Source organism: Podarcis liolepis (assembly GCF_965112155.1).
Source record: "Podarcis liolepis genome assembly, chromosome: 6".
Lineage (NCBI taxonomy): Eukaryota > Metazoa > Chordata > Lepidosauria > Squamata > Lacertidae > Podarcis > Podarcis liolepis.
Window position 1 is genome coordinate 11,207,791 of NC_139559.1, and position 121,508 is coordinate 11,329,298.

Sequence of the window (121,508 nt, forward strand, 5' to 3'; positions counted from 1 at the left end):
GATAGTGCAATGGGTCTACTATGAGTTAAACTGAGTTGCATACTACCTATGGTCTTAACCATAGGTAAGGCTGAGACTCCAATACTTTGGCCACCTCAGGAGAAGAGAAGACTCCCTGGAAAAGACCCTGATGTTGGGAAAGATGGAGGGCACAAGGAGAAGGAGACGACAGAGGACGAGATGGTTGGACAGTGTTCTCGAAGCTACAAACATGAGTCTGACCAAACTGCGGGAGGCAGTGGAAGACAGGAGTGCCTGGCGTGCTCTGGTCCATGGGGTCACAAAGAGTCGGACACGACTAAACAACAACAACAACAAACACAACAACAACAACAACTTGATTTACATACCGCCCTTTATCAAAAGATTCCTGGGTGGTGAAAAAACATTAAGAACATAATTTATGGAGTATAACAATAACAATACAAAGCATAATAATAGACAGCATAATAATAAAATAATCATAATAACAGCCCCCCACCAGCAACACATTTAACAGGCCATATATTATTTAATGGCTGAAGAGGAATGTTTTTGCCTGGTGCCAGCCAGGAGAGAGCATTCCACAGATGGGGAGCCACCACAGAAAAGGCCCGTTCTCTTGTTGCCAGCCTCCAAACCTCTCGGGGGGGGGGGGCATAGGGAAGGGCCTCAGATGACAAGCGCAGGGGCTGGGTCGGTTTGTATGGGGAGAGGCGCTCCTTAAGGTATTGAGCAAATATAGCAAAATGTTAACATTTTAACATGTGTTATATTATAAAGGAAAATACCTTTGATGAAACCTGGTCTCCCTTTTTTCATACATAAGGGGAAAAGAAACTGAAGCTCTTCCCGCTGCCTCACAAACCTGTCCACGGGGAACCTTTACAGACTGCAGTGTTTTAAGACCATGTAAAATGACGCCACGGGCTTGGTGCCATGTTCTTTTCTTTGTTGTGACTGCACTGTATAATATATATTTTAATTTAAAAACCGAAACAAAACAAAAAACATGTGTTATGCGGCTGGTATGATGTTAAAAACTAGCAAATTCCAACAAATCCGATTCTAAGCAGAATCCCGTAAAAATTAGTCATGATTCAGGTCCCATTGGTTCCAATTACAGCTGTGGCCAAATCCCATTGCATTACTCTCAAGGAGAGCAGCATATTCACATGCCTGGAGATCCTTCCTTCAGTATGTATGACAACATTTGTAGTTTAATCAGCTGCAGACAAAAATAATTAGCTGTTTAAGGGGGAGAAAGCAAGAGCATAATAAATTCAAGAGGTTGGGGCTTTTTCTCCCCGTGTACAAACTCACAAATACCTTCCAAGCATTACAAAAGTTAAAATGGAGTGGATAATTTAAGCCCTGTGAATCATCTGCTGTTATACAAAAGTACTTCATCAGAGTGTTTTAAGCTTCAGTTAGCGGAGAGACATCTGGCATGCTTGAGGTTAAAGAACATCGTCTGAGGGCAATTTGTTTAGAACACAGCATCACTCTCATTGCCCCAGAGCCTCTGCAAAGTGCTGTGGGATCTAAAGGTGAAAACATGGGGCAGGAATTGCTGCTATTACTTAGGGTAACGATGCTTCCATTTGGCAAAGTCATCCATATATGCAGGAGTGAGATCCCACCCAATGCCCCACATCCACCTCTCCAGCCAAACCGCAGAAAAAAATTAATGAGCTGAGAAGGACAGACTACTAGTCTGTGAAGATGCACGTCAAGATGGCGAAAAAGACTGTGGGTTTTCCGCACCTCTCCAGCTCCTCACAGGGTGTTATGTATAGAATCATAGAATCATAGTGTTGGAATAGACCACAAGGGCCATCGAGTCCAACCCCCTGCCAAGCAGGAAACACCATCAGAGCACTCCTGACATATGGTTGTCAAGCCTCTGCTTAAAGACCTCCAAAAAAGGAGACTCCACCACACTCCTTGGCAGCAAATTCCACTGTCGAACAGCTCTTACTGTCAAGAAGGTCTTCCTAATGTTTAGGTGGAATCTTCTTTCTTGTAGTTTGGATCCATTGCTCCGTGTCCGCTTCTCTGGAGCAGCAGAAAACAACCTTTCTCCCTCCTCTATGTGACATCCTTTTATATATTTGAACATGGCTATCATATCACCCCTTAACCTCCTCTTCTCTAGGCTAAACATGCCCAGCTCCCTGAGCCGTTCCTCATAAGGCATCGTTTCCAGGCCTTTGACCATTTTGGTTGCCCTCCTCTGGACACGTTCCAGTTTGTCAGTGTCCTTCTTGAATTGTGGTGCCCAGAACTGGAAACAGTACTCCAGGTGAGGTCTGACCAGAGCAGAATACAGTGGCACTATTACTTCCCTTGATCTAGATGCTATACTCCTATTGATGCAGCCCAGAATTGCATTGGCTTTTTTAGCTGCAGCGTCACACTGTTGGCTCATGTCAAGTTTGTGGTCAACCAAGACTCCTAGATCCTTTTCACATGTACTGCTCTCAAGCCAGGTGTCACCCATCTTGTATTTGTGCCTCTCATTTTTTTTGCCCAAGTGCAATACTTTACATTTCTCCCTCTTAAAGTTCATCTTGTTTGTTTTGGCCCAGTTCTCTAATCTGTCAAGGTCGTTTTGAAGTATGATCCTGTCCTCTGGGGTGTTAGCCACCCCTCCCAGTTTGTACTGAGCTTGGATCCTAGAACAATAGGTAGGCAGGATCCTAGAAGACAACAACCTGATTGGCCTGCAAGAGTGGGCCAATCAGGCCCCAGGAGAAAGTTCACCAGCCTATTAGGTCAGTAGGATCCTAGAATGCAACAATCGATTGGCCTGCAGGAGCAGCCCAATCAGGCTCCACGTGGGAAGCAGAGTCAGCCAATCACGTGGGACCCATTGTATAAAAAATGTTTATAAAGCCTGAGGTTTTTTGGGGAAATTCAATCACTGTTCCTATGAGCTGAAATAAAGAGCATGAAATTACTACACGACTCTGAGTATATTTCACAGGGGAAACTTCTGACACACACATCACACTTTAAAGCACATGGCTTCCACCAAAATAGAATCCTAGGAATTGCAATTTACCCCTTGCACAGCTACAATTCCCACACCCTTAACGAATGACAGTTCCCAAAATTCTTTGGGTATTAGCAGCTATTAGTCGTGTGAACCTGCAGCAAAAACGTTCTCCCTTATCCTCCTCTCCATGACTTTGTCTAGCCGCCTAAATCTTGATGCAATACATTGGAACAAATGAACGTCAGAAACTGCCTTGCACAGAGTCAAATGAATGGTCCATCTCAGGGGTGCCAACCTGAATAAAATACAGTGGTACCTCGGGTAACAGATGCTTCAGGTTACAAACTCCGCTAACCTAGAAACAGTACCTCAGGTTAAGAACTTTGCTTCTGGATGAGAACAGAAATCGCACAGTGGCAGCGGGAGGCCCCATTAGCTAAAGTGGTACCTCAGGTTAAGAACAGTTTCAGGTTAAGAACGGACCTCCAGAACGAATTAAGTTCTTAACCTGAGGTACCACTGTATCTGGGGGAGAGGGGGCCTGGTAAGCCCTGCCCAGCACAATTGATCACATGACGCAGTGCGAGCACAGCATTTGAAGGGCAATGCCAATCAACTTTGCAGGGGGCCGAAGCCCCCTCAGCCTCTAGGAGTTGGCTTCTGTGGTCCATCTAACTCAGTTTTGTCTATACTGACCGGCTCTCCCAGAGCGTAAGACACGGGGTAAGCCGAGCAGCAGAGGTAGCTGCTTGGGTGCCTGTGGTGGGAAGCCGCCCATAGGGGCGGGGCGCAACGTGGGGCTTCCAGAGTCTGCCAGTGTGGTGTAGTGGTTGAGAGAGGTAGTCTCGTAATCTGGGGAACCGGGTTCGCGTCTCCGCTCCTCCACATGCAGCTGCTGGGTGACCTTGGGCCAGTCACACTTCTCTGAAGTCTCTCAGCCCCACTCACCTCACAGAGTGTTTGTTGTGGGGGAGGAAGGGAAAGGAGAAGTGAAAGGCAGAATATCAAATCCAAACTCTTCTTCTTCTTCTGCCGGCCTCCTCCCACTCAGCCGCCCTACAGCTGGGGGGGAGGCAGCGGGCAGACCGTTTGGGCAGCGCGGAGCCTGCAGGCACCCAAGCCGCCAGGTCTCTCCCAGGAGAGACGCGTGGCTCGGGCACTCTGCAGGCCCTGCAGTGAGTGCCACCCAGCATTTTGTCACCCCTCTCAGTGGTCACACCCGGGGCACACCGCACCCCTGCCCCCCCTCCTCCGCCCCAGGGTAAGCCCAGCCCTGCCTGGAGATATCAGGGATTGAACCAGATGCTCCACCCCCAAACTGTGGTCCTTCCCCAATTCCATAGATAGTATAGTGTGAAGGAAGTCTTTCGTTTTGCCTGTTCTGAATCTACAGCCTGTCAAAAGCATGGAAGTTCCCCATCCCATGCACAATCGCAATAAAATATGGAGTCCACAGGATTACAGGAACTAAGTTGTGACTGTCTTATGCTACCCACCCTCCAGTTAGTTTAGACGTTGTGCCGTCAAGAACTGCAGGCTAAAGCAGGCTTAGCGTTAGTGTTTGCGAATGTAAACTGCAGTTCCGATCTCCATATGAGAAAGAATTTTCTTGATTATTAAGAACAAAGGGGCATTTTTTTCTATCTGAACAAAGCTGCAATGCAGCCCTGCTTTTTAAAATCTGAAATTAATTTTTTGCATAGAACTCATGGCATATTATGCTGGAAAGTCTGTGGGGTGCTGGGATGATAAAACACACACAAAGCATAGTATTAATTTTTTAATAAAAAAATAAGCCAGCAAAAGGTCATTTTACTTAATAAAATGACATTTTACTTGCTTATTTTTTAAATGTGATAAATGATCAGCAGGCTTGGTTGGACAAAGGAGCTCTACAGCCTGGCTGAACTTTCTGATTTATATTATACAGGAAACAAGAGGAAATGAATGGTAGCAAAACAGTATGATTTTTTTGAATAAGATAATCAAAACATGGTTATTTCATCTGTAATGTTGCAGATGTCTCCTCCACAACCATTGCTTTAGCAATTATATTATCTCATGCAAATAACACTTCTTCCTACTTGCACAAGATTAATCCACATTTAGGGAAAAGATTGACTCATCTGGATTTAAACAGTAAATGGCTACACTTCCGTCAATGGCTGATTACCATGCATGCAAGAGATGGAGGGTATGGCTATGCCCTTGGAAAGAAAGGCTGATTTCTTCCTTTCTTTTGCTTTAAAAGTATTTCGTTCTTTGCTGGATAAGTCATACCAGCCACGGTCATTCATGCAAGTTCTCAGGTTCTGTTTACAAGCTTCTCAAAGGAATTTGGCTGGTCACTGTAAGAAAAACAAAAATATATATAAACATTTATATTTACTGAATATAAATTGAATTTATTGAATATAAATTCAATCAACAACAACAACAGAGTGCTAGACTAGATGGGTCATTGGCCTGAGCCAACAAAACACTTCATAGGTTCTTATACCTTCTTAGGCTGTGTACATAGCATGTTCTTAAAGCACATGACTTCACCCAATGAATCCTAGGAACTAAAGTTTTTAAGGAGGCTGGGGAATTATAGACATTCAAGGGGTTAACTACAATTCCCAGGCTTCTCTAGGAGAAGCCATGTGCTTTAAATTTATGGTGTGTGCACAGTCACATCCAGAATAACAGTACAATCCCAATGAATTTTTACCTTTAAACTCTACTGTACTCAATAGGGTTTTATCCAGAACAAGCATACATTGGATTGTAGCCTAAGTGACTGCAATTCACACTGTGTGGGGTCCTCCCCGTATCGTAATAGCACCTCCTTCTGGCATACCTCAGAGAACAATCGCCACCCATGCATTAAAGGTAAAGGTAAAGGAACCCCTGACCATTAGGTCCAGTCATGGCCAACTCTGGGGTTGCGACGATCATCTTGCTTTATTGGCCGAGGGAGCCGGCATACAGCTTCCGGGTCACGTGGCCAGCATGACTAAGCTGCTTCTGGCGAACCAGAGCAGCACACGGAAACGCCATTTACCTTCCCACCAGAGCGGTACCTATTTATCTACTTGCACTTTGACATGCTTTCAAACCGCTAGGTGGGCAGGAGCAGGGACCGAGCAACGGGAGCTCACCCCATCGTGGGGATTCGAACCGCCGATCTTCTGATTGGCAAGTCCTAGGCTCTGTGGTTTAACCCACAGCGCCACCCGCTTCCTACCCGTGCATTACGTTAGCTAAATACATCAAGATCGTGGCAATACATTTTTTGGTGCCTACAAGTGGATCAGTTGATTTTTGAAATAGCAATTCCAAAAGAGACAACACTTTCCTGATGCTCGAAAACACACTTCACACTGAATATCGCAAAGGCAGGTATTCAAGCTGCCATACAAGATTGAAGTTCCAACATACTTTTTAAAAAATATGTTCCAATGTATTTTTTGAAAGTGACTGGTCATTACAGGAACTCTGCAACCAAGAAATAGTGACTGAGTTGGCTTTCCCTGTCCTCCTTCGCAGTACCTTGACGTTTTGATGATAAGTCTGAAAGGACAGTCTCATCATCACTGACATTTGGGAGTCCTATGGAGACTAAAGAGCAGGATAAAAATGCTTTAAACAAATAAATAAATTTTAAAACCTTTTTAATAGGGTTATATATAGAGATAGAGTGTGTGTGTTTAGTTGTATCCATTTTAATTTATGCTGTGAGGCATGTTGGGTCCTGCACTAGGAGAAAGGTGGATGAAGAAGAAGAAGAAGAAGAAGAAGAAGAAGGAGGAGGAGGAGGAGGAGGAGGAGGAGGAGGAGAAGGAGGAGGAGGAGGAGGAGAAGAAGAAGAAGAGGAAGAAGAGGTTGTTGCAGCCTTATTCCATGCCCTTGCCCTTCTTGGGTACAAGGTGGAAATCCCATATATGATGAGCCTAAGATGTAGTGTTGGAAAAATCCGACAGACTTAGCTTCCTTTGCAGGAGGGAGAATTGGAATCTTTCAGTGCCTGGGCGAAAATAAATGTATTCACACCTCTATATGTTGAAAAGCAATAGATCATGGAGTAGATATAAGCAAAAGCAGAATTAGCACAAGTGATTTTGGAGCCAAGGTTGATAAGGTCGCAAGGAGAAAGTTGGCTGCATGCTGAGCAGCTGTGCATATAGCTCCATCACCCGTTCCCCAACCCTGAAGGCTCAGCCTCCCTACACTTCTGCTCCCCATGGCTGTGGTCACTTGGCTAGCTGTGCGAAAGTTAGGGGGTTTCATCGAACTGGAAGTGGAAGGGTGAATTCAAGTTCAGACATCTCTACGAAGAGAGATTTGGAGCACTTAATACATGGGTGGGGAAACACAGGCACAGGGCCATATGCGGCCCTCCAGACCTCTCTGCCTGGCCCTTGGAACTCTCTCCAGGCCACACCCCTCTCCCAGGCCACACCCCTCACTGGTCCTCCTTGGTAAGCAGAATGTTTTTGCCTGGCTGGACTGAGTCACTGAACTCTGATAATGCCATCCAGTAATGGCTGGATGGAGGACAGAGATAGTGTGTGTAGCTTACTGTACAAAATTTACATTCACTGCTCCGCCCACTTTTGCCCCCATGATCCCTACCCACCACTGGCATGTGACCCCCAGACATTTGCCCCTGAGGGAATGCGATCCCCGGTTACCCACTGAAATATACTTGAAGTCGAGAGTGGATTTCATGCTCTTTATTCAGCTCATAGTGGTGAGGAGGAATGGAAGTTCCCCCAGAATGTCTGCTTTATATACATTATTTACACAATGGGCCCCACGTGATTGGCTAATTCCGGGATTCTCCCATAGGCCAATCAGGTTGCGGATTCACTTCCACCTGGAGCTGGATTGGGTGGCTCCTGTGGACCAATCTGACCGCTGCATTCTGGATCCTATTGTTCTATCAGACTGCTGCATTCTGAATCCTCTTGTTCTAGGACCAATCAGACTGCTGCATTTTGGATCCTATTCAACTCAGTCCATAACACCCACCCTGACTTACGTAACGCATGAGAGGGTGCCTTGGTAGGAAGACATATAAATGGTAAGAACTGTTCTTAAAGAACTTATGCTTGAGCTGGATGCCACTATTGAGGAAGGATGTTGACAAGCTGGAACATGTGCTGAGAAGGGCAACCAAAACGGGTCAGGACTCCAAGCCTTATGAGGGATGGTTGAAGGAGCTGGATATGTTTAGCCTGGAAAAGAGGAGACTGAGAGGAGATACGATAGCCATCTTCAAATATCTCAAGGGCGGTCACATGGAAGATGGAGCAAGCTTCTCCTGCTCTGGAGGGTAGGATTCGAACCAACGGATTCCAGTTACAAGAAGGGATATAGTGGTACCTCGGGTTAAGAACTTAATTCGTTCCAGAGGTCCGTTCTTAACCTGAAACTGTTCTTAACCTGAAGCACCACTTTAGCTAATGGCGCCTCCTGCTGCTGCCGTGCCGCCGGAGCACGATTTCTGTTCCCATCCTGAAGCAAAGTTCTTAACCCGAGGTACTATTTCTGGGTTAGCGGAGTCTGTAACCTGAAGCGTCTGTAACCTGAGGTGACACGGTTTTCCGACTGAACATCAGAAAAAAACAGTAAACGCTGATCACAGTACAGTGGTACCTTGGGATGCGAACGGGATCCATTCTGGAGCCCCGTTCACATCCTGATTGGAACGCATTTTGCCGCTTCCACGCATGCATGTGACATCATTTTGAGCGTCTGCGCATGCGCGAGCAGTGAAACCAGGAAGTATCGCACTCCATTACTTCTGGGTTGCCACAGAGCGCAACCCAAAAGCGCTCAACCTGAAGCACATTCAACCCGAGGTATGACTGTAAAGCATACTCCCTTGGGAGGTTATGGAGTCTCCTTCACTAGAGATTTTAAAGCAGAGGTTGGATGGCCACCTGTCATGGATGCTTTAGTGGAGATTCCTGCATTGCAGGGGGTTGGGCTAGATGACCCTCGGGGTCCCTTCCAACTCTACAGTTCTATGAGTCCACGATTCTACACCCTGACCTCGCTCTCTCCGTCCAGGCAGGTGAGAGGCATTGACGCTGTTCAAGGACACATGCCAGCCAGGCAAAATCACTCGAGGTCACAGGGCAGAGCGATTGAGGGCTGTGGTGAGTAGGTGTGGCCTGGGAATGTCCTGAAAATCTAATAAGGTTCCTTAGCCCTCTCGTGATACTATACTATACCTACTCAGCTCTCTATATTGGACAAACAGGCCAAACCTTACGCCAAAGAATAAACGGACATAAATCTGACATCAAGAATCACAAAACAGAGAAACCAGTAGGAGAACATTTCAATCTTCCAGGACATTCTATACAAGATCTCAAAGTAGCTGTTTTACTACAAAGGAATTTCAGAAATAGACTGGAAAGAGAAGCTGCTGAATTGCAACTCATTACCAAACTTAAAACCATGGAGAGACCTGGTCTGAACAAAGACATTGGATTCCTATCTCATTATACATGACTAAGCCATTTCTCACCTTCTCACCCCTTGCCTTTTCCTGTAAGACCTATTGCAGTCGTTAAGAGTCGTCAACAGGCTCATCTCAGCTACCTGCCAATCTCCCATTCCCACCACCCTTCTGAGTAATACCCCTCCCCACCTTCTCACTATATAGAAGGATCTGGCAACTTCTGTTTCAGTGTATCTGAAGAAGTGTGCATGCACACGAAAGCTCATACCAAGAACTAACTTAGTTGGTCTTTAAGGTGCTACTGGAAGGAATTTTTTTATTATACCTACTTAATTCATCAACAGTCACTAGGCCTTTTCCTTCAAATGCTGCCATTCCTCTGCACATCAAACCTTTCCAATTTTATACATTAGAGCAGTGATCTGAAAATTTAATCTGACCAGGAAAAAAAGCAAGCATACCTAGCATATGGAAGAGCTAAAAAAAAGCCAGTGAGTGAATGAGAGAATATTGGCTGCTAATAGGATTCACTTGGACAGTTTCGTTTCACACCTGAGAGCTGAATTTCCTATGTGGCAAGGGAAAAAGAGGTAGGGACAAGTTTGGGCTCAACTGCGCAGGAAAGGTGATGGAGTACCTGTGAAGATTCTGTAATGCGGGTACCGCGAGATGCAGATGAAACACCGACACAAAGATGTTACTCTTCTAACTCAAGAGGGATGAGTTGCAAAGAGAACTAAGTGTGCTTAGTGTCTCCAAAATGCTGACTATTGGAAGTGGAGTGGTTGGAGTGGAAAACCCAGAGAAGGGGAATTGAATGGCTGGATTCCTGAACTGCAGAACTCCACACTGCAACACATTACAGTATTGCTAGTTTCCCCCAACTTGTATTTACTTAAACTTTTCATGTACAGTTGTACCTCGGGTTACATACGCTTCAGGTTACATACGCTTCAGGTTACAGACTCCGCTAACCCAGAAATAGTGCTTCAGGTTAAGAACTTTGCTTCAGGATGAGAACAGAAATCGTGCTCCGGCGGCGCAGCAGCAGGAGGCCCCATTAGCTAAAATGGTGCTTCAGGTTAAGAACAGTTTCAGGTTAAGAACAGACCTCCGGAACAAATTAAGTACTTAACCCGAGGTACCACTGTACGGCTTTTTCCTTTTGGAAAGAGCAAAGCTGTTACCTTGATTCACTGGATATACTTTATCGCTTAATGAAAGCCCCAATGCTTCTTTTAATTCCATGTTTCAAGTTGAGATTTAATTACTGGTACCTAACAAGCCTGCAAAGCTTCTCTGCTTGGAAGGCCAGCGTTCCTTTAAACCAAAAGCAGAAAGGAGTCTGAGAACAGCTAATAGCATCCGATACCGGACTGGAACAGTGACATTTATCGTTGGGAGAAAGCAACCATTTTGCTGTAGCGGGACCATGGTAATAAATACCTTCAAATGTCATTCCCCCTCCACTATTTTCAGGACTCTGCAGATATTTCAAATAGCTATACCCTTTGCCTTTGGTTTTTTCTTCTTGCTTGCTTGCTGCTGAATGAATGGGAATTTCTATTTCTTTCTATTTCTATTTCTTTCCACTTCAATAAGAATCAGTGGTCAACTTTGGTTTCTCCGTCACCGAGAACAGAAAACGTGGTTTCTGTGCAATCACCTTTGTGTATTTCTTTATTGTCTAATGCTCCAACACCAAAAAGACAGAGGGCTAAAAGGACAGAACTATTTCCCACTCTGGCAGAAGCACGTTGTATGTTACAGAGGTTGATAATACATGGACTGAGATATGAAAAGGCCCTGATTGGGGAATATGCCCAAAACACAGGAGGCTGTTATTATCTCTGTGCAGCCGGAGTGTTGACTCACAAGTGGCCAAGCGTCAAGAGGAATGATTTTGTCTAATGCCTGCCATTTGCTTCCCTCCCTATCATTCATTCTAGCAGTTCACAGGGTGCATGCAAAGGTGAGAGAGGGCAGCTATGACGTTGCAGCAGTAGCCCTATGAGATATGTATGCTTGACCAATCTGTTTGGAAGCTGAGCGGTGATTACAGAGGTTAGCGCACCTATTGTGAAGCGTATCCAGTGAGTCCTGCACTCAGCCCTTGCTATGGTGACTACTGGGAAGGTCTAAGTGACCCTTCTGAACTCTCCCTGTTTGTAAGGCTGTTGTTTGCAATATAATCAGCACAAGAGGACCCGTTTTGAAAAGCAACAGTTGCTTCCTCCTCAAGCTTTTGTGGAGCAGCTTGCCTGCACTCTTGCTGTTCCAAGCATCGAGATGACAAATTGAAACTACCTTTAATTTGAAATCCCCACGGGATGTTTGCTTTTAACAGGCAACTCTGCCAAAATAATCATAACAATATTTTAAAAATCAATAAGATTGATTTTGCCACTATGCTGTGTTGTAAATGAAGTAAAAAAAAAAAAAACACCCCACAAACGCCACAGAACAGTCAGATCTTATTCTGTTCAACCTGCACGTCTTCGTGGCAAGGCAAAAGTTGCATGGGTTCTTCCCTGAGAAATGGTGTCTGTAGATGACGCAGCCTTGACAGTACACTCCAGGGAAGCTTGACAGAGACAGCTTCCGGGTCATGTGGCCAGCATGACTAAGCCGCTTCTGGTGAACCAGAGCAGCACACGGAAACGCCGTTTACCTTCCCGCCAGAGCGGTACCTATTGATCTACTTGCGCTTTGACGTGCTTTCGAACTGCTAAGTTGGCAGGAGCTGGGACCGAGCAACGGGAGCTCACCCCATCATGGGGATTCGAACCGCCGACCTTCTGATCGGCAAGTCCTAGGCTCTGTGGTTTAACCCACAGCGCCACCCACGTCCCTTCTCTCTGTGGTAGCTTATCTTAAAGCTTTAAGTGTCTATACGCTTATTGCATTTATAAATTTTAAATTTATTGTTGTACATTGTTTTAAATGTTTGTTTTCCTTCTGGGATAGTATCCCCAAGTGTGTTTTATAAGCTGTTCTCTGGCAGTAATAAATTATCTATCTATAGAGATGTGCTCTCCCGAGCGCACATTCCCAGCATGTTTGCACTCCTGTCCCAGCGACATCCACACTGGCTTGGTCCTGTCCACAGAATGGAAGAGGGCAAGATCCCCATGGATGTGCTCTACGGGGAGCTGGCTTCAGGCACCAGGCCCTTTGGCAGACCAACTCCGTGCTACAAAGATGTCAGCAAATTTGACATGAAAGCTGGCAGCATCAACCCCGCCGTGTGGGAATCCCTTGTAGATGACTGCAGTGGCTGGAGGCCACCAGACAGGTTTTGTATCCACAGCAGTGACCAGAGGAGAAGTCACCGCTGGAAGGAGTGCAGAAAGAAGGAACGCCATGTTGCATCTGCATCAGCACAACCAGACGCCTTCATCTGCCCTGGCTGCAACAAAACATGTCTCTCCCATATCGGTCTCTACAGCCACTGCAGGCACTGTAACTCTCCAACGGTTTGGCTTCACTCCCAAAGGAGAGCTCCTCCATTGTCTCGCAAGACAGACGGATACCAAGCAGATACCACTTGCCTGGTGGAGGGGGAACACCTCTAAGAGCTTTACAGTTGGAAGTACTGATTAAAAAAACAATTAAAAACAGGTGTTAAAAATATTAAGAAGATGGTTAATATCAGCAGTGTCTTGTGGGCTGTCTTGAGATCTTTTGATGAAGGGTGGTATACAAATTGAAATATACTCAGAGTTGAGAGTGGATTTCATGCTCTTTATTCAGCTCATAGTGGTGAGGAGGAATGAATGTCCCCTCAAAGTATCTGCTTTATATACATTATTTACACAATGGGCCCCACGTGATTGGCTAATCCCGGAATTCTCCTGTAGGCCAATCAGGTTGTGGATTCACTTCCATCTGGAGCCGGATTGGGTGGCTCCTGCAGACCAATCATACTGCTGCATTGTTCTAGGACCAATCAGACTGCTGCATTCTGAATCCTATTGTTCTAGGACCAATCAGACTGCTGCATTCTGAATCCTATTGTTCTAGGACCAATCAGACTGCTGCATTTTGGATCCTATTCAACTTGGTACATAACAAAATCTAATAAATAAAAATAAAAGAAATAAAAGGCACCTAGCATCTTCAAGTCTGGATAGGCTTGCCTAAACAAAAATGTTTTAAGCAGGCACCAAAAGAATACAGCAAAGGCACCTGCCTGGTGTCAACAGGCAGGGAGGTCCAAAGATTTTGATGCAGCCACACTAGAAGATAGATTTCTTACAAGTTGACCACCCTTTCTCACATTGACCGCCCTTTTTAAAAGAAGCAGCTGTGGATGCTTTGCTGATGACACGCTGCTGGATCCTAGAGAGTTTGCTCACAAACTTCAACCAACCAACCAACCCCCCCCCAAAAAGCACATAAATCAATATTTACATGACTCTCAATTTCCTGTCTACCTCGCACAGTATCTTTCTGGAAAGTCTGGAAACCATGGAAATTGGAAAGCGTCCAGAACTGAGCAAAGGCTGGGGATTCTTGATAGCACAGAGCTGCCCCAAGTTGTCCAATTTGTGGGGTATCAGTGAGCAAAAATTAGCATTTCCATGGTTGGATTGTTCACGGAAAACTGCTACGATTCTGTGTTCCGGGAGGCTTCCTTGCTTCCTTAGCACCCTCCCAAATGGCTTACATATGGCAGAATAAAACTTTTGTAAAGAATAAGTTTAAATAAATTGAATTGTTTGTTTCTTTTTGCTGTAGCCTTTTCTCTCCCAGCCCCCCACCCCCCTTCTCCTTAAAAGTACACTGGTACCTCTGGTTACATACTTAATTCGTTCCGGAGGTTCGTTCTTAACCTGAAACTGTTCTTAACCTGAAACACCACTTTAGCTAATGGAGCCATCGCGCCACCACTGTGCAATTTCTGTTCTCATCCTGAAGCAAAGTTCTTAACCCAAGGTACTATTTCTGGGTTAGCAGAGTCTGTAACCTGAAGCTTCTGTAACCTGAAGCGTCTGTAACCTGAAGCATTTGGAACCCGAGGTACCACTGTATATACATCATTAAGAAAAATCAACAGATATATTTCATGGTATCTGCTATATTCATGGTATTAGGTATTCATGGTATTAGGGGACAGGTCATAGCTTAGGGGTACTGCATCTGCCTTGCATGCCCAAGGTCCCAGGTTCAATTCCCAGCTGGAGAGCTGCTACCAGTTAGTGCAGGCAACACTCAGCAAGATAGACTTGGCATAAGGCAGCTTCCATCTCCAAGCTTACTAATTATTCCATGCCTTTTTAAAACACTTTTGTGTAAGATGTTTTATTAGAAATTGCTCAGAGCTTTGCTGTGAAATTGTATATCTGCACGCATAGGCAAACCTGGCCCTCCAGATGTTTTGGGACTACAATTCCCATCATCCCTGACCACTGGTCCTGTTAGATAGGGATCATGGGAGTTGTAGTCTCAAAACATATGGAGGGCCGAGTTTGCCTAGGCCTGGTATATCCATTTAATGCACATACAAAAAGTCGTGGGACGAAGTGAGAAGCCATGCCACTTAAGTATCTTCCAATCTTTTCCCTGGAATAAATGGGGTCCTCTCATATTTAAACCGGGTCAAACTTTGGATAGCTTGCCTACCTCTAACAGCCAGCCTTCAACTTTTGTTGTTGTTTAGTCGTTTAGTCATGTCCGATTCTTCGTGACCCCATGGACCAGAGCACACCAGGCACTTCTGTCTTCCACTGCCTCCCGCAGTTGGGTCAAACTCATGCTGGTAGCTTCGAGAACACTGTCCAACCATCTCATCCTCTGTCGTCCCCTTCTTCTTGTGCCCTCCATCTTTCCCAACATCAGGGTCTTTTCCAGGAAGTCTTCTCTTCTCATGAGGTGGCCAAAGTATTGGAGCCTCAACTTCAGGATCTGTCCTTCCAGTGAGCACTCAGGGCTGATTTCCTTCAGAATGGATAGGTTTGATCTTCTTGCAGTCCATGGGACTCTCAAGAGTCTCCTCCAGCACCATAATTCAAAAGCATCAATTCTTCAGCGATCAGCCTTCTTTATGGTCCAGCTCTCACTTCCATAAATCACTACTGGGAAAACCATGGCTTTAACTATACGGACCTTTGTTGGCAAGTTGATGTCTCTGCTTTTTAAGATGCTAGGTTTGTCATTGCTTTTCTCCCAAGAAGCAGGCATCTTTTAATTTCGTGACTGCTGTCACCATCTGCAGTGATCATGGAGCCCAAGAAAGTAAAATCTCTCACTGCCTCCATTTCTTCCCCTTCTATTTGCCAGGAGGTGATGGGACCAACGGCCATGATCTTCATTTTTTTAATGTTGAGCTTCAGACCATATTTTGCGCTCTCCTCTTTCACCCTCATTAAAAGGTTCTTTAATTCCTCCTCACTTTCTGCCATCAAGGTTGTGTCATCTGCATATCTGAGGTTGTTGATATTTCTTCCGGCAATCTTAATTCCGGTTTGGGATTCATCCAGCCCAGCGTTTTGCATGATGAATTCTGCATATAAGTTAAATAAGCAGGGAATTCTGCATATAAGTTAAATAAGCTGTTAAAAAAGTTATACAGCCTTGTCGTACTCCTTTCCCAATTTTGAACCAATCAGTTGTTCCATATCCAGTTCTAACTAACTAACTAACTTTCAACTAGGGGTGTAAAAAAGCATCAATTTCCCTTCCACTCTGAATTCAAGTGCACACAGCACTGTTTCCTTTCTGCTTCAGTTCATCTTCTGCCCAAAACTATGCTGTCCGCTGTGGTGAAATTGCATAAACTACGTAATTAATTGCATAAATTACATTGTCATTGTGTTATTCCACTCCATTCTTTTCAGTGCAAAGGAAACATAATGCAAATGTGGGAATACAACATAACCAATGACAAACTGATGGCAGATGGGAAGCTACAGCACCCGTGAATCCCAATCCTATTCGCTGGATTGAATTTCCGCTCCCATTTCTGTTGAGAATTGAGAGCAAAAAGGCCTTGCTAATAACTCGAAGCATCTATGCATCAGTGCAGGGCATCCTGCTGGTGAGGCCAGGTAAGTTATTGCTACAGAGATGGCTGAGAATAGTGTGTCTCACTCATTGCTTCAGGGAGAGACAACTGCATACCCTCCAACATTTCTCTGATGAAAATAGGGACGTCCTATTCCATAATAACAATTTTATTATTTATACACCGCCCATCTGACTGGGTTGCCCCAGCCACTTTGGTTGGCTTCCAACATATATAAAAACATAATGTAACATTAAAATTTTTTTTATAGAAACTTTGCTATACAGGGCTGCCTTCAGACGTCTTCTAAAGGTTGTACAGTCATACCTCGGGTTACAGCCGCTTCAGGTTGCATTTTTTCGGGTTGCAGATCTCCGAAACCCGGAAGTACCGGAACGGGTTACTTCTGGGTTTCAGCGGTCGCACATGCACAGAACCGCTAAATTGCACTTTGCACATGCGCAGAAGCGCCGAATCGCAACCCGCGCATGTGCAGACGTGGGTTGCGAACGCTGCGGGTTGCAAACATGCATCCCGCACGGATCACATTCACAACCCGATCGTCCACTGTATAGTTATTTATCTCCTTGGCTCAGGGTCACAAAACTCCATCCCCTCCAATATTTCTCCAATGAAAATAGGAGCGTTCTAAGGGAAAGCGGGACATTCTGGAATCAAATCAGAAACCGGGACAGCTTCTGTAAATCCAGGAGTGTCCCTGGAAAATAGGGACATGGAGGGTCTGCAACTGTAGATTTTGGCCATCTCATGGATGCATTAGTTGAGATTCTGGGATTGCAGGAGGTTGGAGTGGGTAACCCTCTGTGTCCCTTCTGAGTCTACAATTCTGCGATTCTACTTTCAATACAGCTTAAAATCATAAATCGGCTGACAATGAGCCCCTGGCAGTAGTCTAAGGCTCATGTAAACAGGTCCTGAGACAAAAGACATGTGACACTGGGGCACAGGAGGAAGTTTTACTTTCCCCCATTATGCAAAGTGCCAGACTCCTTTGCAGCTGCACTGACCAATACTAATTAAAAACATTAATCAGTCCTCCCACTCTGTCGTTTCCCCCCTTTAAGAAATGGAAGCAATGAGTAAACAACAGCGGACTTTTCTTGCAAAAGAGCAGTTGCTTAAAAGGGCAATCCAGTGAATAGCAAAGTGCACATTCTTGTTCCTTCCTAGCTGCACAGCATTTTGTATTCTTATAATGGGTAACTAAGGACTGCATTCAAAGCCTTGCAGCCGAAAGGATTAAGGCTTTTTTTTTTTTTAAAGATATGCAGAAACAAAGTCAAGACATTGCCTGTCCGTGATTTTTTCAACTAACAGAAAACGGCTGCTTCTTGGTATTTGTTGCTTTTAGATTGGATTGTGCTCACAATCTGTAGCTATGTGTGCTGAAACGCACTGAAAACAAGGGGCTTAAGCACACTTAATTCTGTACCGTTTCGTGGTTTGCTTAATGAATTACATTCGTTATATCAAGGAAGGGGGACCTGTGCCCCCTCCAGCTGTCACTGGACTCCCAACTCCCATCATCCCCAGCCAACGTGGTCAATGGTCAGGGCTGGTGGGAGTTGTAGTTTAACAGCATCTGGAGGTTCTGAGGTTCCGGGACCCTGCTTGCAATGTCCATTGACTGTCCATTGGGTATTTCCATAAGCGTCTAGCTGGCTGTCATAGGATAATTCTGCATGCCATGAAACCACATTCCTGTTAGTATAGAGTATTTCAATCACTCTACATGGAGAAGCCGGGGTCAGCATCCCTCCTGTCCCAAAGCCTCCTCTCCCTGATCCTGCCCAATCCTTGCTACATGCAGGAGAATACTGACACAGGTAATGGGCAGATGGAAGATGTTGAACTCCATTGAAGCAGACTCCATAGTATAGACTTCTGCTCTGTTCTTCCGCAGGATTCAGCTATTCTACCAAAGTCAGCAAAAACATTTCTATTTATTTGCAAAAGGCAGGTGTACCATGACCTTGCATCTTGGAAAAATGTGATCAAGAGAATACCGTATTTTTCGCACCATTGGACGCACCGGACAATAGGACGCACTTTGTTTTAGAGGGGGGAGAACAAGGGGAAAAAAATCTCCCCCTCTCTGCCCAGCGCCCCTTCAGTGAAGCGGCAGGAGGCGCTGCACAGAGAGGGGGAGAACTTTCCCCCTCTTGTTTTCCTGCTCTAAAACAAGGTGTCGTTTAAGGTGCGTTCAGGCGGCTACCTTGGAAGCCTGGAGAGCGAGAGGGGTCGGTGTGCACTGACCCCTCTCGCTCTCCAGGCTTCAGGTTCCTTTCGACCTGCTCTTTGGGGCTGGGGGGGGAAGCCCACCACCAGCCCCAAAGAGCAGGTCAGGGAGCAGCGGAAAGGCGCAGCGGAGAGGCTCCTGCCATAGCCACGCATCACCTCTCGAGCCAGGAGAGGGTCGCGGGGGTTGCTTTAGCCCCGCGAGCGCTCTCCCGGCTGGAGAGGTGACGCGCGGCTATGGCAGGAGCCTCTAAAGCTGCGTGTCACCTCTCCAGCTGGGAGAGGGTCGCGGGAGGCTGCTTTAGCCCCGCGCACGCTCTCCCGGCTGGGGAGGTGACGCGCTGCTATAGAGGCTCCTGCCATAGCCGCGCGTCACCTCCCCAGCCGGGAGAGCGCGCGCGGGGCTAAAGCAGCCCCCGCGACCCTCTCCCAGCTGGAGAGGTGACACGCAGCTACTGCAGGAGCCTCTATAGCCGCGCGTCACCTCCCCAGCCGGGAGAGCGCGCGCGGGGTGCTTCTTTAGCCCCGCGTGCGCTCTCCCGGCTGGAGAGGTGACGTGGGGCTGTAGAGGCTCTTGCCATAGCTGCGCTTCACCTCTCCAGCCGGGAGAGGGTCGCGGGGCTACGGCGTCTTCGCTCCATAGGACGCACACACATTTCCCCTTCATTTTTGAAGGGGAAAAAGTGCGTCCTATAGAGCGAAAAATACGGTAATTTGCAAGTACAGTGGTACCTCGGGTTAAGTACTTAATTCGTTCCAGAGGTCCGTTCTTAACCTGAAACTGTACTTAACCTGAAGCACCACTTTAGCTAATGGGGCCTCTGCTGCTGCCATGCCGCCGGAGCACGAATTCTGTTCTCATCCTGAAGCAAAGTTCTTAACCCGAGGTAATATTGCTGGGTTAGCGGAGTCTGTAACCTGAAGCGTATGTAGCCTGAGGTACCACTATCTTGCAAAAGCAGGATGCACAGATAGTCACTCGCGTGGATAACTTAAACAGATCTAAACAAATTTAGAACGAAACCTAAACTAAAAGTTGCAGCAACGTGAACTGTTCAAACACGTCCAGGCAAGTCTTGCAAGCAGAAATTGTACTGGGGTAGCAACTTACACCAATCATTAACATCAGCTTGGGGCAAGCCAATATTCCATGTAGAAAGACTCATTTGCTCCTGGGTTAAAACGTTACCCTTGGGCCATTTTTTATCCGACAATTGTGGGAACTTACTGTTCTTTGAGGTGACAATGCCCTTATAGGACAAAGAGAAACACTATCCTCTTCTTTAGTGCAGAAAATGTGCACCTGGGACTGAAAATTACCCTTGATCTGAGCTTGAAGTTATTAAAAAATAATAAGCAAGGTTCTAGCACAAAGGATATATTCACTGGCATTGCACTGGCTGTTCCCACTCTCTATCTTTTGGGTCTTGTTGGGCTTATCCACAATTACCGTACCTTTCCTCTGCTCATTCAACCTGTGACTGAGCATCCTTTATTTTTTTGCTCCTGAGTTTTCCCCATGAAAACTCACTGTGGACATTTGCTCCGACTGAGCACTAAAGAGCCGGGTTTTGTGGGGAAAGCTCAGGGCAACCCCCCCCCAAAAAAAACCCCACTCACTCAGACACAGAGCATTGAAAAGCAGGGCAGAAGGTTGTGAATAAGCCTTTAGTAAGAATAGTGTTTACATAGGTAAAACTGCACATATAGGATCCTTCCCATAGGACTGGAAGTGTTTCCTTATCCACTTTGTAAAAATAGGCTTTGCTTACGATCCCCACTGTAGATTGGGGATAGAGGGTTGTATCCAACAAATCACAAGGACTTAACCTTTTCCCTCTCCAAATCTGCTCTGGAGCTTGAGGGAAACCCCAGAACTGAAGGAATGCTGTGATCACCAATAGTCAGCATGGATTTCTGAAAAATAAGTCATGTCAGACTAACCTGATTTCGTTTTTTGACAGAATTACAAGCCTGGTAGATGAAGGGAACGCAGTGGATGTAGCCTACCTTGATTTCAGCAAGGCATTTGACAAGGTGCCCCATGATATTCTTGTAAAGAAGCTGGTAAAATGCGGTCTTGACTATGCTACCACTCAGTGGATTTGCAACTGGCTGACTGACCGAACCCAAAGGGTGCTCAATGGTTCCTCTTCATCCTGGAGAAGAGTGACTAGTGGGGTGCCACAGGGTTCTGTCTTGGGCCCGGTCTTATTCAACATCTTTATCAACGACTTGGATGATGGACTCAAGGGCATCCTGATCAAATTTGCAGATGACACCAAACTGGGAGGGGTGGCTAACACCCCAGAGGACAGGATCACACTTCAAAACGACCTTGACAGATTAGAGAACTGGGCCAAAACAAACAAGATGAATTTTAACAGGGAGAAATGTAAAGTATTGCACTTGGGCAAAAAAAATGAGAGGCACAAATACAAGATGGGTGACACCTGGCTTGAGAGCAGTACATGTGAAAAGGATCTAGGAGTCTTGGTTGACCACAAACTTGACATGAGCCAACAGTGTGACGCGGCAGCTAAAAAAGCCAATGCAATTCTGGGCTGCATCAACAGGAGTATAGCATCTAGATCAAGGGAAGTAATAGTGCCACTGTATTCTGCTCTGGTCAGACCTCACCTGGAGTACTGTGTCCAGTTCTGGGCACCACAATTCAAGAAGGATACTGACAAACTGGAACATGTCCAGAGGAGGGCAACCAAAATGGTCAAAGGCCTGGAAACGATGCCTTATGAGGAATGGCTAAGGGAGCTGGGCATGTTTAGCCTGGAGAAGAGGAGGTTAAGGGGTGATATGATAGCCATGTTCAAATATATAAAAGGATGTCACATAGAGGAGGGAGAAAGGTTGTTTTCTGCTGCTCCAGAGAAGCGGACACGGAGCAATGGATCCAAACTACAAGAAAGAAGATTCCACCTAAACATTAGGAAGAACTTCCTGACAGTAAGAGCTGTTCGACAGTGGAATTTGCTGGCAAGGAGTGTGGTGGAGTCTCCTACTTTGGAGGTCTTTAAGCAGAGGCTTGACAACCATATGTCAGGAGTGCTCTGATGGTGTTTCCTGCTTGGCAGGGGGTTGGACTCGATGGCCCTTGTGGTCTCTTCCAATTCTATGATTCTATGATTTGGGTGGTGGCTGGGCAGGGGGAGAGGAAGTCCTATTGAACTAAGGAGACAACTTCATTGGATACAAACTTTAGATTGGCATCATGATCCTGCTGCTTCCATAAAACGTATTTCAGTGAATGTGTGGTTTCTGTTGTAGACAGGGCTAGTATATACCAAACATAAATCAAAAATAACATGAAGATTAACAGTCCATGTGGCTTGCTGAAAAAGTTCACCATCATCACTGTCAATAAACCAGTTTTATAAACACAAAATGGTTAGCATTAATTGATGTGACATGGAAGAGCTGTTGGTGTGCATTTAAGGACATAATCAAAATACTGAGGCAACATCCCTAGCTCAAGAAAGATCCAAGCATTAATGCACTCTAGAAACAAACACGAGTAAATAAAGATTGCAGCTTCCTAGTGTACCATACTTAATGTACGCTGGAAGCATGTAATCCCTCTGAAAAAGATGGAGAAATTTCTGGCTTGCGTATGATATGTGCACATTCTGTTTTGTTTAAGGTAACATTTTAAGTGGTTGGTTGGGAAGGGATGCCTCTATTTGTGGAATGTGGATGATGGAATCACAAAAGCAGTCACATCACTAAAGAACAAGGTAACTTCAGAGGATACAGGAAGCTACCAAGTCTTTTGTTCATTAGAACATGGGGGCTAAATTAGATGTGGCATTTGTCACATAATTCACTCTTGCATAGTTGGGAATGCCCAAGGTGGATGCAGATTATGGCATCAGGGGAAGAGATCTTTAAATTTTTGCCCTGCTGGAGTCCTGACTGGAATCTAATTCTTCCCAAGACTATTTGCAATGGGCAGCAAACTCCCGCTACTGCCATCAGGTTTACAGGGTGTTTCTCCCTGAGCAGCACTTTCCCAATATGGTTCAAGCACCTTCATTCCTCTGCCATTTTCAGCTTTTAAGTTAACTATGCAAGAACAAACCATGCGACAAAGACCACACTAGTTTCTCTCTCCTCTGATGCAAATTAGACACTGATTTTTATTTATTTATTTTCTTACAGAGAGAAAAGCAAAGCAAATGATTCCAGTTCAGGCATCGATACCAAAATGAACACCACCACAATACGTTTTAATTAAGTCCAGGACACAAATTGGAATTTCAAGCTATTAAAAACAGGGAAATCAGCAGCTGTTGAAGGCACACACATGAAGTAAACAAAACATGTTTTAAAATTACTTTTACACAAGAGACATTCATGTAAATTTATTTAACACAGGCTCATGGAACTAATTTTTACATTTTTATCTAGAATTTCCTGGAAGCTAGACGGTTATTTCCCTTTACATTTCTAATTGAAGGCCGTAGGAAAATACTCATCTTGCTTGGCAATATTTATCTTTTTAGAAGCAGAGTTATCCACTGATTCTGCAAGCTTGGAACATTCTTCTAGAGAAGGTGGGGCGAAAGCTCTATGGTTAACTGCTCCAGGGAGACAGAGATTTATTCTGAAAGCAAAGTATTTTGCACCCACTCCACCCACTTTCCACCTAAATATGGCCAGAGGGTCCCTGTGGCCAGCTACCACTTGACGGGTGCATGGTTCTGTGCTTCTTCTGTTTTGACATACGCATCATATAGTTCTTTCAGGTGCAAAAACAACTCCTCCAGGTTTTCACCTGTCAAAGCAGACAATGGGATGACTTTCTGTTCTACTCGTTCCTTGAGGAGAGACAAATTGCTCTTTGATTGTGGAAGATCAAACTTATTTCCAATGATGGCATGAGGTCTCTTTGACAAGCCTTCTTCATACTGCTCTAGCTCATATTTTAAGTCTTGCAGCTGAGTCCAGGGCTCAGATACCGAGAGATCTAACACAAACAGAAGAAAGCGGCAACGTTCTATGTGCCTCAGGAAGGCTAAGCCCAGCCCCCTGTTTCGATGGGCCCCTTTTATTATCCCAGGGACATCGGCAACTACGGAAACAAAGCAGAACCCAGCAAAAACAATCATTAGTATTCTGGTCATTTGAGCATGGTCACACAAACGTCAGATTTTGCCTGCAAGACTAGAACCAGAAAGCAGCATCATTCAAGCACACAAAGAACTCCATCTGAAAATTCAGAATGGCAACAAGCAGCCAGCAGGCAGGAGTAGGAAGAGCTGTTATACATTTCCTCCTGAGCATCATACTACAGGGGTCCACAAATATCAGTGTGCCTTGTTGCTGTTTAGTCGTTTAGTCATGTCCAACTCTTTGTGACTCCATGGACCAGAGAACAACAGACACTCCTGTCTTCCACTGCCTCCCGCAGTTTGCTCAAACTCATGTTGGTAGCTTCGAGAACACTGCCAGCATTTATGTGTGCTTCCTATTCACTCTTACCCCTTTTCAGATCCTCTAGCATTTGCAGTGGGCTTTGGAGAGACGTGGGGATTTAATTAGTTTGCGCTACAGTATGAAGGAGGTAAGAAACAGCAATATATAACCAAGCCATGCCATTAGTGCAAGGACATCTGCCTGTGCAGCAGGACTTCCTCTCCTCTCCCCATGCGCGCCCCCCAAATGTTCTGGGGGTACCTCAACCCTCCACAGCAGGTTGGGTGACTGTTTGCTTGGAGAGGAATGGGAGAACTAACAAGACACCTTTGTTGGATACAGCCCCAAGAGTCTCCCCTGCTGTTTCTTACTTTTCCAAACTGCTTTGCAAGCCTAGAGGGCTTGCAAGGGAAGCATCGCTTTGCTTTATTCATGCTGGGGTTTGGATAAGATCAGAGACAGCGGAAAAACTGCAGCATTTGTGAGAGCTTGTTGGAGGCGGCTGACAAGCCATTGCACCTAACTGCCCAAGGCACATCCCTGGAGAATGGATTAGTGGATGCTTGCTCAAAGCAGATACTCATTCTTGTGCTTGGGGATTTGAAAGAAAATATTCTTGGCAACACCATTCAGTAGTTTCTATGTGAATAAAGCAGACCAATTAGAGATGACACAAGGCACTGTCTCTTCCAAAATGGTTAGCTTTAATACCACCCCATAGGAGTCCACAGATACTGTGGTTAGCTTGGTAGACAGCATCTATTTATCCTTGCTACCAACTCCCCCTTCCCCACTCTTTTTCAAGTCTTCAGGCATATGCAGAGGGGAAGAGGTAGTGCAGCAATGTGACTACTCGACCTTTGCTTATTTTGGCTTGTTAGATCCAGCTGGGGAAGGACTGACAAGGAGGGTCCAGGGTCGATTTTCCATGGGTAATTCCCAATTCATGCACACCCAATTCATCGGGCTGTAAAGCCTAAGCCTGCTTTCCCTTGCCAATGCCCAATCAGGAAAGTACTTCAAGGTTCCTGACTCCAATGGCATGATTTGGGCAAAGCAGCCTCATGAGCCAAATAAATAATAATAGTAATTTGAACCCCTGTTGTTTAGCCTGTAGACTAGAGTCACCCCACAAATATTGCGGGACTAATGTATTTATTACCAAACAGGAGACAAGTATCTTAATGTTGTCAAGTCTCTTAGCTGTGCTATGATTAGCTCTGTTCTTACCTTGTTTTCTTTTAATAATTGTTTTAAGGGAGGCTGTGATTTTGTATTTAGGCCAGCAGATCACAGTAAGCACAGGACTGCCAAAAGAAGTATGGGGTATTTGTTCTACCGCCCTACATCCGAAGATCGCAAGCCAGTTGACAATAGAAATACACAAAAATATACACCATGTGACTATGATACACAATTTTCTTTTTGCTCTTTCAATAGGAAATGCGATGGAAGCTCAATAAAAATATTAAGCACTTGAAATGAAGTCTTATAAAAACATACCTGCAACTTGCTCATAGTTTTCATAGTGAACAATGCCTACATGTGGATTTAAGGTTGTGAATGGGTAAGAAGCCACTGCTGGTTTTGCATTGGAGATGGCTCGTAACAGCGAAGACTTCCCAGCGTTAGGGAATCCTACCTGGAATAAAGAGCCCAATCTGGGTTATTTAGAAGGCAGGTCTCTAGCCACACTGTTCAGACACATCACTGTTTGGCTGAAGCTAGAACATTGCATTTTATATATAGGTGCGCATAGACAGGGTTTGTGAAAATGCTGCACCCACATGCTTCACCATGATACGTGTTGTTCATAATGGCTAGACAAGGTGAGCCCAGGTTTTCCAGTTGTTGCTACCATGAACATCATCAGTCTCCAAGTCAAGAGATCCAATCAGGAAAGCACATGCACACATACCAGTACAAATCAAAGAACTACATTTTTAAAGTCACATCTCCCTCACTCCACATTATGGGTAAAGGTATTAAAAAAAAAGGTAAAGGACCCCTGGACAGTTAAGTCCAGTCAAAGGTGACTATGGGGTTGTGGCACTCATCTCGCTTTCAGGCTGAGGGAGCAGGCGTTTGTCCACAGACAGTTTTCCGGGTCATGTGGCCAGCATGACTAAACCACTTCTGGCGCAACAGAACACCGTGACGGAAACCAGAGCACATGGAAACACCGTTTACCTTCACCCCGCAGCAGTACCTATTTATCTACTTGCACTGGCGTGCTTTCAAACTGCTAGGTTGGCAGGAGCTGGGACAGAGAAATGGGAGCTCACCCCATCATGAGGATTTGAGCCGCCAGCCTTCTGATCGGCAAGCCCAAGAGGCTCAGTGGTTTAGACCACAGCGCCTCCTGCACCCCTCCACATTATGGAGCTATTTCTAACTAAACAATGAAGGTTTGTTCCTCCAGGGTCAAAGGTTCTACCGAAAAAAGGCAGACTCACCATCCCTGCATGGGCCATGGTTTTAAGCTCCAAATGGAGAATTTTTTCTTGACCTGGTTCACCCTTAGTAGCAGTTGTTGGCGCTCGATTGTCATTGGCCAGAAAGAAACGGTTGCCTTTCCCTCCAGCTCCACCATAGGCTGCAACATACTCCTCACCATGATGGTTGAGATCAGCCACAATTGTACAGTCCTCTTTAACCACTGTACCAATGGGAACCTTGAAAGTAAAAAGAAAGTTAAGCAAAGCAAAGCAAAGATGACCATTTGCAATGCGCTGCAATTTGCTTATGCCTGAGTGCAAGCAGAGATCCAAATTGTCCCAGGAAGCTCTCTGAGCTCGATCACATGGATGAAGTATGCCTGTAAGCGTTTAAAAGGCTGAAAATTAGAGAAGTAAATTGTGTTATGGGGCAGCAAACGAAGACAATTACTTTAATTTTAAGTTTTATACATTTCATTATTTTTTTTAAAACGTTAGCTGCTTACCTTAACATAGATAGTTTTACCAGCAGCTCCATAACAGTTTTTGCTCCCTCCATTTACTCCATTGAAACCTCGATAGAGTGAGAGAAGAGAAGCCAAGGATCTGACTTGCTTATCCACTGTAAAGCAAGATTCAAAATGTCTGAAGTGTACAGTACTCCTATTAGATCAATTTTCTTGTCTGCATATGCAAATCAAGTGATTCCAAGATGAGGACACATTATTAATGTCAGAGAATGTTGTGTCTGCTCTACCCAGCAGAGGACACTGGAACAAAGCAATACTAGGAGTGATCAGGTGTTCTTACTGCTCGCCTGCCTAAACCATATTAGAATGCTAACAGCGTATTAATGTACATTAAAATGTTTTTGAAAGCGATGTCTTTCAGAAGGTAACTTCGCTTGTGATCACCAAACCAAAATATTTCAATGATCTTAGGAAGTCAACTTGAAAATGCCAAAAAATTAAAAAAATAAAAATTGTTTCACACCTTGTTCTACACACTTTGTTTTCAGTACAGTGGTACCTCGCAAGACGAATGCCTCGCAAGATGGAAAACCCGCAAGACGAAAGGGTTTTCTGTTTTGGAGGCGCTTCGCAAGACGAATTTCCCTATGGGCTTGCATCGCAAGACGAAAGCCCATAGGGAAATGCTGGCGGTCGGGAGCAAAGACTTTCGCCCACAGCCGGCCTTCAGAAGAGGACCTCTTCTGAAGGCCGGCGGGGGGCAAAAGTCTTTGCTCCCCCCCGCCTGCCTTCCCCCCCGCCTGCCCCGGGCGATCTTAAAATGCTGGCGGGCGGGAGCAAAGCGTTCGCTGCCGACCCCCAGCATTTTAAAATCTCCCCGGGACAGCAGAGAAGTCTCTGCTGTCCCGGGGAGATTTTTAAATGCTGGGGGTCGGCAGCGAACGCTTCGCTCCCAACCCCCAGCATTTTAAAATCTCCCCGGGACAGCGGAGGCTTCGCTCCCGCCCGCCAGCATTTTAAAATCGCCCCGGGACAGCAGGGGCTTTTAAAATGCTGGCGGTCGGCAGCAAAGCCCTCCTGTCCCCGGTGCTTGCGGGGCAGGAGGTGGGAAGAAGGGCTTTTCTTCCCAGCGCCAGCCTTCAGAACAGCCTTCTGAAGGCTGGGGGTGGGAAGAAAAGCCCTTGTTCCCCCCCCCCAGCCTTCAGAAGAGGTCGGGGGACAGACTGTCCCCGGACCTGGTCTGAAGGCGGTTTCCCTAGGAACGCATTAATTGATTTTCAATGCATTCCTATGGGAAACCGTGCTTCGCAAGACGAAAAACTCGCAAGAAGAAAAAACTTGCGGAACGAATTAATTTCGTCTTGCGAGGCACCACTGTAGTTAAAAACTGCCAAAATTCATTAATCCATTCTGTCGACAATAAGCACACTTTGCTTCATTATCTTATTTTGGCTAGCTTAGATTATTGTAATTCTCTATTCCCATTTTAAGCATCCTAGTCTATCTTGAATTCTGCCACCCAAGTTCGGCTTTTTTTCTTGTATTCCCCCCCCCCACCGCATACAAATATATTATTATTATTTATTATACTTATATACCACCCTTCATCCAAAGCTCACAAGGTGGTTTACAGTATAAAACACAGGCATCATGTTCCTTTTCTTTGGATTACCTTATGGTGGTAATGTTACCATATTATGCTAAATTTCAGGTAGCATCTTGGATCAAATGGATCAAATGATCCCACCATTCAAGTAGAAGGCACTTCTAAGTGTAGTAAATCTCTGTGAGCTGCCTTGATCCTGGATCTAGAGGAGGGATAAAGAACCTCTGGTTCTCCAAAATGTTGCTGGAGTCCAGTTCCCATCAATCCCAGCCAGCACGGCCAGTGGTCAGGGATGATGGAAGTTGTAGTTGTAGTACAGAAACACTTGGAAGATAGTAAATTTCTCATCCCCGCTCTTGAGGGTCAGCAGAATGGGTGAAATGAACAAGCCCTCATGAGCACAAGCAAATTCTGCTTGACTTATAGGATCTTTGTATCAAAATTTGTGTTTTTTGTTCCGCCCCCCCCCCTTTTTCTCCAATTCATCTTCTTGATTATTTGTGTCCTCTTGATAATTTGTGTTCTCTTCTTTGATAAGTCTCATACATTTCCTTCTGCTTTGTACTTTTCTGCTCTTTCCTCTTTTTACTTCTTTTAATGGAATTCATTGCCAGCCTATAGCTGGTTAATTCATTCTTATTTCCTTACTTAAATATGGCTCACAGATTAAAGCGATAACAGAGTTATTATGGTTTACATTTTTACATTCTCCTTCTCTTCCTCTAGTTTCAACTATGTGTCTTTTTTGTCTATACTGTATGAGAAAACAAGCTATTTAGGCACAGACCTGTTTCTGTTTGTCCTCAATACCACACCTAGTCTTTTTAGGTGCTCAAATAATAATTATTATTATTACTGCAGCTAAGCTGCTTAAGACAGTACTTTGCAAAAGATGGAACTGTGATTACCATGTACTTTGTATATAAGGAGCTTAAGAAAGTTTCTGGAATGCAAGTTAAGATACAAAAAACCCCAGTGCCACAAAATAACCACCAAACATTTTACAGCTACTGATGCATTCGGTAAAGAGGTTCAAGCTATGTGTTTGTGAAGAATGGCTCTTCACGTGGAAGAGAGCATGTTCAATCTAAAATAGATTTCCTTTCATTGTATTGGAATTACCTTTTCAAAGCTGCAATTTCAGCACAATTACTGAGCAGAAAATATACAGGAATTGCGCTATCACCTAATGTAGAGCTTGTCAAATGAGCAAAAGCATTACACAACTAGCACTGTGCCCATGCAGCCACTGACAGCTTAGTCTAGGCATGCTGTGGGTATAGGAGTTTGAACATTCAGCAGCAAGCTTGGAAAAGAATGCAATCATATGCACACTTAGATGGGTGCAAGCCCCAGTGAACACAGTGAAGCCTACTTAAGTGTAGGAATGCATAGAACAGAGCTGCATTAGGGCAGAACTCTCAGGATGACTTCGGTGTGCAATACTTGAGCAATCCAATCAAAGTTTGATCTGTTTAAGCACCATTCCGATCAATGGAGCATAAGCACACATACTTATATTCTAGTGGAGGCTGGACTGATTTATACATTATGAATGCCATAGATGGAAGATACTTTTACGCAGCAAGTCTGTGTGTATGTAAATTTCTATGCAACTTCTATGCAACTTATATACAGCATAGAAGTGCCCCTGTTAGACAATTCGAGTTACAAGAAAGGAGATTCCAGCTAAACATTAGGAAGAACTTTCTGACAGCAAGAGCTGTTTGACAGTGGAACAGACTCCCGTGGAAGGTGGTGAGCTCTCCTTCACTGGAGGTTTATTAAGCAGAGGTTGGATAGCCATCTGTCATGGATGCTTAAGTTAGGATGCCTGCACTGCAGGGGGTTGTTCTGGATGATCCTTGAGAACCCTTCCAAGTCTACAATTTAATGGAACACCACTGGGTGCAAGCAATTAATCTGCCCATGTTTATTCTGGGCATCCACCAGTATAGGAGCTGCCTCTTCTTTCAGAGAATTTCTGCCTTGTGGAACACAGGTGCTAATATGCAGTTTCAAGGCTGTTTCTAAGCACCTTTGGTAAGCACTCTCAATAAGGTTTTTCTATTCCACTTAGGTCATTATGCCACTCTCATCACCACAATGCTGAAGCACAATCCATAAATATGTTATAAGTGTGTTATATAAGTGTATTATTATGGTAGCTTTTGGCTTCAAGAGGGAAAATGGTATCGGCTTTCATGCATAAAAGCAAGGTCAGAGAGATGTGCTTTCTATTATTTCCAGAGAGTGAACCCTTCTAGTATCTCTACAGCATATGCACATAATTCATGTCAAGTTGTCAACTAGCTGGATCCTCTCTTCTTTACAGTGATTCATCCCAAATCAGCTGAGCTATACATAAAATGCTTTCTCGTTTTTGGAAAACTATTTTTAGATTAATTTCAGGCTGGTCCAGTTATATACTGCTTTTTGTTAAATGTAAAACATTATGTTGGATTTTGAGTTTTACATTACTTGCATTGAAATTATTTTATGTATTGCATTCTATTTTAATTATTTTATTGGTTTTTGTAAACTGCCCAAAGAACTTTGGTTGAAGGGCAGTCTAGAAACAAAATAAACAAACGTATCAAGATTTGTGCAAGAGATATTATCTCTTACCTTTCAGTATAATGTCTCCCCCATCTCCTCCATCTCCACCATCAGGACCTCCATATATTTTTCTAGGCTCACTGTGGAAACAGCTGATACCATCACCTCCTTTGCCTCCTACCACATATACCCTTCGATGATCTACAAAGTATCGGGTCTGAAATAGGGAGAAACACTAGTTAGAAAAGCAAATCAGGACATTTAAGAAATTTTCAATTCTAAGCCTACTAGGAATTAAATTTCCATTTGATAAGCGAGAGGCATTTAAAGTCTACTAGGAATTAAATTTCCATTTGATAAGAGAGAGAGAGATGCATATTGCATTTAAGGTACCAGCCAGATAAATTTATCTGGCATTTATTACCTAGCAAAAATTCTTATACTCAAGGCCACAGACTGGGATAGGTATATTCTGGAGGACTGATCCATCCCTTGGATGTTTTCGACATTTCTCAGAATTCTATCAGTTCTTCAGTAAAAAGGAAACTTGATTCCACATTCCAGTGTTCTGGGCAATTATTGCAAAGGCACTAGTATGGCCAACAAGCAATTATGCATCTATTTCGTATAGTGACCAATGAAGGAAAAGGGGGCAGATTTTCCGTACTAGTATATTATGTTTTCCATGAAATAGCTCTTGAAAAGCACTGATTCAATTGGTTCAAAATGCCATTGCCAGACTGTTTGGCACTGTCCAGCCACAGCAGGTTCCGCTGTTGTTTGAAGTGGTCATACATTTCTTTTCATTCAAATTGCTCATTTTCACCTTTAAAGTCCTAAATAGCTAGGACTTTCCCTCCTGCAGCTCTCCTTATGCACTCTAACAAACCCTGATGGTACTACCCTGGTTTCTCCTGCTGAATGAGAAGCCATATGAAGGATTTGGTATTTTATTATGCAAGACACTTTACAGGGAAATACAGTGGTGCCCCGCAAGACGAATGCCTCGCAAGACGGAAAACCCGCTAGACGAAAGGGTTTTCCGTTTTTGAGTTGCTTCGCAGGACGAATTTCCCTATGGGCTTGCTTTGCAAGACGGAAATGTCTTGCGAGTCTTGAGATTTTTTTCCGCTTTCCCCCCCTTTTTCTAAGCTGCTAAGCCGCTAATAGCCTTTTAGCAGCTAAGCCGCTAAGCCTTTAATAGCCGCTAAACCGCTAATAGCGCTAATCCGCTAATAGGGTTGCTTCGCAAGACGAAAAAACCGCTAGACGAAGACACTCGCGGAATGGATTAATTTCATCTTGCGAGGCACCACTGTACACCTGGCCCCTTCTTCATTTTCATTCCAAGTAAAGTGGGAAGGTCTATAAGGTCAGGGCTTTGCATGCAAAAGGCCCCAGGTCCAGTTCCTGGCATCTCTAAGTTGGGCCTGTCATTGAAGAAAGAATACCAAAAGAGGTGAACAAATGCTCTGACTTGATAGAAGACAGCTTCCTATATTCCTAGTTGCACTCAATCCCCATTTCTCAAGGGTATTCTTTTTCAACTTATGATCAGAAGCCGGGAGCAAATACAGCAGGCAGTCCTCCTTCTCATACAGTGCCTCTTGTCAGGATACAAAGTGCTTCACTGTTATCTAGTTTATTCCAAGGCAGCGGCATTCAGTTTGTTCAGGGACCCTTGGAGACTTATCAGGGGCTCCTCTGCGAAAGGACTGACAATGACAGGTAAGTTTGCCTTAAAGAGAACTTGCTCACTGTTAGTGGACCTTGCCCTGCAATGCAGTGCTGCAAGGTAGAGGTGGGCATGTTCAAAAGGGCCCTCTTGTGCTGCCAACAAGACCCAACAAGTTTGGACCAGTGGCCTGCCTGAACCACGTAGGCATCCAGAACATGTCCCCAAATGCTCTATGGTAGGTTGGAGATCCACGGCAGACATGAAAAGCTTCCTCAACAGAGGCTGATGTGGAAAGTGCTCCCTGAGGTTACAGAGCTCAAAATACAGTAATGTATCTGAACCATGAAAGGGGCAGAGGGAGGAAACGGTTAATTTATTGTAGTGTTCTCTAACACAACCCAGGTATGCTGTAAAAACAGCATTCAGCATTTAAAGGACATATTTATCTAGCATTTTCCCCTTCTTGGAGGAGAAAAGCTGTAGCTATCCCAACAGCAATCTCACTGGCAATCTCACAGTTACAATTCATTTTTTATTTCACTTTTCAATGCTTCTTCTTGCTGTAATATAGCCAAGTAATTGCTATGTTTCCTGGGAGTTTTTAAAAAAATATAATCTATGAATCAGTACAGAATTACTGGTAATATCTTAAGTCTTGTGATAACACCAAAAACTATAGCTCGTTTTTTAAAGCACAAGCAGCTGGAAGGGAATTGATTGCCACAAACATGGCCAGTTAGGCAAATGCTGTAGAGAAAGGTTCAGGATATTGAAAATAACGCAGGGTGAGTGCCTGGGCAAAATGCGGATGGCCAGCTGTGTGCTTAAGTTGTGACAATATTTGAGGAAAAGAACATTTTCTGAATTGACATAGCATCACCAAGTGGTTAAAACAGCAAACTGCTGCCTTAAATTACTCAAAAGCAGCACAATAGTTGCCCTTTCTCTGTGGTTTGTTGCTAACAGGATTTATAGCTTGCAATCTCAAACACATTGCAAATTAAGTTGAACAAAAGAGCCCTTTCATCAACAGAGAGGATTATGCAGCCATCTTTTTCACAAGATGAGTTTGTGATCTCACGATAAATAGCCACATTATGTACTCTAGTAACCTTAGTTATCAAACGTATCTTCAGCTTGTGAGCTGATCAGTACTTGACAGAGGCAGTTCTGAGCACAGACTATCTCATGATTTGGCCAGGGGTTCATGCACAAAAAGCAGGATGCGCAGGGCTATCCACCATTATATAACTGAAAAATCTACTTGAAGAGGAAAAATGACTGGCACATCTGCATTTTTAACACAAACTTGCCATGTAAATATGAAGTTCCTATTATTATTATTAAATTTGTATATTAAATTAAGGCCAAATACAATCTAAATCTTACACAAGTACTTAATGCACAACCTCGCAGTACAGAAACAAACAGAATTAGCAAGATATGAACACACAGCTTATTATTAGTCATTTGATAAAAGAAGAATTTTTGTTAAGGTCAGTGGACTATGGCCCCAACAATTGTCAGAATTCTTGCAGCTGAATTCTAACTAACAAGAGGCTTCAAAGCCATTTTGCAGCCCCGCTAAAAGCCAAATAACGAAGTGACATTGAGACCCCTTATTTTTACATGTATGCACAAGAGCAAGTATGATACAGTAAACAAAGCACTGAACTTGGAATGGAGAGACATATGTTCATCAAATCCTGCTCATCCTTGCAACCAGCTGACTGTACCACTTCCCATCCTAAACTCTCTCATAAGATGGCTGTCAGGATAAGAAGGAAGTGGTGGCAGGGAGAAACTACGTATGGTGCCTGGTACTCCTGGGAGAATGGGAGTGGGGAAATGGAAATTTAGTAAATAAACAAAGATAACACACAGTTCCTTCCTCTATATCTTTACTTAGGAAAGTAAAGATTGCAGCCTTTTTCAACCTGTATATAGGATTACTTCTATGATCATGTAAGTCAGGATGTCTGCATCCTAAAAAAACTTGCATGCAACATTCCTATAAATTGTAACACAATTTAAAGAAACAAAGTAGACATTGCTAAAGGGTTTTCAAACAGTATTTCAGCCTTATCATCCTGTAATCTTCACATGAAAAGGATGCAAGAAATAAAAATGCCAGAGTTCTTACCAAATGCTTACTAATAAATGTTTAGCTTAATGTTTTCTGTTTTTGTATTATGTCTTAAATTTACAAAGGCTTTTAAATCAATGTGTTATAGGAAAGTGGAAGTCAGGGAACTCCAAAAGCAAGTAAGAGAAGACAAGAAATATATTGCAGTACCACTAAATTTAATTTGCAGCTAAACTGAATATTTTTCAAGACTTTACCAGCTTCTTTTCTGAAAGGTCTCTTTTATGTCCCCGTCGCCGAGACTTGGAACACCTTGTGCAGGTTGTGCTAAGATTCCTGTGCCAGCTCTTCTGAAGTAGGTAACTCTGTATGAGTGAATGTGTCACTCTCCATTGGCTTTCCAACCAAGCTCTGATGGGTATTTGTTGCATATTTGCCTATCAAGGGAGAAAAACAGTGCTGCCGAGATCAAGACATACTAAAAAGCAAACACTGAGAAAACAAGAAGCGCCAATGTATCAAAACTGAACACAAATTCCTTCTTGAAAAGACCAATTATGCACAGCTGCTTCCACTTCTGAGTTGCAGTGGTTGTGAAAGGGCTGGAAAATCAAGTACACTTAACTCTGATGAATTGCTGCCCTCACAAGAGCATTCTCAGAAACACTTTTGTTATTGCAGAACTCCCCCAGATCAGTCCTGCTATTCTTTGTAGATAATAAAGGTCCCTCAGTCATCAAAACACTTATCCTTGCGCATCCCACATTTGCAGAATCAAACTGGCATGTTGAGAATATGGAACAAATGCAGTCAAACTTTGTTAAGTGATAGCACAACTGTATGGTTATTTTAACTTTTACAATATAAAATCAAGTCTCCAACATTCTGTCACACTTAAGCACAATTAAGAATCAGAACCCAGAATGCAACAATTCAGATGAAGGGGTAGGCTTGATTCAGTGATAGGAAGCAGGTTAATCCCTCTCTTTCCTTGGAGGTTTTTAAGATGAGGTTGGTTGGCCATCTGTCATAAATGCTTTTCTTGAGATTCCTGCATGGCAGGTGGTTGGACTAAATGATCCCTGTGGTCCCTTCCAATTTTACAATTCAGTAGTACAGTTTAACTGTATTCATTTACCTTCTCTGATATAAGAAAATAACTATCACTCAGTCCCGTGGGCATGTGTAAAAGATCTCCACTTAGGGACACTTTCGAAGCAAGGGCAAAACAAGCACTCCAACAGAGCGGCACAACAGTGATACTAGGAGGGTGCAATGGACTGCAGTTCGCACCAACACAATGCACCAGCTTCCTGGTATGTGCCCTGTTGTTGCTTATAGGCAGAAGACAGTTTACCACAGTGCAAGCACACTAGCAAGAGCACCAGATTGCTTCTTCACCAGATTGTTTGGTGTTTTACTATGTTTTCATATATGCTGTAAGCCACCTAGAGTGGCTGGGAAAACCCAGCCTGATGGGCGAGGTATAAATAATAAAATTATTATTACTGTATTACTATTATTATTATTATTATTATTGCTGCTGTTGTTGTTATTCTAGTTAGTATATTTAGCACATTTATATCTTCCTTTTTCTTCCAGCACAAAACCCAAGACATGGAGTTCTCAGATGGTCACCTTTCGCAAGTGCTGACCATACCCAGGCTTGATTGGCTTCAGCAGTTACCGCACAATGTTTTGTGTTGTGAACAGCCACATAACGTGGCAAGGACCAGTAGAATGAAAAAACAAGTTAGGCTGCCAACCTATAGTAACTTGGCCAATAGCAAGCCCAACTGAAGACAGTGGGAGATTATTTCTGAGTAAACACATGCAGGAGTGCACTGTTAGCCATCCTGGTGGGATAGGAGTGTCTGAGACTACTAACCAGAATGATAAACACAGCACACACCTATTTTATTTTTATTGTGTGTTTTAATTATGGATTTAATTCACACTTGTAAACCGCCTATTATGGCATTAAGCTGATTAAACAGCAACAAGTCTTAGGACTAAAGCCTAGCCACAGTAGTTAATGCGCTGGCTGCTTCAAAACTGGATTACTGCAACGCGCTCTGTGTGGAGCTTCCCTTGTGCATGATCTGGAAGCTGCAATTAGTGCAGAATTCAGTGGCACAATTGCTGGCGGAAGTGAGGCCTTGTCACCTGTGCTCAGAGACCTGCACTGGTTGCCGGTTTGCTACTGGGCCAGGTCCAAGGGGCTGGTATTAGCATACAAAGCCCATAACAACTTGGGACCAGCATAGCTACGATATCGCCTTACCGTACATGCACCCACTCAGCTGCTTCGATCGGATCAGAATTGGCACTTACAGATGGCACCACACAACATCCGCAGCACATCTGCGTGAAAAGCTCAGGATCGTTCCATGTGGGAGCACCTGCACTTTGGGACACCCTGCACAATTGGAATCAAATCAACAACTGCACTCTTTTTCAGTGCGCTCTTCTGTTTAGACAAGCCTACCAGGATGCTTAAAGAGAGCTGAGGTCATTTTCACCTGATTTGGCATTTTTAACCTCTGCGTGTTAAAGCAGCACTGTGAATCTTTCTCGGTCTTATGTTTGTTTGTTTAATCTTTTTGTAACCACTCTGGGGTGCTGGTTTCTTTTCTTTCCTTAACATTAAAGAAAAATAAAATTAATTTAAAATAAATACATACTGCAGCAGCAGCAGCTCCCCCAGCCTGCCCAGCACATTTTCTGAGGCAAATATCTAGATGCCCATGGACTTTTTCTTGTTTTCCACAGAAGGCCGGCCCCCCCTCAGCTCAACCGCCTTTCTCACTGACACACACGCAGCGCATCTCGCTCCCCACTTCTCCGCCCTCCATATATATTCACATATATACATATATGTATGAATGAGATATATATATATCCCTCTCACACCCAATGATTTTATCGTGTTTTCTTCTCGTTTTTAGGCACCCAGGGTTTTTTTTTTGTACGGTTTGTTTGTAAAAGAAGAAGAAACGGCATACGCGTAAATTAAAAAAAAAAAGTCTCACCCACCCCAAGCTTTTATCCTAGCTCCGCCATTTTCTGACAGGCTTTGCCCATCCGCGGGTTCAGCATCACACGCCTGACGTCACAGCCGCGCGCCGCGGGCGCGGAAAGAGAAAGCGGTGGCGAGGGCGGGTCGGGGCAGCAAAGACGTCCGCCACCCCTTTCGCTGCCTCGCGCCAAGCAGCTGTCGCGCAGACGCAGTTCTAGTGCCTGCTAGGCGCTGGAAGCGGCGGCCGCAGGGCTGCATGTGCGCCTGCGCACCTGCCGGGGCTGGCGGTTCAAGCGTTGCGTAGCGCCGCTTCACTCCCCCTCCCCCTCCTTTTATTCACCGCAGACGTTATCGAACGGGATTGGTGGGAAGGGTTCGCGGGGTTGTGATTGGCTGATGTGGCGATAGAGGCGGGAGAAGCCGGAGTTGAATTGGCCGTTGGGCGGCGAGGGACAAGAGCAGCACCTGAGGTAGTTCCACGTTTGGGCCTGTCAGTATTTTCTCCTGAAAAGGCTCCTCCGTCGCTTCGACGACCTACAGTTATGCAGGCGGAACTTCATAGGGCCATTAAATATAACTGAGCATATAATTGATAACTATTTTTTTTTATTTTTTACACATTGACACATTATATATTTATTTATATCATGCCTTTTTCCCTCATGAAACTCAGGGTGACTTACAACGTGAACTCCATGGTTCTATGAAATACAACCAAAACGGCACAGCACCAGCCCTTTCCATTTCAAAGCAGCCATAGTTCCCAAGGACCTTTCATTAAAAGCCTGACCACAAACTTGACATGAGCCAACAGTGTGACGCGGCAGCTAAAAAAGCCAATGCAATTCTGAGCTGCATCAATAGGAGTATAGCATCTAGATCAAGGGAAGTAATAGTGCCACTGTATTCTGCTCTGGTCAGACCTCACCTGGAGTACTGTGTCCAGTTCTGGGCACCACAGTTCAAGAAGGACACTGACAAACTGGAACGTGTCCAGAGGAGGGCAACCAAAATGGTCAAAGGCCTGGAAACGATGCCTTATGAGGAACGGCTAAGGGAGCTGGGCATGTTTAGCCTGGAGAAGAGGAGGTTAAGGGGTGGTATGATAGCCATGTTCAAATATATAAAAGGATGTCACATAGAGGAGGGAGAAAGGTTGTTTTCTGCTGCTCCAGAGAAGCGGACACAGAGCAATGGATCCAAACTACAAGAAAGAAGATTCCACCTAAACATTAGGAAGAACTTCCTGACAGTAAGAGCTGTTCGACAGTGGGATTTGCTGCCAAGGAGTGTGGTGGAGTCTCCTTTTTTGGAGGTCTTTAAGCAGAGGCTTGACAACCATATGTCAGGAGTGTTCTGATGGTGTTTCCTGCTTGGCAGGGGGTTGGACTCGATGGCCCTTGTGGTCTCTTCCAACTCTATGATTCTATGATTCTATGAAAAGCAGCAGCAGCAGCCAGCTCACATGCCAACGGCAGAAGGACCCAAGGAGGGAGCCAGTCTGGCTTCTCTGGGGAGAGAATTCCAGAGTGGGAACAGCCACTGAGAAGGCCCCTTTGGCAGACACACTTTGACTTGTTACCATAAGCGTCGTATAAATATACCAGCAATGAACTTAGGTGAGTTATGAAACATAATGTAGCTAAAATGGCACCATATGACATACATGGCTAAAAGGCACCATTCACACAATCAGCAGGTATAAGCACAACCAGGAGAACCCTTGATATTCTGTTAATACAGGCATCTGCTCACTCACACAAGGGCCTGCATGTGCATAAGTGAAATCACATAAAGGGGGGAGTACCCTAGGACTTGCTGATCAGAAGGTCGGCAGTTCGAATCCCCGTGACGGGGTGAGCTCCCGTTGCTCGGTCCCTGCTCCTGCCAACCTTCTTAGGTGGAAAGAAGATTCCACCTAAACACTAGGAAGAACTTCCTGACAGTAAGAGCTGTTTGACAGTGGAATTTGCTGCCAAGGAGTGTGGTGGAGTCTCCTTCTTTGGAGGTCTTTAAGCAGAGGCTTGACAACCATATGTCAGGAGTGCTCTGATGGTGTTTCCTGCTTGGCAGGGGGTTGGACTCAATGGCCCTTGTGGTCTCTTCCAACTCTATGATTCTATGAACCTAGCAGTTCGAAAGCACGTCAAAGTGCAAGTAGATAAATAGGTACCGCTCCAGCGAGAAGGTAAATGGTGTTTCCGTGCGCTGCTCTGCTTCGCCAGAAGCGGCTTAGTCAGGCTGGTCACATGACCCGGAAGCTCCCTCGGCCAATAAAGCGAGATGAGTGCCGCAACCCCAGAGTTGGCCACGACTGGACCTAATGGTCAGGGGTCCCTTTACCTTTTACCCATTAAAAAGCATGTTAGGCAGGTAGGATGAGCAGCCTAAATAAAGTCCTGCTGTGCCTCTAGTCTCTTTGGGGCTTCATCTGCCCTTAGGGACGTCCTCTTCAGGCTCTGGGGAGGGTCTGCTCTCGAGCCAAGAGGACTCTTCAGCTGGTTATTTATTTCCTGGTTTCTATTTATTTCTCAGCGCCATGTATGTACATGGTCATGTGTGAATAGATCATACATAAGATTCCTGTATTGCAGGGGGTTGGACTAGATGACCCTTGGGATCCCTTCCAGCTCTACAGTTCTATGCTTCTGTAAATATGGGGGTACCTGCACTTGGCTCTACTAATTTCCAGTGTCTAATCTGAGAGGAGATATGGACACTGAATTCTGAACACGGCAAAGGTGCTGCTGGTTTGCAGTTTCCCCAGTTTGAATGTATTCAACCTGCACATGTGTCAATGATCAAAACTCCTTTTCATCAGTTTTGAGTCCAACTGTTTTGCCAATTACAGCCCAGTCTGGAAGAGGTATATCTAGCCTCAGTCACTCACACACTGGTTCAGATACAATAAACTACAGTGGTACCTTGGGTTAAGAACTTAATTTGTTCTGGAGGTCCATTCTTAACCTGAAACTGTTCTTAACCTGAGGTACCACTTTAGCTAATGGGGCCTCCCGCTGCCGCCGTGCCACCACTGTGCGATTTCTGTTCTCATCCTGAAGCAAAGTTCTTAACTCAAGGTACTATTTCTGGGTTAGCGGAGTCTGTAACCTGAAGCATCTGTAACCTGAAGCGTCTGTAACCCAAGGTACCACTGTACATTCAACCCATGCAAAGGTAAAAAGATTTCTGACTTTCGTCAGGCTTCTGACACCCACCTACATTTCTGCCTTATGGAATGCAAAAGACATTGTCACAATTCAATGACACATTCTTGCCATGCAAAGGCTTTGTGGAGGGCTTGAGAAAGGGCTTGTGAGAGAATGGCCTGGAAAGAGTCTCAAGGGCAACAGTTAACTCCCAGGCCTGAGGTTCTCTAACCTGGATTACACCATTATGAAGGCATTGCTCTCCAGCTCATCATTAGTTAAGGTCAGAATGGTGGTACCAGTGACGGGGCTTTTTCACTGGCTCCATAGTTGTGGAACACTCCCTAGAGAAATCCAACAAATTCTCTCTTACTGTTTTTAGATACCGCTGTGGATACCTTTTTGTTCCATCAGACTTTCTATGAGGGGTAAGTATTCTTCTTTCTACGCTCACTGCTACATACTGTTTTAAAAACATTTTTTTGCTGGTGTATTTTCTGCTCTGCCTGTTCTTTACTACTGTTTTTATTGCTACTAGAAATTATTTGGAAATATTTTATTCTGAAAGGCAGGGTATAAACAAATTAATTAATCTTAAATTCAAATTTATTAAATTGGATTCCAATGGCTTATTGGTAAATTACCCCCATGGTAGTGGATTGCCAATGAACCATTGGAATTCTTGCGGCATTCTTTTAATTCTATGAACATAGCAGTTCTATGTTACTGTGTCATGCCTTCTAGTGAGATCATTGGCTAAATAGGAAACTAGAAAACCTGATCTTGAAACTCAAATGAGATTTGACATTTTGAAAACTGACATTAACACTTTTTCTCATGCAATGATCTTTACTTGAAATATTTCAGAATATAAATGAAGTGTGATTAATGTATTGTTTTCATTAAACCTGCAATTAAAAAAAGAACAGACTTCAAACATGATCACAGCAGTCCTTTTAAAAGTCTTTTCATCATACGAAAAAGTACCATTACTTGGCTTCACAATCAATTCATTTTAACCCAAAACATGTCCAAACATTCTGTATTACAAAACAGAAAATATGATACAATTAATGAAAAAAGTCAAAATGCTGGCATCACCGTTTTGTTTCCACATCAATACATAAAAATGGACAACACATTAAATATTTTGTTATTAACAGTTAGAAATATTAACACTAAAAATCATGTATAAATTAGGAAATAATGTACAAACTATTTCCAAAGCGCTCTTTCAAATACAGTATATACACAACATTCAAGAAATTCTTAATGTAAGACATTTCCAACTGATGCGATGTTGCTGTTTTACTTGTTAAAATGCTTGTGGTCTTTAAAAAATGATTTTCAGCAATGCTAAAAACCATACGAGAAGCAGATGTCAAAGCTGGTAAGGAGCAATGCATTTTTTTCTGGCTATCAGTAAACTCTAATGTGAAGGTGACCATTGTTTATTCTAACACCTCGATGTTCTAGGCAGGCAATCCATTAGTGTTTCCCACTGCACTGGTGTGAGCCTCTCCTGCATCAGCACAAGCAGCCAAGTCGTGACAAATGCCAAGAACATAGGAGACCCTGCAGTGTAGTTGCCATGCAACAACTGCTGGAAATTTTGCAGTGGCTGTTGGCCAGGGTACACTGCACCAGGGGCTCATGGCTTCTTGCAAAGGCCTCTTTTGATTGCTCCCTCTGAACATAACCACCCATTGTTGTGCAGTTACATGGGTTGTAAGGGTTCCTCCTGCAGGCATGACAAAGCAGGCTAGGCAGAGAGTTATTGGCCATCACCCAAAAGTGCTACATGGCACTGGCAGAGTTGTAAATAGAGCCATCACTGTGCTTAGTGCTATGAAGGGTTCAGAAAAAGGAAGACAGAAATGACAATATAGACAAAAATTCTTCTTGATGAACAACTATACAAATGTTGATTTGTTTGCTTTGGGCCTGTGTGGCTTTGTATTTTCACTGACTGCTTGTTAGCAATGCTAGGTATATTGGAGTCCCCCCCCTATTGCTGCCTTTAAAATTATTAAATAGTTTTCATTTATACCTTTATATGCTCTTAATTTATTTTAAGTGGAATAAAAATTCCTAAATACATTTTGCAGAAGGGTAGATCTTGAGCAGCACTTTCTAGCAGCACTTTCCCTGACCCTCATACATATATAAATTGTCCTTCTATTTGTACAGTATTCTCGTAGATCATTGGATCATTTTTAAATAAATAGTAATATTGATATTTTTTGGGTCCAGTGTCTATTTTCTGGAGGTCCATGTTTTTGAAAATTGGTATCTCAACACAAAATCTAAACCATCCAGATGTTTATAATAAGTGATATAATATACTATAGTCTTAAATTGAGTAAACTTGTGTACTCAAATTCATCTTAGATTATTTATCTAAAAAAAATCCCACCACTTTTTGAGAAATCCTGTAGTTTTGAACAACAAACTGAACATCTTGCCAATCTTTTACAGTTTAAATGTTTCAGAAGCTTTAAGTTTGGTTTATTTATGTTTAAACTGTATGTTGGGCAGCACTTGCATTCAGAGCTGAGTGGCATCTGACCCAAGGTATCATAGGGAAAGGGCTGTGTGGCTCCCTTTTCTGTACGCAGAAGGGAAAGGCTGTGCCAGAAAGTAGGAAGCGTGGGTGCCCCTCAGATACGCACCCCTCAGAAATCATGGGGATGAGCAGTACTAGCTGAGGCAACTGAAGGAGAGGAGTGGAACTTGTAGCCCTCTAAATGCTACAAGGCCGCTGGGTTATAAGGATTTTACAGAGCAGTTTGTCCCTCCTGGAGTGATGATCTCCCTTAACCTACTATCCTGTATTGTCTTAGACACTGTCAGGCTGTACAGGAGCTTTGAGGACTGAGCTTTATAATTCATAAAAGGGGCAGGCAAGATTTGTGAAGGAACCCTGCAAAGATGAGGGGACCAAAGACCTACTGACTTCCTTTCCCTCTCTTTTCTGCCCTCCCCAAGTAGGGATCCATGTGATACTGCATGCCTGGTGTGTACCTGCTCTCTCATTCCCAGCAGGTGATCAGCATAAGAAACCCAGTGTGACCAAAAGACACACCGTGAGCAATAATCTTTATAGCAACAGTGCCTTTTAAATGCTACAATGTTTTCTGTAGTTCCTAACAATGCAGGATCCAGTCAGTTAAATATAATAAATAGTCCGTGAATATATCTGATTACTGGAAACAGAGTTTCCAAACTGCTACTGAAGCCAAAATACCCAGGAAGAGCTATCGTACTTAGAGTAGACCCACTGAAATACATAGACTTAAGTTAGACATGACTATCATTTTGATTGATTGATTGATTGATTGATTGATTGAAGCAAATGATATTCTGCCCTCGTTAAAAAAATGTCCAGGCAGATAATAAGGTTAAAAATACAAAAATCAAAACATTAAATTGCAATATATCAATTAGTCTAAATTCGCTCATCAAAATATTGCCATTGTAATATATAGGTCAACGATCTTATTACAGAATAAAGTCTTCAGTTAACTTGTCCGTTGATTTCTATTGGTCTACTTGATGAATGCAGCCCTTAAGTCTGTAACCTGATTTTGTTTATGGCTATATTTCTTGGTGGAAGGCTGAGTAAGTGGAAGGATCAGAAAATGAACTGGCAGCTAATCAGCTGCATGGGAAACATGCACTATCTCTAAAGTGCATGCTACAGTTACTTTGTAGTAAGGTCTGGATGGTCATTTATGCTTCTCAACAACTTGTGTGGATATGAAGCTATATTGACTTTTGACAGACTAGATCTTGGAGTTTGTTTTACCTACAGCTTGGATAACAAGATTAAAATGGTACTAGTGAATTTTTGCTTTGGCAGATAGAGGATCCAGATCCAACTAGAGTTAAGCCGAGTTTGGTCCCACTGATTTCAAGCACACACTCACTGCTCTCCCAGTGAAATCAATGGAATTTTAAAGTGCTTCACTTTGGCTGCATTTCATCATCCTACTGGCTAAATTTGTTCCGCAGTACATTTTATTATAAATGGTCATACTGCAGATATTTAAATCAGGTGTAAGTCTTTATGGTAGCCGTCCTAAGCACACTCAATTGGAAATAAAACCCCACTGAATTGTTAATGAATGAATCATAGAACTTTGTTTTTACAAGAATCCCATTTTATGCCAAAGGCAACTATACTGGGTCTTCTGTACAGTGGTAACTATTTTGGCACTGAGTACACACTATATCCTGCAGTAAATTAGTTATGTGAGGGAAATTCATTTTCTTTACATACTTGCCGCCTGAAGAAGGAAGGTTCCTTGTAGAGACACTTGGTAGAGAAAGGCAAATCTCTTCCCAGAATCAGGCAGCCCCATAGCAATGGAAGCACAGCTCTTCTGTTGCCCTTCATTATTAGTCCAGGAGCCTGTAATGGCTTTGCCTTCTTGATAAGGCACCTATTTTCCAAGCAATGCAACAGATAGACGTATACAAGAGATGCAAGTCTCATGAAGCAACTTGCAGACTTATTTTTGCTACAGGACACCACAAAAGTCCCTTATGTTGATGTCATCACCTGGGCCAGGATGCATAAAAATGTGTCCTAGTACATGAATTCCCCAAGAACATTATACAATAGCTCCAGTTACAGATAGGTAGCCGTGTTGGTCTGCCATAGTCAAAATAAAAAAAATCCTTCCAGTAGCACCTTAAAGACCAACTATCTGAAGAATATCAGATATCTGAAGAAGTGTGCATGCACACGAAAGCTCATACCAAGAACTAACTTAGTTGGTCTTTAAGGTGCTACTGGAAGGATTTTTTTTATTTTGATTATACAATAGGTACAGAATGAATCAATCTTTTCCTTTCCCAGATTCCAGATTCCTCGGCCACACACTAACTGAACCCATGGCTGAAACAGAGTAGTCTTCTCTGGTGGTTTAATATAAATTCAGTGGAACTACTGCCCACATTCCAGCAGTTTAATGCTTCTTTGGTATTGACCTGCTATGGGATATAAGGGCATCTTCCCATAACAGGGCCAGTTCCCAAGTCAGCAATAAACCCCAATCATAAATAGTTGGTGGAAAGGTGACTTAAATAGGCCCTACTTACTGCTGTACTAATTTGTTGTTTCACTTTGAAAGTATCTAGCAAATCAAACTCATGCCCATACATTTCAGTATTTGCAGTTCAGAATAGAAACCAAGAAAATGCAATAAAATAAGCCTATCCCAATACCATCAAATTAGGATCTATTGATTTCAGAGGATAGTAGATACAAAATAATCTGCAGCACATCCAGGCAGTTTCACCTTGAAAACAATGCTAAGAGCAGTTACATGAGCAGAGCACGAAAAACTTAATTATATGTGTTTGATGTATTACAGAATATTGTAGCCTTGTAGATGACGAAGAAGAAAAATAGCTGGGTGTGATGTGTATACTGATGTTCAAGTAACCTCTAAAGCTAGACATCAAGTGAGGGTGGGGGCAGGAGAAGGAAGAACCTTTGCATTGTATCAACATACAGTATTATACACAGCACCAAAACATACCAAACCATTAAAGCATTGCCTTGTTACCAGTAGTGCACTGCTTCATATCCAGCATGAAATGAATACTATTTCACAGACAAATGCTCCTTTGTGCTAAGGGGGTTAACCAACATATTACGATTAATCAAAAACTGCCCGTACATCCAAGTTCAAAAGACGGACATAAATATTGAAACAAATCTGACACAGGTGCTTGTCCTTTTATTGCTGATAGTTTCCATACTGGCTCTGTTAAAAATAAGAGAGAAAGAGAGAAATTAACACAGTCATTTCTACAGACACATAGGCCCGGTTCACATGCAACACCAAAGCAAACTATGGCTCACCATGAGTGAGTGCAAATACTCAGGAAAAATTGGGCACTTTGCCCCTCCTCAGCTTTTGCTGCTGTCATGCTATCTGGAGCTAAGCTTAAAGTTACGTCCACACCAGGCCACATGGTTTGTCCTCCAAACAAACTACATTTTTTTCTTGGCTTATGGCTCATGATTTGTTTAGGGGAGACAAACCATGAGCACAGGTTCAGACACACTCAGTTGTGTGGCAGCAACTAGGAGCTAGGGAGGAGCAAAGCAGTCACAATTTTCTCCTTGTGTACTAGCATGCTTACTTATTTATGCTAAGCTCATTGGAACAGCATCTGCTTTGTAAGGTCCAGGTTCAATCCCCAGCATCTCCAGATAGAGCTGGGAGAAGCTCCTGTCTGAAACCCTGGAGAGCCGTAGGCATTCAGTGTCGGCAGTGCTGACCAACATGGGCCAATGGTCTTACTACATAAGGCACCTCCCTGTGTTACTATGTAACAATAGCACCTTGAATTGGGACCAGTAGCATGTTGGAAGGCAGCGCAAGTCCCATGTGATCAAAGTAATGTGATTCTAGCAGGATGACCCATTTAACAACCTGACCCACCACATTTTGACTAGCTGCAGCTTCCAGCCTGCTTTCAAGGGTAGGCATATATAGAATGCATTACAGTAATCTAAATGGGAAGATTTACCTGCTCATAGCCGTAAGGCCTCTGTTGCTGTGCAGATGGTCCTGTCTGTGAAGCTCTGTAGCTTCCATACTGTTGCCCCTGACCCTGTTGGTAACTGGAGTACTGTGACGAGGCTCCTTGGGCTGGACCTGGGAATATAACAGCAAAAGTCTTGTCAGGAGTTCAAGAGTAAGTTGCATCATGTCCTTAAAAGCCTGGCAGCAGAAGAATACAGTGGTACCTCAGGTTACATACGCTTCAGGTTACATGTGCTTCAGGTTACACACTCTGCTAACCCAGAAATAGTGCTTCAGGTTAAGAACTTTGCTTCAGGATAAGAACAGAAATCGGGCTCTGGCGGTGCGGCAGCAGCAGGAGGCCCCATTAACTAAAGTGGTGCTTCAGGTTAAGAACAGTTTCAGGTTAAGAATGGACCTCTGGAACGATTTAAGTACTTAACCTGAGGTACCACTGTATAAACATAATTTTGATACATGCATAGTAGACTACATACTTAAATTTCTCCTGAGTTTGTTTGCATATTTGTTTGCATGTTCGTTTATATCCCACTTTTAAAATTGACAGATCAGCTACAATAATTTAACCAATAATTTCATAAAGGTAATCTAACTATAATTTCAGAAACAAGGCAGCAACAATTAAAAATAAAAACAAGCACAACATATAACAAGAACCAGCACGACTCTTTAACAGAAAGTTGACTGGCATAGGAAAGTTTTCACTGGCCATTTAAAAGTTAAGAAAGCTGAGGCAATAATAATAATAATAATAATAATAATAATAATAATGGTAGTAGTAGTAGTAGCAACTCTGTCTCTACGACCAAGCGATCTTATTTATCCAGACGGCAGCCTTCAAGGAGGGTCTGTGAAGCTGATCTTTGCCCCTAGGCTGATTCTTTTATGTATGAAACCTGCTTTTATAGTGATAATAGACTGACAGGAGGAGAACTGTATGTATATTTTGTTTGATTTCAAAGGTTCCAAGGCAGTACTTATTTTTGCATTTAGTTTTGGTGCTTTTCTTATGGTAATGACTAATAAAAACTTGACAGCAAGGATGATATCCCTGAACTTACAATTAGGCTCAGAAGACAGTTGCAGACACAGGTCTTATTTGCATTACTGTCCACTCCTTTGCATGTTGACTCAGAAGTAAGTCCCACTATATCAACAAATCTTACCCTTAGGTAAGTGAGCATGGGACACTTCTGTGGTTCTTTTTGAATCAACAGGCTACTATAAAGAAAACCTGTGGTGGTTAGAGAATTGGATTTATACTGAAGAGACAAGTGTTCAAATCCCATTCAGCTACAAAACCAGCCTCTCCCCCCAACCTCTCTCTCTCAGCCCAACCTGCCTCGCAGGATTGTTGTGAGGACGGAAGGGGTTAGGACTACAAATGCTGCTCTGAACTCTTGGAATAAGGGATGACTAATATTTGAAGGACTATTGTATTTCAATATTTTGTTGGAAGCCACCCAGAGTGGCTGGAAAAACCCAGCCAGATGGGTGGGGTATAAATTATTATTATTATTATTATTATTATTATTATTATTATTATTATTATTATTATTATTATTTAGAATAAGAAACCAGGAAGAAAGAACTTTTAATAAAGACTGGGGAAAGTTTGTTGAATATTTGAAAAATTATTCGCTAGCAGGGTTAACATAAAAATTAAAACGCTAACAGGGTTAACATAAATTGAACAGTAAAGCTAAATAAAGGAAATTCTTAGCGAAAAAGAATTAATTTGGATATGCAGCAGTAAAGACAAAACGGAAGGATCCACAGATAGAGGGGGGGAGGTTGATTTGATACTATTTTTGGTTTTGTTAAAGAATTTGCATGTTTTGTTGTAAAATTCAAAAAGGATAAATTTTAAAAAGAGAAAGAGGGAGAAAGAAAGGGAGAATGGGTACACAGTTGTGCAGAATCAAGCTACAAAGTAGAGCAAAGCAAGGCAATACACATTTTCTCACCATATCCTTGCTGCTGTCCTGGATAGCTCTGTTGATTTGGGTATTGCTGCTGTGAATACGTTTGCTGTTGTACAGTTCCCTGTTGGTATCCCGCCTGCTGCTGGCTATACTGGGAATTCCCTAAAGACAGAATATCAATAGGGTTGATTTGCAAGGTAACCAGCACCCTAGATCCACATAGGGTTCAATGGCATAACTCTAAATCTTCCATGGATGCAGCCAGTTTGAGAGAAGCTTATCCATAAAAGGCAGGCTTCACTTCCAAGCACTAATCTGTGTGAAAGGGTGAGTAATGTGCCACTGTATTCACACCAGTTCTTAATAAGAAATGGTGCCTGCCAATGCAATTACTCCAGCTCATGCGTCAGTTCCTTCATATGGCTACACTCACAGGGTTGCATATGGCACAGAGAAGTGTGTGAAGTATCCCTAGGTGCCTGTTTTTGCAGGGCTCACACGATACAGATTTCTAGGATCAGAGGGAGCTTTTCAGTCACCTGCACCATTGAGCATGCATATAAGTAGCCTGTGTGGAAACTTTAAAAAATAGAAATTCAGATACTTCAAGACTTGTACTTAAAAAAAGTTCTAGTTTGCCATGAAAGAAGGGGTTGTAGACAACACTGTGCAAGGTTTCCTTCCCTCCAGAAGCAGACGAGTATACATAGGTGTAGTTTGGGCACTTAATGCTTGAAGACTGGAGGTATGTGGCTGGACTCAACAGCTGATTAACTGTTCAGTCCCATCCATCTCATCTTAAGGCTGCTTCAGAGCATGCAAATAGACACAATATGTTTTGCATGCTAAAGGTCCCAGGTTCAATGACTGGTATCTCCAGGAAGGACTAAGAAAGACCTCTGTCTGAAACACTGCTAGTCAGTATGGTTACTAATAAGCTAGATGAAGCAATGGTATAATGGAGGTTCCTTTATTCAGAGCAAGCTGGGGGTGGTGGGCATTTTGTTGCTTACACAAACATAAGCACTGCAACACTCTTCCCTTAAGTCTGAAGCCCCTCTCTGGGACATGGGGTGTACTATAAGAGAAGAGGGCCAATTCATTGCCCTGCTTAATGGACCAAAGAACCTTGCAGCTGGGCCTTTGTTGTCCCCAACATTAGAAGTCAGTGGCTGCTGGCAGTTTCCTGCGAGGCACTTACCTTCAGCCCAGGGATTGGGAACCTATAGCACACCAAATGTTATTTGACTACAACTCCCATCAGCCCTGGCCAGTGATCAGGAAGAACGGGAGATGTAGTTCAGGAACATGGAGGGCCACAGGCTCCCTATCCCTACTATACCTATTACCTAGATGGCGGCTGGCATCTTCTTAGAAGAAGACGGAACAGCTATATCTTTGTATTGCTAGCAGCAGTAAAACACTGTGTGTGTGTACACATGTATACCTAACATCTGATGTGTTCTACAAGAACTGCTTCCATAACATCTTCTTACCTCCTTCATAGTAGTGCTGTGTAGAATCTTCAAATGATCTGTCATAGCTTTGTTCAGAATAAGATGACTGCTGGTACGCATAATCACTGTGACCTATGACAAAAGAAAGGTACATAAGAAATGGATATTTTAAAAATTGATTGTGCATTTTTCAGATGCATGACAATTTCAAACTTGTATTACTATCAGTTGAGTTATGGCTCCTGCCAAATGTGTGATGTAGTGCACAGAATTCTGTTGACAGAACTACTCCCCTTACAAGTCCCATTAGGAGGATGGGTAGTTAACACCTGCAGTGTAAATATGACTGAAATGCAGCTCACACCTGGATTAAACAAAAAACATGGGGAGAAAGATAGCAGCACTTAAATCTCTAAAAAGAGATGTGCAAAGGTTCAAACTCTGTTTTTAGTTTTCTAAATTTTGGAGCTGTAAGGTTTATATCCCATGAGAAACAGTTTCCCTTGAAACACTTCAAAGACAACGGACATAGGATTTTCTTTCTAACTGCCTTCCTAGGTTTTTCTTTGAATACATTTTGCAGCTGTTTGACCCCTCTTGCTGCCTAGTTCCGTTCAGAGAGCCCACTGCCAAGAAGAAGAGTTTGGATTTGATATCCCGCTTTATCACTACCCGAAGGAGTCTCAAAGCGGCTAACATTCTCCTTTCCCTTCCTCCCCCACAACAAACACTCTGTGAGGTGAGTGGGGCTGAGAGACTTCAAAGAAGTGTGACTAGCCCAAGGTCATCCAGCAGCTGCATGTGGAGGAGCGGAGACGCGAACCTGGTTCACCAGATTACGAGTCTACCGCTCTTAACCATTAAGCAATCCTGGTGCGCCTTAACCCTCCTACTTGCTGACACTGCTGGTTCACCTGGCCAATCTGGTTCAGCATCCTGTTCTCACAGTGCCCAACCAGATGCACATCAGAAGCCTGCAAGCAGGACCAGAGTGCAACAGCCACTGGTATTCAGAAGCATTACTGCTTCTGACAGTAGAGGTAGAGCTAGTAGCCATTTATAGCCTTATCCTTCTTGAATTCGTCTAATCCTTTTTTAAAAGCCATCCAAGTTGGTGGCTATTACTGCCTCTTATGAAAGCAAATTTCACAGTTTAACTATGTGCTGTGGGAAGATGTATTTGTTTTTGTCTCCTAAATCCTCCCAATATTCAGCTTCACTGGATGTCCACGAGTTCTAGTGTTAAGGGGGTGGGGGGACAATTTGCTCTAGTCACTTTCTCCATGCAATGCATAATTTTATACACTTCTATCATGTTGCCTCTTTTCTCTAAATTAAAAAGTCCCAATTGTTGTTACTTGCCTCATAGGGGAGTTTCTCCATCCCCTTGATCATTTTGGCTGCCATTTCACCATGTGAATGGTGGTCCTTATTGGCACTGAATCCTGATCCACCCTGCATATTTTCTTTCTGCCTTTTGTGGTCTGGGTTCTTTTGCTGATATAACCCTGTCCAAACTTACCTCTTTTCCCTTGGTTCAACTATGGCACCTACAAACTAGTTTGCCTACCACCACCCACCCACCCACCCCACCCCTGGCACAGTGATCTCAGGCCTACTTGCTTGAAAATAAAGGTCCAATAAATATTGTAAGGTCTTATTTTCAGGTAAAGGCTTGGGAGCATTTGTGTGGATTGGCCTCCGTCTTTCAATTCCATTCCTGGGTGCCAGAAGCCTTCTGCAGGTCAACGGCATTATGGAACCATGTTCCCCAATACTCAGCAAGATTACCATCGGGATAATATTGCTGGTTCATGGGCTCTGATGAACCTTGTCCATGACTGTATTGTTCACTGTAGTATTCCTCCTGGCCCATGTACTGCTGAGAGGAACCTACAAAGCAGAGTGAGAGTACCGTTGTCAGTCTACAGTGAGATCAAAGGTAGATAACTGAAACAACCTCTTTAAAGGGAGTGATACCCTATCTGCCTGAATTGTAAGTCTGTTCTATACAGAGGAGGTTCTGGCCTAGCACTGTGGGCTTCAAGTCTTGTCTCTGCTGTGAACTTCAGTGTGAGAAACTGAGTTCTATTAGGACCATAGCACTGGAAGGCTGTTTTGGTTCACTCATCCTGTGCCATTTTTGGGATCACACCCTCCCCAACTGCTCTTTGCCCTGTAACTACAAAACTGCAGTGATGAGGGAAGAAGCATTAACCCTGATTCCCCAGTGCTACCTTCCACACCTGAGGTAGGCCTCTCAGCAGTTGAATTTGCTGTTTAAAAAGACCCAGCTCACATCCAACCATGGATCTTCCATATCATACGGTCATGCCCTTGGAACACACGCAACACTGCGGAGCTATACAGTTCTGAGTCCTTGGTTCTTATTTACCTTGCTGTGAAGGTCGGTAAGGGCCCATTGGCCGTTGGCCCATCATGCTGTTGCCTTGGTTACTCTGACTCATCATGGCAATGGAAGACTGCCCTTGGTAGTGTTGGCTCCCTGCTTGCGCAGAGTTGTAATGTGACGTTGCCGCTTGCTGGTGCATCATGGACACTGCAACACACACACACATTTTACATTCTCAAATTCTCTACACAGTGCTCCACTACTACCACTGTAGCCCTGAGTAGAATAAACTTCAATTTAAGAAATATATATTGCAACTGTACTTAAGTATATGTGAAATAACAGCATATGTTTACCTCCATCTCAATTTCCCACCTCTTCATCTATTTTTAGAATATAAGCCACCTGGGGCAGGGACCTATCCTCTCTCTTTTTAAAGTACATTATTGATGCTAAAATGTAAGGCATCATAGGGTTGGCTGGGAGATCCCAAGGGTCATCTAGTCCAACCCCCTGCAATGCAGGAATCTCAACTGAAGCATCTATGGCAGATGGCAATTCAACCTCTGCTTAAAAACCTTCAATGAAGGAGAGCCCACAACCTCCCAAGGGAGTCCGTTCCACTCCCTTCTCTGAAGGAAGCTTCAGAGATATTTGGAGCTCTTCAGTAGCCCTGCTCTGAACCTGATTCCTGCCACTGCCCACCTCCCCAGGTCTGACCCTGTTATAAGTGGTCACAAAAGCCAAGAGCCCCATGACACGTTAAAATGGCATATCTATCCAACAACAAAAAAGGCCAGGCCAAACCAAGCCAACCATACCAGGATTGGACTGCATGTTGATATTTGTTCGCGAGACGTAGTTGCCTATTGATCCCTGGCCTTGCATTGGTACATTCTGAGACGCAGGCACTGTATGGCTATAGCCGGTTCCAGTTCCGTGGCTACTGACAGTCATGCTCAGGGAAGTCGTGGGCATGGTATTCTGGCCTGACTGTTGCATAGACACGTGATTGGGACCTAGCAGAAAGCAAAGAAGGAAACAAGGGGCGGCAGTGAATATTGATTTTGAATCCTGTTCAGATTTTGCCTTCCTTCACTCTCAAGTTGCCAGTATCTAAGCTTTCTACATCTCTGCTGCAGAAACTGTGCAGCCAGGAAGCTCAAAAAACTATGCTCACATTATGCAACTTTATATCTTACCTCTCCCAGTTCTTTTTAGATTCAAAATATGGACTTTGAAGGATTGGAATTCCCCACCCCCCTCCATGTCAGATTTGGGAATGGTTTGGAGTTTGGGAATGACATCCAGTGAGGAACCTAAAATTGCCACAGATATATAGGACAGAAGAAATACTTGGGTGGGGTTGAGAGGGAAGAGAAGGTGAGCAGGGAACCATGTGGGCTGTATAAAGTCAGGGGTAGCCAACACTGAGTCTAGCAACACCTAGAGCAGGGGTCTGCAACCCGTGGCTCCGGAGCCGCATGTGGCTCTTTTACACCTTTGCCGCGGCTCCGGGGCAGATAATAGCGAGGGGAGGAGGCACATTGTGCGCCCCGACACGCCCCACTGTGGCGGGCGCTGTACTGGCTGTGACGTCGCATGGGGGCGGTGTGTGCGTTAGTCACCTTCCCGCCCGCTGTCAGATCGGACATTAAGGTAAGAAACAATATATGCAGTGTTATATTTGTTTTAAATGTTGCAATGGTTTTGCGGCTCCCAGTTTTTTTTCTTCGGAAACGGGTCCAAGTGGCTCTTTTTGTCTTAAAGGTTGCAGACCCCTGACCTAGAGGATCCCCAAGTTCTCAATCTCTGGACAGGGGGCCTACAATTCTAGGTATGCTTACTTTGGGGAAAGGATACATCAGTACTGTGGGACTTACTTCTAAGTAAATTGCACAGGAACAGGCTGCATGAGACCTTAAAACAATTTGGCCTTTTGAATGAAGAAAAGTGAAAGACCTTTTCTTCTGTGCCACATTTACATGCTCCCTCTTGGGCTCCCTTCACCCTTCAAAATGCTTGAAATTAGATCACTGGTGACAGAGCGAGAATTTGATGCTGGCAACCAGTGCTTTTTATGCTACCCACAAAAGCCGCTGAAGCCAACATACGCTCAAGAACTTGAACAGCACCCACCTCAGTGTTCATGGATCAATTCCTCCTATAGGAAATCCATTGTTGCAGAATGCTAGTGGCAACTGTATGAAGAATTGTAACCGATTTGTGTGCATATTTAAGCCCGTGCCGAGGTTTTCCACATGCCCGAGAGGCTAGTTAAACAGCCATAAAAGGCTCCTTTAGAAGCACGTTCGGCATTTGCGATGCAGTTGCCAGGCAACCATGGAAAGCTCACCATTGCTGATCTGACTCTGCATGAGGGAGGGAGGCGGAAGGCCTGTCCCGATTGCATCACTGAGGTTGCTCTGTGCATGAAGAGACTGGTTGGATGCGCTCTGATTCATTCCTCCCGGACCGAGGTTCATGTTTTGCGTCGGTGGCTGCAGATGGCAAGAAGGAGAAGGGGGGAAAAAAGATTCAGGAAGAGGGATTTGTTGTAGGAATAAGCTATGAGGGGTGGGGATCCGACAGAATTCCTGCCATTATTTATTATTATTAGACATGATTAATAATGAATCAACGCAGGAATAAGGCATTTCAGTAATGAAAAAATCAACAGCAATGATAATGACATATACGATCACCTCCTTCATCTAAGCAGACCGTGATGAAACAGTTTTTTGGGGTTTGTATAGGAAATTATACGACTTTTGGATAAAAAGCACTGATATTTACAAAAGATTAACATCAGGTTTGGAGGGTAACACTGGAGTATGGAGATACATGAAAATATGTCAGATAATGGCAGCTCTGCTATTTTGTAATCCATTTTAATTACCAGACAGTTAATTAGAAAATAGCGAACACACAAAGCCCGAGCCTGTCACATTTAACTCCTAGATGAGCACTTCCAAAGCAACATAAAATGTAGCTTAGCATCTTGAACATTTTGAAATATTCCAATTTTAACTTCACAAATGCAAACGATATATATTAGCTAAATAAATTCTGCGTCTGGTTTTCCTGTGCAGGTAAAGCTTCCTTTCAAGTCAATAGAGAATTTGTGCTGGGTCACTGAAGGGACATAGTCAACTTTTTTGTATGTCTAAACCCAACCTTGACCTGGCCCAGTTTCATAACATGCATGTACATATCCTATGTTATTCAGTGTCAGTTAAAGACACCTCTTTTCCTTTGGTCTTTTAGGACATAAGGAGACTCACAAACTACAGTTGTACACCATTGCGCTGTATCTAGACTTTTGGAATTCTTTGTTCAAAAAAAATCATTATTTTAAATAGCTGTATTATATAGGCTTTTGTGCATGCTGCCATGGGATCTTTGGGGATAAATGGCAGTCTAAATATAAAATAAAAATATTAAGGGGAAGGAGCAACAGCAGAGGCCAAGAACTTTACTAGATAGCAAAATAAGGCAACTCTCCCAATTGCATGTCTGCATCCTGAAATGAAACATGTACATATCAGCACATACACCCCACCCAACTAGGAATGAAGTCTTATCACCCATTCATCATCTAGATCAGTATTGCCAACTTCCACCTGGGAGATGGTATCCCCTTTTTAAGAGCCTTCTCCAGGGCAGAGAGATATTTTGCTGGAGGAGTTTTCCTACTCTGTTACCACAGGGGTCAAGCTTCTTACCCAACCTTCTCTCCCAACCAGTATAGAACAAGCAAGAAAGAAGAAGAAATAACTAGACTAGGGATGGGAATTTTTTCATCCTGAGGTCCGCATTTTCTTCTGAGCAGCCTTGTAGGGGCCACATGCTAGTGATGGTCAGGACTGGAAGCAAAAGTGGGTTGAGAAACAAATGTAAATTTGACCTTTCTACAGTAGCTCATTTCAACATACATTCAGCCCCCCCAACCTGTCAGCTGGAGGGCCTGAGGTTCCCTACCTCTGTAGTATACAGTTGCAATATCAGAATAAGGCTTGCTGCATCTCTGCAACATCACTTCCCCACAACTCTTGAAAAGACGAAAAGCCACCCTCTCCAGGCGAGGTAGTGTCCAATTTTGTAACAAGGTACTAGAGTTCAGGCCTGTCTAGAAATCACATACTGAAAGCCCTTCTCTACAGCAGACTGGGCTAGGTGAATTCTAGAAAATGCCACTTCAGACTGCCTTGGAGGGGTGGTAGCATTTGTACCATTTCCACATGCAAAAAACAACAACCCTTTGCTAATTAAACAACCTACATTACTTAGCTTTTCAGGGATAAAGGTTTTTTTCAGCCCCCTTCCTTGCAAGGAGTACTTTTTGTTGTTATTTTAACAATTCAGAGGAAATTCTTAAATGCAATTCCCCACCTACAGTCCAGTATGGCACAGTCCGCTCCAGCTTTTCCACCCCAAGACTCTACCACTTCATGTGCAGACCAGTCCCCAGATATGTGCAGGAAATGCATTTTCTATAACCATGGTATTGACCCTAGAATATGTGCAGTGGGAAATCAGCTCCAGGCATGCCCACATTGGGTTTGTGCTCATGTTGGCAGCACAAAAAGCATATCTTTAGCTGCAAGTACTGGATTTCATTCAATCTCATCAGTCAGTACTTACAGCAGGAAGCAAGGACTGCATATTCTGGTTCGAGTCTGCTATTGTTGCCAAGTAGACCAAGTTTCTGTGCAAAATTTGTTGATATCTGTAAGCAAAGGAACATGACATTATCTTAAGGAAGTAAAGCTGTTTAGAAAAACACCTTTTCTTCTCTGGAGTGGCTATATGCATCTGATCTAACTCACCTTTGCAAGCTCAGCAAAACACAGGTTTTGTGTAGCAACAGGAGTCAAGTGTTAACATTCACCTGTTTACGCATGCAATGTCATCCTGCCCCAGGCCATGTTCAAGATCTTGTTATTAGCATAAATTTTTGAACTACTTGAAATCTGGTTACCTGAAATACTACCTGGCCCCTGTTCAAACCTGCAACATCACTTAGGTCATCTGGGGAAATTCTGTCAGTGACATTGCACCCTACAGAATATCACAGGTCAGATCCAAAACCAGACATTTTCCACTACTGCCCTTGCACTATGGGATGCCCTTCCCTGTGCTATACATGAAGCACAATCCATCAGTTCCTTCATACATGTTTTAAAGATATATCTTTTTGCCCAGGCTTTCCTTGGCCCATAGGTTTAGACCTTATTATAACTAGGTTCCTGTTTTTATGTTTTCTGTTTTTATGACACTGGTCTATTTTTATGTGATGTTTCTGTATACAGTACTGCTTAGATGGTTTTAAACATAAAGCAGTTTAGAAAGGCTTTTAAATGAATAAAAAAATAAACACATATATTTCAACACAACAACAAAAAATCATACTCACTGAGTACATTCTGCTGTTTTGCCCTTGCTTTGATAGTCCATAATACACTGTATTAGATGATGGTTTTCATCCAACATCTGAATTAAAAAACAGAATATAAAAGATCAAGATATGACTGACTGAAACATAGTCAGGGACCTTGTACATTCCCTCCTTTGTTTAGCTAAAACTTTCTGCAGTCTTTTTCCTTGCATGCTCTTTATGCATGTGCATTAATCATCATTAAAAGTAGATAAAGCAAGGTGAAAGAAGCAGGGAGAATGTTATTAATGATTAATATGAATGCAGCACCCCACCATTATGGAAATTAATATCTGAAGTTGTCTTATACAGAATTAGACCACTGGCTGGTACTGCCTACTTGAGGGCTCATAACCCTTTTTAGGTCTGTGAACAGATTTGGATTTTTTAGCTAGAGTGGGGCGCACCACTCCTGGATCAGCCTCTCCATCCCCTTGCAGGTAAAACACTCTGTGAACACTTTGGTTTTCCATGGGGTCTGGGTAAAAGCTGAATCCAGTAGAGCCTTGAAAAACACATAGATCAGTGAAGAGGCCCTGCTGCATGATCAACCCTTTTATTCTGGAGAAGAACCCTTTTGGTTTTTTGTTGCATCTATTTTCTTTATTTCAACAATTTATATACCGCTTAGCAGCATGGTTTCTAAACTGTGTACAATGAGCTTACAAAAGATAAACACTTATTAAAATTAACCAAACCAAATTTTGACCAAACTGCGGGAGGCAGTGGAAGATAGGAGTGCCTGGCGTGCTCTGGTCCATGGGCTCACGAAGAGGCGGACACGACTAAATGACTAAACAACAACAACAACAAAATTAACCATGGAATCAGAAACTCAAAACACTTGCTAAAATAATAATTGAGAAGTCTGAAGTTCAGTGGGGGCCGGGGTCTGATTTCTGCTAGAAGGACGTTCCACAGAATTGGGCCCATAATACCAAACACACAGTTCCCAGTGGATGGAAGCCATGCATTAAATCCTATTCCACGGTAGAAGCATCCAAGCTGGTGATGGTGGTCTAACAAGCAGGGATGCAGAACTTGGCCTGAAATCTGCATCAGTGACTAGATTGAAGCAGCAGACGAAAGGAGAGCAGGAAGATCCTCAATCCATTCTCCCTCCTTGGAGACGTTTCCATTCAGAAGGGGGATTTTGTGCAGCCACGCACCAGTGAAATGGCATTTAGGAGAAAATCAAAAGCGATGATTGACTGAACTATGCCTTTGGCTAAATTCTAGAACAAGCCTTTCTGTTTCTAGGGAACACGGCTGGGGAAAAGCATAAAGGAATGGAGCAAAAGATCCTGCCCACCCCCCCGGTCGCCAATTTAATTCATGTGGAAGAAGGTTGAAGTCCTGAAATAATTTCATTGCTGCTTTTTGTTGTTGTTAAAAAATGATGCAGCCACGGACTGCATCCCTTTGCCTAGGTTTTCATAGCATTTCACATTTGTGTTTTAATCAGTGCAAAGGAACTGGAGGAAGCGCAAACATTTCTTTAGTGTATTTATTTCCAGTTTGTTCCGGTTTCTACCCCAAAAGCTACAGAAAAATATATATAAATGCCCTATATAGCATTTCAAAATGTTCAGTCTAAGAAATGAAATATAAAATTGGGGGTGGGGGATGTAGATAAAGGGACAGGCAAACTCGTTCTTGGCGAAGGGCCATAGGCTCAGTGGCAGAGCATTTGCTTTGCATTGTTGTTTATTTGTTCCCCGCACATCAGACTGGGTTGCCCCAGCCACTCTGGGCAGCTTCCAACATAATATGAAAACACAAATGTGACATCAAACATTAAAAACTTCCCTATACAGGGCTGCCTTCAGATGTCTTTTAAAAGTCATATGCAGAAGGTTGCTGGCTCAATCCCTGGCATCTCCAGGTAGGGCTAAAAGTGAGCCTTGCCTGAAACCCTGGAGAGTCACTGCCAGTCAGGGTGGGCAATGCTGAGCTGGATGGGACCAATGGTCTGACTCAGTGTAATGCAGTTGCCTGTGTCTGGTGGTCCCCCAAAAGTTCTCTGGGGCAAGGTAAACTGGGACACAAGAATGACAAAACACTGCCTTGCTCAGCCATGGGACACCAGGGCAGGCAACTTGTTCATTCCTACCGCAATGGCCTGGAAAATGCATCCGTTTGAATTTATCTCCTGCAAATGCATAGTGCCGTGCACTTCCAAAGTGCTGTACTTGGAAATGTGGTTGTGTGTTGTGGTCAAATCCTGCTCTCCATTCCTGGTATTTAGGGGCTTAGCCCTTGCACACAAATTCTGTGGGGCTGGGGAGGACAGTGTGTCTCTGCAATGCTAGCTGCAGGTTTTATGGGTGGGGCTTGGTCAAGATACCCTGAGTAGTGCCACCCCATCCTTACAGCTGCTTTCTCCCCATTTGCTTGGTCTGTCCCATTGGGCACAATCTGCAACTTCCCAAGAGAGGGCAAAGTGAGATGAAGTAAGATAAATAAAACATAATGGCTGTCGGGGGGTTAGGGAAGTTGTTCAGATTTTTCCATATATAACACAGGCCCAACTGTGGCTCCCAGAAGAGACTGCAGGTGTCCACTCTTTGAGGCTCTTTCCCATGGCTCTATGGCAGATGTGAGGAACCTTTGAGCTGACCTGAGCTCAGCTTCCTCAGTAGCTCAGGCAGGACATCTGACTTGCATGCAGAAGGTTACCAGGTTCAACCACTGGCATCTCCCAGCAGGGCCTGGAATGTCAGCCGTCTGAAACCCTGGTAGGCCACTGCTAGTCAATATAGGCAATAATGAAAAAGATGGATCAACTATCTGACAGTGGAAGGGAGCTTCCTATGTCCCTGGGAATGTGGCATACAGATATTTGATCAAATCAAAAAGCAAATTATGCCAGGGGTGGAGGAACAGGAAGCAAATGAGAGATTGGGCATGGGGTTACAGAGACCTGTGGGTAATGGGATCATGCCATTCAAACATTTTGGTCAGCCTACCTCTAGCCTTCCGTACACTTTGCCACTCCCAACTTCCATTGGTCTCAGCCAGCATGACCAATGGTCAGGAATGATGGGCATCTGGTCGGTCACATATCCCCCATTCCTGCTTTTTAAGGGGTAACTAATAATGTATGCCAGGGATGGGGAGCTTGATGTATTCCAGATGTTGTTGGACACTTCCCATTCACCTCAACCAGCATAGCCCCTGGCCAGGAATGATGGGAGCTGTAGTCCAAGAGGAGATGGATAGAAATGGGTCTCTACCAGCACCATAAACTAGGTTGTTTTAAAAGGCATTGGATGTGTTTGGGGGTCAGGGTGTTCCATGATAACTAGCTCTCTCTTTCAACTCACTTCTGCCTTTTTTCACCCCTGAAATTATGCCTGGGCACCTGAGGGGCTTATAATAGCACAACACCTGTAACAGCAGAGTATTCAAGATGCACCTCATACGCACGTCAGAAGTGGGGAACCTGTGGCTCTTCCAAATGTTCCCGGCACCTTCATTATACACCTTTAGGCACCAGGTGAAAACGTTCATCTTCAACCAGGCCTTTGGCTGACTAACATCCTATGCCCTTTTAAATGTGTTTGTTCCTATTGTCTGTTTTGAGTTTTTATCTTGTGGACCACCCTGAGATCTCCAGAGGAAGGGTGATACACAAGTTTAATAAATTAAAAATAAATTTTAAAAGGGGAAACTAGATGGTTATCATTATCTGATCTGTTCCTGAATTAGGTCTTGGGGGAGGAAAGCAGGTGCTTCCAGAGAGGGGTTTCTCTCCAAGAAAGACGGAATTTGCATAGAAAGAAATAAGATGGGAGAGAGAGTCCATTTCTTTGTGCAAGGAAGGCCTACGTGTGAAAGACTACCCCAAAGCATTATGTTTGTAAGCCACCCTTTGCCATGCAAACAACTTTGAGAACTTTTTGTTGGGCAGTCGTTCACCAATAAAGTGGCTATAGACATGATCCAGCCACAGCTAGAGTATCAGACTGAAATCTGGACTAAACCTCATGCAACCTCCGGGTATAGGGCAGTATATAAATTCAGTAAATAATAATAATGCAAATAATTGTCACCTTGCTTATATTTATTACATATAATGCTGGAGTATTATTTTTGTTTGTTATTATGATATGTATTTTTGTGTTTTTATATTGTAAACCACCCTGCAATCATCAGATGAAGGGCAGCATAGAAATTTAATAAATATAAATATATTATTAATAATAATAGAATTAAATTTCTATGCAGCCCTTCATCTAAGTATCACAAGGTTGTTGTTATTACTTTCAATTACTACAGTGGCATTAAGACGCAGAATAGCATGGAGATGATCTATAATAGTAAACAAGGGGGTGTGGCCGAAACTCTGGAAGGGCTTTAGCTTAGTGTTGTAGCATCTGCCTTGCATGCAGGAAATCTCTGGTTCAATCCTCAGCATTTCCAAGTAGCGCTGGGAATGTCCCTGAATGCCTGAAACCTTGGAGAGCTGCTGCCAATCAGTGTAGAAAATGCTTAGATAGAGGGACCAGTGGTCTGACTCAGTATAAGGCAGCTCCCTATGTAGACAGGGGCCTAGGGATAACACAGGAACTGAAACACCTGCCTTATCTCAAGTCAGACAATTTGCCCTTTAGCCCAATATTGTCTGCTTTCACTTTCTGTGGTTCTCCAGGGTCTCAGACAGGGGTCTTTTGAATCACCTAGAATCACAGAGTTGGAAGGGACCCTGAGGGCCTACCACTTGCTTGTTCTTCCTCTTGCTTCAAACATAGCTGAAGAAACATCATCATCATCATCATCATATTATTATTATTATTATTTATTATTATTATTATTATCAACCTCTCTTGCAAGCCTGAGCTCATTCTGAGCTTTGGCCAACCTGACATTCACCCTGCAACTGTTGGCTACTCATGTATACTCCTCCTTTGTGATTTTCCCTTTCTTCCATTTCTTATATGTGCCCTTCTTAAATCCCAGCTCATCTGTAAGCTCCTTATGCAGTCACACTGTTTCTTTAGAATTGCCTGCACCTGTGCCTTCAATATTTCACCTTTAAGAAACTCCCATCCATCTAGGACTCTCTTCTCTTTGAGTATTACTGGCCATGGGATCTCACTCAGTAGTTCCTTGAGCTTTCTGCAACCAGCCTTCCTAAAGTCCAGAGTACATGTCCTGATTCTTTTAAACATAGAGATTCAATGCATGTTTACTACTACCACTGAGCTATGGTCTCTCCCCGACAAGCTGTGGTTTTTTGCTTTATTATTACTACTAGTACTACTACTAATAATAAACAGGCTGAAAGGCTGCACTGTAACACAGGGAAGATTATATAGATTCCTATGGGATCACCTCAAAATCAGTATCAAATCATAGGTCACCTATGCGTACACAGATGTTCTGGTGGTTTCATTGTCATGCTGTGTAACGATCACAAAGATGCCTTGGATCAATGTTTTTGTAGTGCTGACAAGCATCGGATCTGTGATTTTTTAAATTTTTTTACTGAGTAGTCTACCACTGAAAGATTTAATTTGAAAGTTCTTGGGGGTCCCTGTGGCAAAAGCATGCAAATTCAGGGAGATTTGTTTTAGTTCTGCTGGATCCATTTTTTTACCCAGTCCCCACGGAAAAGCAGTAGTTCTTGCATTCACTGAGCCTCCGGTTTTCTGTCTGACTCAGAAATGGGTGTGGGGAGAGAAGCAATCTGAGGGGGATGTGCCTATCACACTTTGAGAGAAAGTTCCCACTCTGCCCACAGAGTCCCAAAAGGTTGGCAACATCTGATGGCAGTCAATAAACCTATCAGTAGAACCTTCAAACACAGTGATAATGTATGTATCCCTGAATACAAGATGCTAATAGCAACCACCTTCATGCTCTGCTTGGCCTTAAACTAGTGATAATCCCGTGAATGCCAAATTAAGCATAAATAACGCCAACCAGGATTAATTAGCTCTCAGTCTTGGATTTAAATGTACAGTAGCAGGGAATCCAAATAAGCAAACAATTTCCACGAAATGCTTTGGCAAAATGATTGCAAAAGAGTTGCAGTGCAAACGATAAGGGCTCACTTTTATATGAAGCACGCATCACAAAATGCCTACACCTTTTCCCACACATCTTGTTAAAAACCCAAATTAAAAACATTTTCAGAACTGTAATATTCAGAATATTTTATTTGAGTTGTTTGAGTTCTATTTCACCAGTATCACACCAGCCTACCAAACAGCTTTGTCAACTAAGCTCTGGTATAATCCAGTACCAACAAGCAACCTGTAAGAAAAGCCAACACAGGGCATGTTCTAATATTTTGTTAGAAGCTACCGAGAATAGCTGAGGAAACCCAGCCAGATGGGCGGGGTATTATTATTATTATTATTATTATTATTATTATTATTATTATTATTAAGCTGAGAGTGAAAGATGTGAAAGACCCATTTATTTCATTAAGATAGTGACACGTATATTGAGATCTGTTTGCTGACTGTAAACTCCTTGAGGCAGGGATTGATATGGGGAAGGGCCATAACTCAGTGGAAGAACATCTGCTTTGCGTGCAGAAGGTCCCAGCTTCAGTCCTCAGCATCCCCAAGCAGAACTGGGAAGGACCACAGTTTAAAATCCTGGAGAGCAGCTGCCTGTGTAGACAATACTGGACTAGATGGATCAATGATCTGACTCAGTTTAAGTCAGCTTTCTATGTTCCTATATAAAACACTATAGTACTATATAACAATCATCTCTCCCATGGAAGTCAATGTGACTTGCAGCCAAATGTTTACTCAGAAGTCAAATCACTTGCTTTGCTTCCTAGACTTGGAACTGTAGCCTTAAGCGTTTAACTTTGGCTATTTTTGTCCTACCCATATTGAGAGGGCAGGAGGTTCCTAACCTGCCTAATGTACACTTCCAGATCTACACCTGCTAGGATGAGTTTTTAAACAAGCTATCTTGCATTTTTGCAAGACAGCGTTGTCTATGTGCTGCAGATTTGTGCTCCAACACCTCCTTCTTGCATTTTCCATCATCACTGACAAACAGGCTGTCATCAGATCTTTAATCCTCCTTGGCTTCTTCCAAGTCCCTGGGCTAAGACTCCTGAACAATTGCTACAGTAAAGCTAGGAGCATGCCCGCTTCCAAGGATAGAGGGAGGCTGACAGGCAGGCACTGGAAATAGCGTATTGTTTAAGCGTTAACAGATCTATTACTCATTATTGACATCTCCACACCTCTCCTATTATTTACAGCCCCTTCCCTGGGAAAGGGAGGCAGGGGGAGAACTTGGATGGTACATTCCCCTGCCTCTCTCCCTCTCAGGGCTTTCTCCTCTTCAGAAAGCAGCATTGCAAACTTGTACACAGGGGAACACCTGCCTTGTTTTCCTTACAAAGGTTACAATTCTGCTCCCATTTAGAAATGAATTAATGAAAATGCCCGAACCTCCCTCCATCAAGCATTTAAGATTTTGCCTTTGAACCTGCAACGTTGTTGCTTTTCAGAGGATCTTATAGAATCGTTCCATGCCAAACACTTGACATCAATACACATTTTCTTTTAAAATAATAATAGTAATAAAAAAGAGGAAGCTTTAAGACGAAAAGCAGCGATAATCCAGTGTCACACTTCCTTAAGGACCCCTTTAAAACCATGACGAGCCTTCCAAAACGAACAGGAAAATACAAAGATAAAGACGTACAGCCACAAATAGGCAAATTTATCTTTCTGTGCTAAAAACGCTGCTGTGCTGTCATATATAACACACAACAGTCTGTTTGCACTTTGGGCTATTTTCTGCAACGTACGCAGCAATGGAAGTATTTCCAACCACGAAGATCCTGCAAGGAAAATATACCCGTCTCATTTTGCAACATTCTCCCTGGGCTCCTTTGATCCTTTCCATCTTTCCCCCTCTCCCTTTGCCATCATCTGAACACCTTTGCTTTGTTCCGCCTCCTCCTTCTCTTCTACAGCGGTCCATCTTTCCAAGCCCTTGCAAATTCACTACTTAGCGGGAGCATCTTATAATATTACCCTTCCCCCTCCCCAGTCCCTACGATGGAGACTTGCACACACACTGACACACACACACGCTTGTCTATATTAAAGCATGCTCTTAATTCCACCCCCCTCCCCCGGTTCTTTTTCTGTTACCTTCTGGATAGTTTGCTGGGTGACCTCTCCTTTGCCTCTTGGGCGAGCAGAAGCAAAGGCAACCGACATGGTGGGATGGTCTTTTTTAAAAAGATGTGTCAAATAATATAGTGGTTCCCAGGATGTAATAATATTGTTATTATCTAGCTGCTATTGCCGTGCACGGGCACAGCATTCGCCGCAGTGCATGAGGAGGGGAGCCAGAGCAGATGGTACAATCTGCGCCTTGCAATAAGCCAGGGGCATTGCACCAAGAACCTTCGTGCACCCCCTTTACCTGGACGCTCCTACTCCCAATGCAAGGCGGAGAGCCAGCTGCCGAGGCTTGGTGGTGGAGGAGGCAGCAAAGCCACCTGAGCTGCTCCGCTCACCCTCCCCCCCTTCCTCCAAATCCAGCTCCTTCCCCTCCTCCCCCTTTGCAATGCACATGGTGCATCCCTGCTGCTGGGTTTCCTGTCGCAAGCGAATAGCATCTCTTCCCTGTCTTGGCCAACAGGAGCATCTCGGTGCGCCAAGTGCGTAGGGAAAGGAGGCCGCGGTACGCCAAGTGCGTGAGGGCGGCAGGTGGAGAGGCGGAGAGAGGAGCAGTCGTCGAGCTCGCGCGTACGTCGTGTGCGCAGCGCCGCTCGGCTCGCCGGCCACTCGCGCGCTTACCTCACCTCCGCTGTTTGCGTACCAAAGCGCTCGGCTTAAGCTGGGGGGCGGGGCGGGGGCTTACTCGACCAATCGCGTCGCCGCTCTGCGTCGGCCAAGCCGATAGACCCGAGTGGCTTGAGTGCGGCGGCGGCGGTGGTGGCGGGTACGCACTCCACGTACGCTCCCTCCTCTTCCCTCGCGCGCTTCCCCTCCTGACTCTATGGTTGGGGCGCCGGAGTGTGCGCAGGGGCGTTGCGTGAATACCGTCTCGCGCGTGCGCGGCGAGGAAAGTGACGGTGCTCTTTTGAGGAGGAAGAGCGCCGGGAGGAGAGTTTCGGCGGCCGTTTCTGTTTCTCTCAGGCAGCGGCGGCCATGAGCTACGACCGGGCTATCACCGTCTTCTCGCCCGACGGGCACCTCTTCCAAGTCGAGTACGCCCAGGAGGCCGTGAAAAAGGGCTCCACAGCGGTAAGGCGGAGGAGGCAGGGCCGAAAGGGGCCGGAAGGCCGCGAGGGGGAGCGGGACCCTTGGGCGGAGGAGCCGGGCTCGCGTCCTTGTAAAACCCTGTGGTGGTTTCTGTTTTTCTTAATGATGCAGCTGTATATCTTTCTTAAAATAATAATAACAATTATTATTATTAATAATAATTTATCGGGGGTACTGGTCTCCTCCCCCCTTCTCAGGCTTTTTCCACCATCAAAGGGAGCCGCGCCTCAGCTCGCTTATTTAATTCATTTATCAGTTCGTCTATTTATAAAATATGTTTCATAAACATAAATACGGCCGGTGGTTTTTGTGTGAGAGAGTGAACACGCGGAACAGAGGTGCCAATTCCCTTTGCTCCCCCCCCCCAAAGTTGATGATGGGGAGGTTATTGGCTTGTTTTTATTATGATCATATACTTTTGGGTTTTATATTTCGATTTTGTTCTGTGAGCCGCCATGAAATCTCCCGGTATAGGGCAATATATAAATTCAATAAATAATAATAATAATAAATTACCATTCAAATGTTGTGTGTGCACACACATAATGAGAATATTTTATTCCAAGTTGGCACCCCTGACAAAGAGATGCTGGAGTCCAGATCTTTTGGAGCGCAGCCCTCGAAAACATTAAGAGCACATTTAAACCTCCTCCACTGAAGCTTGTGGTGGGGCTGAGGCTGTTAAGGTGTTAAGGGGATTTGGGATTTCTATCGTGTTTCTTCTTTAAATTTATCAGATATTCCAAGGAAGCAGCAAATTCAGATTAAGTAGGCAAACGATGTGGGGCAGCGTTTTGATGATGCAGGCGTGTGATTGTAACAAAAAATAATAGCCTTCAGAATGTGGCTACAAGCTTTTACAATATACAAAATAAAAATAAATTTAAATCACAGGCAATCAATTCTGATTTTGACGCCCCTTCTCCTCTTCTGCAGTTCCTTGTTTATATTTTAATTTACTGCATATCCAAATTATACTAATTTGTTATTCAGAATGTGGCACACATAGGAACTGTAAGGAAGTGCCAATTCTAATCAGTGCCTTTGTTGAACAAAGGCAATCAGAATTTTATGCTTCAATGCCTCCCCCACTAAACACATAATCCCACCACTCTGCAGGCAGAGAGCTAGCAGGAATAGTCACCAATTCTTTTACCCATCACACTTGTTGTCTAACTAGTACATGCCAGGAAGTTTGTGTGCAAATACAGACATGTGCAAATGCATATGGCTACACACATGCATGGGACGCGAGTGGCGCTGTGGGTAAAAGCCTCAGCGCCTAGGACTTGCCGATCAGAAGGTCGGCGGTTCGAATCCCCGTGGCGGGGTGCGCTCTCGTCGCTCGGTCCCAGCGCCTGCCAACCTAGCAGTTTGAAAGCACCCCCGGGTGCAAGTAGATAAATAGGGACCGCTTACCAGCGGGAAGGTAAACGGCGTTCCGTGTTGCATAACTGAATTCTGAAGGGTTAGGTGCATATATAATGAATCGGGGGAGTGGGCTGGCATGTGAAGACTGAAAGTGCAACCATGTCAAAGTCTACTAAGGGAGATTAGATCATTGCAGAGTGTGGCTGAGGCCTCATCACTACCTAAATTGTGTGTTTTATATTTGAAAGAGGAGCTGCATGGAAAGTAAGGTGAAAGGCTGATAAGTGAAGTGGAAGGAAAGGAACTGTAGATGACGCTTTGGGTTACTTCCAATTCTATGATTCTATGATGAGGTCATTAAAGCATTCAGAAGTTGCTCAATTTTCAGAGAGATGTGAGCATGAAAGGCAGAGGTTGGATACTGCTGAGAGAAATGGAATAGGTATGACTATGGCAGAAACTGAACATAAGAAAATTATAGATTATTTGGAACTTTGCTTAAAGTTTCTTCATCTATCTTTAAACTATTTAAAGCTGTAAAATATTTTCAGTTTTCTTCAGTTTAATGGGTGATATCCAGTGTTAGCAGGTTCATTGTTTTCAGTGGGTCTGCACTGGGTATAAATGATGTAATTGGATATCACCCAATGAAATGTGATATGCCAACTCATCACAAAAATACTGTTTATAGAGTCACATGTAAACAATTTCATGCTTCATATGCAAGTCAATGTTAAAGCACTATTCTCTTTAGTCAATTTGGGTTGCCTTCACCTGTTGTTCTTTGCTCCTGTCACACTTTATTATAGTTAATATTTGAGGGAGCTGTTTGAAAATGTCATCTCTAATGCACTGTGTGATATTTAAGGTTGGAGTACGAGGAAAAGATATTGTTGTTCTTGGCGTGGAGAAGAAATCTGTGGCAAAACTTCAGGATGAAAGAACTGTCCGAAAGATCTGTGCCCTTGATGACAATGTCTGCATGGCTTTTGCAGGTACTGTTATGATGGAGTCCCCTAAATACCAGGAATGGGGCTTTGGAGTAAAATTGAGTTGTTTAGTAGAACATTCTTCAGTACAGCAAAAATAAGCGGTGTCATTTTTTATTTTCAGCTTCCAGGTAGATCTTCTAAATACCTTAATTGCAAAGAAAAGCAAAAAAAATAATTTAGGTTATGTTATAGGTGAGGGAGATTTTAAGTGAACCGCCTTGAGACCCCTGGGTATAGGGCAGTACAGTCCTACCTCAGGTTGAATGTGCTTCGGGATGAGCGCGTTTGAGTTGTACTCTGCGGCAACCTGGAAGTAACAGAGCGCGTTACTTCCGGGTTTCGCCGCATGCGGAGACGCTCACAATGACGTCACACGCATGTGCAGAAGCGCCGAAACGTGACCTGCGCGGACACGGGTTACATTTGCTTCTAGATGCAAACGGGGCTCCAGAACAGATCCCGTTCGCATCTAGAGGTACCACTGTATATAAAGTCAATTAATAATAATAATAATAATAATGTGACTCCTCTGCTTTTTGGATTCAGAGTGTTGTCTTGGGCAGCTCTGTTAGGAACTGCTCTGCTTCATTTTCTTGCACACTTGTGTTTTAAACTTCTCATAAAACAAATGTGAAGTATTTGCATATGCTTAAAAGTACACCATCTAATTATGATTAGTTTCTAAAATTTGAATACAGCTAGTGAAAGTATCAACTGCGAAAAATGTAAATGGTAAAATAAAGGCGTGTTAAAACTTTAGCGGTTTATCTAATTATTCTAGGTATAAAATTAATAGCTTTCCTGATTTGTAGCCTGGTACTTAAACTCCAAGGGACGCGGGTGGCGCTGTGGGTAAAACCTCAGTGCCTAGGACTTGCTGATCGTAAGGTCGCCGGTTCGAATCCCCGCGACGGGGTGAGCTCCCGTTGTTCGGTCCCAGCTCCTGCCCACCTAGCAGTTCGAAAGCACCCCTAAGTGCAAGTAGATAAATAGGTACCGCTTTATAGCGGGAAGGTAAATGGCGTTTCCGTGTGCGGCGCTGGTGCTGGCTCGCTAGTGCAGCTTCATCACGCTGGCCACGTGACCCGGAGGTGTCTTTGGATAGCGCTGGCTCCCGGCCTCTTGAGCGAGATGAGCGTGCAACCGTAGAGTCGGTCACGACTGGCCCGTACGGGCAGGGGTACTTTTACTTTTTACAACTCCAGGTTATCAAACCTTGCCAATTTGTTTTATAGCTTTAAAAAGAATACTTGGCAGCTGCCATGTAAGATATTAACAAAATAGTTTTGAACTCTGTTCAAAACTAAGGACTAAATTTGATGCAGAATTCCTTCTCTTTTCTTCTTTAGCCAAAAGCAGCCCGAGTGGAAGGCAGCCAGTCAGGAAGAGTCTGCTTAAATCTTTTCAGCTCAAAAACCTTTTGAGCTTGATAACCAGTATGACTCTCAATACATTGCAGGACATACATTGGATGTTTCCTCTAGTTTTCTACCAACTTCTAACGTACAGAGTTAGATTTAGCCTTGCCCCTCTGAATAGAAGGGTTCTTTCCATTTGCAAATGAAATTAACATCTATTGGAGACTCCTTGCTGAAGGGGAGTGACTAATTTTTTTTGCCAGTTCCCATTGTAAGTCCTCAGCATCACCTCCAATGCTGTTCTGCAGAGTCCCTGAGCCCTCTGAAATAGCATTTCAGCAGGTTGCAGGGGAAAGGAAGAATCTGCCGCTTACCTCCAACACAAGGTGGAACTCTGCTTAGAGTAATGCTGGATGCAGCTCCCCCCCAAATTACAAAGTTTTGAACATACATATTTTATTAACCAGCACGATAAATGTGTCCTGTCATTAATCCTCTTTTCTCGCCCATTTCTTTTTATTAATGTTTTCTAAAGCAGAAATGTTTATGTGTTCTATGCTAAATTGCCCATTTTGCCCATTTTTATTATTTGTAGGGCTCACAGCAGATGCCAGGATAGTTATAAATAGAGCTCGGGTGGAATGCCAAAGTCATAGACTTACAGTGGAGGACCCTGTCACTGTGGAGTATATTACACGGTATATTGCTAGCCTGAAGCAGGTATGTACAAAGAAAAGGCAATATAGTGCTTGTTAAAAGGTGGTTAATACCAGAGAATTTCAGAGAAACATAATGTAATGCAGCTGCTATATTTTATTGAACTTGCTGAGTAACAATGTATAGATGCCTCCCTAGTTTCTTCAACAGACAGTGAAAAGTAATATGAATTAGTATTTACCTGGTGTCAATATTTGAAATTGTTGTGGTTTCTACCATTTTTTGCCTTTCATTTCCCAACTTTAGTAATTTTGTCTTGCTAAATTGGACAATAATGTAGGTCCACCAGACGTATGTATTTTCAACATTTACAAACAATGCACCAACAATGCATTTCAAAAATAACTAAAATATGAAGTCATCTCGGATCTCTTATTCTCTGCTACTGCAACACCTGATAGCTATTAAGAATCAGTGGACTGACCATTAACACATTAATTAGTGAGTGTATATTTTGACCATAAGTGAGTCTGGTGTTCCTAGTAAAATTGGAAAAGAGCTCTGGTTTACTACCGAAGAAGAATCTCTCTGTGCAATCCATAGTAAAAATTCCTAATTTTGTCACGAATGAGATGGAAAAACCAAAACCAGTTAAGTTGGCTTTTTCTGATTCCAGCTTGTTCTTTTTTTCCATATGGTTTAATAATAAAGTAACTCCTCAGAACACTTGCAATGGTTATGTTTTCCTTAGTCAATAAGTTAAGAAAAATATCCAGTGCTATACATGTATTTTATGAGAAATCTGTTCTTCTTTAGGCTTACACTTACACTGATAAACCTTTTTCTCTTCCTCCTCAGCGGTACACCCAGAGCAATGGCCGCAGGCCTTTTGGTATTTCTGCCCTGATTGTAGGATTTGACTTTGATGGAACTCCAAGGCTTTATCAGACTGATCCTTCTGGCACATACCATGCTTGGAAAGTGAGTTGGGTTTGTCTTGCTAAGATGAAATGAACAGAAGCACTTCATTCACATAAGTAAATATATCTACAGTTTAAGTTTCTCGCTCATAGCAAGGAGGCGGGGACACAGTAACGCATGGTCAACCCTCTCTCCTTGCCAAAGTGGATGTGTGGATCTGTCTTTGGTGGGCTGGAGTACAAAATTTTTGGCTTTTGAGGGAATCTGACGATTAAAGGACTGAAGTAAAAGTCATTTTTGTTTCTCTTAGTTTTAGATGCATCCAGAAATTTGCAAGCTAGTTCCCATTGTCCTTTTTGTTGTTGCTACTCTGGGTTTTCTCCAACACGGCACGAGGAGAGTTCTGTTTGTTCTGGAGCAGATTTTGAGGGGGCACAGGAGGCTGTAGGGGAAAGGAAAATGAAGCCTTATTGTTTAAATGGAAGTTCTGTTCTGCTCATGCAACAACTGCATTGCATATAACCCATAGATTTTGTGTTATCACACACTTCAAGGCAATATAGATAGAAAATTTAAACAAGAGAGTACATTTTTCAGTTATGCATCTAGATTTTCTGTTGGCTTGCAAACTCATTTCTAATAAACTTTTAAAATTCCAGGCTAATGCAATTGGCAGAGGAGCGAAGTCAGTGCGCGAATTTTTGGAAAAAAACTATACTGATGAAGCCATTGAAACAGATGATCTGACCATTAAGCTTGTGATTAAAGCACTTCTTGAAGTGAGTTGGAACAACCAAGTCTTAAATTTGAGTCTTCTTTAGTTAACAAGGCGGGTGGCTATTGACAAGTTTACATACAGTTTCCATTTCTTTTCAAGTTAAAGCGCTGGCTATTGAACAGGTTTGAGAAGCCAGATCTAATGCCCTAATAGTTGTAATATATTTTAATTTTCATTTAGCAAAAACCAGAATGAAAATGCCAATGGTTCTAATATTTCTGCAAAAAATGCAATACTTTTGCGCTGCAGGAAAGTCTTTTCCTAACACTTTTGCTTAACTTTTTGAATTTAAGGTTGTACAGTCTGGTGGGAAAAATATTGAGCTGGCTGTTATGAGAAGAAACCAGCCTCTTAAGGTAAGCTTCCAGTGGCTTCTGAATTTCAAAAGCAGTGTCGATTTCTGCTCAGTAGCAACAGTGCAGTTTTAAACTCGCCTCCAGTTAAGACTGACTTGCCCCCTTCAGTTTCAGCATTCTTGTGCCTGTTTGTATCCAAGCAATGCTTCACACTCAACTTTAGGGTCTGTTGTTTTTTATTACTTGGTCCTGAAAAGTTGGACCTCAGTTGTTCATTTGGGGATTCCATTGTGATCGTGTTCCATACTTAGGAGAACTTTGAGCCTTAATTTTTCATAGCTGTTGTTCCTCATCTCGTGGTGCTTCTCATTTGAGAGGTGGTTCCAAAACCAAATTGGCTTGATAATTCCTAAATTAGCCTAAATTCCCTATGTGAGGGACAGCATCCTAACAGTCCCATGAATGAGTGGAAAGCACGCCTGTGCATACCATTGGGAGGGGGTGACACATTGATTTCTTCATGCTGCTCTGGATGACATGATCCTTAGCAGTAGAGGAGGCATAGAAAAGCCATTGTATGCACATGGTACTCAGACCCACTATCTTGTCACTGTTGTTACAGATCTTGAGCCCTGATGAAATTGAAAAGTATGTTGCTGAAATTGAAAAGGAGAAGGAAGAAAACGAGAAGAAGAAACAGAAGAAAACAACAACATGATGTGTGAAACTCAACTGCCTAGCCGTTTTTGGTTTTTAAATCAATCATGAGTTTCTGTATAGACATGTAGGCATTCCATTTTCCTATTCACTGTCAAGTGGCCTATAATAAACCACCTGTGTTTTTTTAAACATCTGTTAATGCCATGTACCTGATTTTTCAGTGTATACTTTAACTTGATCATGGTACTACAACTTCTCTCATCAGTGAAAACCTTTTTCATAAGTTGTGTATAAACCCAAAGTTTGAGGGCAAAATTGATTTTTAGTCACCCTTATTTGCTGTCTCTTCATTGTCCATAACTACTGCTGCCTTCTCTTTCCTCCTGTTGCAAATGATGTTTGTGTTGCCATTATTATCAAAACCCCTAATTTGCCCGCATCTTTTGCAGTATAAACAAGTTGGTTCAAAACTTGAGTGCTGCATTTGGGTGTAAAAGTCAGAAGTAAAACTTAAAACACATCTTGCAGTACTTGGGACAGCAGATAAAGGAAGGTAATGGTTCTGAAGGCATTCTTGTGGAATACAAGAGGTTTTCCGTTGACTTCAGTGGCATACTTCCAGAGTTCTTGCAATTTCAAGTATTCAATTAAGTGTTAAAGCTGCTAGTAAAATCTGGCACTTGAAAGTTCACAGCCCCTCTAGGTTTTTTAAGGCATGCTTCATTCCTGAGGATAGGAGTCTGCATCTCCAGATTGCATGATTGAGAACCTGAACTGTCCTAGGTAGATGGCATTTCTCTTCATCACAGCCTTATCCTTTCACTTCTATACAGGTGGGTTTGGTATGTACATCATTAATGGGCAACATGTTTCTCCTGTCAAAACAGTTTTATGGTATAGATGGGTACCTCGAGTTCCACAAATACCTTTCCCTGCAAAAGCAACTTCCAGCCTTAGGTGTCACATGTTTCCATGACAATAAACAGCCCTGTTTCTACTCCTAATAATAAAATTTTTAGAGCTTCTCTATTAAGCTTGCAGGCTGTCCTCTAATTCTGCCATTTATCGCAATCAAGCAATAGGGATTAAACCATAGGACAAGTAAAGGTCAGTGGTGGTTTGTTAATGAAGCCAGGTTGAAAGAACAGCCTATTTTAGGGTTCATACAAACTAGGTAAAATGTCATGGACTTTCTCTGCAATGTAGGAGGATAGTCTTGCTTCACAGAATTATTAGACTGTAATGAAATATAAAGCACAATCTCCCGTCCATAGCAGTTGGATTTGTGCTTCAGTGTCACCAGCAGGTAGATGACAAACATCTACCTCTCTCCCGTGCAAGAATTCCAGTGCTTTCCTGTCTAGTAGCTTCCTTGACTCCGCTTGTGGCATTATCTTATTTAATAAAATATGTACACCACTTGAAATGGGAAAAGCAAGAGAAACTTCACAACCCTCCTTTAAAGCATACAAAAGTTTAAAATTGCCTCAACTTTCTAAGCATCTGGGCAGGCTTGACTAAGCAAGAATGTTACTAGCAGGTGCCAAGGAGTACTGACTGCACCTGCCTGATCTCAATAGGTAGAACGAAATGTAGGTGCTGCCACACTGATCAAATGACTCTTGGCTCTCATGGTACCTTACCTGATCAGTGGTATACAGCCCAGCTGAACTTGTTTTTAAAACTCTTAGTTCGTTCAATGCCACTTGCATGCTACTTAATTTTAAGTCTAGGGTCAATGTCCCTCTGGTTGGTTCCATGACAAACTGTTCTAGGACACAGTAATGTATCTAGAAATTTTACTCCTGTCAAAACACTTAGGTAGTCTGTAAGGGCTGCTGCATTTCCTCATTTGGATGCTTGCTTGATTTCATCATTTCAAGATCTCTCGGAATATCTTGCTCGGGGGAAACACTAGCAAACCTCCAGAACTCAATTACACTTGGGACCCAGTACCACCACCCACAATGGTTCTGTGAAGAAGTCTTCCCTTTGTTATTTCGTTTCCTGCTTGGCAGGGGGTTGGACTCGATGGCCCTTGTGGTCTCTTCCAACTCTATGATTCTATGATTTACTTTGCTTCACTCCATGCCCTCTTACGTACTGAGCACTAGCACTGCCACCATGTCCTTCCCATAGAGTTTGTATCCAGAGATAACCGTGTCCCACTGGCTTTTTCCATTCTACCAAGTTTCCATTATGCCCACAGAATCAATCAAGTACTCCAGTTTGCCCGTCTTGGCTTGGAGGCTTCTAGAATTAGCGTTTTTTTTTAGATAGTGTTTCTCTTCAGATTCTCTTGGCAGTTTTGGCCTGCGGTGCTTTGGCCTCTGAATTGCCATTTGGCACTTTCAATGCCTAGGTTTATACCTTTACCCAGTTAAATTACCATTGTTTTTCATCAACCCAGGCAGACAATTTGTTCCAAACCAGACCCTCCTGGGCTCCTGTTGGCTTTCCTCTCCTCCCACCAGCAATCAGTTGGCTTCCATCCAGGTTTACGTGGAGCCCACTCCTTTTGTACAGGCCCGGTTTGTCCCCAAATGCTCTTCCAGCGCCTATGAAATCCAAACCCCTCTTCCCAAAATCAGTGTCTCATTCACACTGTTGAGACTATAAAGCTCTGCCTGTGTTATCTGGTGCTGCATTCGGGGGGGGGGGGGGAGAAGCAGCATTTCAGAGAAGAGCTACCTTGGATGTCCTGGTTTCAACATCCTACCTAGCAACCTAACTTGCTTCCATGATCTCATGCATGCCAATGTGCACCATGACTATTGGCTCCTTCCTAGCACTAGGCAGTGTGACAACCACAACCATCGTGACAGGAAGGTAATTCACCCTCCAGTCTGTATACATTTCACACACCCAACTTTCTATGTTCCCAGTGACTGAATCACACTACCAAGATCTCTACTCCCTGAAGAAGAATCATTGGCACGGGAAGATAGTGGGTCATCATCCAAGGAATGGGTCCCTCCTAAGGCATCATTTCCCTCTTTCTCCGACATTCTCCTTCCCCCATGTCCCACATTCTCTCACCAGGAGGGGAGCTATCTTCCTAGAAATGGGGCGTGCTGCAATGTCCCCAATGGCCCACTCTACCAACTTCTCTATTCCTCCCAGCTTCTTAAATTCAACAGCTGCTTAAACCTGAACATTATTACTTTGGGTTGGTATGAAGCCAGCTCTCATCCATGGTTAGCAAGCTTTGCTAGTACTGTCAAGATACACCGATGATGTTTCCATTAGAAGCAAAAACCTTGCAGAAAACTGTTAGCCAACAAAACGAGGATTAAACATTTACATGTTTATTTGTAATTACAATTTACATGACTCCATAAAGCAGCCCATGATAAAGGCCTACAAAATAAACCCAAGCTTTTATAACAACGTAAGTGAATGCATGACCTAGGGAGGAACTGAAAAAGCTAGCCATGAAACAGGGTGGGAGAGAATAAATCACACCCAAAAGAGGCCTTTTAACAAAACATTCCTATAGCTAACAAAAAGGGACACATGCCTATTCCTACAGGCTTAACCCACTTTCATGCAAGAGTTTATAATCCCTCCTTACCCACCTTTCAACCCCCCAAAAAAATTCTTTTTAAAAACAAAAAAAGACCTGAACTATTTACAGAGTTTGGGAAAGAGGGAATCGGTTGGCGGACTTGGAACATGCTGGTTTCCTAAGTTCCATTTAGGTTCCCCTTCCCTATTTTGAGGATTCGAAGTCCTACTCGTGTTCCAAGAATACAAAGCATGTATTGCTCTTTCTCCAAGAAAAGGACTATTAACCAAAAGCTTAAACTTTTTTTCCCCCCTTTAAGTAAGGGTGGGGTAAAATCTCAAATCTCCTTTTTAAGAGTTGCTGCATGGGTATCCCATAATGTGTAGCCTTCCTTACATGGAGAAAGCTTCACTGCAGCATGGGAGGAGGAGGAGGAGGCTAATATGGGGGGGGGGCTGGAGAACGGCACTTGCCATTGGCCAGCTTAGTTGCTTAGCATTCCTACAGGAGGGGTGACCAGCACCTCAAGAAAATTTGTTGTACAGTTCCCCATAGAAACTATACATTTACGTGGTGAACCCAGAATTACAGATACATGATCAGCGACAATTCCCATCACCGCATTACATACAACTTGTTGCACTACAACTCGTTTCTAGACATCAAAATGATTTGTGTCAACCTGGAGGGTGAATGGTGAAAAGACAAAAGAAAGAAATCAGAAACAACAGAAGGAAGGAGACCAGCAGAATCTTTGTTCCACAGATTAAGAGGTTGCTGGTTTCAAACAAGCTTTGGTTCGCTTTTTGAAGAATTTAGAATTGTCTCATCTCCTTCAGGGAACAGATTAGGTGTTCTGTGTGTTCAGCTATAGCAGCCTTTGGAACCTAGAAGCAGCACAAGTTCCTTGTGCTACCTTAAAGGAAAAAAAAGAAGAGACTCCTGGTAAAGGTGGTTAAGTGAGCACGCATCTTTGTCCAAGTTGCTCCAGTGCGCCAATCCTGCTTTGACACAGAAGCAGCAGTGCCGTCAGGAGTACAAGCTTGTGGACATATCACTCCATTCACCCATGTTTTAAGTGCAGCAGGTCTGCTTGTTACCTCCTTCCTATGTACACATCGTAACAGAACACGCTTGAGAACCTGGACAACAGAAAGAAAAACAGGCATTTTACATTTCCATGAGAACATTTTCCCTATTGCCTCCCAACCTGGTTCTCTAGGAGCAGGTTAGAAACATAGACAGCAGAGAGCTGCTTCTATGTCACGCTTCCCTTAATGCCAAGAGCTGAGCCAGAACCTGCATTTTATTATCCTTTCTCCAAAGAAATCACAGGACAAATAACAGTTTCACTGCCATGAAGATCCTGAACTGGCTGGTTCGGATGGACAAATTCATTTTACCGGGTAGACAATTTGATTTACTTGATACAGAGAATGCCCCAAAGCACTCCAGACCCAGAATCAAAGATAATTTAATTTTACAGCTTGCCTGCAAGGTTCACACTCTTCCAGTGCCCACTCTGGGAGGAGCCTGACTTCGCCGCACAGCTCCAGACCCCCTACCGCCACGAAATCCCCCACGAAAGCTGCGGCCACGGAGAAACCGCCCAGACACACCAAACGTCTCTGTGTTGAGCTTCCGTTCTTCGGCCCACGTTGTACGCCTTGAACTAAGGAACAAAGGACCAGTTTTCCCAATCATAATACAGTGGTACCTCAGGTTACATACACTTCCAGTTACAGACTCCACTAACCCAGAAATAGTACCTCGGGTTAAGAACTTTGCTTCAGGATGAGAACAGAAATTGTGCTCTGGCGGCGTGGCAGCAGCGGGAGGCCCCATTAGCTAAAGTGGTGCTTCAGGTTAAGAACAGTTTCAGGTTAAGAACGGACCTCCAGAATGAATTAAGTACTTAACCCGAGGTACCACTGTACATGTTTTTCCCAAGATGGTGTTGCAAACCGTTCCCTTGAACGATGTGCACAGTTAAGGACAGAGTACCAATTTACTCTTCAATATGATAACGACGATGATTTTGAACATTCAGCCTCAGATCAACTTCACAAGCTGATATAGCACAAGCTCCCTGACCAGGGAGGGTGGGGGAAGGGATGCCCAAATGAACAGAACCGTGGACTTCTGAGGACTATGATTAGAAAGCCAATGAATCTATAAAGCGGAGGTTCTAAGATCCATGAGTAACTAACCTTTGTTTCAGTTCTGATGAGATGTTGTCAAAGAAAGACTTGGATTTGTCATAGTAGCAGTTGGGCCCTAGGAGTTCTTCATCTGCATTGCCATCGCAATTCTCAGCAGCCACAGCAGGCTCCCCCTTTTCTTCTCCTGCCTCAACTTTCTCATCTGGAAAAACACATCCGTGCGCAATGAACAAACCACGTTGCCATTTGTCCTCAGCCCTTCACCCATTTCTGGAGGAACTGGCATCCAGATCACAACAAGAACACACATTAGCGAACTTGCAAACCTTTAAAATTGAGCTTCTTCTTGAATTCTTTGTCCAGCTCTTCTCGGTTGAATTGCGCATTTGCAGTTTCAAAGTCAAAGTCGCCCTCAAACTTTATTGTATTCTCTTTCACGGTAGTGGGTCGATTCTGCCCTCGGGAGCGATTCCTGGTTCTCCTGTTTCCTGAAAAGAAGTAGAAGAATACTTCCTAACTTGAGTGTCCCTGGCTCTAGACAGGCCAGGTTCCTTGCATGTGACCATGGAGTGATGCTACACCTGTCATTATACTTCTGTTGTGGAGATAATTATAGCAGCCCAGCTGCTCTGGCTATTTGCTACTTGAATGCCTATGAGTGTAATACTGGTGTGTAACACCAGAACACCCAGTATTTGAATTTACCCATTCATGAACTTCTAGGATTCAACAATTCAGGCCCCTTCTCAATTAAAGCTGTAACACAGTGAGGCCTTTTGCTACTGAACTGCTATTGTGAAGTTTTCAAGTAACTGGAAGTTAGAGTAGCCATTCAGGCATACTAATTGGCTCATAACTCAAGAAATTTCAACTTGGATTTTGACATTTTCAAATGGACTGACGATGGTCTGTGCTTTGGATTGCTTAAGTCATGTTAACTAGACAGACCTCAGGGTCTTGTGGGTCAAAGATGTGATTTGCCAGTTATCCACATGCTTTCCTTTCTAGACATGACATTATCAAATGCCATTTTGTTCTAGAATCAGTGGTGCATTAATCCATGTTCTTCTGCCCAATCTTACACCTACAGAGGTAACACACAGGAAGGCAATTCAGTGTGGAAAAATCTACAGTCAGGTAACATACCTGATCTCCTCCTCTGAGGCCTTCTATTCTCATCATTCACTTGCCCTTGCATTTGAACAGGCGCTGGCTCAACTGTATCTAAGGCAAAATAGGAAAGTCTATTCAACTCAACAATATAAACCAACAAGCTGAACGGTATCAGCAGATGTTAGCTGAAGCAGACTTCAGACCCGGTTTTAACAGTGCTGACATATTTCTGAAAGAAAGCATTTCTGTACCACTTGTCTTGTTACTTTGTGGAATCTGGCGCATGTTCCGCTGGACTGCCGGAATGACTTTGATTGGAGGAGCTTTTTTGGGATTCAAGTTTTCAATGGGGCCCGTCTGAACAGCCTGCTCCACCATGGGACTTTTGCGCACTGAATGAACTGATGGAAAAGCAGCTCCTGTGGGGAAACCAAGGAATTGTCAGGATTCACGGTGGTGGTTCTGAACTGGAACTAGTCTCACATCCTGCCAAAAGAGTTTGGAACAGAAAGTTCTGCTGAAAAGGGGCTTCACCTAGAATACATTTCCTGCATTTGAGACTATGTTCAGGAGAGATGGCGGCTTGGTTTTAATCCAGTCCAGGAAATGAGAGTAATAGCATAGAAATAAAATACATATAGAATCTAAATTTCCTTTTAACTGATGTTGGGAAGTCAGATTCACCACTGAGAAGCATTCAAACTGACAGCTATCAGGTTGAACAAGATGGCCCCAGACGGAAATCTAGGCAAATGTTTAGTGAGAGTACTCACAGGCTGAAGTGAAAAATGTAACCTTTACCTTGTACTGTAAACTAGTTTCTACACAAACACACCTCTCCATTGAGACAAGCAAGCTACATAAATTATCCGAGTTCAAGGGCCCATTCCAGCCAAGCAAGAACACTCAAGGAGGGTGTGGAACAGGGCCAATGAGGGATAAGGCCTGGGTAAGAGCCCCAAGGCCTGGAAGGTAGCGATTGGCCACAGGTCCAAAATGTCCCACCCTCGGTGTCAACCAGGAGTGTTCAACTAGTTTAAATTGCATGCATTATCACAGATGTTAGCCTTCTACATAGCCACATGGTTTACACATGTTCTGATCCTCATGCATAAGCACACATTTCAAAGAGGTACTTAGTAGCCAATAATCCATAGAAAACTAGCACACCTGCATGGTTTCTGCGGCCTATCAGCCCTTCACTTCCCCATGTGCCTTGGACCTCACATTGCTCTGAAAAAGTACTAACTTAAACAGGCTTTTCCCCTCGCAAAGGCACGCTGCTACCCGGTAGTAGCAAATCCACAAAAACTATTATTTGGTTAAGGTGCAGAATATGGCTGTTCATGGTATAGAAGAGAGACGAACCGTGAGTAGATTTTATTTTTTTTACTTATCTAGCAAAATTTATGTACCGCTTGATTGTAAGAAAATGTTTAGGCAGTTTGTATATTTCCAATAAAGTATTTGGGTCTCCACTAAATCCCTGTTTCTGAAAATGGCTCCCAATGTCTCACCCGGGTTAACATAGCTTGAAACCAAGTTGACAGACACAGTGAAGTCTGGAATCTTTGCAGGGCGGGGGACGGGGAAAGAAATTCAGCAGGAGTTTCGTTAGCTAGCAGACATGTGGCACAACTCTGCCACTCAACAGGTACTAAACTCGTTACTCCATCTCACCACTTAAACCTCTTAACAGTGAGAAAATCTCGTAAAACAATAGTGGAAACCAAAGTTTGTCTCAAAAATGTGAAAATCTTTTGAAAGCCTTCATTCTTGAACTAAAAAGCACACATAGTAGTTTGGGTGCAGAATTTTCTTTTTTGTTGATGATTGTATAGTCCTGTTGTTCCAACGTACAAAGCTCACCCTCTTGCCTCCCAGAATTGAGATTAAATGTTCCAGCACTGTCCCTTGTGCATATTTAGCTTTGCACTAGAATGGCATTTAGGGGCTAGATCATGCTGTAACTAAAAGCAACTAGGCAAGGTAAATTGCCACCAAAACGCAACCCAAACACTTCAGTGTAAAGTTTAGTCTCAGCGCAGTTTGACCAAATTGTTTTTATTAAGAATGCAGATTTGAACCTCTTGCTAAAGCAGCCAAGGGACAATGCGTACCATTAATTGAAGAGCCCTTAAAAAGCAAACTCGAGCATCACCAGAGGAAAATCTGATGGCGCCAACTACAACTTACCTCCATGTGGAAATATTGCAACAAACCTGTCACAACTGACTATCCCCCTGAATGTATGATGCACGATATTCAGACGGCTTCTACTGTTAAGTCTCAAGCCCCCTATAAGCTTCCCCAGAATCCTTGATTCAGAAAAGCAGTTTTGATTAGATTTGCAGCCAAGAGAGACATTTGCAGAGCCTTAGACCTCTGTTCTAAAAAAAACCCCAAGTTAATTCATGCCAAGGAAATGCAACCTGCCTAGCAAGCGTCAATTATGTTCTCAAGCTGGACAGACAATGCACAGCCACGGACAAGACACATGCAAGAGAACAGCTTAGTAGCCACACAAAGCATAACATGCAACGCAGCCCTCACAGGCAAATTTTACTGTAGAAATTTTGAGCAGAAATTCCTTCATGCAGTTTTGAACATTGTCCCATTCTCAGCAGACACCCTCTCCCTGCCCCCCAAGCAGTTACTTCTCCTCTCCTCTTGCGAAACCTTGGCATCCGATATTTGTAGCACAATCTCAAGCCAGAATCTCTAAACCAACACATTTTAAAAGGCCACAAGAGTAGCCCAAATCTTATCCAAGGCCAGCCAGTCATCCACAGACAAGACATTCCGCTATACAACAGCTTGGTGTCATGCATGTCCTATAAGCCGTCAGTATTCTAGGCTTACAGGTTCAATTCCTTGAACTTCAATTTGCATTGTCGTTTCTGATCATCATAGTTTTGCAGGCACTCTTCCGGAAGCTCCATGCTGTAGCCTTCAAAGAAGGGTTTCTGAACTTAACTAGTGATCACTGTCCAGCCTCCTTGCTTCCTGGTCCCCACATTTCACTGGATTCCTCCTACGCCACTAGCTGCCTTCCCTCTAGCTAGTTCTGCCTCAACATTTAAAACACTACCCAGAACTCAAGCTCCTTTTCGTCCACCAATCAAATACCTGGAGCAGAAGCAAATGCACCAAGGTTTTCAGAAAGACTACTGCTGTAATCCTTGCTGAGGTTAACTCTGTTCAGGAGCAAGAAGGGGGGGTTAAAAGACAAAATGGTTTTGAAAACACCATGCAGTTCTTCCAAATACTTGGAATCCTCAAGCTGCTGTTACCCTTAGAAGACAGCAGGTGTGGCTCTGATGACAAGTCAGGCTCTGAAACTGGCTGAGGAGACGAAGAAGTGCTAGGACTGGAAGCAGCTGCTGATGCTGGAGGGCTTACCAGTTTCTCTAAAAGAAAGACAGGAGGGGAAAAGACAAAGCAAAGAGGGATACCAATAAGACACAAGGCACTAGGAGTTATCCAGGTGAGTTGGGAAAGAAAGATGGCTCAAGATCTGTGTGTGTTATTACAGTTTTGAGACTGGGGAGAATTTAAGCAGGAACAAAACAGATATTGGTACCAGAAGAACATTCTGCATCACACAACTTAGGAATCAGCCTATCAATGCCTTTAAATAACCTACATTGCTAATAAGCACCTAAAATGGAAGCAACTGTCCAAACATACTGCCTTGGATTCCTCCTCTCCAATTTTCAGCTGATAAATGGAAAGCAGTTAAGCTGGAAACTTAACTGCTGAAAAAAAATATATAGTTAAACGTTCTTAAAACCCGGTACAGTTTCTTCTCACTCGCTGTGATCAGATGACACCCTTACTCTCATTTTACAGCTGAGGAATCACAAGGAGTTTATGAATGAGCTGGGATTAGTCCAAAGGTATCAGCTCTGATCCAGGTTCGGTCTGCTGCACCACAGAATGAGCAGCCGTTCCCAAGGTGGAGGACTCCTACAAGATTCAATTCATAAAGCTAGCTTGTTTCTAGTCAGCAGCTAAAGCAAAGAAATCAAGCTTAATTCCAATAAGACATGGGCTGCTGAAAAGACGTGCTTTTAACAACTGAGGAATACACACAATATACGTCTTCAGTTTAGCTCTCACTGCAGGTGGTAAACAAATGTCTGGGCTGTCCACTTTAGACAGCAGGAGGAGACTCACGTGATGGAATTCTTCCCAACGGGAAGGAAAACAAAAACATTCAGAGCCTCTTCTCTCTCTCTCCAATCAATACAGAAGTCTCCCCCATTCTGGAAACTGAACAGCATTCCCTGCGAATCTCCAGCTGCAATCTGGAGTGGTACAGCCCAGGCAGACATATCAGTTTATTGTTACAGTACTCACCTAAACCAAGGGAAGCTGCATACTGCTGGCTAATTAAAGAGCTGGCAGCAAGCTGGCTGTAGGGCGGCATACCTCGGAAGGGACTGTAAGGCACGTGTGGCTGAAAGGAGGGTGCTGAGGCAGAGCTCAGAGAAGACTACAAAATGAGAGAACACCATATTATTTATTAAATTTGTACACCACCCTATACCCACAGGTCACAGGCTGACAGGATAAAAACACAATATGAAAAAACAAAACAAAATACATAAATGTAAACAAAAACAACTCAATAATCCCCCTACCCCACACCCACAAACAAGAAAAATATTAAAAGGGCATTGGGTGTCAATCAACCAAAGGCCTGGTTAAAGAGGAATGTTTTTGCCTGGTGCCTAAAAGTGTACAGTGGTGCCTTGGCAAGACGAAAAGAATCCGTTCTGAGAGTCTCTTCGTCTAGCGGTTTTTTCGTCTTGTGAAGCAAGCCCATTGACGGATTAGCGCTTTTAGCAGCTTATCGGATAAGCGCCTTAGAAAAAGGGGGGGGGGAACCAGCAGGAACTCGCAATACATTTTCGTCTTGTGAAGCAAGCCCATAGATTCGTTTTGCGAAGCACCTCCAAAACGGAAAACTCTTTCGTCTAGCGAGTTTTCCGTCTTGCGAAGCATTGGTCTTGCGGGGCACCACTGTATAATGAAGGCTCCAGGCGAACCTCCCTGGGGAGTGCATAAAGTTAAAGGCTGCAAAATGAAGACGGACAGGAGGTAGAAAAATATTCAATGCCGGTACAGTTGTTTTTTAACATTCAGAATGTTTAACATCACTACTACAAAATAGCACAGGTCCTTGTAGGTTAACAGCTACAATGCACAGGTTGTCAGCAAACAAAGCCGGACAAGGGTGGGGACGGAACAGAATTGATTGCTACCCTATCATACCTTTTGGGGGGGGGGGTGAGAGCTAGCACTCACAAAGGAACAAACACTCTTAATATAGGGGGAATAGCCTAACTGGAATCTAAGAAATGGTAAACAGAGGGGCTGTCTTGCTTGTCTGTTGTACCAAACAAACAGAACAATCTTGTGACATCTTAAAGACTAAAAAATATTATGGTATAATAAGATTTTGTGGTTGAGAGTCCCACTTCAAATGCATGAATTGTAATCCTCAGTTATAGATGCACACAAAGTGGGTTGGGAGAGGAGGGACAGTGGGCGGCAAGGCCAGAGGGAAATGTAAAAAAACCTCCAATAGTGATAATTCAATTAAGAGACACAAGGGGGGCCAAGCTCAACTGCTGGATGAAGCCACCACTGGCGTTTCAGATGAAATAACTTACCTGGACAATAGCAGGATCCTGGGGGAGATTATGCTGCGCTTTTGGAGGCTCACATACAGTGATATCTTTAATATCACTACCTCGAAAGATGATATATTCATAAACTTCTTCCCTTGGAGGGGCAGGACGGTCTGTGGGACGATCTTCAGTTCCAAAAGAGCGCACTTTGAACATTAAAGAAAAAGTACTAATGTTAATACTTGGAAGACAACAGGCCATTTTATACTGCCTTTATGAAACGCATTTGATAGCAGGGTCTCCCCTGATCTGCTGGAACTACAATTCTGAGGACTGGAGCTGGGACGTCTCTTTTGACCTTGCCTGCTACATCCTAATTTGTCCAAGGGGCAAGCTCTCTTCCCTTCAACAATTCCAGTGCAAGCAACTCTTGGTACTTGTGGTGACTGATGCTGAAAACCACCTCCTGACTCCCCCTTGTTTGCACTGCATTATAGAGCAGGACTACAAACTGGCTGTTGCAAAACTATTACAGAGGAATGGATGGAAGTCCTCTGAATATGCAACTACTATTCCTCCAATACCCACTCTTTATCAGTATCTTTTTCACTCCAGGCAAAGACATCCCCCCCAGGCCTTTTAATCCTGATGAGGCATTTTATTACATTGAATTCTGATCTATTGATTGTTAATTCATTGTGTATTTGTTAGCTTTCTGAAATATGAATCACTTGGAAATACTGGAAAGGAGATCAGTCTTTAGTATCAAGGACAACAACATTTGTCAAGGTTCTAGAACACAGATGGGGAACCTTCAGGTGTTTGCAGGCTCCCAACAGCTCCAAGCAGACTGGTCAATGGCCAGGACAGCAGCCCACAAACTTCTGAAAGGCCACAGGTTCCCCAGCCATGTATACCTGAAGGAGCATCTTCGCCCCCATCGTTCAGCGCCGAGGGCGTTCTGGTGGTTACCTCATTGCAAGACGGTTACAGGGAACCAGACAGAGGGCCTTCTCAGTAGCCCACCCTGTGGAACGCCCTCTGTTCAGATGTCAAGGAAATAAGCAGCTAGCCTATTTTTAAAAGACACCTGAAGGCAGCCCTGTTTCGGGACGTTTTTAATATTTAATGCTGTATTGTTTTTAACACTCGATTGGGAGCCGCCCAGAGTGGCTGGAAAACTCAACCAGATGGGCGGGGTATAAATAATAAATTATTATATAACCCCATTGTGTTTGCTTTGTATAAGCAAGCCTGGCTCAGCAATTTAGTCAAATTGAGTCCACATTTCAACGCACAGGATTTGTGTTCCCCAGTAATTTGTAGAGCAGTAATGAGACCATAGCACAGGGTTAAAAGGAAGCTCAGTTAAGAGGCAGGAGAGAAAGGGGGGGGGGGCAGAAAGCATTAACAGCATCGTACAAGACATCTATCACTTCATTCTCCCTTAAATTCAAGCCTCTCTCATCTCAGCAGAAAGGGCACAGGAATATAAAAAGTTGTGTTGGTAAGTCCACCAGGTCACAATGATTTAAAGGAAGCAAAGGATAATTTTTTAAAGGGAGTCTCTCAAGCAGCCAAGAGAAAGAACAGTTACTCTAGAACAGTTGTCCTCAAACCAGACCTTCAAAAATGCCAGAGGGTTGTTGCATGAACACATTTGTGAACCCAACCAATAATGTTTTACACATGTTTTAATAGTACCAAGTTTCCCTTTTACAGAGCAGTTACATTTATGTTGGAGTGAACTGAATAAAATCAGCATTTTCCAGATAGTTGTGTTAAGCTTCCGACGCAGCTATTGGCAGGCTTCCCATTTACATAAATATGATGCTGCGAAGAGGATTAAGGCTGTCAGAGCTCTATTTACATGTTCATGATACTCCTCACTATACCATCCAGAACTATGCACAAGTCTTCTAACTAAGCCAATACTGGGCAGTCTTCTTCCCACTTCAACTTACTGAGAAAGAATCCCTTCTTTGGGAGACAGTGAGAACTTGGTTTCTATATCCTTGGCTGCAGATAGCAGGCAGAGCTGAGAACCGAGACTAGAGCCTTAGAGATAGAAGAGGTGTGTTTTGCTTGGCTACTGGTGATCAGAGAACAAGGCAGCACAGTAGCAACCGCAGCAAGGACTAAAATGATTCAATCAGAGAAAACAAGTAAAGGTAGCTGTGTTGCCAACAATAAAAGCTCCAAACTATTAGGGGGAAACCTTTGTATTTAGCTGGCTGCAGTCTCTGGGAGCTCCTGACAAGGACTTGTAAAGAGGGTTGTTTGTGAGGATGGCCCAGAGTGCAGTATTGCGCTGCCTGTAGGACCAAGAGACATGGACAGTGGAGAAGCTGCTGCAGCGACCTGCCATGTTTGTCTTCCTGCTCGAGAATGCGCAAAATAATTACACCTGCAGCAAGTGCAAGCTTAGAGCAGAGTAGACCGTCATGGAACAGCGACACAGATGGGGTGCCCCCAGAGAGGAGGAAGATTGCGCACTGCAGGAGACAAACCCCTGGAGGAACATGACACACAGAAGCAGGACTTGTTAGGAGTCATGCTGTGCCACTGGAGCTGCAAAATTGATTCCATGCCCTCACCTCGGACAGATTCTGGGCCAGAAGAGCAAGGATAGCAGTTGCAGAAGTCAGATTACACCAAGGTGGCTGTGGAAGGTACAGCATACAGAACAATTCCTGCCACTCCCCAGAGTAGGTAGAGACCTGTGGTGGTACTAAGTGGCTCCATACTGCAGAGGACAGAGGCAGCAGTGTGCGGAGGAAACAGGACGTCACAGGAGGTGTCCTGTCTTCCAGGTGCAAAGGTTCATGTGACCGAAGTTGCCAAGTCTTATAAAGCCCACTGTGACCATAACCTCTTCCGATTCTTGTGGATACAAACAATATTGCCAGACACAGCCTTTGACGTAAACCAAGGAACTATGAGACTGAGCAGGAAGCTGAAAACCCTTAAGAGTACAGTGTGATATGGCAGGGGGGGGAAATCTAATGTTATTCTAGGCAGCTTCAGATCAAGGGAAGTACCAGAACTTAGTCCTGCTCTCTTCTTTCTTGGTCGGACCACACTGTGTCCAGTTCTGGGCTCCACAATTTAAGGATACTGACAAGCTAGAACTTGTGCAGAGGAGAGCACTACCAAGATGATGAAGGGTCTTGAAACCAAGCCTTATGAGGAATGGGTATGTTTAGCTTGAACAGGAGACAGGATATGATAACCATCTTCAAATATCTAAAGGGCTGTCACATGGAGCATGCTTGTTTTCTCCTGTTCCAGAGGGCAGAACCCAAACCAATGTCTTCCAAGATACCAGGTGATTCCAACCAAACATCAGGAAGAACTTTCTGATGGTATGAGCTGCTTGACAGTGGAACGGACTCCCTTGGAAGATGGAAGACTTTCCTTCAATGGAGGTTTTTAAGCAGAAATTGGATGGCCATTTATCATGGATGCTTTAGTCGAGATTCCTGCATTGCAGAGGGTTGGACTAGACGACACTCATTGTCCCTTCCAACTCTACAATTTTAGGCTTCTATGACCAGCTAAAACAGCATGAGTTTAATCTTCTCTCAACCATGAAGTTCACTGGGTGACCTAGGGCTGGTCACACACAGCACAGTGGATGTCACAGGGTTTTTTGTTTGTTTTTTTGAAGATAATAAAAGTCAGCACCATTCTGAGCTTCTTGAAGAAACAAGAAGATAAAAATATGACAAAATGTTGGTGCATAATTCTCTGCCAGCTGCCAATGGTATTATTGATATAGGAATTAAAAATATGAGCAGGGGCATATGTGAAGTATAAAATTTCTTTACTACCGTAAGTATAGGTCAAGAAATGCTGTATTTGTGTAGGCCCAAAATTAAGTCTGTTCAAGGGATTATGTTGATATCAAGGATCCATATATTCACACCAACTTATATTGGTAAGTATGTTTTGTTCTGCCAAGTGTTGTGTTTCTGTTTCTCAGTGCTAGAAACTCAGATATACAATCTAATCACCAAATGGCACCTTTAACCTAGGTTACGGCTGCCACAATGGAATGCCAATGCGCCATTCCCCCCTGCCACATGGAATAATTATTTGTATCATCTCAAAGCTGTTTACAACACATTAAAACAACAAATGAAACAATCCAGAACGAAACAAATTCAAGCTTCAAGGAAAATATTTCAGATCCATATCTAAGTGACATTTTGCTTTCCCCGTATTTATTGATCTACTTGATTGATATAGCTGTCCCATAGCAGACATACTCTAGGAAGCTAATGTAGTGTAGTGGTTAGTGTGTCAGAGTAGGACCTGTGAGATCAGAGTTCAAATCTCCACGTGGACATGTTTTGTGACTCTCGTGGGTCCAATTTAAGACCATGTGGAATTAACTGGGGTGGGGGTGTGAACCATGTACTCCTTGGAGAAAAGCCCAGGATTTAACTGCAGCAAATAAGCTCTTCTGCTTACCTGCTTTAGAAAGCTGAAGGGGCCAGCCAAATGGAGATGTCAATTGCCAACCTGGCGTACAGAGATCTCCACATGGTCTTAAATTGGACCCACGAGAGTCACAAAACATGTCTGGGGGATTTCTGACACTGCGCCTTCTGTGTGTGAAGCAGCACATGGACAGCCTCCTACATGTTTTCTTCAAAAGCACAGAGAAATGAAATGTGCCCTTACTGATGCTACACTGATTCTCAAAAGATACTTGCAACACTTCTTGCTGTTTGAGTCTTAGCGCAATAGGGATATAAGCTCCCATCTCTCTTCTAAGCTGCGGAGAAAGGCATAGGATCACTTGTTGCATTTTAGCTCAGCATTTATGCCGGAAGACACAGTTCTCCCCCTCTTGGGCAGTAGGCAGTCATTCAAATTAACATTTTAGTAGACTAACAAAGCCAGCCAAGATTTCTTGACCATAGGTAGGCAATATTGAGGACTTTTTGAAGCAGGAGGTGGTGGCCAGCAACACTGCTATGGATTATCTGCAGTAGACACTTCCTGGTGCTGCAGAAGCGTTGCATTTTCGCAACGGAAAGTTGTGAGCATGGTATGTCCAAAATACAATGCAAAGGTTACCCAGGATAAGCCTCCCTAGGGACATAGGAAGCTGCCTTATGCCAGATCAGACTATTTGTCCATCTAGCTCAGTGTTGTCTACTCTGCCAGATCTTCAGAGCCTCAGACAGATTTTCCCTATCATCCGCTGCCTGATCCTTTTAACTGGAGATACTAAGGATTGAACGGGGTGTCCTACGCATTAAAAAAGTGAGTGCTCTACTATTACTACTAAGCTGTGGTCCTGCTATGTAAAGATTAAGAACAGACAATTGATGGCGCAGGAAGTGGGGAGCTAAATCCAGCCTGCCCCTCCTCTGTTAAGCACATGAGCTTCTTTTTCCAGACTAGCAAGTAGAGAAAGGAGTATAGATTTTCTTTTAACGTAGCCCAGTGTTAACTGCAAGACACTTTTGACACAGGTTCTCTCCTTAAGCACCTTACTTGTTCGTTTCCATTTGCCTAGATTTGTGGTGGTGTGTGGAAATCCACTGCCTCCAGTCAAAGAATCTGTTGCTGGTCAAGCAGCAGAGGAAAATATTAAAGAGCCCTTTGCCTGTCTCTGCAGAAGAATATTCAGGTGAATCCAAATTGCTTGCCCTTCATTCCATGCAATATTCAAAATATGTTCTTGCAAAAAAATGAGTTGCTGACCTAAACTAGACACTACCTAGGATGTATGGTTTCTTTATCACCATGAGACTGGCTTAAATTAAAACCAAGTAGGAATTCTGGCTTAAATTAAACTGGCTTAAATTAAAACCAAGAAGGAATTCAGAAAATCTAGCCTAAGTTCAGGTTCAAAACACAACTGCTTACTGTCAATTGAAGCGTTATTAATTCAGAAACAGATCCGAGGGACTAGGACTCTGCTTCAGCCAGCTACTGTTTCAACAAGATGCACATAAGAGTATTAATCCTATACTAGGGAACTGGAGAGGAGACAGAGCTTGATATTTAGCTAAATGCAGAAGACAGCAGTTCACAATTGAGTGCATATCAAATCTATAAAGAACGCAGAATCAGTCCTCAATCACACTTTATGTGGGCTGATGCAAGAGGCAGGAGCAGTGCAAGACAGCAGGATGGAGGACCTTTAAAGGAGACAGACATACAGGCTGAAGGAGGTGGGGCTTCATTCCAACTGCCTGCAAGGTAAGGGAAGCCAGACAGCATACAAAGCTATACAAGAGAACAATGGCTGGCTGCTGCAGACAGCCATCTCCCTCCTGAATCAAGCATAGCAAGATCAGGTATCAGATAAGCTACACTAAAAAAAGTTTATTTTCCCTTCCCCCAAATACTCCTGTTGCTTGGCTGCTGGGCTTTAGTATTAAGACACACAAGGGATTTCTTAGCCTTGGACAAGAAAACATAAGGCTAACATCTGGTCTACCATATTTCTTTAATTAAGAGACTACATTGCTCCAAGAAGCTGGTGGGGAATTTAAGTAGAATGGAGTATACATGCAGCTCACTGTCCGCCCCCCCCCCCCAGTGCAGCCAGGTACCTAGCTTTTAAACCCTGCACATCCCAGCCAGGTTTGTCAAGCTCTCTTCTTCGGCTCTAGCAGCAGAGAAACATACATCCCTTTGTGAGAAGAAAGGCTTTCAGAGACCTTGCTATGAGAAAAGCTGTCTTCAACGTGGTATAACTGTCTCTTACCAAGAAAGAAAAGGGATGAAGCTGGGGCCACCCCAAGGCATGACCCACAAGCTAAATGCCCGTGCCACCTAGTGTGCCAATCACCTGCAACAACCTACAATCCCCTTTTCCATTTACAGATTCCAAAAGCTGGAGAAATTGAAAGTAACACAACAAAATGATTCCAGTAGTAGATAGGTAGCCGTGTTGGTCTGCCATAGTCAAAATAAAAAAAATTCCTTCCAGTAGCACCTTAAAGACCAACTAAGTTAGTTCTTGGTATGAGCTTTTGTGTGCATGCACACTTCTTCAGATACGAATGCTGCAACTCCTTACGACACAATCTGAAGAAGTGTGCATGCACACGAAAGCTCATACCAAGAACTAACTTAGTTGGTCTTTAAGGTGCTACTGGAAGGAATTTTTTTTATTACAACAAAATGATGGATAGGAGGAGGCAAAGCAGCCCCTCAGACATCAGCTGCAGGAACCTAGGTCACTTTCATCATTATCAAGGCAAAGGCCCCAGAGAAGCTTTCCAGGCCCATGCTATTAAAGCTTAGAAGGGGCACCCCAACCCATTAAGTGAAGGGGAAACATGGAGACATTTCCCTGGCTCTCAAAAGTAGTGAGGTGAGAAAGAAAATATGACCCACGTATCTTCCCCAAGTCAAAGACATGAGGGCCTCCAGGTGAATAGAGTAGTGCCCTTACATACTTGGCATTTTACAGGAGACTAGACATTCTCATTTCTACTACCAGCTATTCATGCAAAGTCTTGAAAAACGACAAGATAGAACGGGAAGAGAAAATGACGATCCAGAGATCAAAGTGGATGAAATGAAGCTGAAAAGACCATCTTTTCCCAAGCGTACCCTCAGAGACCTGGATTTTGAGGCACACTTTTCCAGAGTAAGTCCACTTTGAGCAAACTGCAGGAGGCAGTGGAAGACAGGAGTGCCTGGCGTGCTCTGGTCCATGGGGTCACGAAGAGTCGGACATGACTAAACAATAACAAAACCTACATATAGAAGCTACAAAGGCTGCAGAACACATTCTCCTCCTAGTTAATTTGGGTTTTCCATAAAATGTTCACTCCTGATTTACCTATGCCCTAAACCAATCTGAATCAGATTCAACATGTTTAGATGATGTGTACTTTCCTTCCAGCAATTTACAGATAACCAGAACATGAGAATGGGTATTGCACATGGATTCCCCCCCCCCAAACCGGCCCTGCTTCCTGATGAAGTTTCACAACACTGAAACTGTGCAATGTAGCTGGCATCAAATTTCTCTTATCTATTCTCACAAAGCACCACATTTTTTAATATGGGAAAATTTTCCACAGAAAAATATAGGAACAGAAAATTTTCCACACCACAGCTGCTTCCCATAAAGTGAGCTTTGCAAGACTGGAAAAAGGCAGCTGCCAAAGTTGTTCAGAGAGTATGCAACTTAAGGCCTCCAGTTTGTTCATCTTTCTCTTCAAAGTCAGCAGGATGCCTATGCAAGTAGAATTAAGAAGCTCGCCTACTCTTCTGTGAGAAACAGCAAGAGGTAGGAAGTGTGTCGTAAGGAGTTGCAGCATCTACAAAGGCTGTTTTTATAGAACAGACTTTCTCAACCTTCAGTCTCCAGATATTGTTGGACTACAAACCCCATCATCCCTGACCACTGGTCCCTTCTAGCTGGGGATGATGGGAGATGTAGTCCCAAGGTTGAGAAAGGCTGTCCTATAGGGGTAGAAGATGCAGGTAGCCCAAGATTATATTCCTTACTTGTATTAAAGAACAAAGCATGCAGCATGCAAGGGGACCCTTTTGCTACCTAGGCACAAGTCTAGCCAAGAGCCTGGGAAACATGCACACACACACTGTTTAAAAAGAAACGAAAAACCCCCAAGGCCCTCATGATTAAGGCACCCTCTTCCCTTGTCCAGACATCCACCCCCCCTGCGCTGTCTGGCTTGCAATTTGCAATCTTCCCCACTAATGGCAAAGTATATAAATATCAACTCTGCATTCTTTTCTCTTTTAGCACCACGGGGTTTGCACGAAAAGAAAAGGCAGTACTGCAAGCAAGCCATTTACAGCCTCTCCGTGGGGAGACGGCGGGGGGGGGGGCGAATGGGGAGGGAAAGAAGCAAAGACTGTTTGCAAAGGAGGCTGAAGCGTTGCTCTCCACCCCAATGCCTACCTCTCCTTCCAGCTTCCCACCAGGCCCTTCAACCTCAATTTCAAGAGCAGCAGCAGCAACAGCTCCTCCATCTATGAGTAGCCATGTTTTTCTGGGTTGCTGTTTTTCTTTCCCCTCTCCCATTTTTTTAAAAAAAACCCCACCGCCGAGCAAACAAATTAGGACTATTTGGGAGGCACACGCCCCCTTTAAAGCTCAGCTGCCTCCCTCCTTTCCCCCGCCGAAGGCAGACATCAAACCGCACCCCCTGCAAATGAAAGAAAGGAAAACGCTGGAGGAGGGAGGAGGAAGGGAGGGAGGGGGGAAGGGAAAAAGCAAAGAATTCGAGGTAACGCGACTTTTCCGACGTCGGACCCGCTTCTCTGCTTGGGGGGGGGGAGAAGAGCAAGAGGATGGGGGCCCCACCCACCGCCTCTCCTGGCGCCCCCCAACCCACCCCAAACCCCCTTTTATTCCTTCTCTCCCTCACGCGCACACGGGCACGCGCGCGCGCTCGCCCGCCCCCCCCTCCGCTTGTTAGGGGGGGTCTTCGTCGGCCCCCTACCCACCCTTGGCCAAGGCGACGGTGGAGTTGTCGGTGTCGATGGTGTAGAGGATGCCCTCGTAGCGGATCTGCGCCTTGGAGATGAGGCTGATTTTGCTCCCGATGTACGGCGTCCCCGAGCTCATGGCGTCGCCGGGCTGGGCGGCCGCGGGCCTCGGTGGGGGGGAGCGCCGCAGGGCAGGCGCGGGAGAAGTCTGGGCTTGAGGGCGGCCGGGCCGACACCCCGCCAGGGACCAGCACTCTCGCTCGCAAGACCGGCTGCCTTAGCCAAGGCCCAGCAACCAGGCTCGAGTTAGCACGGCGTCGTCGGCGTCGTCGTCTTTATTGTTTACCGCAGCTCGACCTCTTTTTTTCTCTCTCTCTCTCTTTCTCAATTCCTCTCCTCAGCTACGCCCGAGCCACTCGCCGCTGCGGCGGACTGAGGAAGGAAACCCCGGCCGGCCGCTCCTTTTATAGCCCCGGAGGCAAGGCGGCGATTGGGGGAGAGGGGCGCGCGCGCGAGGCAGGCGGGCAGCGTGAGGGGAGGGGTGAGAGAGAGGGGGAAAAGAGAGCGTGCGGAGGAGGTGGGGAGGGGTGAGTGAAGGGCGGAGCCGCGCAAGCGCACTTGGCAATGCGAGCGCGCGCGCCGGACGGCTCGAGAGGGAAACGGGGGGGGGGGGGAGGAGGAGGCGGTGAGGGCGGAGAAGGTCAGAGGGAGGGAAATGGGAGGGGAACGCGCAGGGTGGGTGGGGCGCGCGGCTCCGGCGTCACGTGACGGGCGGCCTGTTCCTCCCTCACGCGCACGTTATAAAACGAGCGCCCGTCAGTTATCGGATAGAGGAGTAAAAGTTCGACGCTGTGGTTGTTCCTTCTTTTGTTTTTGAATAAAGGGCTTTACAGTATGGCCCAGCCAAAAATATTTGTGCTGTCTTGGCTAAAAAGCAGCAGTATTTGCAAATGGTGCCCTCAGTGACCAAGGCCAAAAAAGCTCCAGGGTTAACCCGCCCCCCCCCGTCCCTGACAGTAAAAATATATAATAATAAGTAAACAATGCAACGTATTGCCTTTCTCAGGAATGTTAAGAGCTCTGCAGGATGAGGCCAGCATCCGCAGGCTGTTTGGTCATGTGATGGTTTGTTTACATAACCCGTTTTGATCCAAAGGCTCTCAAAAGTGGTGAATGGCACAGTAATACAAAACTATATATGTATATATCTTTTGATGCACTCAATCAACATGAAATAGCAAAATGACAATATGTCCAGCAGTCAAACAGGACGTGTGTTCACGAGGTGCATTTGTGCTCTTGCTCGAAAGCCAGATTCCTCCCAGCTGCAAGCGCATCTGGAACCGATTTGCCCACATTCTCGCAGTGGGCAGCCAGATGCCAATGCAAGGCCTGCAAGCACGAAGGCACTCTCCACACCTGCAATTCCCACAAACTGGCATTCAGAGAGGCGTGCAATTTGCAGTGTAGAAGTCATCATGGCTGGTAGCCATCGATGGTCTCACTCTCACCCACGACAGATTTGTGTAATCCATCCCGATTGTGGCAATTACTACATTATGTGCTAGCGAGTTCCATAGCTTGAACCATGAGCTCTGTGAAGACGTTTAATGACATCCCCAAATGGCTGCCTCACTCTGCCAAGTGGTAGGGCCAACCCTGAAAGGCTTGTAGAGGCATAGTCAACGTCCGTTTCTGTGGGTGGTCAGATGGTTATGAACTGTTAAGAATTATCCACGGGTTCTCTCCCTCTGCAATTGCTCTTTCTTGAATTGTTATCGAAACATGAGCATTCTGCTCGCTGACATTTTTCCTCCCCCCCCCCCCGGCCTGCAAGATACTTTGGTTTATGCTAAGAGATAGAAGAGGGATGCGGGTGGTGCTGTGGGTTAAACCACAGAGCCTAGGACTTGCCGATCAGAAGGTCGGCGGTTCGAATCCCCGCAACGGGGTTGCTCGGTCCCTGCTCCTGCCAACCTAGCAGTTCGATAGCACGTCAAAGTGCAAGTAGATAAATAGGTACCACTCTGGCGGGAAGGTAAACGGCGTTTCCGTGTGCTGCTCTGGTTTGTCAGAAGTGGCTTAGTCATGTTGGCCACATGACCCGGAAGCTGTATGCCGGCTCCCTCAGCCAATAAAGCGAGATGAGCGCCGCAACCCCAGAGTCAGTCACGACTGGACCTAATGGTCAGGGGTCCCTTTACCTTTACCTTTAAGAGATAGAAGTCATATCCACATTGCACATTTAAAGCATTCAAAAGATGCTGGGAATTGTAGTTCTGTGAGGGGACCTACCAAACAACTCTCAACACCCTTGCAAATTATTTGCACCAAAGATAGGATACTGTGGCATAGCCCACTTTAAAATTAATATTTAAAGGAGGGATGGGGAACTTGTGGCTCTGCAGATGTTGCTAGATGGCAACTCAAAACATCCTCAAACAATTGGCCGTGCTGACTGACGTTGATCAGAGTTCGAATCTTAACATGGGCTGGAGGGCCACAGGTTCCTAACCCCTGATTTACTGCTAGCAATGGCAGCACATAAAGCTTTCTCTTCCATCACCCTAGATGTTAAGTGACAGAAGGCAAAAGGTCTTGTTCAGAGTATTGTCGCTCCCTGATAAGTTCCGTAGACCGTGCTGCAGGCAACTAACATCTCATGTTAAACATGACTTGCTGGTCTTCTTTTGGCTAAAAACTCAGGGTAAGGAAAGCTCTCTCATGTCCAGTCTATATCAATAGTTGCCTACTGATCCATATATTTACTGATTTGGAAAAACTGGGGCAGCTTAGAGTTGGATCGGTGCTTAAAATAACTGGTTAAAAACCAGTAAGGTTAATATAGGACTACTTGTGGATCCTGAGGATCTTGATATGTATTGTCTGGTCCTGGGTCCTGTTGACGCTAGCAACTACGTACATAAGAAGAGCCTGCAGGATCAGGCCAAAGGCCAGTCAAGTCTAGCACTCTGTTCTCACAGTGGCTAACCAAATTTCATGCAGTACTTGAGCATCACAGCACTCTTCCCACCTGCCATTCTCAGCAATGGGTATTCAAAGGCATACAGCTTCTGACAGTGGAGACGGATTCGAGCATAGTCATTGTCATATGAGCAAGCAATTGATAACCTTATCCTCCGTTAAATGGGTCTGATGCACTTTTAAAGTTGGAGGCCATCACTCCCGTTTGTGGGAGAGAATTCCATAGTTTAACTAAGTGTGTGTGTGGAAAAGGTATTTTCTTTTGGCTGCCCTGAATCTTAACTACCAATCATCATTTGGGGAGAGGGGTAGTAGAACATGTTGTTCATTTCACAGCTCACTTAGACCACATCGGTTTCCATGCTGAAAGAGATGATCTGGTATACTTTGGTACCTGAGAACATCCCAGTGGCATCACTGTGGTTAAAAAATAATATGGTAAGTGAAACAAATGATTTAATTTTTTTGGTCCTTTAAGGATGCCTCAAATATGCTACCTGAAGCAGGCTACCTCTCTCAACCTAATGGTAGGGGTAGGCTAGCCCAGTTTCCCAGAATTGCATTAGCTCTGGCATGGTGCAGATACTGCCTGTGACTGTGTTGATTAACTACATCTGGAAACGAATGATGGAATTCTACAATCATGCTAGGCAGGGATCTTTGATACCAATGATCAAGAGGTGTTAGTGATGCAGCAGGAAAGCATAATCAGAAACTACCAGGGTATCTAGAGAAAAGAGGGCCTGAACGAGGTTCCTGCCCTCCTGCCCGCAATTGCCATAATAATTGAGACTATGCATGCGTGCTTGAATATGCTCCCATTTTCTTTTGTGTGGCGTCTTCTGCGTAAAGTATGCATGCAATTTTTCTTCATGCGGCATCCTGGGTTGCCCCAGGTGATGCAGGTGGTGTATGCGTTGCCATGGGGACCAATGCCTGTATCACTAGGTGTCATCATCGTTGTGGGTATTTTCCATCCACGTCCCAGTAGATGCTCTTGTGTATGTGCTGTATTCGCATGGCTTTGTTGTGGGTGCTTTTAGTGGTATCGCTGGTGAGGCCTAATTTAATTCAATCTGGGGATTTTGCAACTCCCCTGCAAATTATGTAAAACAGAAAAATGAAGGGGAAATATTGCTCTAGTGGCCTCTGATATACAGGGTATTTCTCTTCTCTATCTCACATTTAAGTTGCATGTCAGTGGTTTGAATTTCACTACAAGTAAGATAGTTATTAATTGTGCCCCCCATAATAAGATTTTAAAAACTAGATTTGGCTTGATATTATTAAAAATAATAATCTGTATTGTGTTTTTTAAAAGCATTCTTAATTATATTTCCAATCTTACTACTTTCATAAACATCATTTTCTGTATTAAGTCACAGCTGAAATTCCTACAGATTTAACTTCTAAGCTAAGTTATTTTTATTATAAAAACTATTCATAATATTTATTGCAGTAAACCCCAAGAAATCAGAAGAACAGACCAAGGTTTATCATGCTAGATATTGTACACAGCAAAGCACACCAACAGGGAACAATGGTTCACTCTTTTATTCTTAAAAAAAAATGAACAAAAAACAATGCTTTTTTAAACATATCAACCAGCCATGTAATGCTCTGCAGCTGGAAGCAGTTATGGCAAATCAGAGACCTGTATCCAAAAAATAAATAAGGAGGTTCTGCATAACGATGCACAAGCGGTTTGTTGGGAGACCAGGAATGGAGGTAAGTTCTAACTGTTCAAGCAAGTGCAATAAGTTAATATTATATAAAATTATACTTCGGCAGCAATTTAATTTTGTAAGTTTAATTATATAATTTTGTCAGATTACTATGTCTAATACTTCAGCCTTGATTAATGAAGACAATAGGAAAATATCATTTGTGATTGTTCTTAGACTCAGCTTTCTGAGTGAAAGGCTTTAGATCAGGGTGATATTTTTAAGGATCCTCAGATCACCTTTGTTTTCTTACTGCAACCTCATGATCTAGCAACCAGAGCCAGGTGCAAAAAGCTACATAATTAGAATTAAAGGGCAATGCTCCACTGAGGACATTCTGAGTCTATGTGCACACATTTGTAGCGCAAAGAATAGCTTTCCTCAAAACGGAATAATATTTGTTTGTCCTCAGTACTCCACTTTCGGTCCAGATTGATTCTGGATCCTTTTATTTGGTTAATTAATACGCATTTTAAACCTCTCCACTTAATTAGGTTATCTATGCCTCCTTCCACACTCCACATGCCCACAGCTAATTAAGAAGGAGGTGGTGATTGTGATCCTGGACACAATAACCACATAACACCAGTCTTGAAAGACCTACACTGGCTCCCAGTACGTTTCCGAGCACAATTCAAAGTGTTGGTGTTGATCTTTAAAGCCCTAAACAGCCTCGGCCCAGTATACCTGAAGGAGTGTCTCCACCCCCATCGTTCTGCCCAGACACTGAGGTCCTTCTGGTGGTTCCCTCGGTGCGAGAAGCCAAGTTACAGGGAACCAGGCAGAGGGCCTTCTCGGTAGTGGCACCCGCCCTGTGGAACGCCCTCCCACCAGATGTCAAAGAGAACAACAACTACCAGACTTTTAGAAGATATCTGAAGGCAACCCTGTTTAGGGAAGCTTTTAATGTTCAATAGACTATTTTATTTTAATATTCTGTTGGAAGCTGCCCAGAGTGGCTGGGGAAACCCAGCCAGATGGGCAGGGTATAAATAATAAATTATTATTATTATTATTATTATTTGTAGACTTCCCATAGGCATCTGGTTGGCCACTGTGAGAACAGAATGTTAGACTAGATGTGCTACTGGCCTGATATAGCAGACTTATTTATGTTCCAGGTACAATGGATAATAAAACAACTGGGTGAGGATTACTATTCTTTTTTTTAAATATATATTTTATTAAGGATTTTCTTGTTTTACAGAAGTGTAGTGCCTCGTATTTTTTTTTATGTAACATTTTTACAAATCCATTTCATTTGTTGAGGCATTAGGGGGAGAAGAAAAGAAAAAATAAAAAAGAAAGGGGGTGGAGAGAGGGAAGATGGATAGGGGTGGGGTCGGGTGGCGGTGTTTCTATTATGTTTAATGTATGTAGAGTTTGGTGTCAGCGTTGCTTTTGTTCACTTGTGTTCCTTTGGTGGTGAGAGAGGTTGGGGTTGGCGTAGGGTGTGATTGTTTGCTTGTGATTGGCTGTGGTGATCTTTGTTTTTGTGTGTGAGTGAGGTGGGTGGGTGTTTTGGATCAGGTTAGCCATATTGATTTGTATGCTGTTGGTGGATTATTGTCCTGTTGGGCTGTGTATGTGATAAAGGGGAGCCATACCGGGGTGAAGGCGTCTTCTTCTGTTTGTCCCCGTGTCAGTTTCAGTTTATTAGTTAATTTTTCTAGTAGGGCTGTTTCCCATACTATTTGGTACCATTGGTCCATGCTTACTCCTGACAGGTCTCTCCAGTGTCTGGTTATGGTGTTTCTGGCTGCTGAGAGCAGGTGGGTTATGAGTTCTTTGTGGTGTAGGATTACTATTCTGATCACCTGGTTGATGGCTGGAGGCCAGCCATCATGCCCTAGCTGCACTTGTAGCATCTGCTTGATGCTCACATCTTGATTGCGGAGATTGGTCCATGAGGGTGAACTGCCCCGCAGCCAGCCTTCCTACTTGCAACCAGTCCAGTAAATGGAACCTTCCTACTCTGTAATGGTTGCCCATGTAGAATTCAGCAGGGAGGAGGATGGAGATGATACACACCCCAAAGTTTCCATGGGATATAGTCTAAAATACGCTGCTCGCAAAGTCTGAAATATTGGACATTTTTAGGTCTAATAGTTGTAGTACACACTTCATAAGAGGAAGCCAGTATTCTGGCACACAGCCAATCAAAACACACCTACTTATGAACATTAGTTTACAGTACTGTATTAGGATAGTGCGTGAAGATTGTGGGTTGAACCCCCGGCTGGGGGAGATGTAAGCGAGGAGTCTATGTATGAAAGGTCAGCTGGAAGGGAAGGCTACTAAGAGTCAGAGAGCTGAGTTTTAGAACTCGGGAAAAGACTAACAACATCTTGAGATGTTGGCTGTAACCCTGAAGATATGATGGAGGCACAGCAGATTGTTGGGTGCTTGTTGGACTGCTAAACTGTGAATTTCCACCAGTGCTTAATCTCTATATGTTGTGTAAAAACACTATCCTCACTTGTGATTCCAGCAACAAATAATCAGAAGTATACTGTCTCTGACAGCAGAGGTGGAATATAGCCTTATCCCCCATTAATTTGTCTAATTAATTGGAAAGCCATCTAAGTTAGCAGCAACCACTATGTCTTGTGCAACTGAATTCCATAGTTTAATTATGCGCTGTGCAAATCACTGCTTTTACCCTGCAGATTTGTCTGTTGTTTTATATTGGGCTTATTCCTTGCAATTTTATTACTTTGTTTTTACTGTAAACTAGCCTGGGTAATCTTTGTTTGAAGGGGCTCTGCGGAAATCAATGAAGCAAACATACAAACAAAATGAAAGGTCCCTAAGAGGTCCCTGAAAACAGTTGAATTCTAAGGACCAAACTAGATATTACATCTTTGTAGTTAAGAGTCCAGGCACTGGAAAAATGCAAATAGCATGGATGAGGGGGGTGGGGCATGATAACAATCAGTATCATAGCAGTTGTGGAGGGGGGAATTAACCCTTTCCTTCCACACTGGGGTCCTGAGAAAAATCCCTCTTCCAAAGCTTGCATTTGCCTGTGGAGTGGGGAATCCCCAATTTGGTGCCAATGGGGGATTTCCTCTCCTTGCAAATTGCAACCATCATTAGATTTCCCACTTTGCTGCAGTCCTGAGGAAAAAGAATGAAATTGCTCTTCTACGCCTGCTGTGAATCTGATAATTACCACCCACTCCCCAGCTGATGCTATTTGCTTGTTAAAAATTCTGCATGTTAAATGCAAAGAGACATTAATGTCAAGCAGAGACTCAATCACACCTCATCAGAGCTGGGCTCAGGCAGTCCTACTTAGGTGAAGTATTGCTGTGAGTTTGGGCAGTGGGGAGGACATAGGTTGTACGTGAGATCCTTCTAACCTCTGGATCCAGCAAGCCTTAAAATCTAAGCCAGTCTAGCTTCCTGTGTTGAGGTGATAGCTTGGGTGATGGGCCTTTAAGGGACACAAAGAAAAGGGTCTTTGTGTGAAATGGCAAATGGGTGCCATAAGTTCATGGTTAGAAGGAGGAAGCCAAAGTCTGGAGTTGAAAATGCAGTGATGTGACCTGAAAGTAAAGCAGCAAACTGGAGTGAGTGTCAGAGAAATATTTGATCTGTGGTTATGGGAGAAACAAGATCAAGCCAGGATAAGTGCTTGGAGCCCGTGGAATCTCTAACCGCTCAGAGACTGGGGTGGCAGGTAACATTATTAAAAAAAAAAAAATGGCTCTGTGATTGAACTGAACAGAAGTGAGAGACTGTCTCTTTTATTGGCTGAAGCCTGTGCTCCTCCTTGTGATCTCCTCCCTCCATGAAGCTTTTAAAATGTGTGTTTTCGTTTTTAAGGGGAACTCTCACAGCCAATCTCTTTGGATGCTTACTGATGGGTGGCTTCTGGCAAAACCCATTTATTGCTTTCCCATTCTAACCTACAATCAGAATTGCAGCTGAATCTCTGTAGCCCTTCAGGTGTTGCTGAACTGCCATTCCCATCATCCCTGGCCATTGGCCATTCTTCCTAGGACCAATGGGGTTGAAGTTGAGCAACTACAACTGGAGGGCCAAAGGTTCCCTGCTCCTCCTCTAGACTAGCTTGAGTAGTAGTACTGTACTTCTTCTCTGTGTACATCCAGCTAAGTTCCTTCCAGGTACAAGCTGTGCAAATTCAACAGTACGGGCAGTGTCCAATGTAGTTTGTCCATTAGTGCATGGGTTACTATTTGCACAACAGAATTTCCCCTCTCTCTTCTCTCTCTGCACCTTCTCCAAATCTGCTCCAGAGGGCTGGAGGAAACCCCAGAACAGATCGAAGTGGTAATACACAAGGAAAGGAATTTAGACAGCACAGCTGGAAGTCCTTGCACTTAAGTTAGGTACAGTCGTACCTTGGTTTTCAAACAGCTTTGTTCTCAAATGTTTTGGCTCCTGAACCCCGCAAACCCGGAAGTGACTGTTCCAGTTTGCGAACTATTTTTGGAAGCCAAACGTCTGATGGTGCTTCCATGGCTTCCGATTGGCTACAGGAGCTTCCTGCAGCCAATCAGAAGCCACACTTTGGTTTCCAAACATTTTGGAAGCTGAACGGACTTCCGGAACGGATTCCATTTGACTTCCAAGGTACAACTGTACTTCATTGGATACCACCCCATGGGGTTTTTTGGGGGGAGGGGCAAATGTGTACATTAAATACCCAAGCCTTAAATTGTGAGGAGGAAGTATGTGAATCGCTCTCCCTGGGGATTGCTCTCGTCTGGCACATTCATTACATATCTTTAGGCACCTGGTAAAAATGTTTCTCTTCAACTATGACTTTGGCTGATTACAAAATTGATAGCTTTTAAAATGTGTGTGTGTGGGGGGGTTACTTTTTGCTGTCGTGTTATATATTTTGTGTGTTGGTATTGGCTTTTGAAGGTTGTAAACTGCCCTGTGATCTTTGGGCGAGGGGCAGAATATAAATTTAAAAAATAATAATAGTGTGAGAATGGGAACGGCATAAGGATTTGTACTGTAAAAGTGACACTGTTGCAGACAAAAGAGAAAGAAATTTAATACATTAGGAGGGCTGTTTTTACAGTGTCACAAATTTCTCTTTCTGTTCCTACAGAAAGCTACCCTCTAGAATCTGGATACTGTGCATTGCATTTTTTTTTTTAAAAGGGATAAACTTGGCAGGTGAGAGTAAAAACAAAGGAATGAGTTGGAGTGCATGCGTACGCGTGGTACATTAACCATTTTCTTTTCAAAAGAGGATCCTGAACGGCAGTGGTGTGTAATTATAATTACAGTTTTAAAGGGGCAGTGGATAATGACAGGCATTTTAAGGACGGTAATTATTGTGTTAGGCTTCCTAGTGAGGCAGTGTGTTTCGAAAGCAGCTTCTCAGTGCCAAGGCAAACCTGAATTATGGTTTGACCCCCAATCAGACATTGCACAGATGCACCATGTGTTAGTATTCTGGTGGTGAGTGTTTCCATATAGCAATTGCCAGGGCTTTTTTTCAGCCGGAACTTGGGTCCGGCACCTCTCAGGTGGGTGCCATTGCCATTGTAAGAGAACAAGGGAGGTGTTTATGGTGAGTTCTGGCACCTCTTTTTATAGAAAAATAGCACTGGCGATTGCAACCACTTTCTCACTGGTTTAAGGTTGCGCATCACCATGCTGGCACATAAGAGCAGAAATCTCAAAGTAATAATCAAAAGTTGCATGTGGTATTATGATTTCAGGCCATGAGGATAATAACCTCTCACTCAGCCAATGCTGACATTGCAGGTCAAGAATCACCACACAGGAAGGATTGGTATACCATTACCAAATGTCTTTGATTAGGAAGGGAAGTATTTACTTTCTGGGGAAGGGGATGCATTTATCGGTCATGAAACTGTAGCAGCTGTAGCGGCATCCTCTTAATTTCGAATAAGCTGATGCTACAGAGTCAAAAACCCATATTCCAAACCAGCCTAGTAATCCATAGAAGTATGGATTGTTTCTGTAAAATTGTTTCTGTTTTTATTATGCATTTGCTGTTTTTTTTTCTACAGTGGTACCTCGGTTTAAGAACAGCCCTGTTTACGAACTATTCGGTATACGAACTCTGCAAAACCGGAAGTAGTGTCCCGGTTTGCAAACTTTACCTCAGTCTAAAAACAGAATCCGAATGGTGGAAGGGCACCAGCGGTGGGAGCCCTCATTAGGGAAAGTGCGCCTTGGTTTAAGAATGGTTTCGGTTTAATAACAGACTTGCGGAACAGATTAAGTTTGTAAACTAAGGTACCACTGTATTGTGATTTTATGTTGTGAACCACCCTGAGATTTATGGGTTTAGGGCAGTACAGCAGCAGCAGCAGCAAAGTATAGCTGGATTATACAGTGGTACCTCAAGTTAAGTACTTAATTCGTTCCGGAGGTCTGTATTTAACCTGAAACTGTTCTTAACCTGAAGCACCACTTTAGCTAATCGGGCCTCCTCCTACTGCTGCTGCACCGCCGAAGCACGATTTCTGTTCTCATCCTGAAGCAAAGTTCTTAACCCGAGGTAATATTTCTGGGTTAGCGGAGTCTGTAACCTGAAGTGTATGTAACCTGAAGCATATGTAACCCGAGGTACCCCTATATAGCTTTTCGGTTTGGCGGGGTCTAAAGGTAAAGGGGACCCCTGACCATCAGGTCCAGTCGTGGCCGACTCTGGGGTTGCGGCGCTCATCTCGCTTTATTGGCCAAGGGAGCCAGCGTACAGCTTCCGGGTCATGTGGCCAGCATGACTAAGCCGCTTCTGGCGAACCAGAGCAGCACACGGAAACGCCATTTACCTTCCCGCCGGAGCAGTATCTATTTATCTACTTGCATTTTGACGTGCTTTCGAACTGCTAGGTTGGCAGGAGCAGGGACCGAGCAACGGGAGCTCACCCCGTCGGGAGCTCGAACCGCCGACCTACTGATCATCAAGTCCTAGGCTCTGTGGTTTAACCCACAGCGCCACCAGCGTCCCTTGGCAGGGTCTACATTTTGTTAAAGTGCGGTGCAAATGTGCTTTAGGATTAACTGAGCTCACAACTCTTTCTGACCCAAATCCCCTGGACCTTTCTTTATTTCAGTTGCCTGATTTAGAAGAGGGAGGGAAGCTTTTTTGTTATTGTTAAATAATTGGGTGCCAGAAACCCTTTGCTGATTTGCTGCAAATTGGAAATAAAAACAAGTAATGACTATGAATCTATCTTCTGCCCACCCGCTCCTCTTGAAGTATGGTATAGCAAAATTTCCCAGTTTACAAAAGGTTATTTTTCCATTGCTAGCAGTGGTTTCTTTTCATCTCATTCTCTCTCATTAGCTATTGACTAATGGCACTGTGTGGTTGTCAGTCAACCATTAGCACAGGCCCAGTTCAATAATGTGAGATTTAATCACAACATATACAGACTGATCCTAAACATATTTACTTAGAAGCAAGCCGCACTCAGTTCAAAAGGACAAAAAGGGCAATCCTAGGCATGTTTACTTAGAAGTAAGGCTCACTGGGCTCAGTAGAGCTTGCTCCCAAGTAAGTGTTTATATAGAATTGCAGCAGAGATTCCTTGTAAGTATACTTAGGACTGCTGCTAAAGGTAAAGGTAAAGGGGCCCCTGACCATTAGGTCCAGTCGTGGTCAACTCTGGGGTTGCGGTGCTCATCTCGCTTTATTGGCCGAGGGAGTCGGCGTACAGCTTCCGGGTCATGTGGCCAATATGACTAAGCCACTTCTGGTGAAGCAGAGCAGCACACGGAAACGTCGTTTACCTTCCCGCCGGAGCGGTACCTATTTATTTACTTGCACTTTGACGTGCTTTCGAACTGCTAGGTTGGCAGGAGCAGGGACCGAGCAACGGGAGCTCACCCCGTCGCAGGGATTCGAACCGCCGACCTTCTGATCGGCAAGTCCTAGGCTCTGTTGTATAACCCACAGCGCCACCAGCATCCCAGGACTGCTGCTAGCATCAGTTAAAAAACCAAGCCAAAGATACTTGGGGTAAACTTTACTTCCACGAGACCACTGAAATTAACGAGGATACCCAAAGTAATATCTTAAGCATCTGTGTTGAAGGATCGTGAATTTAGCTTTCCAGCGAACCCCCACCATGCATTAAGACTCTACAAAAAAATTAGCAAAATGCTACTTCCATTCATGTAGGACTTGCCTTTGCTTATAGACAGTCCATCCATGCTAGTTATAAGTCACCACTAAACAAAGATTCTCAAACAAAGACTGACCCCTAGATAGGGATGCTGTAAAAATGGGAGTGTAAATTGCCACAAACTGCAAGTTCATAGGAAGTCTGGAATGGAAATCATGCAAGCCAATAGCAGTGGCATTGGCTATGGTGTTTTTCCTTTAAATCTGCAACATGATGTAAATAGTTATTGTCATGTTCTGATGTTTCCTTTCCATTCATACAAGATGAATTACATCAGTTCTGGCATCGACATAGGTTTTAGAAGAAGCAAAACTGTAGCAGAATGGCAACAGTGCTGATTGCAATGAACGCAGGGCAGTAATCACTGCCTCCTTAAGTCCCAACCCTTAGAACATATTTGCATACCAACTCTGCCTCCATACCTGTGCAGGGCAAACTGTAGGAGTGAATAGTATCAGTAAGTACTATGAAGGACTTCTTTGTTATTGTGAATATTCAGTTTTGGGCTGCTTTACAATTTGTGTGTTGTACAGTGGTGCCTCGCAAGACGAAAAGAATCCGTTCTGTGATTCTCTTCGTCTAGCGGTTTTTTCGTCTTGCGAAGCAAGTCCATTGACGGATTAGTGGATTAGCGCTATTAGCGGCTTATCTGCTGATCGGATCAGCTGATAAGCAGCTTAGTGGCTTAGAAAAAGGGGGGGGGGGGAAACCAGCAGGAACTCGCAAGACATTGTCGTCTTGCGAAGCAAGCCCATAGGAGATTCGTTTTGCGAAGCACCTCCAAAACGGAAAACTCTTTCGTCTAGCGAGTTTTCCGTCTTGCGAGGCATTCGTCTTGCGGAGCACCACTGTACTTCGGCTCTGTATACTTGAAGGAGCATCTCCACCCCCATCGTTCAGCCTGGAGACTGAAATTCAGCTCCGAGGGCCTTCTGGTGGTTCCCTCATTGTGGGAAATAAAGCTACAGGGAACCTGGCAGAGGGCCTTCTCCGTAGTCGCGCCCACCCTGTGGAACACCCTTCCGTCATATGTCTAAGAAACAAACTGACTTTTAGGAGACATCTGAAGGCAGTCCTGTATAGGGAAGTTTTTAATGTTTGATGTTCTATTCTTAACATGGAGGTAAAATATACCTGTATGGTTCGTATCTGTTGACAGCCTTACCCAAGCTTCTGAGGGTGCTGGAACAACCAAGAAGGTACCCTCCACCCATCTTAGCACCAGAGAGGATCTGTAGGGAAGGAGGCGGTCGTTTGGCCAGACACTGCCAGTACAGACCCCATGAATGTATATGCAAAATTAAGATTTTTTTTGTCCCAATGTGCCTCACTTTACACTTGCTTGCAATTTTACATTCATTCACTCAGTTTGGAGAAGTCCTTTTGGAGGTCTTTACAATCCCTTGTAACTTGGCTACTTCACTGCTCACCCCTTAATCTAAATCAGAGCTTGCCAAACTTTTCATGTTGGTGACACGCTTTTTAGACATGCATCATTTCGCGACACAGTAATTCAGTTTTACTAGCAAACCGGACGTTAAATTAACCCCTTTCCAGCCATTGGAGCATTCACGTGACACACCGACACACTGTAGCTGACACACTAATGTGTTGCAATACAGTTTGAAAAGCTCTGGTCTAGAGAATTTATCAACAAGCTGAAAAAGGACTGCACTCTACATCCCTCTGGTTGAAGAAATATCCATTTATTCCTACTCTCTTCCTGTTTCTGCAACAGTTACTGATCCATAAGAGGAGAGTTCGTTTTTTCCCATGACTGCTAAGCTTACTCAGGCGTCTTTGGTACAGAGTTGATTACAGGACATCAACTTTTAAAAGATTGAATCTGATCCCTTTCAAAACAAGAGACAATAATTGGGACCTGTTTATATTGGCAAACATGAAGCCATTACATCCACAAGAATTTTTAATGACACAAGAATGAGGAAAACCACTTATGGTAGATGATGAAACCAATATTCTTAAATGGCTGAAGATGAAGTTGATTTTTTAAAAAATTATTTAGTTTTTTATTGGACAGTATGCTGAAAAGTTTCAATAAAACTTTTTTAAAAGAAGAAAATACCCAGCAGTAAGGGATAGGTTCTTGTCTATTAAATGAGCTGCGGTTTTGGGGCAGGAAGTAATGCAAAATCAACAAGCACATTTGAAGAATAAAAATTGGAATAGTGCAAATGCAGCAAACATGTTTGCAAACACTTTAAGTACCAGAAACGTCTCCAAAAGTTAAATCACTTCTGTATCCTGGAATGGCACAAGAGGGGAGGAAAATGGGTATAAATTTCACACACCCAACGTGGTTGGCTGTTAGTAACACAAGGCCCTCAAAAAGGTGAGATTTAATATGGAATTGGGAGCCAAGGTGGATAAGCTTTGTAGACTATCCCGTTCCATTTTTGATTGTTTAAATGACTTTAAGAGTAAAAAGCTGAACTGTTTATCTGAGCAGTGGCGTAGCGTGGGAGGTGCAGGGGGGGCCGGCCGCACCGGGCGCAACATCTGGGTTAGGGGGCACAAATTACTTGCCTTGCCCTGGGTGCTGACAACCCACGCTACGCCACTGTATCTGAGGCCCTTCTTTGTGTGCCTTTATGAGAGGTCCGGAAGGTGGCAACACAAGAATGGGCCTTTTCTGCAATGGCTCCGTTGGTGAGATGCTCTCCCAAGGGAGACTCACCTGGCACATTCATTACATATATTTAGGCACCGGGGGAAATGCTTCTCTTCAACCAGGTGTTGATTGGCTTTTTTTAATGTGTTGGGGGCTATTGGTTTTTATTATGTATATTGTATTTTCATTTTGTATTTTTCTGTTGTGAACTGCCCTGCGACCTTCAGATGAAGGGCGGTATACAAATTTAAGTAAATAAAAATTAATGTGTTGAGCACAATAAGAGTCAAAATATGAGAACTCAAGTTTTTTTAGATGTGTGTATTTGGTGCAAGAACCAAATTTGGCATTGGATAGTGACAGCTGGTAGTATCAGCAGCAATCTAGGTTATGGGCTGGATTCAGCTACTTGGTCTTGTTAGTGGAAGCCAGCACGACGACTCCAGTAGGGCTTTCCCCACCCTTTGCTCGCATGTACCCCACAAATCTGTTCTGGGGAGGGGGTCAGAAACCCCAGAACAGTTTGTGGGGAGAGGAGAGGAGATGGTTCTATTATGCAACCAAAAATGCTTATGCTTACTGAACAACCTCCTAGTGCCATGCTGATTTCTACCCAAAGTGTTTATCTATAGATCAAGTACAAGTTTGATTCATTGTAATTGTGGTCACAAAGTGTTTGCAGTGACTTAAAGAACTGTGTAACCTGGCAATGTATCTTCAAGACAGCTGGAAGCAGCAGCAACCAAAATCATACATAAACTGTTATTCAGAAACTGGCTGCTGTAGAAAAGTAGCAGCTGTGTTGAGAAGTCCACTAGGCTCAATGGCTTGAGACTTACGATGCAATGCTTTCTCCTAGACCAGGCATGGCCAAACTTGGCCCTCCAGTTGTTTTGGGACTACAGTTCCAACCATCCCTGACCACTGGCCCTGTTAGCTAGGGATGATGGGAGTTGTAGTCCCAAAACTTCTGGAGGGCCAAGTTTGGCCATGCCTGTCATAAACTCTTTCAAACAGACTAAATGGTACAGTTGTAATAAAGTTACGTGAAAGCAACATGGGGACAATACAATTTTACTTGATTTGTTATATTAATATTCAGTAGATCTTTCCTTCCAAGTGTTGCATGACAAGCGGAATGTGAAGTCTATGAAACCTGCAAAATTCAGTATGCGGTGTCTACGTTGCAATTCAATTCACATTTTTCCCATGCTGCAACTCAAACTTGTCACCAACATTCATGTGAACCTGCACAAAAATCTGAACATTTCCACTCCAATGGAAATGGAATGGAAAATTCAACCATAAATAGAACTTGAAAGCTGGAGTCAAATTTCAAATCTGGATTTGGAATTTCAGAATTAGAATTTTGCATTTTAAATGATCACATGCATATTTGAACAAACTCTTTGAAATTCATTTCAGCGCTACTATTGCTTTAAAAATCCTTCATTTATCCCTACCCTTGCCCAAGTTCTGTTCCTTGAAACAATAAAACTACTTTTTTAAAAAAGGAAATATATTAATTGAACTCAGGAAATACTTCTTATGAATCAAAGGACTTGAGCAGTCCCATTTCCCCCTAAGGAATATTCCTTATCCAAACATACAAGCTTTGAATATGAACGTAAACAGTCTTCATTTATTTATTGCTTATACCATGTGCTTCCTCTAAAGACCTCAAAGCAACTTACAGATGGTTCCCAGGTGGTCTCCCATCCAACACAGCTTTCAGAGCCAGATTATAGCGTTTATTCTATGTTAGGGAAGGATAGCAGCTTTACTTAATAAAAAATAAGAAATCAACAGCCTACTCGAGGTTTTCAGAGAATGTAGTGAGAACTTATGATGACACAATCTCTCCTCCCCCTTATTAATTGCAGAATTGTAATTCAGGAGGTACTTTCTGCATTCCCTGCTCCAATGTCTTCTTTAAAGGGCTTTTCTGGATACTACACCTTCAGGCAAATGTACTGGAAGTTATTGGGCTTATGCTGAAAAATAGGCAAGGCAAAGTTGAATGCACTTTTGAGACAACTTTAAAAGAACTAGGCAACAAGGCCTGAGGTTGTAGAATGCATAAACTGGTCTTTGGAACGTTTTTTTTCAGAACCAGCTCAACCACATGAAGAAACAGGCTTTTTGTGCCTCCATCGCTCTTGGAATCTACTGTATACTGAGATGATTCAGGCAAAGATGTCTGCAATGAAGCATCTTGTGACTCCTTAAAAAACTAACACACCAATATTGTGCATAAGGTATTCTAGCCTAGAGTTCTCTTCCACAGACGCGTGAAGTGTTGTTCTCAGATGGCTGATAACTGCCAACTGAGGATAACATTTCATGCATCTAATGAAGTGGGATCTAAAAGCTTATGTCAAAACACCCAATTTGCACATAAGGAAATTTAGCACCAAGGCTGAATCTATATTATTATGATTATCCACCCTTCAGCCTAAGGTCCCAGGGCGCGTCACAGCATCAAAACTATAGTTTTGGGTGCCATTAGATCTGTGATGGCTGTATTATGCATACAAACCACCCATTTTATTATGGTCATCAGGTGATGAAAATGTATGCGGAAACGCCCCTTTGGACAACAGGCAGACAAAGCGTGTTGAAAGCCAACTTTTTATTTTGCTGTAAAGATATCTGCATTACAAGTATAAAGGTTGGAAATTATGGTGAATGTATTTGAAACTACCATCTCCCTCAGTACTCTTAAACAGCTGTGGTTCTGCTGCGACTTGCATCTCCTAGTCTTGCTGCCCAAGATCTATTTAGGCCGTGGCACAGGTTTGTTGTGGGACCCCGTGCATGCATGTGCTCTACATCTCAGAACTCAATTCCTCCTCTAAATGGCTGGCAGGTCATCAGCTATTTACCAAAAAATGTATTGGTGTGGTTAACTATTAAAATAAAAAACCACAGGTTAAAGAAAAAAAAACCCAATCAAACCCCACAAATACAAAACATCTAGCTTTAAAATATATTTCATGACAATAAGAACCAATTAAAGACCAACCCGCTGGTTAAAGGGCAATATTGAGTTCACCTCAGACCAAAGGTTTGCCCCCCAAACAAAACTGTTAAGAGAACTCAAAATTCTTGTATGTGAGGCGATTCATGTGTTACTTTCACCGCCTTCATGCTTGGCTGGGGAAATTTTTGGAGCAAGAAGATATACCTGTCAGTGAAGCCGTACACACTTTAACTGCTTGTAGCACAGAAATGTAGTGTTTCTCAATCCAGAAGCATTCATGCTTGTATTCAACATGCTGCTTTCCATTTAGATTGATTCTAGATCTTGCTATACCTAAGGGTGGATGTAGCTACTTGAAACATATTCTAAAGCCCCACCCTTTGATTAGGTTTCCCATGCCTTTTGCTCTTTCACATGACTCAGGCAAATGAAGTGGCGATTGTGGCTTTTGTATATGCCCACCTACAATGTAACTGGGGCAGGTGTGGGTATGCCCCCCGCTGACAGGGCCCTCGACACCTGCTTTCAAATGGATACATTTGGGGGTAGGGCAGACTCAATTTGCAATGAGCTTTTATTTTTAGAATAAATCCGGTTTCTCTAAAAGTGCTTTGGGGGGGGGGGGTGGAATAGGGAGAAGATCTGGATTTTGTGTATATACTACACAGGGAAAAATGTACTCAAGTACATTTATTGATTCTGTAATAAAATGTGTGCATACAGCTGAAAAATGTCATGTGTACGCAGCCCAGAAAGTTGCCTAGGCTTGCAAGGTTATAACAGACACAAAACACTAGCACAAAATCCCCCTATGTAAGAAAGCCACAAAAACAGCCCACAATTCAATTCAGCATGGAATAAGTTTAACTCTGCTCAGTTTGATAAGGTTAAGCAAACGTTAATGTTGAGATTACGGCTAGTGTGTAAATTGGCAGTCTGATGTTCTCACACTTCGCAAAAAACTTCTTAGAGATAGAGATCCCCCCCCCCCCCAATTATGGTTCAATGACGATGCTGCCTTGGATTTGAAAATAAGTTGTGGAAAAGCCAACTCCTTGAAAAATCCTGATACTATGACCTAATGTAAGGGAATCCACAGGGAAGTCAAAAAATCGAAACTGAAAAGAACTAAATTATGGCCTCTTATTTTCAGCTTTTTGTCAGCTTGCAAATGAAATGAGGTTCTAAAGCTTTGGACTGTATCACTTCGGGCTTCATGTTGGGGATTGCATATTTTAAAAGAGTTATTTCCCCATATATAACTTTCCTTGCATAGACCATTGTATCAGAGATATCCTTTGATGTGCTACATACAGGAGTCTTGTGTGAAAAAGCATTTAACTATGACTCTCCCCATACCTACACTCTGAAATGCAACAGTCCAAAATTTTACCCTCGACAGTATATTTTGCATGAGGATATAAACTTCCCCCACTTATACTGAGAGCACGGGACCAAATACAGCAGGCTCCACAAACCGGATGCCTGTCAAATGTCTAAAGACAATTCCCATGCGTCTCAGCCAGCACAGGGGGCAGCAGGTGGGTGAAGGCTGCACTACAGCATGGCTCCTTCGTGTGGAGCTGGTATAGTGCAGCATGTCCTGACCTATATAGGAGAAGCTCAGGGTGTAAAGGGCAGCAGCTGGATTTCTTCCATATATCTCAGGGTGTTTGCATGGGAGCGAGATATGTGGCAGCAACACACTACCAACATTAACAGAGGGCCTCAGAAGCCACGTTGCCCACCACTCTTTAAAATATTGCAAATTAAATATTTATTTTACTGGATTATCCTCAATTTGCAGAAAAAAGTTTAAAGTAATTTTATGATGCAGCAAGATTATTTTAACTCAGCATATTCTTCTTTGCGAATACACAGGAAACCAGATTTGTTAACACATTTACTGTATTTACATTTTTAGGTAAAACATCTTATGTGAACATTTGCACATGTGAAGTAGCCTGTAAACCTTGAATTGAGTATTATTTAGAACAGCCTACTTGTACTTTTAGGGACGTGGGTGGTACTGTGGTCTAAACCACTGAGCCTTGGGCTTGGCGATCAGAAGGTCGGCAGTTCGAATCCCCACAACAGGGTGAGCTCCCGTTGCTTGGTCTCAGCTCTCGCCAACCTAGCAGTTTGAAACCGCGTCAAAGTGCAAGTAAATAAATAGGTACCGGGAAGGTAAACGGCGTTTCCCTGCGCTGCTCTGGTTCGCCAGAAGCGGCTTAGTCATGCTGGCCACATGACCTGGAAGCTATCTGTGGACAAACGCCGGCTCCCTCAGCCAGTAAAACGAGATGAGCGCTGCAACCCCAGAGTCGTCCGCAACTGGACTTAATGGTCAGGGGTCCCTTTACCTTACTTGTACTTTTAGGAAACTGCCTCAGACTAAGCCAGGGATAGGCTGACTGTGATTATATATGGTCTGGGCGGGGGGGGGGAGAATACATTTATTAAGGGAGCAAACAAAACAATTAATTAAAAAGCCCCTCTAAAAACAATCATATATACTCATAGTTAATATCTGTAAGGTTGCTGGGATCAACATATTTCAGCCTGGGTGAAGAGTCTTGTTTTTAATTTCCTCCCAAATGTTAGATAATGGGGGACAGATATATCTCACCAATGTGGGCATTCAGTAAATACAGAATTGCAACCAAGGCGGCCCTTTCATGTGTGAACACCTACAGTATTTTACAGCCCCCTGGGAGGAGTACCACCAACAGGGCCTCGCCTGCAGATTCTAGGGCCCATAATGGTTGATGATGAGGGAGATGTTGATTTAGGAACTTGGGCCCCAAGCTGTTTAGGGTATTGTACACAAATGCTAACATTGAATAGGGCCTCGTAGTTCACTGGCAGCTAGTGCAGTGCTTTCAGGAACAAGTTACACATGGTTCCACTAGGCTGTAAATGTAGCAGCAATATATTTTGCTAGCAGCAGCTTTTGGACTGTTTTCAAGGGCAGCCCCTACGTAGAGTAAATTGAAGTAGTCCAGATGGGTGGTCAACAGAGCATGGACAACTGAGTCCAAGCCATCCGAGTCCAGGAATGGCCATAACTAGCAAACCAACCCTAGCTGTGTCAGGTTGGCCTGGGCAGTTTTGGTGCTAAAAGCAGACCTGAAAACAGTTTGAGTCTAGATAATCTGCTTCTTCCAGGCACACCTGATGCCAGATGGCCACCTTGCCCAGGAAGGGAATATTAAAAACTGGTACGTAGTTTCCTCAAAGAACTCTATCTTAGGAAGACCTTTTCAGGAGGGGAAGGGGCATTCTTCCCATGCTAGTCAAATGAGTTGGGATCAAGAGGACTATAGTCAGCCTCACTGCTGCAAGTGTTCCCTACACTTCTTCAGGCTATACAACAATGGAAATAGACCCCACAGGCTGTAACAATATGATGGTCTAGAACCTCCAATGGAACTGCACTAATTGTGGCATCAAGTTCGGCACAGATCCGAGCAATTTTGATCTCAAAGTGCTTCACATACCTCTCACAGCTGGCTGAGTGGTTGGTTGTTAATTATGAGATACTGATCTGAGCCAGCCAACTTACTGTTTTACAAAGCAAGAGCACACTTAAGAAGGACCTTGCAGCATGTTATTAAGGTCCACCTAGTCCAGGCTTCCTCAAACTCGGCCCTCCAGATGTTTCAAGACTACAATTCCCATCACCCCTGACCACTGGTCTTGCTAGCTGGGGATCATGGGAGTTGTAGGCAAAAAACATCTGGAGGGCCGAGTTTGAGGAAGCCTGACCTAGTCCATCAAGAATCCCAGGAACTAAGCAGATATTGGCTAGCAGTCCACTGACAAGACCATATTCTACCTTGTTCCCATCTCTGGACTAAGCCATACTGGAAGTGGCTTGCACTCTTGGACAGCAGTTCTAAGCATACACACTGGCAAGTACAGTAAAAGCCACTTAAATCAATGGTACTGCTTTGTAAACATGGCTATGATTGGTCTGTTTGTAAAGTAGTTTGCGTCACATAAACAGTGCATTTTTCCTCCTTGAGGAACTGTTTAAGATTTTAGTGCAAACTATTCTACTTGCTGCACAGATCACAGAAGTGGCAAGGTTTTTTTCCCCTCCCTCAGAGGTGATTAGGCTCACTAGTAATTTTGCTGCAAGAGAGATAGACAGGGCAAAGGTAAAAGGAAGCAGAAGCACGACATAATAGGCAAGAATGACTAGCAACTTGTAACTATTGCTTCCTGACAACCTGGACTTTGGTAAGTAGCATGCCACCCCTTATTGCCATTGCTGTCTTGGAGGCGTTGGGTGTTATGATTTAAAATATTAAGTCTTTTCTGTTTTGTAAACTGCTTTAAGTTCTTTTTTTTTTTAAAGGCACGGTATGTTGTACATTTCTGACCTGGCTCTTTCCATTTATTTTACTAAACAAAAAACCTCTACTACCTGTTGTGAAGGCAGCGATTACCAAGCAGTATGTGTTGCTATCCAAAAGACAGGCAGGATTTAGGGTAGGGTAGGGTAGTGTAAAATGGCCAGATTAAAAGGACAAAGGGACAATTATATGACGGACATGAAGTTAATTCATATTAAGAGTCTTACGTTCAAACTTGGGAAAACTGGGTGTCTGAAATGTGCAAGGGAAGCTGGTATGTCTCAGACACCATCTCTTGCAGTGGTGATCAGAATCAAGGGCATGGCATGTGTTCCCTCTGTCAAGAGAAAGGAAAGCATGAAGCAGATTTATGGGTTCTTTTTTTCTAGCCTATGTAAAGGTTTACAGCTTTTCCTGAGACGTGAGGGGTTAATGACTTAGTTATGATGCTCTCAAGCCATCCTTTCCCCCTGCCTTTTGATGCTGAACTTTAAAGGGCAGTCTGAATAGCTACTGATCATCCCCCCTCTTTTCTTTTTCTCCCAAGGCTTTAATATAAAAAACCCTTTCTCTGTGTATTTACGTAGCTTGCATAAAGAATGGGGCTATCAGTTTGCAAAGTTTTCTAAATTCAAAATCAAGAATTTCATTGTCTTTTTGTAGAAATTCTTGACATAGGTTAGCAGCTTCCATGTATGCTACCCATTTTCAGTACTTCCTCAGCTAATCCTTAATTGGGAACAAAACCAGTTACCTGCTGCAAGGAGTGCAGACCCCCTCCAGTTGCCCAGAGAGGCCCCTGAAATACCTGCCGTGCTCGTGCTCCGACACTGACTGATAACAGGAAAGCTTAGCCTTCTTAACTCCTTAAAACTGAGATGAAATATGCTGTAAAGCAAAACATAACCCCTCTGTCTTAAAACTGGGAGTTGTTCAAGAGCTTGACGCCTGGTATTAAAAGCCTTGGTGTTGGTGGATTCTTTTAATTGTCAGGTTTAAGTAGATGTTTCCATCCCCTCTAATTTTCACCATTCTAAAAGTCTCATTAGAAGTATAAATTATAGAATAAAGTACTGCCACCCATCCTGAACCCTCAGGATGGGGTGGGCTAAGCACAGAAATAATTAATAAAGGGCAACAGCAGCATAAGGTATCTCGGCAAGGGAGACAGTGACTAGCACAGCCTGACAGTACATGCTTTCCAGATTAAATTGGTTAAAGAAGGCAGGGAGAGGAACACAAAGAGAATTCTGAATGATTCCATTTACAACTGACTGGCGATAAATTGTGATACGTAGTGGCACACATAGCCTGCACCTCTGCCAATCTGAGGAAGGAGAGCTCAGAGATCTTCACAGGAAGCTTTACGCTGCAGTCCAACCACACTATGACAAGGGCGGCACTAACAAATGTGACTTTGCAATGCAAAAGGGCCACTATTGGAAGCTTTGGTGAGTTGTTTTGACCAAAAAACCACACCAAAATCTGATTACAAGTGACTTTAAGCCATGTAAAGGGGGGGGGAGAGATGTTAAGAACATTAAGGATAGCATTGTGGCAGGTTGGACTAGATGACCCTTGGGGGTCCCTTCCAGCTCTATGAAGTGACACCGAAAGAGGAATTGTACCCATC

The 121,508-nt window shown here is 43.7% G+C and overlaps 4 protein-coding genes and 1 long non-coding RNA gene across 10 annotated transcripts; 2 read left to right on the plus strand and 3 right to left on the minus strand.

Annotated features, from left to right (window-relative positions):
- Nucleotides 1–23,050: 23,050 nt before the first annotated feature.
- MTG2 (mitochondrial ribosome associated GTPase 2) lies at nt 23,051–38,248 on the minus strand. Of its 2 annotated transcripts, none has more exons than XM_083507637.1 (7): nt 38,009–38,248; nt 35,230–35,409; nt 31,278–31,425; nt 27,080–27,195; nt 26,592–26,810; nt 25,639–25,777; nt 23,051–23,791 (listed from the first exon to the last, which is right to left on the minus strand). In XM_083507637.1, the coding sequence occupies exons 2-7, from the start codon at nt 35,401–35,403 to the stop codon at nt 23,397–23,399; spliced, it is 1,191 nt and encodes a 396-aa protein (XP_083363763.1). In that variant the 5' UTR covers nt 35,404–35,409; nt 38,009–38,248; the 3' UTR covers nt 23,051–23,396. The 2 variants fall into 2 exon arrangements, with proteins under 2 accessions (XP_083363763.1, XP_083363764.1); XM_083507638.1 differs by having other exon boundaries at nt 38,005–38,090.
- A 1,188-nt stretch (nt 38,249–39,436) lies between these two features.
- On the plus strand, nt 39,437–46,630 carry LOC310708918. 2 transcript variants are annotated; one of them, XR_014527211.1, is made up of 3 exons: nt 39,437–39,610; nt 41,523–41,568; nt 46,522–46,630. It is a non-coding gene; the product is annotated as an uncharacterized lncRNA (long non-coding RNA). The 2 variants fall into 2 exon arrangements; XR_014527212.1 differs by lacking the exon at nt 46,522–46,630 and adding an exon at nt 44,132–44,214.
- Nucleotides 41,970–67,633, minus strand: SS18L1 (SS18L1 subunit of BAF chromatin remodeling complex). Its single transcript, XM_083507629.1, has 12 exons — nt 67,020–67,633; nt 58,858–58,934; nt 58,086–58,170; nt 55,798–55,942; nt 54,263–54,460; nt 53,484–53,648; nt 52,880–52,981; nt 51,128–51,220; nt 49,674–49,793; nt 47,690–47,817; nt 45,968–46,917; nt 41,970–45,767 (listed from the first exon to the last, which is right to left on the minus strand). Exons 1-11 carry the CDS (start codon nt 67,086–67,088, stop codon nt 46,891–46,893), a joined length of 1,209 nt encoding a protein of 402 aa, XP_083363755.1. The 5' UTR covers nt 67,089–67,633; the 3' UTR covers nt 41,970–45,767; nt 45,968–46,890.
- A 269-nt stretch (nt 67,634–67,902) lies between these two features.
- On the plus strand, nt 67,903–75,363 carry PSMA7 (proteasome 20S subunit alpha 7). The gene is made up of 7 exons (XM_083507739.1): nt 67,903–68,123; nt 70,381–70,507; nt 72,458–72,582; nt 73,378–73,500; nt 74,100–74,219; nt 74,512–74,574; nt 75,137–75,363. The coding sequence occupies exons 1-7, from the start codon at nt 68,028–68,030 to the stop codon at nt 75,230–75,232; spliced, it is 750 nt and encodes a 249-aa protein (XP_083363865.1). The 5' UTR covers nt 67,903–68,027; the 3' UTR covers nt 75,233–75,363.
- A 3,103-nt stretch (nt 75,364–78,466) lies between these two features.
- LSM14B (LSM family member 14B) lies at nt 78,467–97,687 on the minus strand. 4 transcript variants are annotated; one of them, XM_083509774.1, is made up of 10 exons: nt 97,056–97,687; nt 87,639–87,802; nt 86,320–86,455; nt 85,251–85,367; nt 82,209–82,376; nt 81,991–82,068; nt 81,171–81,332; nt 80,893–81,046; nt 80,174–80,354; nt 78,467–79,824 (listed from the first exon to the last, which is right to left on the minus strand). In XM_083509774.1, exons 1-9 carry the CDS (start codon nt 97,174–97,176, stop codon nt 80,183–80,185), a joined length of 1,272 nt encoding a protein of 423 aa, XP_083365900.1. In that variant the 5' UTR covers nt 97,177–97,687; the 3' UTR covers nt 78,467–79,824; nt 80,174–80,182. The 4 variants fall into 4 exon arrangements, with proteins under 4 accessions (XP_083365900.1, XP_083365902.1, XP_083365901.1 ...); XM_083509776.1 differs by lacking the exon at nt 85,251–85,367 and having other exon boundaries at nt 97,056–97,653; XM_083509775.1 differs by lacking the exon at nt 81,991–82,068 and having other exon boundaries at nt 97,056–97,653.
- Between the last annotated feature and the right edge of the window lie 23,821 nt (nt 97,688–121,508).

What these genes read in the sequence shown, in the direction of transcription:
- MTG2 (XM_083507637.1), bottom strand. Translation starts at nt 35,403, where the DNA reads ATGCAACAAATACCCATCAGAGCTTGGTTGGAAAGCCAATGGAGAGTG. An exon ending in ACCTTTCAGAAAAGAAGCTG is followed by an intron (nt 31,426 to 35,229) that starts GTAAAGTCTTGA and finishes TCCCTATTTCAG; the next exon opens with ACCCGATACTTTGTAGATCA. An exon ending in AAACTATGAGCAAGTTGCAG is followed by an intron (nt 23,792 to 25,638) that starts GTATGTTTTTAT and finishes TTGTTTCCGTAG; the next exon opens with TTGCCGATGTCCCTGGGATA.
- SS18L1 (XM_083507629.1), bottom strand. Translation starts at nt 67,088, where the DNA reads ATGTCGGTTGCCTTTGCTTCTGCTCGCCCAAGAGGCAAAGGAGAGGTC. An exon ending in AAAACAGCAGAATGTACTCA is followed by an intron (nt 58,171 to 58,857) that starts GTGAGTATGATT and finishes CTTTGCTTACAG; the next exon opens with ATATCAACAAATTTTGCACA. An exon ending in AGGACAGCAGCAAGGATATG is followed by an intron (nt 47,818 to 49,673) that starts GTGAGAAAATGT and finishes TTATATTCCCAG; the next exon opens with GTCCAGCCCAAGGAGCCTCG.
- PSMA7 (XM_083507739.1), top strand. Translation starts at nt 68,028, where the DNA reads ATGAGCTACGACCGGGCTATCACCGTCTTCTCGCCCGACGGGCACCTC. An exon ending in TGAAAAAGGGCTCCACAGCG is followed by an intron (nt 68,124 to 70,380) that starts GTAAGGCGGAGG and finishes GTGATATTTAAG; the next exon opens with GTTGGAGTACGAGGAAAAGA. An exon ending in ATATTGCTAGCCTGAAGCAG is followed by an intron (nt 72,583 to 73,377) that starts GTATGTACAAAG and finishes CTTCCTCCTCAG; the next exon opens with CGGTACACCCAGAGCAATGG.
- LSM14B (XM_083509774.1), bottom strand. Translation starts at nt 97,176, where the DNA reads ATGAGCTCGGGGACGCCGTACATCGGGAGCAAAATCAGCCTCATCTCC. An exon ending in AGGATCCTGCTATTGTCCAG is followed by an intron (nt 86,456 to 87,638) that starts GTAAGTTATTTC and finishes CTCATTTTGTAG; the next exon opens with TCTTCTCTGAGCTCTGCCTC. An exon ending in TGCAGCTTCCCTTGGTTTAG is followed by an intron (nt 85,368 to 86,319) that starts GTGAGTACTGTA and finishes TCTTTCTTTTAG; the next exon opens with AGAAACTGGTAAGCCCTCCA.